General features: G+C 41.4%; 6 protein-coding genes and 1 long non-coding RNA gene across 9 annotated transcripts; 4 read left to right on the top strand and 3 right to left on the bottom strand.

The window, feature by feature from the left end:
* Window positions 1-18732: 18732 nt before the first annotated feature.
* Window positions 18733-48287, bottom strand: LOC117771538. Its single transcript, XR_004615610.1, has 3 exons — window positions 47763-48287; window positions 26381-26425; window positions 18733-18743 (listed from the first exon to the last, which is right to left on the bottom strand). It is a non-coding gene; the product is annotated as an uncharacterized LOC117771538 (long non-coding RNA).
* On the top strand, window positions 34631-45821 carry skor2 (SKI family transcriptional corepressor 2). Its single transcript, XM_034602021.1, has 9 exons — window positions 34631-34807; window positions 36787-38782; window positions 39362-39425; window positions 40141-40218; window positions 42526-42591; window positions 42880-42978; window positions 43145-43212; window positions 44176-44243; window positions 44361-45821. The coding sequence occupies exons 2-8, from the start codon at window positions 36812-36814 to the stop codon at window positions 44230-44232; spliced, it is 2403 nt and encodes an 800-aa protein (XP_034457912.1). The 5' UTR covers window positions 34631-34807; window positions 36787-36811; the 3' UTR covers window positions 44233-44243; window positions 44361-45821.
* On the top strand, window positions 46405-59766 carry ier3ip1 (immediate early response 3 interacting protein 1). 2 transcript variants are annotated; one of them, XR_004615609.1, is made up of 4 exons: window positions 46405-46554; window positions 46968-47069; window positions 47290-47767; window positions 59751-59766. XR_004615609.1 is itself a non-coding variant. In XM_034602028.1 (3 exons), exons 1-3 carry the CDS (start codon window positions 46464-46466, stop codon window positions 47343-47345), a joined length of 249 nt encoding a protein of 82 aa, XP_034457919.1. In that variant the 5' UTR covers window positions 46405-46463; the 3' UTR covers window positions 47346-48214. The 2 variants fall into 2 exon arrangements, 1 of the variants encoding a protein (XP_034457919.1); XM_034602028.1 differs by lacking the exon at window positions 59751-59766 and having other exon boundaries at window positions 47290-48214.
* hdhd2 (haloacid dehalogenase-like hydrolase domain containing 2) lies at window positions 49177-54520 on the top strand. Its single transcript, XM_034602025.1, has 9 exons — window positions 49177-49815; window positions 51274-51381; window positions 51571-51673; window positions 51830-51935; window positions 52144-52228; window positions 52455-52620; window positions 52781-52831; window positions 52985-53048; window positions 53199-54520. The coding sequence occupies exons 2-9, from the start codon at window positions 51281-51283 to the stop codon at window positions 53300-53302; spliced, it is 780 nt and encodes a 259-aa protein (XP_034457916.1). The 5' UTR covers window positions 49177-49815; window positions 51274-51280; the 3' UTR covers window positions 53303-54520.
* On the bottom strand, window positions 53561-59321 carry katnal2 (katanin p60 subunit A-like 2). 2 transcript variants are annotated; one of them, XM_034602023.1, is made up of 15 exons: window positions 59174-59321; window positions 58413-58483; window positions 57981-58147; window positions 57813-57849; window positions 57495-57585; window positions 57282-57389; window positions 56869-56946; window positions 56412-56510; window positions 55387-55450; window positions 55172-55290; window positions 54968-55059; window positions 54661-54771; window positions 54047-54209; window positions 53848-53950; window positions 53561-53733 (listed from the first exon to the last, which is right to left on the bottom strand). In XM_034602023.1, the coding sequence occupies exons 1-15, from the start codon at window positions 59222-59224 to the stop codon at window positions 53594-53596; spliced, it is 1494 nt and encodes a 497-aa protein (XP_034457914.1). In that variant the 5' UTR covers window positions 59225-59321; the 3' UTR covers window positions 53561-53593. The 2 variants fall into 2 exon arrangements, with proteins under 2 accessions (XP_034457914.1, XP_034457913.1); XM_034602022.1 differs by having other exon boundaries at window positions 57282-57392.
* Window positions 59767-61493: 1727 nt separating the features above from the next.
* On the bottom strand, window positions 61494-63838 carry sigmar1 (sigma non-opioid intracellular receptor 1). Its single transcript, XM_034602027.1, has 6 exons — window positions 63574-63838; window positions 63377-63428; window positions 62588-62736; window positions 62373-62465; window positions 61905-62226; window positions 61494-61840 (listed from the first exon to the last, which is right to left on the bottom strand). The coding sequence occupies exons 1-5, from the start codon at window positions 63716-63718 to the stop codon at window positions 61997-61999; spliced, it is 669 nt and encodes a 222-aa protein (XP_034457918.1). The 5' UTR covers window positions 63719-63838; the 3' UTR covers window positions 61494-61840; window positions 61905-61996.
* Window positions 63839-64159: 321 nt separating this feature from the next.
* galt (galactose-1-phosphate uridylyltransferase) lies at window positions 64160-85087 on the top strand. The gene is made up of 11 exons (XM_034602024.1): window positions 64160-64287; window positions 65101-65270; window positions 65407-65482; window positions 65753-65801; window positions 67837-67966; window positions 68652-68708; window positions 72517-72639; window positions 76240-76372; window positions 77789-77872; window positions 83945-84099; window positions 84616-85087. Exons 1-11 carry the CDS (start codon window positions 64251-64253, stop codon window positions 84709-84711), a joined length of 1110 nt encoding a protein of 369 aa, XP_034457915.1. The 5' UTR covers window positions 64160-64250; the 3' UTR covers window positions 84712-85087.
* The last annotated feature ends 59092 nt before the right edge of the window (window positions 85088-144179 follow it).

Raw genomic sequence — 144179 nt, forward strand, 5'->3', positions numbered from 1 at the left:
CGCTAGCGTTAGCATGCTAGTTTTAGCGCGATGTTACTGAGCTTAACTGCTCCTCTAATAACAAAGCATCCTGGTAGGGTTGCATACTAGCTTTTCAATTTCAAATGCCATTGATTCACTTTAAGTCATTCACTTTAGTAAGTTGTCACTTTAGTAACTGAAAACAATAGCATTGGTTTAATTAAGATCTCAACAATGTTATTACAATGACATCCCAACAAAGTTGAAGCCCATATTAATTTTGTAGGGAATTAACATTCAACTTACGTATTACGTAGTGGCTGGACACGGCTGTTGCTCCTCTGCTCCTCTGCTCTCATGTCAAGGTCGTCTTTCAAACCGCCTCGTGCAACGCAATCGATATCAACAGTATTTAACTGTAACATGCACCATCTACAGTCAGAATACAACTTGCCTGTACTTTTACAATGTGTTACTGTGGAAAAATGCTGTTAGCTACTGTAATTATATTTGTCCCATGATGCATTGCGATATACAGGTAAACATCGTAAAACGACAGAACAAGAAGTTACTGTAAATTTTTACTGTAGAAACTACAGAAATTTGTTACAGTGTACTTTAAACCTGTGGTTGGATTGTGAAAGTTATCATCAGGGCTCTGAATTTAATTACGCTGCTGGAAACACCTTGAGTCCTCATCACAGGTAAATATGAGTCTGGATTATATTTGTATTCCCTGAAAAGTCTTAAAATTCCATTGAATCAGATTTATATCATGTATATCATTTCTTACTTTACCTGTAAACCACCATTAGCCCAAAAAAGATGCCACATTTTTTAAGTTAAAACCAAATAATGAGGCAACAATAAAAAATCAACAACTTTAATTCAAAATGTGTGTGAAAGTTTGTGTCATGCAGAAGTTCTGTTGAGTTTTCATACTAGCACGTGTCAACTTGCTAACGTTAGAGTCTGAACTGCCCAAAGTGACTGAGGCTTTTCTAGTATTAACATGGTGATTTTCAGTGAACAAAAGATCTTGGGGACTGAAGTTGTTTAATTGTTTTTAAAAAAAAGACATGTACAACACACAGACCAAGTTTGGAGACTGACACACACACACACACACACACCTAAGGGTGCTTTGTGTAAATAAGCATGCCTGCACCCCTGCAGGGAGGTCAGAGCACCCATTCATCTCGCCTCGCCTGGGGTCATCATACACACACGCACGCACGCACACACACACAGTTTCCCTCAATTCACACTCTCACAAAATCATTGTCTTTCTTTTTGTGCCTTTCTGTCTCTGAAACACACACAAACACCTATTGTGCCCTGCAGCCATCATTTAGTGGTTTGTGTTCAGAAAGTGTTTTGGATGTGTAACACTAGAGATGACACTGGAAGACAAAGGAAGACAGAACACTGTCCAGAGGTCAGTGTGTGTGTGTGTGTGTGTGTGTGTGTGTGTGTGTGTGTGTGTGTGTGTGTGTGTGTGTGTGTGTGTGTGTGTGTGTGTGTGTGTGTATTTCTGTCATAGGGGATATGTGTGTCATAGAATTTCTTTGGGGATGAGATTCAAAGGCCAGCTAATTGGGGACGACATATTAGTAGGGAAAAGGCTGTTTTGTGTGTGTGTGTGTGTGATTGTGTGTGTGTGTGTGTGATTGTGTGTGTGTGTCATTGTGTGTCATTGTGTGTGTGTGTTACTAATGTTTTCGAACTACAGATGTGGCAAACACCTGCGGACCTCCGCTCATGCTGCTCACCACACTCTGTCTGCTGTATACTAACACACACACAGTGACACACGGTGAATGCTGGATTCAGGTGTTTTCTTTTTCCAGTGTCCATTGGTTTTTATATTTTTTTCATTTGATGGCAGCAGAACTGAAAATGGTTCTTTTTCTCTCGGCAGTACTTTGTGACCACACATCACCCCCCCCCCCCCCCTGCCCACTTCTCAAAATTCATTTAAAATTCAATAGGGGAGTTTTTAAAGAGGCGGCGCGGACACAACTGTGATTGGTCCGCTTGGCAGCAACGACCAGACAATCACGGCGAACACGGCGTCCTTTGACCTCGATCAATTCGACAGTCGTACACGTCGTCTCCTTATAGAAGCCTTCTCTTCTTACTGTGTTGCTGTGATTTCAGGAAAAGTAACTATTGTGGAACATTGATTCGCTCCAACTCCAACAGGATCTGCTCAGTTACAGTCGGCAAACACTATTTGTTAATTAGCAAATCGACGAAGTCAAACCAGCGCTGTTTTTCATTTCCCTTCGTCATAGAAGGCAAAAAACAATGTCTCCGTGTTGAAATGTTTAAAATGTTATTTGAGCCAAATTATGGGACTTGATTAATCGATAAAACCTTGAAATGTGCTTCTGAGGACTTTCAGTTTGTTTTTCCATCTTACTTTTCTATAATAATGAAGGAAATTGAACGCTTGATTTACTGTAAAATCCTCAGGGTAAAATGTATTTCTACTAATAAACTTGAGTGAATGAGAGTTAGACAAACACTGATGCCGTGCCTCTGTACACACAGACGTGTGTAGACGTGTGTAGACGTGTGGACGTGGCACAGACAACCTCCTATGCATATACACACACAGTTCACATACTGTACATGTTTACATACATAGATGCATTAATACACTCTTAAACATACATCAGTGAATCTTAACCACAACATAAAATAGGTATGTTGTGGTTATGGGGCATTAGCAGTTGTATTTACTATCCTGACCATCACTTAACAGTGCTTCTGCATGTGTGTGTTTGTGTGTGTGAGTACTGTACACGATGTTTGTAGGTGTGTTAAAGCTTTTAGTGGGACAGAGACGGAGCAATTCCTCTTCTCTAACTGTCAGAGAGACCTCATCTTGTCTCTGATGGCTGCACTGTGGTTTCCGCAAGCACACACACACACACACACACACACACACACACACAGGCATGCGCGCACACACAGACACACACCTTGGAAAGTGCAGGTCCCTCCTGGTTTGCCCTCCCATACACACAACCACCCTCTGCCCTCACACTCCTTTCACGTTCTTAAATATTGATAAGTAGCTTTGCAACATTAATATCTTAGATGGCTTACAAGAACACTTAAATAAAATCTCACTCACCCTCCCTCCCCCTCCCCCCTCCCCCCCGCCTCTCCTCCAGCCTCTCACTTGTTTTTCATTTGTGTAATGCATTTGTCTGTTTTGGGAAGTGGTGGGGAAAGGGGGGGGGGGGGGGGGGAGAAGAGGATTAAAGGTGTTTGTGTGTCTTGTGTGTGTGTGTTTGTATAATGAATAGTGTTTGTTTCCTTTGCATTTTACATTTTCAATGTGCAATTTTCTGCCTCAAATATATTTCTGATATAAATGTATGAATGAAGCTGCGTTCAGTCACAGCCACAACACTGTTACTTTACATTAATATTTACCACTGGTGAAACTAATCAACTGACTGTGCAACCAAAACCCTGAACGTGTAAGTTGTCATCATGATAATGCGTCGGAAGATAATGAACTCTAATAATCTTTACCTCCATCTCATCTTCTTAGATCAAGAAAAAAAACACAGAGCAGATTCCTGATTGATTTGAATGTTTGCACAGTTTCATAACAATTATCTTCTCTGTCAGACCTCGAAACAACCACTGACGTTTGAATTTGATTAAAACCCTAAAAGATTGTTTTTCATACAAAATCATGTAAATATGCACTTCTTTGGTTTCACCCTAACAATGAACAGTGCTGTTGGTAAAGTTCACTAATCGTGACCATTCTCTGATGTCTCTAACTGTTTTGTAAATGCTTTATTTAAAAAATACTTAAAAGTGGAAATAGTATTGATGTGAAAATGACTTAATAAAGAAAACAATAGTACAGTTTAATCTAATCAGCAGCTTCCTACTGTTCATTATACTAAACACTGTCCTGGTTCATTTGTAGAAAATCACTTAATCCTTTACCTCTGTCTTGTTTTGAAAGGGGCTCATTTAAAGGATGATGGTGACTTGTTAACACTTAACCAATAGTAAAGGGTGTGTGTGTGTGTGTGTGTGTGTGTGTGTGTGTGTGTGTGCTTGTGCATGTGTGTGTGCTTGTGCGTTGGAGTGTGTGTTTAGTGACTTAACCCCGCTGAGGTCCTGAGAGGCTGATAGAGAGTTTTAAAGGGATTAGAACCGGATTAGGGACCAACTGGGAGGGATTAGCCCCCCGACGCATAGCTGCTCACATCGCAGATACCACGTCTGTTACACACTCATAAAGAGCAACGCACACACAGGCAGTGACCTCTGGACACAGTTTTGTCTTCCAGTGTCATCTACCTCAACAAGTGTTGCACCCCCGAAAAGCAGGGAGGGAAGAAAGAGAGAGTGAGAGAGAGACAGACGGAGAGAGAGGAGGAGGAGGAGGAGGAGGTTCACATTACAGACGAGTGGAGAGGAAGGACATTTACTTCACAAGAAAGACTCCTGTGCATTTAGGTGAATTACAAAAAATCACATTAAACAACTGAAAAAAGAAAAAAAATACAGATGCATTTGAAATTACACATTTATTTGAAAATGTCTTTTTAAAATTTATAAAATTTGACATTTCCATTTATTTTTATGGTGCAGAACTACACAGATCTACAAGGACATTATTTAAACTTTTAAGTTTTCAAGGTATTTGAATCATTTATCTTCTCAGTGCGGTGACTTCAAAGTCAAATCACTTTTTAACAGATAAAGGATCTCAAACACTGTGCACAGTTCGTGCACACAGACACACACACACACACACACACACACACACACACACACACACACACACACACACATGCACACACCAGCAGACTCTCTTGACTGCGTCTTTACCCGAGCGCAGCCTCTTCCTTCAACAAGACAAATATTTGGTCCAGAGTGTTTGCCACCTGTGTGTGTGTGTGTGCGTGCGTGCACTGTGTGTGTGTGTAGCTGGGCGTTTTTTCCGGGGGAAGCCAAATGGAGAAGAGTGATAGGCCGACATACGGCGAGGTTCATCAAAGTCGCGGCGTGCGACGGCTCTCATTTTTCATTGGCTGAGGGGTCCTGCGCACCTGCAACCTGCAGCAGCCGGCCCACCTGAGAAAGAGGGAGCGAGAGAGAGTGAAAAGAACGAGAGGAGGAGAGGGAGAGAGAGGGAGACACTGGTGGTTGGGACAGTTTGAACGACAGCATTCTCCCTTTTACATTTCACACCCGGACGCTCCTCGCACCGCCGGGGGGAGGAGGCAGGGAGGAGGTGTGGAGGAGGTGTGTGGTGTGGGTTGTTTTGCTCAAGGGAGAAAGATGGGGAGATACATTCTGAAGATGTTATTATTATACGTTTACCTTGTTTTGGGCTCACGGGGGGGACTAAAAAAGACACAGGGACGCACACAAAGCAAGTGTGTGCACACAGAGCACATGTGTCCGCACACACACACACATACACACACACACACACACACACACACACACACACACACACACACACACAGTCAAACCCACTCAGTTTCTTCACCTTTTTCTAAATTTATAAAGTCTTATTCATTTATTTAGGCCCAGTGTGAATATATTTGAATTGAAAGAACTATCACATCATCGTATCATTTAACAAAGGTCACCTCCAGACCACGGCCTCATAAGTTAGAAGGAAATGACAGAGTGGACAAGTTTGACGCTTGGTGCTGAAGTTATCGTCAAAGCAACCGACAGTTTCCTGCTCAGGACGCAGAGCAGAGGATACGGCTTTAATTTCTACCTCTTGTCATCTTGACTATTCCTGAATCCTTCTGACTTTCATGTCGCCAAGTTAATTTCTGGACCTGGGAACCAAGTGACAAAGATTTTCTAGATCTCTTGTCTCTCTAAATATGATTTAGCTGAATCTATGTTTGTCTTTTGTTGTGAAGGGTAATTCAGTGCGGAATTGTCTACAAAGTTAAAAAAGTAAGATAAACACCGAAAGTACAGTTATTGTGTCTGTGTGCATGGGGGGGGGGTGTCACCTGCAGCAGGTTGAGGTCATCATAACCGTGTGATGTCCATCGTGCCTGTCAACACACGTTTGATTGTACACACGCCTCGCCACTGCCCCCGGCGAGAGAAACCCAGCGTCTGTCCGCTATACTACACGGTATACTGGACCCATCACTCAGCCACTGTCACACAGACACACACACACACACAGACACACACACATACATGCAGGTAAAAGCACATATAAGTAGAAACGATGTGACAGAAACACATTCTCTCACACACACACGGTCCAGCAGACACACACATTCCCTCCTACTGCTCGGGTTCAAGCACACACACTCTCTCGCTCACTTACAACAGACGGCTTACACTGGAAATGAAGCTAATCCATCACCTGGAACGCACACACACACACACACACACACACACACACACACACACAGACACACACACACACAGACACACACACATACGGCAGGCGTCGTCACCTTCACAGCTCACCTACTATCATTGTGACATCCATGCCTGCTGGACATCCCTGCCCGCTGTAGCTGCTGTGATGAATTCATAAATGCACACAAACGCATGCATGCGTGTGAATTTGTGTGCTGACCAAAGAAATGAAAAATTTACTTTTTTTCCGTTTTGCATTGCACAAACTGTTTGATTTAATTTCTTTCTTTTGTCTTTGAGTCACATTTCCAAACTTAAATCATTAACTTCAACATTTTGAAAAGGTTTTTACCATGGACAAACAAAATGCTTTTCCTAAAAAGGAAAGTTCTTATTGTTCTTAAAACAGAGCAACTATGTCAAATATATTTAAAATACTTTATACTGTTATTATTATGGTTGATTGGAATGAAATACAATCTAAATATTAAAGGATAGATATTAAATATGAATGGTTCAAGGTCAAAAACATATAAACTGTAGTCTTTACTTTCCAACAAGATATGAGCAGTCACTTCAGTCACTTCAGTCACTTCAGTCACTTCATGGCTTCTCGATTCAGGAATTCGTCCATGCCTGTAACTGAACATCATTTTAACAGTTGTATGCAGAAGGAACAACACATCATTATACACAGGCCTTTTTTCCACAGCAGACATTAAGTTGTGTCATGGCAGTGGTGGAAGAGGATTTAGATTCTTTATTAAAGTCAACATCACAACCCCACGATGCAAAAATAACAAATTCAAAAATCATAGATACAAACTTTTACTTATAGGATTGGTTCAGATTTATTTCAAGAGTAATAAAACCGGCCTACTTGCACCTTTCAAGATTCCTGCTCTCCTCACTGGCTGTGAAGCAAACTTATCCCAGGGTGATTCACTGTAAGAAATCAGGGACTAAATACAGATTCCATGTTCCGTGGAAGGAGAGTTGGTTTGTTTGGATTTTGCTGGGACAGAAAAAACAATAAACCTACATCCAGCTGACTGGATAATATTTTTATTTTTTTTACCTCAGACAGGTTAAGCTTCTGCTTAAGAGTGAAATATAGACTTATTCATATACTATTGGGTATTTATAAATAATTTCCACTAGAGCTGTTAGGTAAATTAAATGAAATAAAAAGGATATTTCCTACTAAAAATATAGTAAAATTGTAGCTGAAGTAAAGTAAAAAGTACAATTAGTGCAGATAGTACTTAATTACTTGTCTCAGTGAATCAAGTTAAGTTTTCATCACTTAATGTGTAAAAATAATAAAAGCTACATTTCATTCCGATGTTTCCCTGCTGGATTTAACTAAATGGAACATTTTGAATATTACTAGTTTAATAATTATCTTTTATTCATTCACAGCTCACCAATAAAAACACCCCCCCCCCCACAGTAGTGACTGATATAAAACTCAAACCATCATTATCCCCCCAAACCAACAACAAGAGTAGGAAAATTCCTCAGAGAATCCCCCGATGTGCATGTTTGACAAATGCTTGGCAGCAGCGCAGCGGTCTCGTCCGGCAGCTTGCTGAAGGCTACGGCCGCGTCGTTTCATGGCTCTCGTGTTACTGGGCTGTAAATTCAGCGGATGGCTCCTGTCTCTGCGTATTGATCCGCACCGTCACCTTGAACCTCGGTATTGACACATGGGGCGACGCTGAGCGGAGAACAGCGGCAATTTACCGACCCTCAATTATGACATTCATAGATGATGTCACAACAGGGGCACGGGCCTTTGAGACACACAACACACACACACACACACACACACACACACACACACACACACACACAGTTTGTTGAGATATTGAATCCATTTGTTTGAGCTTTGTACACACAAACACACACACACACACACATACACACCAATCAAAGGCTTTCCATCCTAAACAGCACTTAATGGCATCACTGTGTGTTTGTGTGTGATTTTGTGTGTGTCTCCGGACACATTGAGTATCTAAAAGTGTGTGTGTGTCCGTGTGTGTGTGTGTGTGTATCACCTCTGACAGCCGATCTAATGTCGGCTGTCTTCTCGTTCCCCAGACAGATGGTTCACTGGACCATGTCATTAGCAGAATACAGTTGGCCATTATAATGTCATATTCAATACCACATATTAATAGTACAATAGCACGAGGCAAAACATTCTGTGCCCGGCTCAGAATCTATCATCCAGTAAGGCCGGACATAACAATAAAAGTTGTGTAATTACTGTGCAACGGTCGGCACGGAAACATTTTTTTAATGTCCTGCCTTAAACCTTCCAGCTTTAATTTTGTTTTGTTTGCATAGGCCACCAGTAGAACTGTAGCCTGGAGCTCCATCAGTCAGGTTTGTGGGCGGAAATATCCCTTCAGGGAAACCTGAAAAAGAAATTGTGTCCATTTCCTCAACAGTGACCGTGTGCGGGAGTCGTCCCCGAGACAAAAGAGGCAGAGAGCAACTCTGCTGCAGCTGGAGTCTGCAAGTTGAACTCTGATGGTGTAGAAGTTTGGGGAAAGTGTTATAATGGTCTTTATTAGATTGGTATTAACGGCTCTGTGTGGGGTGTGGATTTAGTCTTAAATTGAAAACCAGTCATGATCTGATTTCTTGTGTTTGTTCAGTAAATATTGACTTTCAGCAAATTGGGACTGTGTCTCCTTCAGAAAGAAAGGTTTGAACAAATATTACAAGTTTTATTAGATCTAAGTTAAGTGTAACGTAAGAAAAAGAGAACACAAAACAGTAATGTAGAGGAAACTCTGTTAGAATTTCTCTAAATTAGAACTTAAATGAGTCAGTTGCCTCAAAATGAATCTACAACAAGACTTATAATCGGTAATTAAAAGAAAAAAGACTTTAGAAATGTCAAACACGTTCTTTGTCCAGCTACTCAGATGTTTCGTCAACGGTTTTAAGTCATTATATGAATAGGTTTTGGATTGTTGTTCAGACAAAAAAAGAAATTTGTAGATACCACCTTGAGCTATTTGATATAATTTTGTTCCATGTTTCTGGGTTTTTTCCAGCATTTTTGGCCAAATTACTAATAACCGGTAAATAAATAGCTTTAATGTAAATATATACAATGTTATGGCTTAAATATTCCATCAAGAAAACACACTTAGATCTTACACAGGCTTGACTTGCACATTCATGCACTTCCAAATTTCTGAAAAGAGCCAAATGGTTTTGAGGCAGTCTGCTTGCTCCGAAAAATAATTACGATCTTTCAATGACCCAACTCCGGGTCCTGACCCTCACATGAAGTACGCTGCTATATTGCATTACAAATGGATTTTTGAATTTAAGTCCTATCAGATGTCACATATCTGATTCAGTAAGTAGTGGCCAGGGGCCGTCCAGCCATCGTTAATACTGTATTCACAATCCATTGATGAGATCATGAAAAACTCTTTTTGTGTGTGCGTTTGCCCTCCCAAGACTCACCCTTGTGTATGTACTGACACTAATAAATACACACACACGCACACACACACACACACACACTCCCCGGGGTCTGAGTGCTCTCAGTGTTGACCGCTGAGGATGTGGGTCAGAAAAAGAGGGCAAAGAAAAAGAGGCTCTTAACGGCCCACACAGATGGGTCATAGTAACACACACACTCTGGGAGGTCAGGGTTCACCTGGAGAAGCTCTGGCCACCATCCATCCATCAGTTTTATTACCGGGTCGTGTCAAAGCAGCGAGCGCGTGAGGGAGAGATGCAAAGAGAGAAAATGTTTTTTTGCTGAATTTGAAACTGGCAGAAATCAAGAGAAAGTAAAAAAAAGTCTAAGCAAATGGAAATTAGGACAAGTTGTATTTAATTGAATACACTTCCGACTGGGACCTCTGTTATTTTCTGCCTCTGGAATAAACATAACAACTCAGATGTGCCGTATGTATTTATGCATGTCTGAGCGACTTCATGCATCATATGTACTTTAGAATGAGGTCTCCGAGTGTGTGTCGCTGTGTGTGTGTGTGTGTGTGTGTGTGTGTGTGTCTGTCTCCCCTCTATTTCCCCCGATTTTCCCACGGGAGCATAGCGGCTATTTTGTCCTGTCACTTCTCGGCGCTTTTCTTCCCTCCTCACCTGTCCAATAATGACAGTTTAATTTGCCAGCCAATTACACCTGAGCTGTATTTAAATGAGCCAATCAGGACGTGTGACAGAATGACTAGTCGCTCCAGTTAGCTCTCATACACAGAGGTCGATTTACTCTCTGTGACTCACTTAGTGATACTGTTTTTAGGGCCCCACAGTATTTCTACTCTGTTCCATTTTTATATTCACGTCTATAAAGCAGCCTTTGTACACTGTATTTGTAAAAAATCGCATTGTTTTAATTAAAAACAGTCTTTCAGGATTGGGTCGGGAAAATAAAATGATAGAAATGGAAGAAAATGGTGTAAATAAAGGATCCGGGTAGAAAATGTCAACCAACGAAACAAGACGAGGTCAAAACCAAATGAAACAAAGGGAAGAGAGATTGACTCGGGTCGATCTTAATCCCCTCCTGCCCCGTGTGTAAATAATGTTTAAGCATCTTATCCTGCTCATTTATGTAATGGGCGACTTTAGTGAAACACCACGTTCCTAAGCTTCTAGAAGCCTTAGATGTATTTGTACAAGCCCGTGTGTGTGTGTGTGTGTGTGTGTGTGTGTGTGTGTGTGTGTGTGTGTGTGTGTGTGTGTGTGTGTGTGTGTGTGTGTGTGTGTGTGTGTGTGTGTCTGTGTGTGTGTGAAATGATTGTGCACTTACAATTGTACGTATTTGCACACCACTTAATAAGTAATTAAACGTGTACAGTCAGTTTTTTGCTTTTACTCCAAATCCATGTGAAATCCGTTTGTGTGTGCGTGTGTGTGTGTGTGTGTGTGTGTGTGTGTGTGTGTCCTTGATTAAACAGGCCCCTTTAAGATCCCCTCCAATAATCGTAATAACCTCCTGTCCGCACAATAACTGTAACTGTGCTTTTTAATACCGAGCGATGGTAAGTAAAAATAACCTGAGTCGAATATCTTCTGATTAAATACATCTTTTACAGTCGGGCTTTACCCTGCTGCCCTAAGCTGGACCCCCCCATACACACACACACACACACATACACATGAAGCTGCCACCATGCATCCACACACACTGAATACTTATAATCACAGTGGCATAACCATACTTAAAAATATTAAATGTAGCTGGAAGGCTTTTTCAAATTGCACTTTTAAATATGTGACCTGACCTGTAAGGCTCTTTTTTTTCTTTTTTTTTTTTGCACCTCAGAAATATTACTCTGCTTGATGAGTGTTTAACAACATCCAATGTGCAGTCAGACCGAGAAGTAAACACCCTGTTAGAGTAATGACTCTCTGTAGACCAGACAGAAAGCTAGGTGCTAACGCCGCCACAGTTGCAGGTTTAATTGCCACTGGCACGAGAAGGTCTGGTCATGTCAGCAGGTGGATGCACGAGCCACCGTCGTCCAGTAGGATGTGATTCTTGATGAAATGAGGACTGATCGAGCATCCTTCATCATTCTTTAATCACATTTCTCAGATGATTTAGGCTAGAAAGAAAGAAGACGGTAAGAAAAAACAAGCAAAGAAAGCAAATAAGATTATATAAATGTGTAAACAGGCAAAAGAGACAGAGGGGAAATCAGATGGCTCACGTTTTATCTGTTTGTTAATTATTTCTTTTGTTCATTTCGTTTTCCTTCTATTTAGATGCTTCGTTAACGCCGTTCATCAGAGATTCATAAAAAAAAAAAAACGGAGAAAGATGGAAGAAGTGGAAGAAGTTGGCAGAAAAAAAACAACCAAGAAACGAAGGAAAAGAGGAAAATAGATAATTAGAGAGAGGAGGAGAAAAGTGAGAGAATAGAAGGGAGTGAAATCAGCTGAGAGGAGGATGAGGGAGACAGACGAGGTCCAGTCTTCACGCTGAGTAAGATGTCGCTCTCATCCAGCTGAGGGTTAAAGACAGAACAAGAAAAACACACAGTGATGTTCCATAATGACATCTGGACAACTCACACACACCTGGAGCAAAGCATGCTGGTCTTTCCCAAGAGCGAGTGAAACACCCGCTGTGCAACTGACAACATCCACCATTAACTCCATCACACACACAGATACATGCACACATCTCTATTTATGTCATAGACGCACACACAAGAGGGACAAGATGGTATGAGATGAAAAGCAAGAGCATAAAGGAGAGAAGGAGAAAACACAAAAGGAGAAATGAAAGAAGAAGAAGGGAAGAAGAGCGAGGAAAAAACATGGAGAAGCAAGGGAAGAAGGAAATTAAATTAAAAGAAAAACTGAGATGAAAGAAAGAGGGGAAACAAGTCAAAGGAAAACAAAAGGAGAGGAGATGGGAGGAAAAGAGGGAGAGGTGAAATGAAAGGCAAAAAGAAAACTGAAAAGGAGACATTGAAACAAAACAAGGTGAAAAGAACGGCATGAGAGGGGATGTGTGGCGATACAAGGACAGTAGGAAATGAAAGGAGAGGAACTGAAGGAAAGAAGGGGAGGTAGAGAAGTAAAGAAAGACGATGAGAGGAAACAAGGGACATTCAAGGAGATGATGATAGTGGATTAGGAATATACAGAAATGGACAGGACCCGAGGCGGCAGATGTTTAGAAGAAGAAGAGGTGCAGGAAAACACAACGGGATAGTACGAGTGTAAAGAGAAGAAAAGCAAATGGGGGGGGGAAGGAGAGAAGAGCAGCAGAAGAAGAGCAGCAGCCAAGACCTGGGAGTGCATCGAGCGTCTCTTCTTTGTTTGTGCTCCATCTGTGTCGGCGTGATTGCAAACAAAACGAGCGTCGGCAGCTCCGTTGGTTAGTTAGTTAGCAGGGGAATCAGTGAGTACTTAGGCCCCAATTATCCACTAAATCTGCCTCTCTCTCTAAATGAGATTATTGCCACACACAGAAGCTGTGGCTCCCATTGGGTTCCATTAACTTTGATTACTGCTCATTATTTACTTACAGCTCTGCCACTGTTATTGCTTTCACTCGCGCACACACACGTGCACACACACGGAACAGGAGCGGTGGGAGCCGAAACATACGGGGAGTTATATATATATATATATATACACACACACACACACACACACACACACACACACACACACACACACACATACATAAAGACAGAGGACGATGCTATTAACAAAAGAATGAAGTGTAAATAGTAAAGGGTGAGTTAAAGGATGAGCTCGGAGAAAAGCTGAGGCAGTATGGATACAAAGAAAATGGCTGCAGAGTTGTGTGTGTGTGTGTGTGTGTGTGTGTGTGTGTGTGTGTGTGTGTGTGTGTGTGTGTGTGTGTGTGTGTGCGTGTGCGTGTGTGCGTGTGTGTGCGATTGGGAACACGAGGAGCGAAAGATGACGAAAGGGCTGAAGAACAGAGAGAAAATGAGAAAATGACCGTCGCCGTGAACATTTCATTTCATTGCACACATGCTGGTAATACAGGTTTTAGGGGAAAGGGGAATAGCATCAAACTGCGGGAAGATAGGAAGCAAGAAAGGAAAACTGGGAGGGAAACGCTCGGAGGGGAGGAAAGAGTGGAATAAGAAGAGAAAGAGAACGAAATGCACACAAAGAGAACAAAAGCAGGACAAATCATCTAATAAAAGAGAAAGTTACAGCACTGGTCATTTGTTCTAACTCTTAAAACAGCCTCAGTTTATATTCTGACGATGACCTGGTGTGGCTATCGTGTAGGAGCAGAGGTAGAAGATGTGCGACGTCATTACGAGACCTTCAGTGGGAGGTGAGATGTACAGAAGTAATTAAGGAAACCTACTGTTTGCCAACTGTTTCCTATTGAGGGTGAATGCTGTTTCCCTTTAATCATTATGATTATAACCACTTACCTCAGTTTTTTGGTAATTGCCCTTTTTACAGAAGCGTTTTGTGACCTGACGCAACTTTCGGCAGGATGACGTCTTCTGTCTGTGTTTTGTATTGTAGACTCATCCATGTAAAACCACTGTGTGCTACATATCCACAACCAAACAGCACAAAAAGAAAGTTAGTGGTAACATAGAAGAGCATTTAACAGGTTCAGATATTTACCACCAAAGGGCTGGATGTTTTAATAAGGTTTTAATCTGTACGATAACATTGACATATCGACCTAAAGCTAAATAACATGTCAGTGTTTTCATCTCAGCTTGTTTTTGTTGATTCAGGAAACTCTCATTTCAGTTTTGTTTGGCGGCTCCGACTAAGAACATTTTTTATGAGGTTGTGGTGAAGAAAATGAGAAGAACTGTATCGTTGCCTGATATATTAGATCGGATGACATTATTTTGAGGAAAAAATAAATAACTGTTTGGAGTGGAGCCGGAAATGAGCCGAGATTTGTAATAATTTGTGTTTACCTACCTGCACCGAGGCTCAACAGTCCCCTTATGAAACTAAACTGAACTAGATCCAAATTTGTATTTGGATCTGCACATAAATATCAGTCCCCTAAAGACGCCTGATTTTTTTCATCAAGTTCCATTAATTATACTTTGAGGGATCAACGAAAATGTGGGAATGTTAAAGAAATCGCAGTGTTAAAGAATTCCTGAATCTGTTCCCTTATCCGGTTCCACACCAAATTTGAATGGGTTCTTTGCTGACCTTTACAACCTCCTTCCTCCAAGTTCCATTATAATCCGTCCAACAGTTTTTGTGTAATCCTGCTAACTAACAGACAAACAGATAATCAAACGCAGATGAAAACATAAACTCCTTGGTGGAGGTAAATTAAAGTGGAGCAATGTGTAGCCTGCATGGATACAATGAAATGTAGAAGTACATTTTCAGAGAGGATCATAGTCACAACCCCTTCATACACATTGTCTTCATTTGACGAGGCGACTAACACTTGTTTGTAAAGAGGTCCCTCACTACATAAGAACTCCCGCCCTCAAACCTTTACTGCAGAGGCAAAAGATTGTGTTTAGTGACTGGAGAGCTGTTCGCTTGCTGTTTTGGGGCCGTGCCCAGTGCTCACAGCGAACGCTGCTCCGATGCCACACTCTCTGTGCTCTGAGCCGCCGTACAGGCCAAATCACCAGGGCTCAAGTGTGTGTGTGTGTGTGTGTAGATGTATTCTGGCGCAGTTCTGTGTGTGTGTGTGTGTGAAGTCTATTACCACATCGGCACCGAGAGATCACAGCTGTTTCGCCTCCGAACTTTCACAACGAAAAACTACAGAGAAAGCCAGGAGAGGGAAGAAAACTCCGCTCTAAGGCCTAATTTCCCCGACATTGTCCCTCACCTAATTGCAAAAATCCCTCCGTCTCTCCTTCCCTCCCTGCCGTGCGGCTCTGCGGCGCTCCGAGGTAAAAAAGAAGCCGGGTTCTAATTTCATTTTGGTTTGTCTTAGGACAACTCGAAGATGTTTAATTCTATCCCAATTTCATGTAATCAGGCGAAAGACTTCCCTAGAGGGAGGGCAACGCAGGCCAGGGCCAGGCGTGTGCTATTTGCAAATGTAATTGGTCCACCTTTGTTCTGCTCTACCTGATGTTCACGTTGTCTTTTCTCTCGTTTATCCGTCATTATCTTTGCATCCTTCTTTCCCTCTTTTCCAGTAGCACAACATTCTTCTCCTCACACCTCCGTCCCTCCTTTCCTCCTTCCTTCCCTCCTTCCCTTCTTCCTCCCCCCTCCCGTCCTTTCCCGTCCCCTCCCCTCTGGGCGAAGCCAGCGTGGTTGTTATTGTGATTTCATATTTTCTTCTCATCCCTGCCTCTGCAGCCTCTGGACATTGACTACAAAATCCATTATCATTTGTATATTTTAATTATGCAAATGAGGATAGCTCAGCTGGCCTGTTGGAGGCTGCAGGGGAGAAAGCGGGAACTCCATTGCGGGTGATTACAATTCATCCGCTCGTCTCGCTTTAATTGTAACAAGCTAATTACCTTGTTTCCATTTAGTTTGAACAATGCCAAAAAGAAAAGGGAACAGTGATAGCTTTGGCTAACGCGCACGATGAGGCTAGCTGACGGGGATGAAGAGGCGAGGGAGGGAGGGACGAGCGAAAGAGAGAAATTAAGAAAAAAGAATGGGGGGAGTTTATAATACTTTGAGATAAGACTTCACCGCTATGGAAAGTTATAGCAAACTCAGTGAACATTACCAGTGTGGGCGAGGTGTGTATTGTAAATAATAATAATAATATGGCTTGGACAGCTTAATGGCCTTTGTGCTACAGCCTTCACCAAAGGGCCGGTATTAGATATTCTGTCATGTTAATGTGGAAAAGTCCTAAGCAAACTTTGGTTACACAACTGAGTCACTCTCAACTTTCGGGACTTTAGTTAGTAGTTACCTTTTGTGTAAATTAAGTTATTAAAACTTGCAGCACACTTGCAAAGTGTTTTTCCAGTATATTAAAATTTAATTGCATAATGCTAACTGCATCAGCTGTTCCCATTACATTCCCATCATACTATTTTGTCCACATGCTGCAGTCTTCAGAACTGTTTTGATATCTTGTAGCTTTTCAATGACCATTTCTATGAAAGAGGCTGATCTAGATCCGTCTGTATTTGGTGACAGTTCATTTTCTCTGTGGTTACACGAGGTGAAGTCATGTGAGTCAAGTCTAGTTTGTAGAGACAGTTACACACTTAACGAGCGACAGACCAAGTAAAGTGGAGTCTGCACACTTTCTCTGGTTTGCAGCCGGTAGCAGAAAAAGGCAGGAGCAGATGAATTTGTGAGGTCACATTGACATATGTCTGAAAAAGCTGTACTATCTCTAGCTGAATGGGATCATCAATACTTTTAAAAATTGGCAATGACAGCAGCCCTTCTTATTATTCTTGCTTATCTGTCCTGGAGAAAGCGGGATCTTCCGTTGATTGACATAGATACAATCACAAGGCTCTTGTGCTTTCAAATGTTGGATTAACTAGATGCTGCCCCCCTGCTCCTGACCTGTACTTGTGCTGCTGATGAAAACAAGTTTCACGACCTTCCATTCCTCTCTGGTACAAAGCTCAGATGAAATTGTGCAGCTCAGAAAAGGTAGTTTCCCAGTTGACACACACACAGAAATCCTACAGAGTCTGGAAAGCATTTGAACCTTCCCCAAAAAAAGGAACAAAGACGGGCCATGTGTAGGCTTTACGGTGCAGAACAGGGCTTACCGTCTGCTCGGATCTCTGTACTTGAGACCAGGTTTGTGTTTCCGCCAGAGGTGTTCAGTTTCGTATATTCAGAGGTTTCTCACTGAAATGAGTCCAGGGCTTCTGGGGATCAAGACCAGGCCTCAGCTGAGCAAGATCTCATTATCTCTCCCTCACAAAGACCCATGCGCACACAGACACACACACACACACACATATATATACACACACACGCACACACGAGATATGTAGTTACTCACGCACACGCTCCAGCATGACACAACGAGCAGCATGTCACAATGAGGGATCCTGTATGTATGTCACTCCCGAACAAAACACTCTTTAAAGTACAACTGTAAATGAGATAGTATATTTTGCTACGGGGGCTCAAAAGGTCCAATTTGTTCTTTCTCTGGGTCTTTTGTCTGTTTCGCTGTGTCAATTTATTTCTTACCTACACACACACACACACACACACACACACATTCACACACATATTTACCTTGCAAACACCAGGGACATGAACATACAAGCTTTTCTACAGACACCAATCAGTAATCTTTTCTCCCTCCCGACCTCCACTTGCGCTCACAAGTCATGAAAGCTCAAACGACCCCTTTCTCTCAAACGTACCCACAAGTATCTACACACAAACAAATTCCCGTACAATCAAATATTCACCTCGTGTCTCTACCCGGCAGCGTGGCCTGCTCCTCTTGCCAGCTCCCACCTTCGCCATGCCCACCTACTTTGTGGTGCCATCAGGGAGAGACTTGAAAGGTATTTGAAACTGTCTTCCTTAATCATTTCCCGGATCCCGCAGGACACCGTGTATGACGTGACGGAGGACGGACGGAGAAGAGGCGGGAGGGAGAGAATGAAAAAGGGGGGGAGAGAAATGTGATGTGATACGTCAGTCTTCTCCAAGGGTTCGGGGGGGAACGCCCAGTGACACAGATGGAAGGAGTGAGAGACTAGAAACATCCCTCAAGAAGTGTTGTTGGGAACAAAATGGTTGGATTTTCTGCAGGATTTCTTAAAAGTTGGTGTAAATTAGTGAAACTGTAAGTGTTGTCATAGTGTAGCTACAGGAATCATGACAAAAACATATTCATTTAAACTCTGGTTATAATCCCTTTGCAGTGAGATGTAAACTGGGTCATGGACCTCTCTATCACCTCTATCCTCTATCCTCTGTGACATAGTCGCATGTTATGACATTATCGCTGCCTGATCATTTTAAAAGTTGAATCATCTCAGTACACCACCTTCTACTTCAACTTAAACACTCAAATTACCTAAGTTGAGCTTCATTCTGTGAGCCAGTGTGATGATGACCAAGTTTTTTTAGTCTAGAGATTCCTCTTGCCAGTGTTTTTCTGAAGTTGGAGTCTCCTGTACAGCATTAGGTATAAAGGTTTGGTGTATTTCCGGATCGATAACCTTCAAGTGCTGACTCTTGGCTTTTAAAAGGTTTCTTGGGATGGGGAATGGCTGAAGCCAGTATGGCAGTTGAACCATTACCAGCTGGATATTAAGTTCACCTCCACATGCTGTATGGCCTTTGGAACCAAACTCCTAAACAGGGACTGTTAGGAGACAGCACTGACTGTGAGTGAGAACCTGCTGCCATTGCTACTTTGATCCATACAAGCCATGATCCATATGTTGTCAGAGCCGTGATGATCAAAGTGTGAGCCAATAAAATCTCTCGGTGTGTTTCCAATTCCAGAAAATTCCAGATTTTGAATTTTGTACATTTTTATTGTCACTTATCACAAGTCTTACATATTCATGCATTTGTCTCTGTCCATGGTCCTGAAATACAAAACACAGCAAAGTAAGACTGTAATTTTTGTGATTGTGATCCATTCTTTGCAGCGTTTCAGCCATAATGTTATACTTTGAATACCAAGATTAACACTGAATTAAATATGTTGTATTTTTACACTGGACATGCAATTCATTGTTTTTCGCAGATGTATGGAAATCAGCAGCTGGTGCATATGTTTTTAATCCTAATTGTGAGAACCTATGTCATATAACAATAAGAACATAATGAAAACATCTGGGGCCAATAACTCCCATGTCGTTCTACTTACATTTGTAGAGTTAACTTGTGTCGCTAAGCTGTGGTCATGCATATTTATGTGTGTGATCCTTTGCATACGTATACAAACGCTTAATCTTCTGCTTCTCAAGCTAGACTCCAGTTGATAATTATACAAAATTATAAAATAGTTTGACCAAAGAACATTTTAATTGCAAAAAGCAACATTACAGAAACAGAAACTCTTACTCTGCCATTATTTACATCTCGTAAGGTCAAGAAATACTTGAAACTCTGACCCCTTGGCACTGAAATCCCCCACTGGACGAACCTCCTGATCCTGTTATAGCTCTCAATTACTTTCATACACAGATGTCCCGCTGCAAGTTAAAGCTGCTGTTAATACCAGAGAGTCTTAATGTACAGAGACAGAAAGAGAGCGGTTTGATGTCCTTGGTAAATATGTGGTGATTACAGATTAAACAGCACCGCGGCAAAGTGACTTGATGTCTATTTGGCCTATATGAACGTATTACTGTGGAATGCACCGTGTCTTCATGTACAGAACCTCAGCTGCCCTGAAGAAAACTTACTAAAGTTTCCAGTAAGTTTTAACCTTAGTCACCTATAAGCTGTATTAATGCAACTGTGTGGTTTATTAATGAGAACATCCATATGTTTGAAGCCGTGTGTTGTCCACTTACGTGTGTTTGTGTGTGTGACAGTTGATAGATGAACATTTTTTAGCTATTTGAATAGTTGAGGGCTGATGTTGCTATTGATCAACTAATCGATTAATTACTTCAGCCCTAATTAGAAGCCAATTTGATGGCACACTTATTTTCTCTAATAGGAGAATTTGATTAGGTCACAAGGTCTTTGTTCATGTGTGTACATGCGCACACAGACAAGCATGTGTGTGCACGTGCGTGTTTATGAACTGGGACTTGTAATTGGGGGCACGACATGGAAGGGAGTGCACACGTATTTATTAACGAGGCAACATTTCATTCTCAGTGTTTATTAATCAAGTAAGAAATAATCAGAATGGAAATCTTTGTCATTTAATTAATGAGATTTAGATGAACGCAGTGAACATCACAACACATTAATTAAGAGTCCAGACTTCAAAAGATGCTGTGTGATGTTAATATTTAATGTCAGTCTATCTTTCCACACTCCACATACAGTGTTGCTGCACATGATGCACTGCACAGTGTGTACATGCATACATGTTCTAATGTGAAATAAAGCCCAGACGTTTCTGCAATGTGCTCGACCTTTGGCCGAGGGTGAACTTTATGTTTCAAGTACATCTCAGGGGCTTATACAACTGAGACCTGCATCAGCTGGAGAGAGACGGCAGCCATATGTAACTAATCCCTCATCTGTGGAGTGAAGGATTCACAGCCCCACAGCCTCTGTTTGTATAACTAAGTATATTTCATGATGGGATTACTTCTTTCCCTTATAGTTTCCTGTTTACAGTCAACTCGTACACCAGCCTGGCATCACCACACCAAGTTACATTTGCTTCATGTTTCCAGACTACAGGTTAACACGAGAATCTTGAATCTCTGAACAGAGCCATGCAGTCTCAAAAAACCCACGTTACAGAAGCCCTCTTTTCATTAAATCACAGTTTTTAAGAAACTATTCAATTCACACTAGGTGAGGGATTTTTTAATGTTTCAGGAGAATTGAGGAACACTTCATTTAGTCATTTGGTATTCATTTACTTTTGGATGATCTCCATCCATCATGCTTTTAGAGGCTCTTAAACAGAGTGTATGCCCTTTTGTGTTTCCAATAAAAATCAGAGGTTAATCGTGCTTCTGCTCAAAAGCAAGAATGAGAATGAGCATAATCTTTATATTTACAGTATGGATGAAAGGTTACAGCCTTCTTGGTTTGAGTTGGGAGCAGAAATTGAGCTTGAATCATTTCTTACCATATTGAATTTTCATTTTTGTGTGTCTGATTCTTCTCTGTAGAACAGGAAGCTTTAAAAAGAATCCTCCGGGTCCCTGATTACAAATGTTGAGTATATTAAAAGACCTTTGCAGGTTCTTAACAACATCTTTTATTATAGATTAATACTGATAGTTATTAAAGGACTTTCGTTGTTGTCGGGCTCCATTTGCAGCTTGTAATCTGTCAGAAAATGTCACCAAATGGCTGCAACAGACGAGATATTTAAAGATCTGCTTCCTCTTAAATATCTTGTCTGTGGCCTCTGGGTTTAAAATACAAGTCAGAGGTTTAGCATCAGCAGGTTGGGATCAGAGAGAGTGAGAGAGAGAGAGAGAGAGCTTTAAATCTGTAACGTTCATTTAGAGATCAGACACTCAGAGGATCAACTCAAAAATGTATCTGAAAAATAACCCATTTTAAATCTTCTTAAGATTTTTTTTTACACCATGCGACCTTGTATTTCCTTCCTGAACTTGTGCATACAGTATATACAGCAAATACTTACATACACAATATGACCAAAAGTACATGGAACACCTGATTCCAAAGCAATAGGTACTATACCAGCCCCTCCTTACTAAAAAGGCTAAAGTGAGTATTCCAAGTGGAAGGCTTGAGTTAGTGTGAGTGTGAGTTATAATAGTCTAGATGGGTTGACATCAATGTTTTAATCTAACAGCAGGACTGAACCAATGTCCCCGAGTTGTGAAGTCATCGTTCACAGTTGGATGTGTTCTTGGGCTTTGACTTTGGAATGTGGAAAAACTCTTGTGAGAGATGGACATGCAGTTTGCAAGTCACAAACAAAAGTAAAACATTTGACAAGTTTACTTTACAGTATATTATTTACAGTCGATTGTAAAATTATGTTAATTGATTTATGAGTGATGACGTCAATAGCTCGACGACTCTCTGACTTTCCAAGTAGTTTTAGCTACTTGAGATGACATTCACATGACTTTTACCAGTGGGGAACTACTTTGGGGAACTACACAAATTAAGTTTCACGAGTTAGTGTCTTGTCCATTGAGACACCTTGATTTCAGATGATATATTTAACATGGGGGGGCATCCTATCACCTTTAGGATCAAGGCCACCTGTGGCAGAAATAAGATATGAGCTATAAATAAATATTAAGTTTGTTTTCTACATGCTTAGATTTAAATGAAATGGGCAATTGAACATAATCTATAAAACAGAGGTGGGAGACACCTTTAATGTAGTTATTTAATGTTGTCCACCCAAAGCAAATACAAGGCAATCAGAGCAGTACCCAGGGCAGAACCTTGAGGAACACCACAAAACAGTATCAAATGAGGACACACTTAAAGTTAGCTTCCCACAGGCTGACACCCGAGAATCAAAAGTACACGTTAAAATGTTTACCGACTTTTGGCCACATGTCCTGTCACCTCGTGCCACTTTCGATGTTAATCTGTTTTGAAAAGTCGTGATTGCGTGTGACTCCGCCTGCTCCCGCCACGCAGGACACTTTCATTGTTTCCGCTGCTCTGCATTAACAATCTCGTGATTAAAGTTGTGGGCCAATCAGAATGGCAGAAGGCCGTGGGGATTACCGCCGCCAACATCTGGGGGCCGCGCTAATGGACCGCATATGTTTTTAATGTTTAGATTCAGAAGTCAACATGTTGTTCTTAATTTCATCCGAGAGAGAGAGAGAGCGGGCGAGCGAGGTGGGTGGAGTTGGGAGGATAACTCTCTCTTTTAAAATAAGTAAATCACAACTGAGTGCAGCTGTCATCATTAACCAAAGTACCACTGACGACAGGAGACCCACCCAAACTGTGCGAGTGTCCCCGAGCACTTAAGAAAAACCAAATAGCCCCATCTGTCAATTTTACACTTAGTGATTCTTACTTAGCGCACAGAGCCCCTGTAAGTGTAATATGCTGTGGGGATTTTATAAAAACCAAATACACACGCCACAGACACAAACATAGTTATGCTCTCAGCCGTGGTTTTTAATCCACGTTTTAGAGTAAAAGCCGGTGAAGGAAGAGTATTTTAAGAGTCAGATGCAGGGCAGCAAGGCCACTTCAGGCCAACGGGAACTAAGAAGAACGGATTTCTCTCTGCGTTGTGTGTTGCACAGAAATAAACAGTTCTTCCTGAAAATCCACTGGTGGGTGATGTATGAGGAAATGATCTGATGGTGTGATTGGTTTTACTCTTAGAAACCACAGGAGTCCTCAAGGCTTCAGATCAGATATTTCCAAAGAGGATGACAAGATACGTTTCCAGTTGCAGATAGTTTTCTCCTCGAGTTTAATCTGACTGACCTTTAACGTTCAAGTCAGAGATTCACCAACTCGTCCAAGACAGTTTACAATTACAGTTTACAGGGGGCTTTGTCGAGGTGAAAGAAAACTTGTGCAACAAGTGTCTAAGTCAAGTTTGACTTTGGCTTGAAGATTGGGTCGACTCTGACAAAAGTGTGGTTGGAATTTTAAGGTTTGCAAAGAGCAAGTGCAGAATTGAATAATACTGATTTGTATAACTACTGCAAATATGACGTTCAGTTTGAAATTTAATCTTTAATAAAATATTTCACTCACTATAACACTAAAACTCACTGTTAGCAGAAGTACTGCATAATGACATACACACACAAGACGCCGGTCCAGTCAAACAGAAATAACACAAAGTTGGAGCTTGTTTTAAAAAGCACACAACTTTAGTTTGCCCTGTGTGTATTTTATACGACTGTAGCTTTAATAGTGTTATATAGAGCAACAACAAAAAAGTTATAACACCTGTAACCTTTACTTTAAACTAACAATTTGAATACAACACATTGTGTAACAACAGATTTATATTAAAATCCATGATGGTGTGAGAACTCCCCTGATAATTAAGATAAAATGTAATCAAACTCAAAAATAAGTCTCGTGATTATAAAGGATAATGTTTTGTGTATGAATGAACCTCAGCACCTCTCCAGTGTGCTTAGTATTAAAGATGTTTTTTTACATATTTTTTGTCTCTTTTTATTCATAACATCTGTCCTCACGTACAGAAAAATAGATTAAAAATGATTTTAAGGGGAAACTAATCCAGCCTGAACATGAAAAACATATTGTGGTGTAAAAAGCACAGTATGCTGGTTTGTGTCCTGACGTCACGAAGCATACGTTGTTTGCGTGTTTATGAATTTTGCGCGTTCTGCTCAGATGACATCAAAAACAACAAAGGCTCACATTTCTGCGATCGTTAGCGCCGTGAGCTCAGTGTCTCTTTCAGCCCCGCTGCTAATCCCTCAGTTCACACACTGTGGTAGAAGGGTATTTACGCACCAGTGGATCAGCGGTAATTCAGCAGGAGATCATGACAATAATAATAATAATAACAATAATAAGGATGAGAGCTGTTTTCATGCTGAGTTTTAACTTGGGGGGATTAACACATCAAAAACAATACAGATGTGAGATCAGTGCAGCGTAGGCTCCTGTTTGGAAGACGGAGCAGAAAGTTCTGTTTGTGTAATTTTGCACTTAAATATGCAGAATTACTCTCGTGGAAAATCATCATAGTTAGAATTGTAAATTGACAAATTTTTTGTGTCACTCATATTTATACATATACAAGTATTTTCTTCCTGAAAACTGAAATAAATTCCCCCAAATTGGTCAATAATGTGTACAATTACTTCTGAGTCTGTAGAAATATTACTTATTAACCAGAACGTAACTTTAAAGTAATCAAAAAAACTTTATTACTGAGTTTGAGTTGTATATTTAGTTATAAAAATAATAGCATATAACCTGTAGCATATATATTATTTATCTGCACAAGCTGCTGTGTGTTTTAATCTCCAGCTGCATGTGTATGTGTGTTATTGTTCTCGCCTCATGTGTGCGTCTATCTGTGCCTCGTATATGTGAATCAGCTTAAGCCGCATCATCCTCACACACACACAGACACACACACAGACACACACACACACACACACATATACACACAGTTGTCTTATAGAAAAAAAAAGACAGCTAATATTCGTTGTTATTTAAACAACAGAGCAGATAGGCAGCTGAACAATAATTATTTCCTGGAACAATAATTATTACCATTTAATTCTGTTGTTTACCATTTTGCCTGGTGGCCCCTCTTTAAACCTCAGCCTCTATCTATAATGGCGAGCCCTTGAGCAGAACTGCGTTTAACACAAATATCAAATAATTAAAAATCAAATAATTGAAAAATAAAAGTGTTGGGTGTGTGTGTGTTTGAACATTAATTGCCAGTGAAACATGTGAGCTGCTTTGTCCCACAGGATGTTCTTGGTTGTGTTTTGGTATCAGATTTCATGTTTTTACACATTTATTTTGAAAAATTCATGTTTTACACTGACAGGGAGCAAAGAGAAGCTTATTTCTGTTTATTCCATATACGATGATTAGTATTTGTCAAAAAGGCGAAGCCATATTTAATTTATAATGACTTGCGGTGCAGTTAAGTGTACCTGTGTGTAGTCATCTCAATTAAGTATAGATGAAAAAATGATTTTTTTTGCTTTTACTTTGACATGGTGTCCCAGTAGGGAAATATTTGTTAATCATTTGACATAACTTTTATTTTTTTGTCTGTTTTTCAGCAACATACAAACAACAAATGCAGATCAACTCCATACAGTGTAATCTGGCAGCGATCTCTGCTACTCTCCTGTATGTTTGAGGGGATTACAAGCAGAATCACAGGATTACACAATTACAGCCTGTCGGGGGGTGAGGGGGGCCACGCTGATGTGACACAAACACCAGGTACTACACACACACACACACACACACACACACACACACACACACACACACACACACACACACACTGGTGCTGGGATTCAATGTCTTTCCTGACAGTGTAAATAAAGGTTTGTTGTTATTGTTGCTAGATTGAGCTCCAATGGCCTCCATTTCTAAATTGATTTCACAATACACTGCTGCCTTAAATTTTAAACATCGTGTAATTTACCATTTTACATCGTTTTTGGGCACATTTATGATTAACCTATCATCTGTATTATTTTCATTTTGGGTTAAACTACTTTTTTGCCAATGTAGGGGACAAGCTTCTTGAGTGTTCTTTTTAAAGTTTTGAAACAAGACATATTTTTCTGTGACAAACCGAATAAGAAAAGAACAGTTACAGGATAGTGATATGAAGAAAAGGTTTTAAATACTTTTTGGTATTATATATAGATATTTTGTATCTGTATCCTAGAGAGAGATTACAGTTTTTGTAATCAAACACACAACACTTCCTGTATGATTTCCTGACTGTTTCAACTGAGGTGAGACAACATTTACTCCACTGTGCACTAATGGATGATCTCATGTTTAAACCAGAGGGGTTTTTTTTTTTTACACATCCAAAGTCGTTGCTGATTGATAGATGATGAGGTCATCAACACTGATGGCTTCCTCTGTTTAATTTCTGCAGAAAACTTTTCCCCTCGCTCCTTTTATTCACCCCCCTGTCCCCCGTCCCTCCATTCCCTGCATCACTCTCTATGTTGCCTGGTGATTAAGAGGTAGATTAACCTCCAGTCCTCATTAATAATAGACGAATAGAAAAAGCCCTGGTTTGTCCACTTCCTGTCTGCAGCACTAATAGAGCCCTTAACGTTCACATTAACGTAGCTCTTGTGTTCTGGAGACGGACGGACGAGTCAGAAACATGGACAAGTGGAAAGACGGGACACATAATCATCATAAAATAATTTATCTGCATATAAACTATGTGGCCAAACTAAGTGTCTGTCAGCCCCATGTCCTCTGGGAGAGGTTTCTGTAGTATTTTGGAGCCGATCTGCAGGAACTCTGTTGGATTAGGTTCAGCTCAGGTCTCTCAGAACAAAAGTACTAAATACAAAAGGGGTTTCCACATACTATCTATCCACATGTTGCACAATAAATGGATCGGATCCAAGCTGCTGCTCTTGTTGCTCTTAGTCGCAGCAGTTGCCAGAATGTCTCCTGCTCAACGAGTCTCCACTTCCTCCCACTGTCCGGAGATGAAGCCAGAATAATCTCAGATATGAACACGATTGGTGGATGGAGCTCTACCAAAACATGCCCTCGACCAATCGTGAGTCAGTCTCTGATGTCAGTCATAAGGTTTGACAGGTTTTTATAGCATCAAATTATTAATTAAAATCAAACGTTCTAAAGCTTGAACATAAATAAAGTGATGAGAACTACCTAAAATGACAGAATTCATTCATTCATTTGATGTGTACTTTGTCTTTTTTAGTTTGGTCCTTGTCCCATCAGCTAACATGGAGGAGGTTGGATGTATGACTTCTACTGCAGCCAGCCACCGGGTGGCGATCAAAACAATTTGGCTTCGCTTTTTTGGAATAAAGACAGGGTGAAACGTTATGGTTGAGAGCTGAGACTGACTCACGATTGGTCGAGAGCATGTTTTGGGTAGAGCCTGAATCCCGCGGCTCCATTCTCTGATCACTACGGCTCAGAGTCTGGCTCCAAATGGACAAGATGGCGGCGTTCCTTTCATATTCGAGACGATGAAGAAGCGGTGATGAGGTGTTTTAATAAATTAATCCTTTACCCACCGGTGTTTTGTGTGTTTATTATGATACGAGTGCTTTAAAAACAGGAAAACTTTCCACAATGAGTACAAGGTTAATAACAATGAGAAACTGAGGTTTTTGTTTGGGGAAAAAAAAAAAATCTCACACATACAAACTAGAGAGTAGAGGCCTTATGGGACGACATTTGTGGTAATTCATTCAGAATCCATTCTAACACATTGAGCGGGCCTAAGTGCCAATCTTCCTTTTTGGTGAGTTTCCATGATTTTATGTCCCATATAAAACGATGCAGTTAGCTCCACAATGGCCTATTTAAGTTACATTACCGCCGAATATTCCCCAGTAAAGAAAATTAAGCTGAAATACTGTGAGATCATCTCAGTTAGTTATCTTCTCCCCGCCGAGATGTGTCGCTTTGACACCCCGCGGAGAACTGAATGATTCTCTTGGACGAGGGATAATAGTCTTATGCTGTGTGTTGCTTGCCTAAGATACCTCACACACACACACACACACACACACACACACACACACACACACACACACACACACACACACACACACACACACACACACACACACACACACACACAGCCTTTTCCTTGTCTTTTCAAACCTGATCCTGAAAATGAAGTTCTATGTTTCGTGTTGTATGATGCTGTTGAAGATAGAGGTTGAAACAAAAGACTGTAAATATGAGCGCTACAGTAACTTTAACCAAACCTTTCCCGCAGCAGATGAACTATTATCAGATTGAACAGATGAACACTGAGCCCCCATTGACTTTTTTTATGTATTTACCAGTTTGATATCAGATAAATACATAAAATATAAAAAATTACACAGCAAAACCCTTTTTTAATGTTATAAAGAAATCATGATTATAAACTCCACACATCTATATTGAGATAATAACAGATTCAAAGAGCCATATCAGTGGTGTTGCATGATTTAGCCCATTAACCTCAAATTGTATTGTATACATTACTGCCCGTAGTTCTCTATAGCGTGTTAGTTTTATTATTTGTAATAGATTTCAAGGCTTAGATTGATAACGGAGCTTTTTTAACATAGAGGATGTAGAAAGTGTTGTCAAACTAAATCCGTCTGGAATGGAATTCCCATGTCAATCAACATTGAAAGGTGTATTCAATGATGTGACTAACCTCAAAACACCTGATTTACAGCTGTTGTATACCTGGATCTTTTCATGGTTCTGTGATGGCTGATTCAGACAATCCCTTCTCAAACAAGCTCCTCATATTTACTTTCATGTATTAAAAAAACGTATTTTTCTATCATCAATATTAACAACTTAATGCTGTTGAAAGCCAAGGACTAGTTTTTTGGTTGTAATGATCAGATACATGTAGAAATAACAACCACAACAGTTTGATCTCTGACTCTAAACCTCACTGCAATTTGTTATGTGATAAGAAATACTACTTTTTTAACTAATAGAGTGAGAATTAAACAACTTGCGAAGACAACAGAGGAATTAGAGCCCTAACTCCTAATTGAATAAGATGCTGTCATTTGCTTTTTTTGCTTTCTTACCCTAAAGAGACAACTAATCTACTGTAAACATGGACTCTGGACACACACACACACACACTCTCTCTCTCTCACTCTACCCTGCCCCCCCTGACCCTGTAGGCTCTCTGCTTGCCTTTAAAGAGCACTGTAGCGCCCAGCAGTCTGCCTGCACCGGAGCTAATTGGCTGCAGCTCAGTGTTCACCGTTAACGTCTCATTACTCATTCCCACTCATAATAATAACTTGCACAACTTTGCTTGTGTGCCGGGGTCATTAAAAGTCAAGCAAGCCTTTAATTACAAAGCCGGATCATTCAGTAAGTAAAGTTGCATCTCCCAGCAGGTCTGCAGTGCACTGCTTCCCTGATCCACTCCCTCGCAAAAATGAGAGTGCTCATGAAGCACAGCCGTGGTGATCCCCAAGTAAACGCTGCAAAGATGCAAAGGTCACAGGGAAATTGAAGTTGATCACGGAGGAATAATCCTGACGAGACATTAAAACATATTATAAGGTCACTGTGAACTCACTATTGACTACAACACAGACACTTTAAATCTCAATAACAACAGCAAAGTTAAAGCCATCATCAGTATCTATAAACTCATTCATTTAAATAGATATTTATATATAAGACTTGTGAATTCAGAGCCAACTGTTTTCAATGCATGTGCACACCTAAATGCTTAATAATAAAATATGTAATATGGGATATAAATGCTTATTAACATTAATTATCTTTTTTTTTTAACTGTTTGCTCCAATGACAGTGAGATCACTGCTTTCTCATTTTGAGTTTTATTATTATTATTATATCACAACAGCTTTTTACTTCTTTTTTTTAATTTACTTCTTTTATCTCCTTTCATTTGGTAATAGCTGGTTGGAGAGGAAACATTACAACACACACACAAAGCTCTGTAGCCCACAGACAAAATAAATCAGATCTGCTGCCCGGATTTTTAAGTCATTAGATGAATTAGAGAAAAAAAACAAATAATCTTCAGCCTTTTCTATAATATATAGGTTACCTTCATTACATTATGGTCAAATTAATTATGATGCAGCGACCTGAGGAAAACACTCATTACTTTTTCTTGAATAATACAAACAGAAATAACTAAACTCCTGTGGGGCCTATATATATATATACATTCAATTATAAACGATTTAAGGCATCTGATTAAAAACACACACTCAGGTTCTGTGAACATCATATGCATTTAGTGAAATAATCATTTCTTAATAATTCACTCTGACTAATGTTGCAGATCTGTGGTGAAATATGAGGATCCTTAGTGGAGGCTGCGCTGCGCTAATTGGTACAAGCGCCTCAGGCCAGCTCCCATCCAGCAGAACTGCAGCATCGTTCACGTGCACGACTGGAAAAAAGGTAAATTAGAACAGATGACTATATATACCCACCTTTACTCGTGCTATTAATATTTCATATATGTTGTTTGTGCTGGTGACGGTCACTGATGTGAAGTAAAGTAAACGAAAGTGATCAGATTTCAGGTAAAATTGCAAAAAGCTCTGATTTTATGCATTGCTTTCAGATGTCAAGGTAGCCCAATAACAGGCTGTCAAGTGACTAATGTGTAAATGTTAATATTATAATTATTATTGTTGTTATTAATAATGCAGCAATCATGTTTTAAGTGCTTTTACAACTTTATTTATACCGCAATTAAACACACAACAGCAGAGATTAATGACGCGTGCATGGTGACACAGCAGAGCGTGCGCGCATGCATGCACGACCCACTCCCTCGTGCGCACCCAATGCACCCCCCCCCCCCAACCCTATCAAGGAGAAAGCGCGGATTTAAAAAAGAAAATAACAATAAAACGCAAATAATCAGAATAATTGTTTTGTGTTTTTTCCTGCAGGGTGATTAAGATGCGTGTTAATTGTAGTGCTGCGGTAAATCTTCTCTGCAGAAGAGTCTCATTCAGTAAAAGACGTGCAGCATTAAGTAAGGATTTAAAGTGGGGCACGTATGCAGGGCGACTGGGCAGCACGTTGTCTCCTGCGTCCGCCTTTAAACCCACAGATACGAGCACTGGTGCAGCTGCTGCCTCGTGCAAATACTCCGTTTATGTTATAGGCAATATAACTAACCTTTATAAATACATGTTTATAGGTAAAGTTTGGTTGATGGAGGCTTGATCCAGTGCGTCCTGAGAGAAGGAGGCGATGTATCTCAGTATGATAATCGCTCACCCGGGGCCACGTTTCGTTTATTGACAGATTTGATGTTAAATGTCTCAGGCTCACTTAGTGTTGTAGCTCTTAATTTGTTATGTTTGCAGCAGCAGCTCCCTCCTCCTCCTCCTGCTCCTCCTGCTCCTCCTCCTCCTCCTCTCCGCTGTGACCCCGCCAGGTCACGCAGCCAATTCTTTTTTTAAACGCATGATTAATTTCTCAGTAGGGCGACCCGGCTAATGCACGATGGAGAAAGAAAGAAAGTGAAATGTATTCCAAAGGGGCTAATAGCGCTATTGTATTCCAATAAGAGCCCCTTTCTCCTCCCGCTTCACACGGTTTAGATCTGCTCCGCTTCTGATAACATGTCACACGCGTCTTGGTTTTTTTTTACGTTGTGCGTCAATTAGGTGCTTTAAATTAGTGTCGTTTAAAAACACATGGAATTCTCCACGCGTGGTTTTTCACGTGTCAAGACTTCAGCTTCATTTAGTTCGTGTTATAATAAAAATCCCACATATGGTTCAAAAGAAAGGAAACCCAGGCCTGTCAGCAAGTCAAAGAAAACCAATCAATTAAGAACTTCATAAAATAAACTTTATAAGATATATATCTTTCAGCTAAATGTAGAAACATATAGGTTTGGTTCCCAGATACTGGTAAAGAGCCTAATATGTTGTAAAACAACAGTAGTATAATAAACTGAACATTGAAGTATTATATTTAAAATGAGTTATATGTAAATTACATAAATGTTCATGTATGGAAAATGGTTTGTTATTATTTTAAAATTCACCTGATTTTCTATTATATCCTCTCATCTCTCTATTGTGACGTCAGCTGCAGCTCGCGCGTGTGCATCCTCTGTCTCCCTCTCTCTCTCCCCCCCCCCTGTGGCAGGCGTCCGCGAGACACACAAAAAAAAGGCGCGTGCGTGTGACACCAGCCTTAAATTGGCTCGAGTTGGAGCAGATGGGGCTCGCGCTCTCCCCCCGTCCCGCTCGCGCACACGTGCACAGCATTGAAGGACTGAGCCTTTATCGAGACGCGACTATAAGAGAAGATTGGTTAAGAATAAATTACAGCCAATAAATTACAGTGTCAATGTCTCACATCCGGGTTAACCAGATTGACTGATGTGTACACAAAAGAAGAACAGGGGGAAAAAACACAATGGATTGAGTATTATTGGTATATATATTAGTTTAAATTCACTTTTTTAAAATCGATATACAACTAAGTTTCTTTATTCTTCCACTGTAACATTTGCAGGAACGTAAAAGCTGACATATGAGTATAAAAGTCTATAACTAAGGCAGATGAGCTTAAATATAAAGTCAACGGTCTAATGTCCACATGTTATTTTAGACGTATGTGCACTTGCGTCCCACATGAGCAGCCACCGTCTGTTACCTGTGGCAGTAAGGTCTCCTCCGTGAAATCATTTTGTCCTGTAAAAAAAGAAACTTCATTAAGTTGATTTAATTAACAGGGACAATCAGGATCTGGGACACTTCGCTCTGTTCCCACTCAGAGCTGAACAACATCCCCTGCTCGCTTCCTTTAAATACTTCCTGTGAGGCGGCTAATATCTAGATTCCATGTTTCGGCTGTTGAAAGAATGATGGAGCATCATGTGCAACACGTCTGGTTTAAGAGCTCCATGCATGGATAGGAGCACCTGCACCACCAGAGAAGATACCCCCCCCATTCTGATATATTAAATACTCCTACCCTGCAACTTTTGAGGGCCCTCTCCAGGTGAATAGTCACTGGCATTTATAGCACATGTTGTTAGCTGGGAGCTCCTCTGACCCTCATTCACACCAGACGGTATATAGGCTTCCTGCTCCACCTCCCATCTCCTGGGAGCAACCTGCACATGTATCCAGAGTCGTGTTTCCAAACGGCCTCCTCAGACGTTGAACGGTGGTATCAGCTGTACTGACAGACATTACCCTGATCCCCAGACTGTCTGTCTGACTGCTGCCTCAGCCTTTTCTCTTTCTCCTCCACCTCCTCCTGCAGGCCCCTGTGGTCCGAGCCGCTGTTCTCCACTGTGTCTGTGTTTAAAAGGCACATTTTCATCTGCTGCACGGCCGCGTGTGTGCTGTCAGTGCTGCTGCTTCTCTTACATTGTTGGAAACTATGAACCTCTTTGACTCTGTGTGTGTGTGAACAGTCACATCACTGTGTTGTCTGAGGCTATTTCCGGGTGTGATGGGGAGGAGGCGTGCAGGCGCCTGGCTGCTGGTTGGTGTGTGTGTGTGTGTGTGTGTGTGTGTGCTTTGTGAAAATTCATGTTAAATTTGAAATGAATTAAGTCACTAAAGAGGCCAACATGATTTTAGCTAACGTTAAAGTTCTGGGTGGGGTGGGAGGGGGGTGTAATTCCGAAGGGGTCATTTCATGCACGCGCAAATGTGGCGTGCAGCAGTCCAGGCTCGTGCCCGTTACTTTGACTTTTTGCAGCGTTTGAGTGGCAGCTCCAGCGAGACGACAAGTAACGCGTGTGTGCGTGTGCGTGTGTGCGTGTGTTCCGTGAATGGTGGGCTGAGCTCGCGCAACACGCCAATCAAACGAGAGAGAGGGAGGGAGAGAGAGAGAGACAGAGAGAGAGAGAGAGAGAGAGAGAGAGAGAGAGAGAGAGAGATTAGGACGGCGCGTGCTGCCTCTGAGAAGCGAATAAAGCCGGCGCGAGCGGTCGCAGTTTACTCACACCTCACGCGCGGCTCGATCGGTTCCGAACTCCACGTTTTACCGGATCTAACCGAGTGAAAACGGTTCGTTCGCGTCATAAAAATGAGTTTGTTAAAAGTGTGTCGGATCAGTCGATTCCTCTCGTGACGGGTTTCACTTTTTTTTCCTTTTTTTTACATTTTGACGCATTTGGGATTATTCCCGGGATTCACAGGTAAGAAGTGTTTCCGCTGAAGTTGAGTGAAATGTTGTAAAAATGAACGCGCGTGTTAACGCAAAGATGTTTGTTGAATAGCTCGCGTTTTATTGCTATTCTAACTCTACCTTAAATTGAGGCTATTGCTTTTCTAATGTCGTGTTATTATTATTACTATTATTATTATTATTATTTTAATTATATTATTAGTAGTATTATTAGTTCATTTGAGTCACTAAAAACACAGAGCGATTAATAATGTGAAGTTATTCCGGATGTCTGATTGACGCAGGCCTGCACGTTCCTCTGCCTTGAGTGTAACTCGGTCTGAAGTAAATCTCTAAAATTATTGTAGTGGAAAAATAACTAAGTGTGGTTGAAACCTATTTTGTAGTTGAAAAGTAAGTTTTTGCAGACCTGTCTAAAGACGTTCATGACCTGAACTGTTTATGATCTGAACTGTGTGACCTGGAAACTTTAAGACCTTTTTTTATCACTTATTTACTCTCCAAAGAACTGAGTGTATGTCTGCTCTATCTCCAAAGGAAACACGTGTAAATCAGTTCTCTGGGTTTTGATTCCTGTGTCAAACTGCGCCCACAGAACCAGTCCGAACTGGCCTTAGTTCTCCTATATACGATCCTTGCATTTGACTGTTTCTCCATCTTCACTCTGAGATCCCTGTGACTCTCTGTGTGGATCCTTTCTGCAGAAAGCCCCGATTCAAATACACACATGTGGTGTTCCAGCCTCTTGTATTTTCAGATTTCCATCACGATACCAAACGGCCTCTTTCAACACATTGTTTCCACAGTGAACTCAGATCTGTTGTTAAAGCGTTTCTCTATAAGTGCTTGATTTGTTTAATGGAGTTATTGACGTTGCTCAGCTCACGCAATTAAACCAGATTAGTCCACTAGAATGAATTGTTCCAAGTTAATTTAAAAATCCCTTTTTTCGATTCGTTTCATTTTGTAGTTCGTTTCAAATCAACACCTTGTTATTCCGTGTTATTACAGTACTGCTTCCTTGAATATAATCTGTGAATAATTGGTAGTAAATGTAGTTTATTTGTTAAAACAAACATTTCCTTGGGGGAAGAATCTGACAGTAATTCCTCTGTTTTTCCTGGATCATAAACATATCACAGATGTGAGGAACAAAAAGAGTTTAGGTGTTATTGTGAAATTCGGATACGTAGCCTTCATATATAGAATTTTAAATCTTTATTCACTAAGCAGATGTTAACAATAAAGTTAAAAAAAAAAGTGTTTTGTATAACACACTCCCAAAACAAATCTAGAAATAATAAATTAGGTTAAAATAAAAAGTTGCTATTCACCAGCACATCATTTTTTTAAACATTTGTGTGTTATCATCCTGGTTTATTTTTGAAGGCAGGCAAACACCCTCAGAAATGTTATTTATTTGTATAAAATCCTACAGACACTTGATATTTAAAAAAATTAATTGAACTGCAGGATGTGATATTTGGAAAATGCACACAGGAATAAATACAGAAACGTGACGTACAAATTGAGCCTTTGCATTTTCTGTTAAAAAAGCAACATATTTAACTCGTATTTAATATTTAAAAAACAACATCATAACTATAAAAAAAAATACTTTCTCGAGAATTTTTTGGTTCAGATTACACACTTGACTTATTTGGTACATATAGAAAATAAAAGCAGTGTGGTGCTTGGCTGTAAATTGAGAATTAAATAGATTCAGTATAAATGTCTGTGATTTTAAATATTAATACATTTTAATAAACCATTTTTTTAAACTCATGATGAACATATTTCTGATTAATTGTATTCGGTGGAATAAACACATACAGATTTATCAGCTATTTCTCTTTATCTTTAATACAGAGACTTGTGTAAACTGGTAAACTAATTCTGTTATTTGTGGAATTTCAACAGCATAAATCATTGTTCTTTCTTTCTTTCTTTCTTTCTTTCTTTCTTTCTTTCTTTCTTTCTTTCTTTCAGGTCGTCCCACAGTTTTTCACCAAGAATGGACAAAGCCCGTCTTTCCAGCTCTAATGACATCATCATGACAAGCTCAACAGGCACCTACCAGCAGGAACCCCTGACTCCACCCAGACCCGCCCACCACCACTCCTCATCCTCGTCCTCGCCCTCCTCTTCCTCCTCGCCCCTCAAGCCCAACCAGGTCGGCCAGGTCATCCTGTACGGCGTTCCCATCGTGTCACTGGTCATCGATAACAACGAGAGACTTTGCCTGGCGCAGATTTCCAACACGCTCCTCAAGAACTACAGCTACAATGAGATTCATAATCGTCGCGTGGCGCTGGGCATCACCTGCGTCCAGTGCACGCCGGTCCAGCTGGAGATCCTCCGTCGGGCTGGTGCCATGCCCATCTCGTCACGCCGCTGTGGCATGATCACCAAGCGCGAAGCCGAGCGCCTGTGCAAGTCCTTCCTGGGAGAGAACGCGCCGCCTAAACTGCCTGACAACTTCGCCTTCGACGTGTCACACGAATGCGCCTGGGGTTGCCGCGGCAACTTCATCCCGGCACGCTACAACAGCTCCAGGGCCAAATGCATCAAGTGCTCCTTCTGCAACATGTACTTCTCCCCAAATAAGTTCATTTTCCATTCCCACCGCACACCCGAAGCCAAGTACACCCAACCCGATGCTGCTAACTTCAACTCCTGGCGGCGACACCTCAAACTCTCTGACAAAGTACCGCTTGATGAGTTAGTCTTCGCGTGGGAAGACGTTAAAGCCATGTTCAATGGAGGCAGCCGGAAGAGAGCGCTTCCCTCTTCATCCCATTGTTCCTCCATGGGGTCTATGAAGTCTCTCCAAGGTTCGGTGGGTTCTCACATGATGGGACCCGACATGGGTCAGAAACGAGGCCGCTTCGAAGACGACGATGATCTGGATGGAGATCTGTCTCCTCGTAAGACGCAGCGTAGCTACCCCGTCATCCCCGTCCCCAGCAAAAGCTTCGGCATGCTGCAGAAGTTCCCTCCCACGTCACTCTTCCCCTCACCTTACCCCTTCCCAGCATTTGGCCTCTGCCAGCAGAAAAAAGAGGACAGTGACGTCTCAGCCGGGCAGAAAGCAGCAGGGTTGTCTGGTCTTTTATGGCCCGGCCGCAAAGACACTTTCTATCCTCCTTTCTGCATGTTCTGGCCCCCGAGAGCCGCCGGAGGAATCCCTGTCCCCACCTATCTCCAGCCTCAGCCCAGTGCCCTCTCCTCCTTAGCAGACAACCCCTCTCTCAGACAGGCCTTCCTGGATCTCTCAGATCCCGGTGAGCCCGGAGCTGTAGCCGGCAGTGGAAATGGCATCGGTGCAACCATGGCCTCTGGCAGTGGGGCCGCCGCACCACGGACGGGCCTGTTTGACCCAGACTGCACAACGGTAACCTCTGACCTTCGCCCTGTGACATCAGAGGGCTGGCTCAAACTTCTCGACAACCCGATCCTCCAAACCAGGAAGCCGAGCTATGGCTCCGCCTTCCGCCCTGTCATCAAAGATGCGGAGAGCATTGCCAAACTTCACAGCAATGGTGGAGGAGTCACCGGGGTGGCGGATGAGGACTTTGGGGTCGTGGTTGCCGGGTCAGAGCGCCACCAGCGGCTATCGCCCACCAGCAGCTGTAGTTACGGAAGTGAAAGCGGGGGCGAGGGCGAAGCCGATGTAGGGGACAGTGAGGAGGAGGGGGAGGTGGATGTGGAGTCGTCGAAGCAGGACGAGGAGGAGGAGGAAGGGAGTTTCACGAGAAAGCCACCACAGACTCAAACCAACCTGTACCTCCCCGTGCTGAGCGACAGTGCCGGAGAGGAGAGGGGGAAGGAGCGAGGGGCTGGCGCCGTGTACCCCAGCGCCTCCCCTCCCTCCTCCTCGGACCCCATCCAGCAGGAGTCCCCCAGCTTGCCTGCGTCCCCTCCAGCCAGCCTGCCACTCTCCAGCTCCAACCCACCTCACCGAGAGGACCCCGCTTACAAAAACGTAAATATCCCCCCAGGCCACTTTAGCTAATTATTATTTAAATGGTGCTGCAGTCAGGCAGTGATGTGATCTGCATAAGCAGATTGATAGGCTGGTTTCTCCCTGTAGAAATTGAAACAGTCACCCCACTCTGATCCCGGCTAATAGGCCCAGGCGTGGATTGTTTAATGTCCATGGCGTGTTTGTTCTCCCTCTGTCACCCCAGCCTGTTAGGGCAACTCTAATCTTTAACCTGTCGACTCCCACATTAACCAGGCCTTTGAGAGACAGAGGAGGAGGAGGAGGAGGAGGAGGAGGAGGAGGAGGGAGCGACACACACACACAGTTATGAGCATTTTAAACTGGTGCAAGTTAAATGATTCACTGAGCAGCGTACTGCAAATACATCTGATTGTAGAGACGCAGAGGGAGAAAAAAACAGACTCGGCAGTTTAGATTATTACAACGGAATTCTATCATTAACTGATAAAACGTATTTTTGATTACATGCATCATGTGATGAGTTACATTTTACTGTGTTTTAATTGTACACTATAAAGAGAAGTAATAAATGCTGACGGACTCTCTGTGTTTTTCCAGATCCACAAAAACAGAGACGAAGGACTTCCTGCGTACGCGACCAAAGACAACTCCAGCATCTCCGGTGAGCGTTGGACATTTTAATCTGTTGCTTTCGAACGTTTTTGACATCTCTCACGTTAAGTTTAAAAAATCCTAAAGACACCAGATGTAAGAGAAAAAACATAATTAAAATGTATTCAAATTAATTTGTGCAATTCAGTGTTTGCGCAAAAGTTTAAATCCTTTATAAACCACATTTGTTTCATTTAGCTTTTGTTAAACTAAACTACAGTTTCTCTCCATTCAAATATATTGTGTGGGTTTTACTTCTTTCACCCTTGTTTTCACAACGTCTTAGTTTCACCGAACGTTTGAACGGGCTTTTTTACGCCGTTTCATCAAATAGCATCACGCAGTTTATTTCGGCAAACTGTTCCACGCTATCTGTTCCATCAGACGTCAGAGTCGGTTGTGTTATAGCATCTTTGTTTCATTTATTGTCTGAGTGAGTGGTTATATAGGGTTTCTCTGTCCCTGCGAGGCTCATATTATCGTGACGTTTCATTTGCTCCTCTCATCTCCCACTCTGACCCTTTTTGGAAAATGTCTTGTGTGTATGTTTTTTGTGGCGTCGCAAAACACACACACGCACACACGCATGGTCTATATACGCATACACACTAAGGCGACACACACCGTGCCCACACTTAGTTATCTCCATGTGTCCGGATAACCAGCTCAGCCAATGGGCCTTAGTGAATTTCTCCTCCTGTCTCCTCTCCTTCATTTTCTCTCAGACGAAAACAAAGAGCAGAGTAGTTTCTTTGCACCAGAGAGCGAGACGTCAGCGCCGGACTACTGGAGGGAGAGCTCAGGTATTATTTCATTTCTTTTTCTTTTCTGAGTGTCTGCACATAGATGGAAGACAACAAAAGAATCAACAGCAGGATTTTGAAATGGCCAAAGGAGAATTATTAGGATTTATAGGTCGATTTAAAGTTGTGACTCCTCAGTAATTTGAATCTCAAATCACAGAGCAACTGAGGTCAGTGAAATTAAATGAAAACACCTCAAAGAGAATAGGTGACTGTAAATAGAAGTTTGCAAATCAGAGCTAAAATCTTTCATAACTTATTTTCGGGGCAGGAATTTAATTTATCTGCTGTCTGACGTGAAATTATATCAACATTAAACGATAATTAAAAGTAAAGCAAATTAATAAAATGTGTATTGTGTGTTTTAAATGGCATCAAAAGATACACTTTGCATTTCCTTCAGCGAATACAGTGCAGATTATAACAGACTGAGAAAATAAAACTGATTTAAAAAATACAAAAATTACAGCGACGTTTCCTCTCATCAGACAAATGAGACTCAGTATTTAAAGCAGTGAGATAAAAGCTCCATCCACCTCAGTCTCCTCCTCATATCAGACGCTGAGTGAAAGCGTTCGTAATAATAACACACACGCACACACACACACACACACACACACACACACACACACACACACACACACACACACACACACACACACACACACACACACACACACGGATGGAACAGCAGCAGAAAGCCGCTCCACCACAGCTGCTCTCTTTAGCAGCGCTGTCGCCGGGGCTGTTACTCTTAGGGGGGCCGTTATAGTTCAACAAGAAAACATCAGCTCAGAGATAAGCAGCCGTGCTGGCAATCTTCATTCTAGACCCATATTGCTGCCGACATAATTGCCTTTTTTTCCCCTTCCTCAGCGTAAAAAAAAAAAAAAACCCTTTCCTCTTTCGAAAAAGATCACAGCTTATTGCCTTTTTATATCTGTCAGGAAGACATTAAAAGTGCTTTATGACATCTGTGCCAACATTTATATCTACCCCCCACTCCCTCAACCCCTGCACACACACACACACACACACACACACACACACACACACACACACACACACACACACACCGTAATGATCCCCGCGCATAATGTATAATGTATTTCGAAAAATTACACGAAACAAATTAAATGAGACCACCTTTCCCCTGATTGCCAAACGTCTCCCTGGGCGGTGGGAAGCTCTACGTGATTAGAAGGCCTGATTCCTCCGAGTCCCACCACCGCCGTCACCCCCCCCTCCACTGTCTTTAAACTCTCCCTCTGTTTCTAGGGAGAAAAAATAATCTAATTTTCCATTTATGTAATGCAAACCGCCTTGGCTTTGACTATTCACGGTTAATTGACTGTCAAACGAGGTTGTTATCCTCGGGCACTGTCTGCAAATTTGCTTGTCAAATGAGACAGAGAGAGGAGAGGGGAGGAGAGGAGAGGAGGAGGAGAGGAGGAGAGAGAGAGAGGCGAGGAGAGCTCTCTCTCTCTCTGTGCTAAATGAGAGAGAGACACAGAGAAGCACAGGGGGGCTTAAGGAGCGAGCGAAGATATGAAATGACTGGAGGAGGATAAACACATCGAGGGCGCTGGATTGCTTCATTTAAGGCGTTCAATACCAATTCAGACGTCCGCACAAACACACACACACACACACACACAGAAAACAACACACACACTTTTCAATTTGAAAAGAACGTGTGATGAAGATGTTGAAGTTTTCAAGCAACAAGTAAGATCACGTCAGTAAAAACAAAACATATATAACACAATACACTATATAACTATAATAATAATGTTCTAATGCAGCTATAAAGACAACAAATATATATATTTTTTATTATAATGCCATATAATTTATTTTTTGAGAAAAAAAATCTTTGGAACATCCAGTTAAACTTTAACTCATCATCTCAGACTTCACATCTTTGAAAGCTACAAAATCCATTTGTGTTTATTTCATTTGCTGAACGCTCTTATTGTTTTCCTCCTTTTTTTTTTTAATAAAACAATCCTTTTTGTTTATCTGATAACAAGAGGACGCAGTAAATGTCTCTATTAGAACAAGCTTATACTGACACCTAGAGGACAAAGCAGGGATTACAGCATACTCACTAGAAAGAGAGCATTAGGACACGGAGAGGAGTTCACACCGTTTATGCAGAAATGAAATCAAAGAGGACGAGAATATATTCATGGATCTAAAAATGAAATACATTAAGGATCTTACTCTTCAACTGTAATATCCTGTAACTACATCTGACTGTAATGTGTAATAAAACTCACAGTTTAAATCTCTTCCTGTTTTCAGGCGATCAGCGACAAGGTGCATCGTCTCCCGTTCCACTAAAGAAGGACGTTGAGAACATGGAGAAAGGTAATTTTCTTTCATTTGAGAATCGCCGGTTATTAAACATTCCCTCTACATTGCTCGATATTGAATAGAGGAATCATAGCACGCACACACACACACACACACACACACACACACACACACACACACACACACACACACACACACACACACACACACACACACACACACACACACACACACACACACACACACACACACACACACACACACACACCATCCAGGACTAGGCTGTGTTTTACTGTTTGTATTTCAGTATTTTCATCTCTCTGTTCTTCTTCTCTCGTTCAGAAGAGCTTCAGAAGGTTCTGCTGGAGCAGATCGACTTCAGGAGGAGACTGGAGCAGGAGTTTCACGCTCTGAAGGGCACCTCGCCGTTTCCTGTCTTCCGTAAGTCACTTCTTTTTCCTCGCCGCTCTTCTCACACATTTTACAGCTTATTTCCTTCCTTCAATTATTTCTTTTTTTTTAAAAAACATATCTGTCCTTTATCTTTTAACTCGATCACTTACTCAAATTATTGACTGATCATAATTCTGTTTTACACCGATTTCAGATAATTTTCAAGACCAGATGAAGCGAGAGCTCGCCTACAGAGAGGAGATGGTCCAACAGCTACAGATGGTAAGACGACTAATGATCCAATCAGTGCTGAACCCTGACAGAAAATAAACGTCATTGCTCTGCACTTATATGACAAATAAAATGTCATAATATAGATGCTTTAATTTAAAAACTTATTTTGAGAGGAAATATAAATCCTGTCTCAATAAAATACAGTTTTCAAGAAGAAATTAAAAATGAATCAGGAAATAGAAGAAGAACATTGTAGACGGACATTAAATAAGAAATCTGAAGCCCCGTCTTCTAATAGAGAGATTAAATGAAGACGAAACAAAGACAAATCAGCAGGACTCAACTCGCGCTGTTGCTTATTTGTCCATCAAAGGCAGAGGCAATCATCTAGTTTGTCTTTCATGGGTGAGAAGTTCCTCTGCGGCCGTCTGATTGTTTCCGTCCACATCAATCACCCGAGCAGCTGGCAGACACGCTGACAGACGCTGTTTGTCTTTGCTTTCTGACACATGCAACAACTGTGCACGCTTGTGTGCACACGATCGCTTTAACAAAAAAAACCCTGCGAGTAACGTACACCAAAACGCACACACACACACAGAAAAGGGGGTGCTGCATTCTTGTAACCACAAAGTCACACGAGTGAACGTGCATTCAAGCTCGTTCGTACACGTGCGAAAATTTTTCAAAATTGACAAATGGGTCTAGACAAAGCAGATGGAACTGACTGAGAGTAAAGACACATTCATTTCACACAGACGTTCAAATTAATTCATCATTTTCAGTAACGTTGCTGCAGCATATTTCTTAATCTATATTTTCAATAAGATCTTTATCCGGATCCTGTTTCACTTTAGTCTTTTCAAAAATAGTCAAATGTGGTTTTGAGATATTAATTTTGAGACAAATCAATTTGTTAATCCTCACAGAATGTATTTATTTTAAGGCTGAGTGCAGATAAGTGTCGAAATTGATCCATCTTAACCATATAATAAACCTTCTGTCTTTCAGATTCCCTACGCAAACATCATCAGAAAAGAAAAGATCAGCTCACATCTCAACAAGTAGCTAAAACAAAGGTAACTGATTTTTCAATCGGATTTTTTTTTTTGCACCTTTTTATCAGTAATTATTTATTTGATTTAAACCACATGACACTAATGTTTGATTTTGAATTTTCTTTATTGTCTTTACAGGCAGAGTCGAGAAACTCTCTTCTAAGAGGAAGAAGCTGCTTGGATTTCTGGGAATGTTCCAAAGTAAATATATAAATAGAGAACACAGCCGGGACCATTCATCCTTTTCCATCCCCTTCCGAGGGGAACCGGTCTCAGACTTTGTACATTTCTTATCTTTGGAGAAGAATGACTCGTCTTCTTCTTCAGCACCATCTCTGTTAATAGCCCAGCACTTAAAAACTCGGTGAGCTCACATGGACCAGCTCTTGCTGCCGTGTGCACACTCCGTCGAGTTCATTTCCCCTGGACCGACTGAACTGAAAGGGAGGGACACAGGTTTTTCCTCGTCGCTGCTCTGGCAGTCAAACTCGAAGCTTTACCCAAACAGGACCAAAGCAACCATGGCCTTTCTTTGCCCCTTGAACCTTTTTTGAGGGCGTTTGAAGACCACCAGGAAGGCAGTTATAAACTTTTACTTCTTCTTCTTCAAAAAACAGAACCTCTGAACTTTTCCATGTTCTTTAAAAAAAAAATGAGACTTTTAAGACTGCGGGTGTAACGTCTGTGGCTTTGTCCGCTGCCGGCCCAGTTGTACAGTGCACACACCAGACTGGGGATGAGGACTTCTCAAGGTTTTTTTTTTTTGCTGTTGTCATTGTCGTTGTTGAAATGTGGACTAAAGACACCAACACTTATTTATTGTCAACATTAGATCCCAAAGGGAAATTCTCCTCATCACGTCCCAGTTGTGTTTATTGATCGAAAACAAACCGATGACCAACCCAGTCGATAATCACTGAAGAGACATCGGTGGAGATTTCATTTAAATAAGCTCGTTCTTTGAGTTGGTAACTTCACGATGCCAGAAGAAGAACAAAATAAAGGGATGAGAGCACAGGGAGTAACGGTGTTGTTCCACCAGTATTAATACAGGGTGGTAGCACCTGGCTGAACAGTTTTTGTATTTGGGAGTAATTTCTGAATGTATAAAAAAAAAAAAACTACAGTATTATGTTGAATACAGGTGTTGCTAGATTATGCATTTTACTTTGAAAACAACATCCTGTCACATCTATGGTGTGAATTTAGGAAACAGTCGTGTGCTGTTCACCTCTACGTGGAGAATCCTGAAGGTACTTTTCAACCTCCGCCCGTCAGCGGCACTTCCACCCAAAGTTTGAACATTAAAATCGCCTCCATCAGCTGCTAACTTGGCCTTTAAAATGTGTTTGGGGTGTCGGCGGATGACGGACAGATAATTAAAGGCCAATTCCGTGTATTTATTTGCTCTCCAAAGGAAAGTCTGGGCCACAAGGAGCAACGTTTGTCAGTGTTCTGCCTGTAAATTATTTCATTAACTGTATAAACCGTCATGTCTGTCTATGTGTTTGTTTATTTATTTGAGTATCAGACCTTGATTATGAAAATATAATTTATTACAGTGTTAAAAAGAAAGAGACACAGTGATGATGATGATGATGATGATGATGATGATGATGATGATGATGATGATGTGAATAAAAAAGGAGAACTCGCCCTCATCTTCTTTACCGAATGAAATGACTGAATGGATCAAGTTGTCATTTACTGAGAAAAGAAATGTTATTATAAACTGTCAATGCAGATGTATTTAAATATGTTCCTGTAGTTTCTCTACTATTTATGTGTAAATTAAAAGTCTATACAATAACCAGAAAGTGGTTTCACGATGAAGACTATTTGTTGTTTTGTGAAAATGAAAACCTAATATTTTCTATTTTAATAGTAGAAAAGTTTTGATGATTAAACACTCTTGAAAACCAAAAGTAGTTTCAAGAAAATACACAAAATATGTTGTTTCAATGTGGGAATTCCAGAAAGTACAAATATTTGAATGGAAGTAAAACTTTTAACACGACCAGTCGTTAAAGGAATAAATAATAAATCCCGTTGATCATTTTAAAGTGGACTTCCTCCTTCTTAGGGGATATTAGGAAGCAGAGATCTCTGAGGGAAAGAAGAACACTCTGAAGTGCACACTCTTGAAGTTCTCCTCTTTCACGACATCTGCCGCTGGTTTTACGGCAGCTGCCTCTGGGCGTGTCGGCAGAAGGAGACGAAGAAGAAGAAGAAAGTGCCAACATGGCGTTTACTCTGTACTCCCTCATCCAGTGCGCGATTCTCTGCGTTAACGCCATCGCTGTGCTGCACGAGGAGCGGTTCCTCAGCAAGAGTGAGTCTGCAGACATGTTGTAGATGACGTCCATTGCGTATTTTAACCAGATAAACACGTTGTTATCGCGCTAAAGGCAGCTAGCTAACTCTGCCCTGTTAGCTAACTCTGCCCTGTTAGCTAGCTGCTACACTCAGGTTGAGATTTAAGGAAGAAAGTACTTACTGTGGAATAAGGTTATTTCTCCAACCTTAAATTGACTTTAGTGAAATTTAAAATAGTTTAAAATTCATACAAACACACTTTGTTTTTCTTCCATTAAAACATCCTGCCTGGTTTAGTTTACATTTGCATATAATTACAACAATAATTATAGTAATACTTCCATGTTTGGATACTTTCCTCTGTCCCCCTCTCACATGTAAATAAAAACCTGCATTTTGTCTCTTTGTTTCTGTGTCTTCCTCCTTCAGTCGGCTGGGGTGTGGACCAGGGAGTCGGAGGTTTTGGGGACGATCCAGGAGTCAAAGCCCAGATCCTCAATCTCATCCGCTCGGTCCGGACGATCATGAGAGGTGAGAGGAAGCTGCTTTATTATCATTAATATTAGAAATTATATAAATAATCAATCTACTAATTCCACAAGTCTGCCTGTCATTCAAACGTATATATGAACCTCACACGTGAACAGACCTGACGTCCAGCTCTATGAGAATCTGAGGATCTTGTTACTAAAGCTCAAAATGTTTTGTTGTTTTTATTTATTTGTCTTTGTCCTCTTTTGTTTTTTAACAGTGCCGTTAATAATCGTGAATTCTGGCTGCATTGTCCTCTTGCTGCTGTTTGGTTAACACCAGCAACAAATCTGTGGACCGGACACGAGCCAACGAACAACTACACACAGACGCACAGTAAAATGTGTGTAATCGAGAGACTTCTGCCGTTGCTGCTCTTCAGCAGCGCGGAGCAGAGGAAAAGAAGAAGCAGAGACAAACATGTTCAGAGCTGAAACATTAGAGGATTCAAAGTCAACATCGCAACGTGTATCAGCCGCTGAGCTCCCTGTTGTCAGCGAGACGCCACGTGGACCAGACCTAAAAGTAATGTGTGTTTTACATGTTTCATCACAGACACATTGAAGTGAATCTGTTTTAGTGATTTCATGATAATATAAGTCATGTTTTATTTTAGAGTTACAGAGGTACTGCTACTTTTTATAGATATGACAAATGTCAGCAGCAGTATTTCCTGTTTCACTTCACACACACACACTGTGTCGATGAGATTGACTCTGTAACGAAGCAGATTTCAGTGTTCAGATCTGCTTCCTACCAGCTAAAGGGGCTTTTAGATGATGTTTGGAGATCTTAAATTATGCTGCTGCCAAAATTTCTACCTGCAATATTTGTCACTTGAACAGTTTTTGTAAACCATCTTTAACAGACAGGAGGAGATATTCACGATTTGTGGAAAACTCTCTTCCTGTAAAGTTTTTCCTACTCGTCGTCCTGCAGAACTTTGGTGGATAAGAGTTGAATGCTCAGTGTTTTTATCTCTTTTGTTAGAGTTTGATTGAATGTGTCATGTGAACTTGAAGCAATACGGCCAAACACAACTCAAAACATTTTACCTTTGTACTGTTTACACATAAGTACCGTCTCAATGTCACAGACGTCACTGAGATGGTATCTTGAAATATTAAAATCATTATTTACTGTAATTCATTGTCTCTGTTTTTCTGTGAGTGTGGCAGCGGGGGGATAATAGAACATCTGAAAAAACTAATTCTTGAGTTGAAATCACGTTTTATTATCTTTTGTTGTTAAATTTTTACACTTTATTAGAAACACTGATAAACAAATAAAAATACAAACTTCTTTAGCATTTCCCCCGTTGTCACTCAGACTGTTTGTCTCCCTGCTCCACTTCATTAATAATCCACATATGTTGTGAATTATCACCATTCCGTCCCCTGCTGTAAGCTGCACAAATATTTTTATTAACATTAGATGTGATCCTGAAAGCACAGGAGTGGGAGTGAGAGGGAAAAACGGGGATCAGCTGGAATTAGAAGCATATGTTTATCGGGGAGATTTGCACAGTAAAGCCACTTTGATCTGTGATTAGTCGGAATTTAGCTGCGGGTTCACGGTGAAATCTGTAAGCGATCACAGGCGAGCGGACGTGGATCTGTTTCTGCTCTTCACAGGTCAGGACGGGCCGTCGTTGGGTTTGTTGTCATGAAAAAAAATCATGAGAATGTTGTTTTGTTTTTTGTGCAACTTGTAAGATTTATTCCAAAAAACTTAAAAATGTTGACATTCTAGAACACAATTTTTTTAATTTATATATACATAGTAACTATGTAATAAGTGTTTTTTTTAAATAAACCTATTTGAGAACAGAATTAATTAAAAAACATTTTGCTAAATGATTTTTGCTAAATGCTTTTTTTATGTGGAAATAAAAACATGACGTTTCAAGTAATTTTAATGTAATATACTAACACAGAAATGTGTAAAAATACTGCGAATCAACTCAAAACAATGTTAATTTAGACCCCAACAATAACAAAGGAAAATGAAAGCATGAAAACAAATAAATACAAACACATAAAAAAGGTCACAGGAAAAAAAACTGATTAAATAGGGTGATAAATAAATTGGATAAATCTGAAACCACAAAACAACACACTTTTTTTTTTAAGTCCAAGTTGGTTTGGGATATTTTGTCCAAACAAAGAAACTAACACACCAACATGATGTTTTTCAAAACCGAGCTACAAAATATTTATGCCGAAAAATTGAAAACTTTAAAAAAACAGCGGTGTTATTCACGATGTGGAGGAAGCAGGAAAAGAGGATTTGATCAGAGCTGTCTGGCATCACGCAGAGACGAGGTTTTAAACGTTTGATAATTCCAAAACATATTAAATCTGAAAGACGCACTAATGTGCTACATCTGTTGGCTGTTAGTTTGTTAGTGGGATGGGATACATATGTTTTTTATTCTAATGAGTGATTAAGGATAAACCTCTTATCTGATTGTGAAATATACATTGGAAAAATTATAAATAAATATAAAAATAACAGAGAAAACATGGGGCAGTTATATAAAAATGAAGTGATGTTAAAAATATTTTCCCCTTCAGAAAATATTTAAATATTTAAAAAATAGACACATTTCAAAAGGAATTTGAGAGAGGACGTGACAGTGGTTTGAGCCGCAGGGGGGCAGCAGTGAGCTCCACGTCCACAATTTAACCGACGAAGAAGAACACGCTAACAGGAAGTCGCGCAGGGAAACAGCTGCAGTTGTTCAAATATTTACAAGTTCATTCATTTTCGAGCCAAAGTTTGTAGATTAAAATCAGAAACTCTACTTCGCTGTAAGTACAAAAACTGACGCTCATTCAAATGTCGTTTTTATGTCACATGTACTTGTTCGAAGTCAAGAATGTTTGATGTTTAAATTTCCCAGTGACACAATTATCTTCAGTGTAAATAACAACCATAAATCATTAAACTGCAGCAGTGGAGTTTAAATTAAAGGACGTTTGTTCAAGAGAGAGTTTATTTACATGGTTTATTTACAGGAATGTAACAGAGATGCTGTAGAAATGGATGAAAACACAGCAAATACACCTGAGTCTAGATCCAGTGAATGAGGAAAATATGAAAATTAATACCTTGATTATTGTGCTTTAACTTTCAGAGCAGATATTTGACTTGTGATGTAGGAAAACCTCCGGAGTAGAATCATAACTTTAACAAAAGCTGCATGATCCAGGGCCTGAGCTAAATAACACTTGAATGAAATGGAGCCGTCCTCTGTCATTTGTCTTATAAAGATTTCCTACAAAAGTTACCCAATATATTTAAAATATTTGGGATTTATAATAGAATATAAACTAAATGTATGTTTATTATCCTTATTCACACAACCTTTGGTCGCTGTATAGTTTTGAATATTATTACAACGTGGGCGGTTCTTTCTAAAAGGTTGAAAATCTATTTCAAACATCTATTTTCTTTGGAGGTTCTCCGACAGTTTTCATCCTCTGATCATAATTCACTGTGACCACCTGAATGAATAAAGTAGAAATAGCTTGTTACAGCCCCAGTTTCCTTTAACTGCTGCGATGCTCAGAAATAAGCTTTTACTCCGCTGGGCCCTTCTCACAGTTTCCTGTTATCAGTTCAGCTAAATACAAGTAATAGAAACGTGTGTGTGTGTTTAAGCTGTGCCGGGTGGGCATTAAGAGCATTAATTGTACCCTCCCATTGATAACTACATGAGAGAAATCCAAGCATGTCTAAATAAAAGGGGATCACAGTCTGAAATCACATTCCAATAAAACACAATCCGAAAATCTGTATTCTAGGCAGGAAACCATAAATACTTGAGACAAACCGGTCAATAATCCTCTCAATTCGTCCCGATGCAGGTTTGAATAACGCAGTAATCTGATCAGTTCGGCCACTACCGATGCAAAATTATGATTAGGAACGCATAATCTCTAAAATGACACATTATTTTTGAGAGAATAAGCTTTTTTTTAAACGGAGTAAAGCTCCATTTACAGCGGATCTTGGACATATTGAGGGGTTTTATGAAATCATAATCAGAGACTGCAGTAGAAGCAGCTCTCATTGAGCAGCGCAGAGCAGGTGAAGCTGCAGAAACCTGGTGAAAATGTCCTCTTTGTGTTTGGTTGAACTAAAGTCAGGAACCAGAGCAAATACAGGTGAAAAGCATGAAACAAAACGTTTCTCCTGCAGGAAACATGTCGGGCAGACGAGCTCTGAAGGCCGTGCTCATTGACCTGAGTGGAACTCTGCACATCGAGGACACAGCGGTACCTGGGGCACAGGAAGCACTGAACAGGCAAGGAACAGCCTCCAGACCAGGGACTGTTTGAATGTTACTGCATGAATGGAAACTAAATCTGGGTCCTTAAGATCAGGGACTAAAAACCACTGACAGCGTTTCTCTGTCTCTTTTGAAGATCACAAATTGTCCAGTGTTATGTGGTCACATTAGATTGATCATTGGTTTGTGTGTTTGTGTTGTCAGGTTACGTCAGGCGTCTGTAGCGGTGAAGTTTGTGACCAACACCACTAAGGAGAGTAAGAGGAGCTTACTGGAACGATTACAACGCCTCAAATTCAACCTTCAGGTGAAACAACCAAAGTCATTCAATTTAGTGCAGATGCTTTTACTGTAATGATCGAGAAATTTAGAGGAAATAAGTGTTAATTTCTTTCACTGTAAATGTGGTTTCTTTGCTGATTTTAACTTTTTCTTTTTCCCCAAAACATTGGAAACTCTGCAGGAAAAGGAAATCTTTACGTCTCTGAGTGCAGCGAGGAGTCTGCTGGAGCAGAAACAACACCGACCGCTGCTGCTGGTGGAGGACAGCGCACTGGAGGACTTCACTGGTACTGGAGAGAGAGAGAGAGAGAGAGAGAGAGAGAGAGTGCTTGAGATTAACAGTGGAAAAGTGGAAAAACCCTTAAAATAATATATCAGACGCAGATGCACAGCAGCTGTTTGCATTGGTGAAGCTGTCACTGATAGAACTTTCAAATTCATTCATTGACTATAACTGTTTTCAGACAGTCACGGTGTTTGTCCTTCTCTTTACAGGAATCGACACGTCAGAACCAAATGCTGTTGTCGTTGGACTCGCTCCTGATCACTTCAACTACCAAACACTCAACAAGGCTTTCAGGTGATAAACTGATCTAGAAGACGCGTTTGTCAGTGAGTCACATGAGAGGTTTTTCTGTCAGGTTAGAGGATTAAACCGTTTTTCTTAATGAAAAGAAGAAAAATCTGCTTTTTTTATTTACTATTTTTAGCTTTTCACTGATTTTGCTTTTGTGAATGTTATATTTCCTTGAATATTACTTTCACACAGTCATCGTCGTCTGTTAAGCGTCTACATTTCTCCGCAGCATGATTCTGGATGGAGCTCCTCTCATTGCCATCCACAAGGCTCGGTACTACAAGAAGAAGGATGGTTTGGCCCTCGGCCCCGGGCCCTTTGTGGCGGGACTGGAGTACGCAACAGACTGCAAAGCTACTGTGGTGGGAAAGCCAGAGAAGACTTTTTTCACTCAGGTTAGACGCCTGCAGATTTACTTTTTCACCTTGTTCTGCCTCAAATAAAAGATAATTTTTTGCATTTTTACAAGGCATTTTCTGATTTGGATTCAGATTTAACTTTTTTAATAACTAAAAATAAACGAAGCTTCTTTCTCTGGTTGTTTTGTTCAAATAGGCTCTCCATGATTTAGGCTGTCGCCCCGGTGAAGCTGTCATGATAGGAGATGTAAGTAAATTGTCAAATGGGATTCATTAACTGCACGTTAATTAAGTTAATTTAAAATATTTAGCTGAGAGAGTTTGGTTCCAACTGTACATTATATTGTGTATTGTTGTGTATTAGTCTGCAGTGGTTTGTGTCTCTGCTGTTTTCCGACAGGATGCGAGGGATGATGTGGGAGGGGCTCAGAACGCAGGCATGCTGGGTATTCTAGTCAGAACTGGTAAGAAAATGAAAATCTACTTTTATTCTCAATTTCATCATCATGAGGATTATTGACCAGTGACCAGAAATTGTGGTCATCATCTTCCATCGTCATGTCTTTACTGTCTGATGTCATCATCAGTCCACCTTCTCCTCTGTCATCTTTCAGGTAAATACAGAGACGGGGATGAGAATAAGATCCAGCCTCCTCCCCACCTGACGTGTGACAGCTTCCCAGACGCTGTGGAACACATCCTGAAGAACCTGCTCTGAGCCTCAAGCAGCAGCAGAACTCTGAAGTTTCATTTTATTATACAAACATTGACTTTGACAAGAAACACTGGAGCCGTCTGCAATGACTGTAGGAGGCTAGTGGTTTTTAACACTGGAGAGAAAGAAGCTATCATCATCCTGAACATCCGAGAGTATTCTCCTCCTTCGTTAAGTGAAAAATAACCAACATTTATACTTCTGAAGTAACTTTAAACAGTCCCTCTTCAGCTCCACAGTGTTGACGAGTAAAAGCACCAACCGTCTCTTGCAGCAGTAACCGTTGTTAGAGCGTCAGAGAGACTCGTACTCTCTCTCCCAGGCTGTGTATCTGTCCGTCAGGTTTCGGGCTGAGGGTTTGGAGTGTGCGATGACTTCTAAGAAGTCAGCCGTCGTCACGGTTTCCAGCTTGATGGTGGGCAGGTGGGCGTCTTCTGTGGAGGAAAGTGACAGTGAGGTTACGGCGTTTTATTCAGATACGCCCGACAGACGACAGGACCTAGCTGTGCTGTTTGTGTGTGTGTGTGTGTGTTGATGTGTTGTTGTACCATGCTGATGTGCCTCCAGAACATCAAAGATCTTGCGAACTGGTCTCATGGCAGCCTCCTTACACACCAATCTGATATCAGAGCCCGAGTAGCCCTCCATGTCCTGACACACACACACAATGGTGAGGCCAAACTGAGAGAAGCTGCATTTGTGTATGTTTTCTCTGCAAAAGATACAAAATTCACAAAAGTTACACACCTTCGCCAGGGTTTCGTAGTCCAACTCAGTGCGTAGCTCCACTCCCCTTGTGGAGGTGAGAGGCGGCAGCCAATGAGAGGTCATGGCCTGGCGAGCTGCTGAGGAGGGAAGACCCACGAGAATCCTCTTCTCCAACCTCCTCAGCACGGCGTGGTCCAGGTCCCTGAGAGACGAGCAGCACGACTCGTTACAAACTGCACTTTATTCTTTCACGTCTTCTTTACCACTCTCATTTTTTACATTGTAAAAATTAAGTGTCTGTTCTCGGATTCCAGAAAGTGAAATAGTCATTATCAACTTGATTCTTCATGCATTTTATTTTTAATGTAGATTCTCTGTGACTCCAAATTGAAAACTGGAGTTGAATCGTAGTAAAGTGAAGATGTGGAGATGATAATGGCGTCTGTTATTGTTTTAGGAAATTACTGAATGTGCGAGAAAGGGAAATAAATCAGAAGGAAGTAAAAACGAAAATGTGTCTTGTGTTGTATTTGTGTGTCACACTTATATCCGTCTTCATCTTCCTTTAGAAGTGTAATGGCCACACAGTAATTAGTTGTCATTATGATGATAACAAATAAATGTGAGTGCTTTGTGTTCATGCTGAGATCTACCAAGGTAGGTTGGAGGCAGCCAGTACGAACACCAGTTCCTCTGATCTCACGAGTCCGTCCATCTGAACCAGCAGCTCCGTCTTCATCCTGCTGCTGCTCTCATGCTCTCCTCTGAAAACACAAATCAGCTTTTTGATTCACCTCGGCATCTACGTGAGTCGTTTAAAGCTCTTAGCAGTGGCACAAATAGATGGTAACTATAGGATCAAACCTGTGGGAGAAACGCTGAGTGCACTGCGGAGGACTTTATAACTTTCAACACAGGTAAAACAGCCACATCTACAACTAGAACGTCAGTTGGGCTCACCCTGTGCTGGCTCCTCTCTGCCCCATCACTGACTCCAGCTCGTCCAGGAAGATGGTGGAGGGGGCGTGGTACCTGGCCAGCAGAAACAGGACCTGCAGGAATATGCATACATTTATTTACACACATCTAAACTTTAAAAATATATACAACATTAGTGCACTTTATTCACATTTGTTGCATCTCATCTGTTTTACGGGAACGTACCCTGACCAGTTTCTCAGAGTCTCCCCTCCACTTGCTGACGATGCTGGAGGCCGAGATGTTGAAGAAGGTCGTCTTGCACTCTGTGGCCACGGCCTTGGCCAGCAGGGTCTTACCTGTCCCTGAGTCAGGTGGTCACAAGACTACAAGTCAGGGAGAATCGCAAATTGAAGGACGACGAGGACACGAATAAAAAGAGAGGTCTCCTGAGGACTTACCTGGGGGGCCGTACAGCAGCAAGCCCTTCCACGGAGACAGGATGCCTGTGAATAGCTCGGGGTACTGTAAAGACAAAGGAGTGGAGGAAAAACAAGTGACAAAAAGAAGAATACAATTAGTAAAAGGACAGAAAATAAAAGTGCAGATAAGACAGAAAAAGAGGGAGCGAGTTAAAAAAATGAAATGAAAACTAACCTTTTAGCAAATCGCTTTATATTTCAGCATGAAAATAATTTATAGATATGAACTTATTATCACCTTCCAGCAACGTAAACACGCATTTTCCATTTTCTTGCCAACTAAGAAGAAAGTGAGCTGTGTGCAAAGGGAGCGGATCTGCCCGACGTGGAGCTGAGTCAGTGCTGCAAATACCACACGCCACAAATCAGTCTGAATGTTTTTAGGTGGCAAACAGACGGTGTGGGGGGGGGGGCAGACTCAAATCACCAAACTGACCTTATATCCCACAGAATGAATAATAATGGAGACAGAAGTTGGGGATTGTGGGACGGTGGAGGCAGGGGTGGGGGCGATGTTGTTCAATAAGACGGAGCAGCGGAATAGAAGATAAGACACATCAGTCCTCATCTCCGACGGTAAATGTCAAGAGGATGCAGACAACCTGATTTGTTGTCATCATATCCATGAGAAAGGTCTGGGTGATGATGATGATAGAAAAGTGTGTGTGTGTGTGTGTGTGTGTGTGTGTGTGTGTCTGTTCTGTTGTGTTTATGTACCAGCTCTTATTTGTATGTGAAATTTATGTACACACAGGTGAAAATTGTGTTAATGTGCTGCTGTGTATGAATTGTTCTCGGCATTTCCACGTGTGTGCTCCCTGCCCATCTATCCATCTGTGTATGTGCGCTGCCATATTATCCCAGATATGGATTTAACGTCAGCCTAACAAACTGGCCTGACCCCGCCGCCCTCCTTCTCTTTAAGCCCTTTAAAGGAGATGTATTCAGAATCGAAGACGAGTGACCGGTGCTGAAATACCAGCGTGCTCGGGCAGCGGCCGCACCTTAATGGGATAGACGACGGCCTCTTTGACTAATCGCTTGGCATCCTCCAGGCCGATGATGTCCTCCCAGCGCACGTTGGGGCTGTGCAAATAGATGTCCTTTAGGGGGGAACACACACACACAAACAGAGATTGAGGGATGCATGTGATATCAGCTCGAAATGGACACACACACACACAAACCTTTGGGCGCGATTAGGTTGTCGTAAAGAGGTGTCCTTTAGAATGAAACATCCCATAAGGGAAATAGATAGAACCTGGCCCTTCATTAATACAACGGATCAATTCAGTCACACCAGGACTGTCACTGCCCTCAAGTGGATACATTTGGTATCGCAAATAAAAACACCTGAATGATATTTTCACACTTAGGAGAACATCGTCTCCTTCACATGTTTGGTTGTGTCTTTCTCAATCAGTGCATATGACAAAGTATGTATGTGTGTGTAGTAAGTACCCTGCTGATGATTTCAGCCAGTTCAGACATCTCTCTGTTCATTCCAGAGAAGCCACTGAGCGGCTTCAGCAGCCGTTCCTGAAACACAACATGAAATCATCAAAAACAACAACAAACGTTTTATTTTACAGAACTTGGATCCACTGCTCATCATGAGGATTTTTGCTATTTCTGTTTTCAAGATGCTCCAAAGTTATTACTATGTAGTCTTATTACTTTTTTGACATGTGTATGTGGACATAGATGAAATTAGACTAAAAACAGACTGCAGTTTCAAATTGTAATAAAAAGATAATTTGCTTTCTATTCATGAGAGATTTGAAAGTGGAAAGAAACAAAGATTATTTTTGGATGGAGGTCACTGCTGAAAAATCCCGGCATTAACAAGAAAAAAAAAGGAGATAAATAAAAACCTTTCTGTTCATGGCTACGTCCCCCGCTACGTCCCCTGCTGGTCCACTTCTGATGGACGAAACATTGAGACCAAAGTCTGACATCTCTGGAGGAACAGAGGAGCCATTCTCCTGGGAAATCAAACACAGACATTAGGATGTAAGATATAGTTTCTTTTAATGTAAAGTACTATTTTGGTAGTTTTTTTAATGTGTGTGTGTGTGTGTACTTACACTGGTGGTTGTCTTCTTGGCTCCGTTTCCAGACTCGGGTCTCTTGGATGGGTTGATTTTTGGAAGACGCTTCCCAGCTGAACACGGACTCCTGAGGGACAACAAGAGATGTAAAGGCATCGATCAATGGAGGAAATCAGGCTTTTTTTTATTGGCTCATACGAATTCCCTGAGATATTTACACTTTCAAACACAGCAGACTTTATTCATCAACATCATGGTCACATCAGTCTCATGCTTCTGTCATAAATTATTACAATTTTGTTGCGTGTTTTACTTCATTTATATAAGAATAGTGTGAGAGCTGCAGAATCTCACCTCTTTACTCCACCACTTTTAACAAATCTGTTTTCAACTTGAACAAAAACAAACAGAAAATACAGACTTAGTTGAGAAATCATGAGAATCTCTTCAGAAGTTAGCAGCTTAGTGTTCAGTGTGTCGCTCAGCGTGTGGCTCAGTGTGTGGGTGGCGGTGGTCACACACCTGGTTCCACTGTCCTTCTGATAAGTTTGGGATTTTTCTGGAACTTGACGTAGTGATAACTCTCGTACTCCATCAGCACCATCTCCAGATCGATGTTGTCGCAGACCTCGAACTTCCTCGCATCTCCATTCGTCTCTTGGTCCAAGGCCGCTGCTGCTTCCATGTAGCTGGAGAACACACACACACACGCCTCAGGAATCCAGCATGATTTACTTTGTTTTGTCTATGAATAGCATGTTTCTATACTTTCTATATACAGACACACACAGGCACAGGCTCTATGTTGATGTTACTCACAAACCTGTTTCCTTGGTTATGTGTATAATGGAGATTAATGATGTTTCCCTCTTATTCCTGCATTTGTGTTCTTTCACTCGTCACAGCGACATCTCACATGTCGCTGATGCTGTTTGCTGTGTACGTGGTACTCACCCTTGCCCCAGCAGGTGGTGGTAGATGAGGATGAGAAGACTCTTCCTCCTCATCACCGTCCGCAGATCTTCCTGTTGGTGACGGCAGTATTTTAAAATTTGGTTTAATAAGTGTGGGGTGGAAAAAAGGTGAAAACAACTGCTCTAGTCATCATATAAAGTATTTTAACTCCTCAATGTAGGAAAATCACATGATAAATTTACACAATAACTTAATGTCAGTAAGGCCCGGGACGCCATCATTGCATAAATACAAACACACCACATCAAATTGCTTTTGTAATATAGTAGTACTGTCAATACTCTAATACTGTCAGTATTCCTGCCTTGATTTAGATATTTAACCCGCAGTTTGTGTATTTCTTTAAATATATTTACATATAAATGTGAAGAACATGCATAGAGGAACTAAGTGTGTCCCACGTGTTGCCAGTAGAGGGCGACCAATGGCCACACATGACCTGACCTGGTATCTAGGCAACCAGTGGACGCTGAAAGTGGATGAATGAAATTAGCTCAAATGCTAACTGCTAACTGTTGAGCTGTGACGCTTTAGCTGCGCAACACAATATGAAAAACACGCTGACATGAAACCAGGACACTTGTTATGATCTGTGTGACGTTAACAGTTCATTCATATATTCATAATAAACTAAAGTCCGTGTCGCTTTCTCCCAAGTGGCTAGTTAGCATCGCTAGTTGGCTAAAGGTTGTTAGCTTACTTGCTCGAGAGGAGACAAAACCAAACTTTCATCCACTCACCGCCTCTCGAGCTTGATGCGCGATCTTCATGGACTGATACGACATCTCCATCGGGAATGTACAAGTTCACGTCTGTGGTTTTTCTGTGGCGGCTTCACGTCTGTTGTTTCCGGGTTAGGTTAGAGTTTGTAAACAGAGATGACGTCAGTAGGCAGGAGTCACAACGGACTGAACCATTTTTTATGACCACTGACCAATGAGTCCTTTGATGTCTTCTTTCATCTTTTCCTCCTCCTCAAAACACACCCCTCACCCCCGTCCCCCACTTGTACACATGTAAATATTGTAAATCTTGTGAATAAATATAACAAGTACAGTAACATCCACCTGTGTGTGTCTTTCTGAATGTAGATACAGGATTTATGGCTCTGATCAACTAACACAGTGTTGGTTTTGTTTCTCTTTATTTTAACACGTCACAAGTCGACAACAGAAGTTAAACACGTCAGAAGTCAAGCGATTCTTCAAGGGGAGCCCGTCGTCCATTCTGAATACATCTCCTTTACAGAAGGAGGGCGGAGGGGTCAGGCCAGTTTGTTAGGATGACATTAAATCTATATGTGGCATAATGTGGCAGCACACACACACACACAGGGCAGGGAGATCTCAGAGTGGATATGTAGAAATACACACTTCTCTCATCTCCAAGACCTTTTAAAAACACACATCTGGTCGTCTGGCTCCTCTTGACATTTACAGACTGAGATGAGGACGACGTGTTTATCTTCGGGTCTGTTGGCCGTCCCTCCACCTCATCCATACTTTCATTGATCATCCAGAACATATTTGGTCAGTTGTGTGATTTCAATCACATTCTGCTTTACCAATAACAACTCATGTTTGTTTGTATCTGTTTTGCAGGACAGGGTTAGTGGATTACATGCTGTGTTATAGTGCTTTATTTATTATAGGCCCATGCAATATAATATCTACTGTGATTATTAGCTCTTATGCTAAATAAGGAAACCCTGAAACCAGCGTACTATTATAGTTACATGATGTTTCCCCGGCAGAAGCCAACCTCTTAACACCAGTGGTGCAGCCACCACAGCTACGTTTCAGTACAATCAAGCTCTTTTAGCTTGATCTTGACTAAATGTAAATGTAATAATACATAAAACAGGCTTGTTGTTTTCCTCCAGAAATATTTATTTCATCTGCCACAGTGAGTTTCAGTCTTTACAGTAAATTGCACATCTGGTCGTCAGCATGTCAGGTACAGAGAGGTTCTATGACAATCTCGCATTTTGCTTTGTTTTCCATCCGAGAAAGCGGCTGTGTGTTTACTTGTTGACTCCCGTTAAGGTAAATTAGTGTGTGTGTGGTCACTGATGGAGAGTAGAAGCTGTAGATGGGAGATTCAGCAGCAGTGCTTTATAATACACAAATTAGATTTCCATTTCTGCTCAGTGTTATATTAAAAAGTGGAGATTAGTCTGTGATTAGTGTTTTGTTTTCCCCCTTGTTGGGCAAGTTGCAAAATTCCAGCCCTCGCCTTGAAGCTCGGTCAGAAACTAAAACTCATTCAAGCTAAGTCCTTAATCGGCAGCCATCTGTTAAATCTGGTGAATAAGACCAGGCTCCTGATGACGGGGGAGAGAGCTGACTGCACTCCAATGGTTTGAACTTGACATGTTTCCCAGATGTTATGAATCAGATGATTGGATAATTGGGGGACAGGATATCATCTACCTGCCACCTTGGGCCTGACAGTCTTCTCTTTTTCAGGATTCTTTAAGTGCTTTTGTCTCTATCTAACAAAACTCTGATTGAACTTGGTCTCCACAGTTACAGTTACAGAAAGAATAGCAGCTCTAGAATACTTTGTACGTTTCTCAATATTTTCAGACAAATGAATCACGTTAACATTTTAAAGGGCTCTAGAACATGTATGTTTCTAACTGTACGACATAGTATGTACAATATGTGGTGTGAATTTAGTGCATTATAGTTATAAATTACAAGTTTTGAGCTGAAAATCTTGAGATTGTGAGAAAAGAAGAAATATTGCTCCACTGTAATAAATCTATTGCTGTGCAGTCTGAAATAGTGAATATATCGTACAAACAGATCAGCAGAAGATCAGGATATGATCCTAATACAACTAGAATCACAAAAGTTCATCATTTACTGAGAATCCTTATGCATATAAACATGAAACAGGTATTTATTAAGAAAATAGTGGCTTTGGCTTTGCATCATGTATTTTGCATTTGTTTTAAAAGCCAAATTAATTATTGCATACATTTGTTTAAGAGTGATTATTTGAGCCCTAAATGGGCAAAGATGAACAACAGTTACTGATATTTAGTTTTTCTAAATGTTGCTCCAAAACCTGGTTTCATACATTGTCTTAGTTGTAAGGTTCTTCAAGCCTTAAATCCTGAAGTCAGATTCTAAAACAATATGAACAATGTGTATTTTGAATGGGTATTAAGACGTCACCAAGTATGTAGGCAGTTTGAGCTCTCAGGGTAATGTTTGTTGTGCAGAGGCAGATAATGTCGATCACTAAGGGATTCTATGTGACAGATTAGATTTAGAATAACCTTTTTAGAGAAGTTTGACGTCACTGTGTTAATATTTCGACAAAAGACCTTCTCCTCCTTCGAGAGGGGAGAATGACGACGGAATCATTTGTGCTGCAGCGATTTTCGATTGTCTACAATTTCATATATATATATATATATATAGAGAGAGATTTTGGATTTCTTTAACTTCATCCGGCACAGATTGTACTTGTCTGGGGGTAAAAACAGCTTGACACAGTGATCTTTGTGAGTTTACTGTCCGTGTGCAGCTCCTCCGAGCCTCGACCTCGCCTTAGAAAACTCCTGCTTCTGTAAGTAGCGTCCCGGCCTCCAGCAGCAAACCCTTGGCATAGACACGGACAGTGTAGAACATCGTGAGGAAGTCCTGGGTGCTGAACAGCGTGTCAGCCAGAGCGAATCCCAGCGTGGACGGGATGAAACCTCTGCCGTATTCCACCATCCACGTCCCGGCGCTCCACTGGACTGACGTCGCCTCGCCGACACCATGTACGATGGTGTCACCTGGGGGATAAACGATTGGGAATTAAGAGAAAAGAAGAAATGCACTGGCTGTTCCTGTCAGATACATTTATAATAAAAAAAACACAGAAAATAACGGACAAAATCTGAAATATTTATATAAAAATAAAATGTTTTAATTGTATTACCAGGGTAGTACACTTCACTCTTGGTTGTCCCCTCCTTCCATTGTCTGAAGGTGCCGGAGATGATCGTGTCAGAAATCTCTGCCCAGTAACGACCTGATGAAAACACAAAGTGGACATGGAGTTAATATGGAGATACATTACATGAAAACGCCCAGGTGTGTAGACACCACCCTGTTCAAAGCTTTCCCCACACTTTTAAGCCCACTCCTCCTCACCTGAGTGTCCTCCTGTGTCGACCGCGGTACCAAACAGCAGCAGGTACTCTGTGAGTGAAGCATGGAGCAGACACATGGAGCCCATCCAACCTCCGGCGTTCACAAACACCCACTGAAGGTCCTCGTCCGGCAGGATGTGGCCAGGATACCTAATTCAGTCACACTTTATTAGACACTATATAGTCACACATATACATATTAACATCATATAGATTAGTGATGACAAACAGGCTTTAATACCTCGGTCAAGGTTTGGTTTTCATTGCTGTTTGTTAGGACATCCTCCCAGGATTTTTTTTTAACATTGCAAGATATGGTGTTTTTCGACATTTGAACAACATTCATATTAGGGGGTGTGAAATTTCTACGTGTTTGCAATTTGGTGCAGATCCAAATAAACGCCGGATCTATTTAAAATGCATTTAAATTCAAGAGGAGCATGTTGGGCCTTGGAGGAGGATCACAGTGGCATTGGAGCCTGTGAATATGCTGAGCAAGCATGTCTCTATATTACCACTGAACCGGATCCTTCTTTCTGGCAACTTCTACATTCACATTGATGACATCACACATTTTGCTCAGCAGTTTACTTAACATGTCAGCGACTTTTGAGATGAGTGCATTCCCAGAACATTCCCCACAGGTCTTTATATCGACAACTACACACGTATCTGTCCTGTAACTATGTGTGTAATGGATTTAGATCACAAGTTCCATGACTGATTTTCATTTCTTGCTTGAAGCTGCTTACATAACATTCATGCAACATCTATGCAGAGGAGCAGTTACCTCTTCCTGAGCTCCACCACCACTTTGGAGAAGGCCTGCTCATGATCCTGTCCTGAGAAGAAGAAGAACAACAACACACATACAGTTACTATCCAGGGTCCAGGGAGGAAAACAGAAAACTCACACGTTTGACTTTAATGTGGATTTGAGCTGGAGGAGCTGGGGGGGGGGGGGGGGGTGTCTGGTACCACACTCACCTGAGTACTGTTTGGCCAATTTGGCGATTTCCTCCCTGTCGAACACGTGCTGTTTGGTGGCGATCCAGTGTCGCAGCAGCAGCGCGACCAGGACGGAGACTGCGACGAGCACGAGCAGCCGCAAGCAGCTTCTAAGTGCGGACATGGCGGACACACACACAACACACGCGCGCACAGACACACACACAGAGGGAGAGAGAGAGGTGAGACTACATGTGCAGGTCAGGTCGCTTCCTGGGGGGCGTGTCTCACGTCCAGGCTTCTTCCTGCTCAGGTGGGTGGGCGGGACGTCACGGCTGGCCAATCAGACGCCGAGTTTCTCGCGTAACCACCCGCTACTCCAAGGTTGCCAGCACTGAGTAAAAACCCCTTTTGGTGTCCTTACACTAACTCGCCTCTTTTTAACGCTATAAAACGACATAAACAGATTTATTTTATATAGTTTATGTATAAAAAACATTTAATATCACGTGTTACTCTTAGTTGGTCGTTTTATCTCATATTCTTTGTGTTTTTGAGGTTTTCCTTCATACGTAAATGTGTCCCAAACAGCACTTTCCCTTCCACTTGTCCAACAACAGGAAGTGGGTAGTAGTTGACAGCAGCTAACTCGAGTCAGCAGAGAGTTGAGGGATTTAACAGAGAAGTGGCAGCTCTTTAAAAAAACCTCTGTCAACATGAGCGACCGAGAGGAAGTGAGTTTCGATCCCAAAGGTTCGTATTCACTCAACTTATCACGTTTAAAAAAGCTCATTTCATTCATTGGGAGGTCGGTGACTGCTGCAGATGAGAGTTTCACGTCTGTGCTGTGGGTGTGATTCCAAACTTCATTTAAAATCTGTCTGTTTTACTTCACTTTGTCAGTCAGACTTTTAACAAATAATCAGGATACACTGTTGAACTTTCATTTTTTTAATCCATATCGACAGGTGCTTGAATCAAAATCTATCCCTCTTTCGAGCAGATGATTAAAAGTGAATAATATTTCGAACCACAGCGATGCAACGTGGTTCGTTTGCAGGACGAATTCACCAGTAGGTCAAAGTGATTCATAAAATCACCTTTGGTTTTATTCTAGTCTGAAGCAGAATTGTTCGAAGCGGGAATGAGGGTAAAATCCACATATTATTCAATGGAGTCTGGTTCAACCACAACCAGCGGTGAAGTCTTGTGACCTGAGTTCCTGTTACTGATGGAACAGCAAACAGAGATCTCATCTAATCCTCACACACTTTACTCATCAGTCCCCAAATAGATGCGTTTCAAGTTTAACAAGTGCATTAGACGTAAAGTTTTGACATCTGATTGACTTATTTTAATCAATTAACCAATCAATCAATCAATCAAATAATTCCTACTTCCTGTTTCTTCTCATCCAACACCTTTCTTTGTACTGTTCACCCTGTGTTAACTTGCACATAACAAATACAACTTGAAGCTGATGATTTCCCATCAATTCCCTCTAGTTGTCCTTGTGTTTGTTTGATTCTATCTCCTTGTCTTTATTGCTCGTCTGCTTCACCTCAGACCACCAGCACCTGCGTTATAACCCTCTGCGGGACAACTGGGTCCTGGTGTCGGCCCACCGCATGAAGAGACCCTGGGCGGGACAGGTGGAAAAACCCTCTGAGGAGCACATACCCAGACATGACCCCCACAACCCGCTGTGTCCTGGGAGCACACGTGCAAATGGAGATGTAAGATACTGTAAATCAACTCAGTCCTACATCACACAGGGAACTGCAGCTACTGAACAAACCTATCTTGCCTTGTTGACGGTATTTCATTCCAAAATCAATTTAGAATCTGTTGTGTCTGTTTCTGTCTCTCCAGGTAAATCCAGACTATGAGAGCACTTTTGCTTTTGAAAACGATTTCCCTGCTCTGCAGCCACATGCCCCAGATCCAGGTCAGTGTCATTTTACAATAACTTATTGGTTCACGTAATAGAAAATAAATGAATAGTTGCATAATTCTGTGAAACAAAAACCAATAAAGTTGTGTGAAATACACAAAGATAGAGTTTTCAGTTATTAGCTGTTAAACCTCTTCATACATGTGCAGAGCCTGTTTCTGCTTGGATGTAATCCTGAGTTATTTACATCTTGGCACAAAAAACATTTTATTTTGAGATAACTTCAAGACACATTAAAGTTACGTTTGCTATTTTGTTCTGCAGGTTCGTGTCAAGACCCGTTGTTCCAGTCTAAAGCTGCGAGGGGTGTCTGGTAAGAATAAAGCTTGATGTCACAGTCAGGCACGTACTGCACAGTTCAGGGATATTTCATGTAAACGGTCTTAAGGTATAAATATTTTATATATTTTGATATCTGCCTTAGTTAAGTCACCAAATTGATTTATTTGTTAGTTCAGAATACACAGAAACATTACACAATGTAAATATCAGTAACAGCTGGATAAACGGTATTCTAAAATCTTTGATCGATGGTGCACATGTTTGATATCTTACGTTTACCATTAGACTTAAACAATAAAGTTTTTATTATGGGCTGTATATTTAACAAACGCAAGATGTAATTAAAACGTGACTTGAAGATTATAATTGATTGAGGGATGCATCTTAATCAACTCCTTTTGAAAAAGTGTGATACATTCAAATTTGTGACAATTAAATCAGAACTGATGAGTGCAATCAGAAAAGTGAGGCAACATTCATTCATTAGTGATCATCATCATCATCATCATCATCATCATCATCATCATAATCAACTGTTGGGCGAAGCTAATTTTGTTAATCAACGCACTACATGAGTTACACAAAAAATACACACACTACACATCATATTACATTAAGATGTGTGTTTCCAATATGTCACCAGCAGATGGGGATGTTTCCACACTTTATTTAATAGAACCGATGCGTGAATGACAATCCAGTGATATTTATGTATCGGTGATCAGGGAATAAAAGCTTCACCAACAGGCCAGGTCTCACATACCTGTATTCCTGGGGGTGAATTGTATTCAGTCATGAGTGTGAAAAGTTTCACTCCAGCTAAAGGTATTGACGGTTGCATTAATGTTGGAGGAGAAACAGGAGAGCTGGAGCTTTGTTACATGCACGATGCACAGCAGTGTATAATCATGACGTCCCTCGCAGAGCTGAGAAAATGTTTTTACATAAATGCCAGCCTCTAGTGTCGATGTTTTATTTTTAAAGACATTCCTGAACGATCCCGCAGCTGAATAATAGATTAAATCGGCTCATTGTGATGCATGTGTGGGTCGAAAAACTGAACCTGGCGTGTTTGAATCCCACGTGTTACATAGAGCCTGTTAGTCACGTCTTGCCACAGACAGTAATGAAGCACAGAAATTGCACTGATAGACGTGTTACACTGAGGCCATGTCAGAGAGAGAGAGAGAGGAAGTTGGAAAGTGAACCATGCAAAGGTCGTTGCCCTGCAGCAACATTCAAAGAACCAATTAGAGGGACAACAGAACGGGGGAGTGGGATTTGCAGCGTCTGGGTCATGGGACACAAAAAAGAGAGATGGGGTTATGAAGAGGTGAGAAAATCCCTCTTTTGTTATCAAGCTGAACGAATCTACTCATAATTACAACTTCAACAAATGATATTGTTTTCAAGAAAACATTTCTTTGGATTGAATGGACGACATGGTCCATTTTTCCAGTTGTGAAGTTCTTTCAAGGAAATTTCTCTGGAAAATCAAAAATCACTTTCTCATCTGTTTCTCTCTAAGTTGTGGGTCTCACAAGGGTGGAAGTTGCAGGTTTGGTTCACACACACACCGGCAGAGCCTACACAGTAATATACTCATGTGCGATTCATAAATACAACCTTTCAGTTTTGCTCCGAGCGTAAACACTTGTCTAGGTATTGATCATGAAGCTGCTCAGGCCCTGAGGAAAGAGATGGCTGCTCGAAATCTCATCTATATGTTACTCAGTGTCCTTTGGTTCTGGAGGTAAGGCTGAGGAAAACACGCACTGAGGTGTTACAACATCATTCTCAGCCTGAACCCATTTTTTTGTTCGTATTTTATCTTGAATATCACGATTAAAGCTCTGACCACATAAACCCAGTGTTTCTAATGTCAGCCATGCATGTCTCCTGTGACCTTTCTTTTAAATTGGGAAAATGTAATCAGTAATTTAACTTTATTCCTTACTTTTTATGCCTCAGCACCGCGACAACCAGATGCACTACTGGAGATTTGGTGCGTAGACGGCATCAACTGTAATTCTTCCTCTCTTTTGTCTTCTTTGTGTGTTTTACAGTAAGGTCATGTGTTTCCATCCCTGGTCTGACATCACCCTCCCTCTCATGAAGAAAGAAGAGGTTGTCAAGGTGATCGACAAGTGGACGGAGCTTGTTGAAGAGCTCGGCGCCACCTACCCTTGGGTTCAGGTATGAACTACACTCACACATTATTGATAAAATCTTTCCCTGCCTGGATACTTGTAAAATTTCAAGTGGGGAAAAAAAAAGAATCAACTTTTCACCTCCTGAGCGAACGTCACCGATCATCCAGTTCTCTGCTCTTTCCAATGTTTCATTTTAACGTGTCTTGTTTCTGATTAGATGGAATTTTAATGATGCCCCTGGGCAACTCTCAAATTCAAACTGTAGCAGAGAAGAGGAGGATATGGATGAGATAATCAAATTTTACACGAGCAGCATTTGAATGTTTTCCGATATCGAGAGACTGTTTTTGAGGTTACAAGCTGGTAGACATGTATTAGCAGGTATGTGGTGGAAGGATCTGCCAACTGAGTGCAGGAATATTACATCAGCTCAGCGGGTTAAGATCCCCTTAAAATATAAAAATATCATAATCAGTCTAGTTGCTGAACTGATCCAAATCCACATTTTATTTTACTGTGCCTATTTCAACATGGTCAAATTGTCAGTGTCATATCATTAGCGATAAGAAAAACAAAAAAATCATGCTAGCCTGTAATGTGTATTCACACCATAGATTGTATGAAGATGGACGACAAGCCAACACATCTTGATCAGCCCCTGGTGGCTGGCTGCAGTATAGGTCATAAACCCTGTTGGTGACTTATGTTTCCTACATCACTGTTTTCAGATATTTGAGAATAAAGGAGCCATGATGGGTTGTTCAAATCCACATCCACACTGTCAGGTAGGAAAACGCACAAACATCACCTCTCCGTTCCTACGTTACTCCAGTCATGTCTGGATTTTAACTGTATGGACACAAGAAAATGTCCTCGAAGAGAGAACGTGAAGTTCAACACATGCATCAACACACAAACATAAACCCCTTCTCTCAATATAACACAAAATAAGTGCTTTTATAACCAATGCACAACATAAGCTGTCATTTTGCACATTGGAGATGCCAGATTTTCAGATTCATTGTGACAATGACGTTGATGAATGTTAAACAGAACTTACAAGTCTCAACATAGAAGCTGTCAACCCACTCTTGACTGTGTATATGTCACACTTATTTGTGTATCTGTTATTTACTCCTTTACTGCTTCTTTTACACAAAGTCACACCTGGAGTACTGCCTGGGCGCTTTCTTGTCTTATCATGTTTGTCTGTTTACTGAGGTAATTCAAGCAGGACTAACAGCTCAGAGAGACGGAGACGGTTCCTGTCAGCCTGTCACCTCTCAGTGAGCTGCTGAGCAAGAGCACAATCAGGAGGCAGAAAAAACACGAGCGGACAGGAAGCGATAAAGTCATATGTTCCTATCCACTATCCACGCAGCATGGAAGACAAGTCAAGACTGGTCGTAGAAGCCAGTCGGAATGAAGCCATGTACCAAACTCAACTGTATAAGTTGTAGGTTTTGTGTAATCTTCCCTACAAACAGCAGAAATTAACCAAAAAGCAAACAGAAATGGATGAAACCAACCTGGAGGATGTAACTATCAGGACCTTTAAAACTCACCAATAATGTTGAACTGTTTCTTTTAAGAGTTCCTTGACTATCCACTGCTGTAGTTTGACACTTTGTCTTTACAACCTCAGACATTTGGACTAAAATAAATCCTTGACTCTCCTCGGACGCCTAAAGGCCTATTTGTTTCCAGTTGTTTTTAAAACTGCAATACAAACAGCAGAGGGCAGTGTATGACCTCAGCGTAACAGGGTTTTAACACTGTGTCACAGATGTTCAATGACACATCTGTTTCCCTGAGGGCTGTCGTGTCTTAGTCTCTTGAGTTTACAACCAAGAAAGGAAGACACAGCCTCTGTAAAGGGAGAAGCTTGGTTTAAAATGGCTATAATTAATATTTACATGTATATTAATGTGCTGTTAAACATATTGTTTTCATGTGTGTGAAAAAAGTTCGAAATCAAACCTGGCTCCAGGCTTTGATGGAGCTTTTATGAAAGTTGTAGGAGTTTTGTTTCCTGCAGTCCACATTCCCCCTGTCTTGTGAAAGTGTCCACGAACGACAAAGTGTTAATGTCAGCGATCATGTGTGCGTGTCTGTAAGTACAACAACAACAACACAACCCCTTCAGGCCAAATAAAACCTAAGAGGCACAGAGTTAAAACTTTGAAGAATAACGAACAGAAAATGTTTGGTCTGGAGGCAGTGTTGCTTCTTATTCGGTCTCATAGGATCGGAGCTGTGTACGTATTTTTTGTGCAATACTGATGCCTCTGGAATAGCACCATCCTTTTTTCTTTTTTTTTTTAATGTAAGTATCCCAAAGTCTATACAGTTTTGAAAAGTGTTCAGAGTGCTTTTGAAAGGCACACTCGCCACCTCTCAGGAGTGGATGGTTATTGAGTTCACTCTTACATCCCCAAGTAAGTCTTTTTACCGTTTAAGAGCAACACTGGCAGCTGAATTTAAGAGGAGGGACGTTGTCACAATAGCTGTTCAGAGTAAGAGCTGTCAGGACTTCGGTCTAGTAGGAATTCAGTGTGTATACATTTTTCCTCTCGAGTGGATTATCTTTACTTTCTTCTACTTTTCTCTGAGAATCCGCTGCTGGAAAAGAAGATGGATTTCACAAGAAATAACAGTTTACAAATAGACTCATGGCCACAGAGTTTGGCTGGCATGCTGAAATACCCATACACTTTTATACATGGCTGGAAGGATGCAGATGTAGAATAAATATACACATTAACACAATCTGTACCTCCAGGACCATGATCTTAACCATGGTACGGCCTTTAGCCAATTATCCATTAATATTAAAGGTCCAGTGTTTGGGACTCAGAGGGATCTATTGGCAGAAATGGAATATAATATTTATAATTATGTTTTCACTGGGTTATAATCACATGAATGTATAAATGACTGTGTTTTCACCACCTTAGAATGAGTCGTCTATATCTATATGTGCATCCTCATCGCTCCACGTCACTAAACCCTACAATGTACATTTTTTACCATTACACTAATCTGGTTTCTACTGTCATCGCTGTATTTGTGTACATAATCTAACCATGGCTCAGGGCAACAATTCCCACTCTATTAAATTAGCTTTATTACGTACTGAATATTATTAATGAGTCTAAACCTGGGATGATACAACTCCGTGACATGTGCCCTCGAGGCGAGGCCATGCAGGACACTCGTCAACTGCGGGAAAATATAAGAAAATGATCAAACTGCTGATCATTAGGTGGAATCTCGTTGCATTTCTCAATGAAGTCAATGCAGCTTATTTTTTTCCTCCCACTTGTTATTATGGGAGTCGATGACAGTGTGATTCCTGCACTGAATTCTGGGTGTTTAATCAGAAAACAATTTAGCATGCAGCCTGAAGCGGTGCTGCTAAAAGCGGCAGCGAGTGCCTCTGATTATTACTCTGTTCGTGATGGGGCGGAATATAATTGGAAGAAAGTGACTCACGATGGCATAAATAATTCACTGTCAGTAAAGCTATAGTGTGAAAGGCAGAAAATGTATCTGGAAATTCAAACATACTGTATCAGTTTACTCGTAGTTCTATAGCCTGGACAACATGCACAAATAATAAAAAAGAAATAAGAGCATGGATATATATACATTGCATGGTTTTACCCCAGGGAAGCTAATTTAGTCGAGTAAATACCCACAATTCAGACCCTGAGTAACTGTTATCTTAAACACTGATTTATCATGCAGCGCTGAGTCTTGAATGTCGGAGTCATTTGGCAGCCGCCGCCTGATTTTACATCCATTAAAACATCATAAAGTGCAAACATAAATTATTTGAATGCCTGTCGAGATGTTCACGAGCCGTAAAAAGCTTTCTGAAATACTGTAGAAGCACATTCCAAAACATTATATATATATATTATTATGATTTTGCAGCCTTACGTCTTTACTCTGAAGCTGCTCGAGATGCAGTCAGATTGACAGAGACCTGGTGACATAAGCAAACAGCCCCCAAACTAACTTTCATTCCAATGTGATGGATGCACTGAGGTGAATGACATGACTCTCCTGATTCAGACCAGTGACCTGAACACAGGCAAAACACAAAATACAGTAACGGTCTCATGTGAAATAAGTTCCACCTCTGACGGATCATTTTGTGTTCATGAACTGTAGCACCCTGACTCACATGGAACTGATTGAGAACCACAGAGACTCGGTTCGTGTCGTTCACTGGGATGAATTATCTTCCTCTGTCACATTATCGTGTCTGCAAGTTGATTTTCACACTGTACTGAAATAAATGAAAGTGTTGGCTGTGGTGGAAAAAAACTGATTCATCAATTCAAAAAGCCTGGAAGCAAGAAATGATGAAAGTGAGATTTCAAACCTAGCATAAGTGGGACATTTATTCACTGAGAGGTGTTGATTACCACATCAAATCAAAGATAGATTGTGCTCGTTTGGAATCAGAGTGTTTTTAATTTTCTAAATAGAGTGTCCTGCTATCACACATTGATTTTTTAAATGTTTTTGTCTCATCATCATCTTCCTCCTCCTCCTCCTTCCTGTTTCCTGTCTGATTTACAGGTGTGGGCCAGCAACTTCCTGCCCAATGAGCCGGAGCTGGCGGACCGCTGTCAGAGAGCGTACTACCAGAAACACGGAGAGCCGCTGCTGCTGCATTACGCCAGACGAGAGGCTGAGAAGAAGGTGCAGCAAATACACGTATAAAACAAAAAGGCAGATGATCATTTATATAATTTAAAGTTAACTTCACCATTAGAAAGTTGTATCAAGTTCTACATTTCCCAGAAAAACTTACAACCGCCCAGACAAGGTGAGGTGAGCAGCTTATTATTGATGTCAGGGAATTTAAGTAATGCTGTAATACATTCTGTGTCTAGCGGTAATACGATAAATACAGAGTAGTAAATATTTAAATATGCCATAAAGGTGGGCATAATAAAGTACTTGGTTTGAATTACCTTTTTGAAATTTGGTATTAATGAACACGAGTAAAAGTGTTCCCGGTAAAAGGGAGTACAAGCCATTTTTAACAATTATATTTTATTGGTTTTTAGATTGGAGGACTGATATCAAATAAAAATGTCTGTAAATACATAATTTCTCATCACCTCTCTCCAATCATCCATCCATCTCCACGCTTTCCGGCCATGTTTCTCTCTCTCTTTCTCTCTCTCTCTCTTTCTTCCCCATCAGCATCCTCTGCCTGTCGTTCACTCAGCGAACCGTGTGATTGGACAGCAGGGACGCTCATTAGCATAATGCTGCCGCGAACATCTCCAACCTGTGTGAAGGAAACAGTCGTGTGTAAAGCAGAGCGGCTCTGAGCACAGTCAGCGTGCGGGCAAATGTCTTATTAGTAAGCAGACACAGTTTATTAGAAACTGTGAACCAACTTTCTGCAGGAGAATTGAACTTGACAGAGCCGTAATTGTTTTTTCTTAGATGAGACGCTCTCATTAATTTAATATAAAGACTGTAAACAGGGGAACTGACAAGTGTGCCTTTGTCCTAATAAGGTAATAAAGTCGACCTACAACTAGAATGGCTCCTATAGAGTACATACCTCCATCAAGGCCCATCAGTGGGATGTGGATCTGCCCCTTTGTCCAAACCCACGCCAGAACTCAAAGACCTTTTTCTCTGCCCTAGTGCCTAAAGATTCATCTTGAATGTCATTTTGAATTTGATATGCAGAATTACATCATAACAATTTAAGGTTTTTTTATGATTGTCTTAATACGAAACAAAATCACATCTCAAACGTCTGGACAAAGAAAGGAACATCTTTTTTAAATACAAATTACAGCCATTATTTGTGTTGATTAGATTCTTCACAAGCGAAGCTCCGGGCCGATCTCATGAGGAGGGTTATTGTACTTTTTCTCTTTTGAATTGAATCTGATTATTTTTGATGAACTGGAGAAGAAAGTATGTCAGTCCTCTTCAAGAGTACTTAGACAGCGAGAGTTGGCTTGATGAGCAAGTACCAAATGAAATAAAGAGTTTTAAGTGCGAAGTTAGACGAAGAGGATAAAAACAAGAGAAGGAGCAGAAGAGTAAAGTAAAGACACAAAGTCAGGGAAAAGGCAAAAAAGAAGTCAGACAGACAGCCACTGATTCATTCAGGGGATGAGCTTTGTGCGTGTGTGTGCGTGTGTGTGTGCGTGTGTGTGTGCGTGTGAGAGAGAAAGATTGGCATTCAAGTTTTCAGAGGAGCAGAGTAGAAACTTCTCCTCGGCAGCTGCTCATGGGGATTTTATAAAATCAAAGTGGAAGCAGACGTGTGTGTTTGCAAGAATGACTTAGAGCTCTTCTTCTTGTCCACTGGTATGTGTGTGTGTGTGTGTTTGTGTGTAGCTCTCTCTGCCTCTGTCAGTCTGACCTGAGGTCAGGACTGTAAATTGGCACACTGCGGCGTCTGGAGGAGTCGGAATCGGGGCTCGGCTCCCAGGTGACGCACTTGACTTTGAAACAAAAATTTTCCGAGCTAATTGAATAAAATTGGATAGGATTGGCCGTATGTGAGCTGTATGTTTTATGGACTTCCTCTCCTCCTCCTCAATGTTTCCTCTCCATCCCGGTTATCTCTTATTCATCTTCTCTCTCCTCCTTTATAATCCTGTTAAAGCCTGTGGGGGACAAAGATGAAATCTTCACCAGAAGAAAATAGACGTAGAAGTTAGACATAGGAAGTAAAATACGTCAAGTTGATGTAATGGATTAAATCAATAATGGATAATCTTATTCATAATTGTGCCTCTACATACTTTGCAGTTACACATAATATTCACACAGTTCCCTCCTTTTTATCCCCGGCTCCATTTTCTTCCTCAAAATATTTGTTATTGCACTATGGGCACTAATTAGAATCCTGTACGGCAAGTACAGTTCATTAACAGAATGAAAACTTTGGGAATCTGTTACTACGGCTCTGTGTTTTCATCCACACTCATTAAACACCACAGTATTCCCCATAGGTCCCTAATGATGCACTAATGCCTGGCTGGACACGTTTGTTCAAACCTCTGGGAGATTTACAGCCCTCCAGCGGTCTCTGCTTTGTCTGATAACTGATAATAACATTTTTAAAACGGGTGAGCATGCCATTCTCACAGAACAGCACAGGCTGATATTGGATATAATTGTCTGACGCACTGTATAAATGAAAGAAAACCCACTGAAAGGAATATTCATCCACCCACACAGATTTAGACCCAAGAGAGACTTCTAAAATTAGACGATTGCGTAAATATGTAGCGTGAATGCAGTTCCGCATGCACGCAGTTCGCTCTCATGTGCGACAGATTCCGAGTGATAGGTGCAGAGATTAGAGAGTGAGCGACCAAGCAATGATGAGGCAAATAGCAGCAGCAGACAGCAACTGAGCAAAACACTCACTTGGAGATCTCTAATGTTATTATGAGTAGTTTACGTTTTTTGGGTTCATTATGAAACAGTAGCAGGAGAAATGAGAATGAAGCGGGCGGCCACAGTCTAGATAATGAATCACAAGCATGCAGAGTTATCTGAGAAACAAAGACTGAGAATCTCTCAGATCATCATTCAGCGGCACAGAGCCTGGTTGACACAGTGTGTGACATCTGATAATGAAACAACATCTGTCAAAAAAACACATGGAAACAAGTGCAAATGGATTTTTGGAACGATTCCAGTTCTGAGGCCATAAAACCAGGTGAAGAGTGACAGCAGATAAATCCCCAGTTCATATACTTCTGTTTATGTAGCAGTGGAATGTCAGAATCCAGAAATAAAGCGTTGACATAAGGTGGAAACGTGATCCCAGGGATTAACTAGAGATGACAGCGTCTTCAGTCTGAAAACATCTGGCCATGCACAGCTGCACAGGTGGTTCCAGTTGTTGTCAGCGACGACACCTCTGCAGGTTGAGCTGTGATCAAATAACTGGATTAACTGAGTTCTGGTAGACGCCACTGGAACCAGCAACCTCTTGTGTTGCTCTAAGTGGCAGTAATATTGCTAACATGCTGATGTTTAACCTGTAACGTCTGTGGTCTTACACCAGATAATTCAGTATCATGCGATCAATTCAAAACATAGAAGTCCTTGTACATTTAAGGTGAATAAATTGAAACAGTTAAAAGGTTGGATTTCTGCAGTTTGATTGATATATCTGTACAAAACAGCTCTTAAGTTCTGGTTTCACTTCGGCTTGACGTTTTAAACTAATTTAAATCAGTTAATAGTAAAAGTATTTGATCACCTGACATTCAAAGACATTTTAAATGTGTGTCTCCTCCTAAGGAGCGTGTGGTGGTGGAGAGTTCCGATTGGCTGGCCGTGGTCCCATATTGGGCAACGTGGCCCTACCAGACACTGCTGTTACCACGACGACACATCCTCCGAATCGGCAACCTGACAACATCCGAGAGGGAGGGTGAGTGAGCGAGTGTGTCGGTGAGTGACTGGGAGAACAATGAGACAATTTGGAGTGGTCTAGAATGAGCATCTCAGTGGGGAGCCTGCAGAGTGTGTGTGTGTGTGTGTGTGTGTGTGTGTGTGTGTGTGTGTGTGTGTGTGTGTGTGTGTGTGTGTGTGTGTGTGTGTGTGTGTGTTCTTTCACAGCAAGTTCAAGCTTCCCACCTTAGGAAACATTTTCTTTCAGAACATCCGTGAGCTGCTGATTTAAAATGGATAATATCACCTAAAATATCTCCGAGGTTTGCTCCTCTAATCCACCATCACCTTCTTAAAAGATTCATCAAAGTTTAAATAAATAGATAAATAGATGTAGGCCACATTGTGAATGGATGATGTTTGGGGACCAGTCCGTCCCCACTGCAAACATTCTGCCAATTTGGATGAAAACGGTGAAATCGTAACTCAGTTCCCTCCCTTCATAACGTTATGGATTTTTAAATCCCTCTCGCAGATTCTGTCGTTCTCGTATAGGTTCGGGATCGCCCGGGATAAATAAGATATATGTCAGTGTGCCACCACTTTGTCTTAATGAACACGAGAGAGGCATCGACACTGAACAACAAACCAACATCAGCTCCTGCACTCAGCAGATTCAAGGGAGGAGGATGCAAGTCGGAACCAATTTATGATTCAATGCCTGAAGTCAAATCAAGCTGTTAATTCATATTTTATACCTGTGGTTTGCCTGCAGCCACTTAAACAACAGTTTGGTGCTCTGGTTAGTTAATTATCATTAAGAGGAGCAGTCTGCAGCATCATTTACAATCAGACTTCGTCCCTGAACTACATCCATGAGATGGAATCTGTCCCTTTTTCAGGTACTAGCTGTTATTTCGTTATGTTTTAGGTCACCTGATGTGTGGCACAAGGAAATAAATGTATTATACAATTTATTACACAATATCGCACAATGCCTCACTGTGTATTCAATTCATTATTCAAATACCCAATATACAGTATTACCCTAATTTATAATACACAGTTGTTTTTGCAAGAAAATTTACTTTTCATAATTTGTAATACTCTAATACATAATCCATTATTATTTGTGGTGGATGATTGATGCTTCAAACTTAATGTAACTGCAGTGTGCTTTTTATTTTTTAACTTCTGACTTCTCCATCATGTATTCAGGTGTTTCTTTTATATTTCATCCACCCCCCCGATGAATACAAGTTTCATGTTCTTTTTCTATTCACAGCTTCTTCTTTTATTTGCCATGTAGTCGTTTCTCATTTTTCACTTTTCACTCTTGCACGCCTTTCTCCAGCTCCTCTTCCTCATGTCGTTCATTATCAACAATATTCAATAACACAACCTGCTATCTGTCTCTGGTATTTTTTTTCACTTTATCTCTCTCTGCTTTCGTCAGGTCTGGCTGACATCATGAAGCGTCTGCTGACCAAGTACGACAACCTGTTTGAAATCTCCTTCCCTTACTCCATGGGCTGGCACGGTAAGACAAACACAAGTGGGAGAGAAACAGGGTTAAGAAAGAAAGGCTGTGTCCAAAATCACTCACCAATCTCTATATTCCACTATATAGTGAGTTTTCCATTTTGTTCTGTCTGAATATTTTGTGATTTTATTATACCCTATATCGTAGACTCATTGTTTCCCACAATGCATAGTGACAAGTACAACCAATTTTCACTGACCGAGCCATATATATACCATCATGCATTGTGCTTGCGGCATTGAGGAAGAAATATAGTGGAGAGGAGAGAAGGCAGGAACAAGTTTTTTTCTACATTTACACATTCAAGTCATTCAACAGGCTTTTTACCTAAGTATAAATATTTTAAATGTAATATGCGATTTTTCAACCAGTTGAGGTTATTGTTGTCGTACGTCATCATCCTGCGACAGTTACGTAATGACTGGTGCAGAGATTTTGTACCGGGTGGCGTCCGAAAGCTGTTCTTCTTCAGATGAACTCACCAGACAAACCTCTACACCCCTACACAGTGAGTAGGGGTCAGTGAACGAGTCAGGAAGTTTTGCTTCAAATGTGGTGACAGGTTTAAAGTCCTGTCGAGTGACGGACAGGGGCGAGGAGCAGATGAACGAAAAGGTAAAAAGTCAAGATGTGGATTGGAGCTGAAGCTGCAAACGCATCAGGCCGGCTCCAACCTAATGCACACAGTCAATTCAATGAGCTCCTCTGACAGAAGTCTGAGGTGAGTGCATGTTACTAATCTGCGAGAGTCAGTGTTGAAATAGGCGACATTGAGTCTTTTCACACTCAGGATTTGAATACACTAAATACCTTCAGCCTCTACTTATCCACACGTCTCCGAGCAACAGAAAAGACGCCACCTCTCACTTCTCCCTCTCCTCTCTTTCCATTCCCCGTTTCTTTTGCTCCCTCTCTTCATACACCTCCTTTCCTTTATCCTCCTCTTTCACTTCATTGCTATTCTTCTGTCCCCTTTCTCCTCAAAGTCAATTTTCACTGCTGCCAGCGTGTGATCAATATCATTCTACATGCAGAGGGGCTCTCCTCACATCTCCCACCCACTTCTCCTCTCATCCGTCAGTGTGCTCTTTTCTCTTTGATGCAATTTTACATGAGCTCCCATCATGCAGCAACATGGCATTAATATTACATGTGAATATTGACTATCTTATGACACAGGAAAGATGCATGTAGGTTAAAAGGGGGCTGGAATCTCTGTAGTCTACAGGTTAGATCACTTTTTTGCTCCATTTGCGTCACCTCTGCTGCAATAACCTGACAAACGAGAGACGCTCGGCTTTGATGCCTCCCACTCGCTCCAGCTCACACGGGGACACATCCCAATACTCTACGTCTTGTCTCTCACGTAAAGGTTTCACAGGTAAAGAGCGGGCGTTGTGTAATTCCAGGCTTTTTAAAGTAGCATGAGGAGACAGAACAAACTGCACAATGCTCGTATTTCAGATGAGAAACTTACAAAGGGTTTGAAGAAATATATCACATTGAAGCAAAAAAAAAGATATTGAGATTTTGAGAATAATGTCGTAATATTACAAGAATCAAATCGTGATATTATGAAAGTAAAGTCGTAATTGAGAAGATTAATATCGAAACTTAAGTGGCCTTAATACTCTGTCGCAGAAAGTGGTCACGTGTTGTTTTGTGTTTTTGGCCACTTGTGGGCAGAATCCTAAATTTTACAATATAATCTTAATAATAAAACATTTTCAAGCTTATCTTTTCTTTCACACACACATCTTTGCTTCCAAATCAGTTGTTCCAGCTCATGTGTGTGTCTCTGGGATGTTAACATTCCTGTATCGAGTGAACAATCAGCTTTCATCTGTCAATAGAACAAGAAATCACAGATACCCTGGATCTTAGTGCTTCAAAGACACCAGAGCGAGAGATAGAAACGTTATATGGTGGTTGGAATGAGAGCCACATATCATGGGGATTTGTGCGAGTATTTCCTTTGTCAGCATTTTTCTTTTGAAGCCGCAGCATTTTGCAGAGGAATTATGATCTTAAAGGGCATGAAAAAAAAGATGGTATACAGAGATTTACTGCAGATTCAGTGTCAGGGGAGACGCTTTTACAAACGGGCAGTTTTTGTTATGTAGAAACATGAATTTCATACTATTAAGTAGTTAAACTTCAGTTTCTCATCCTGAACATTTTCAATTTGATCTCATTTCCAATTTAGCATCACGTATCGTGATCCTGCGCTCGGTTTCCTGTCGCTCCCATCGCAGCTAAACACCAGAGGTCAGAGGAGGAGCAAGCAATTATTAAAGAAATGCTGGGGAGTGTTGGGGGCCAGTAACCTTTACAATAAGAGCTGAAACACCTTTTCAGCAGAGTGATAAACACATTTCCCTTGAAATAGCTTAATAACACGACAGTCAAAGTGTGTGAATTTTCTTTCAGTGATGCACGAATACATTTTTAATTGGCCAAGCTTCGTTCAGGAAGGAGTTTGCCATCCAGCCGTCTGTTCCTCTCGTTCATCTGAAGTGCAGCACAGGTACTCTATGAGTTTTAACCGGCGCTGAGACAGTGAGGCGATGTCAGAGAAACACTCTTACAGCGTTATAGAGGTGAGCAGAGAGCTGTGATCCGATATGTGACAGAGAGCGGCGTCATCATGGCTGAGTGGCCGGAGTGATCCTCGTGTAGAAGCTGTACATTTGCGAGTTCAATCCCTGACAGTGCTGGGGAGACGGGTGATGGGAGACATACTGCAGCATCCTGCTGAGCTGTTTCAGAAAGAGGAAACTTCGCTGCTCATAATAAGACTGACAGGTAAATGCTCAGGGTCAACTCTGGAAATATAAACACTAGAGAGTGGAAGTAAATGCACATTGAAGATAACTTGACACTGGTTTTCATGGGTTTCGCACAAATTTCCTACACTTCTTTCTTACTTTGGCAGATTAAACGCTGCAGCTTTTCCAGTTCGATGCTAAGATGCCGCAGTGAACTTCTGGCCATTGACGTGTAAATTACTATGAATGTTTGTGTAGTTTTGTTCTTTACTTTTCTTTTTTAAAAGACGTATTTTCCACCACACATTGATCACTTTGAGATCTTTGGTAATCTTTCGTCATTAACATGTTTTCTCCTTCTCCAAATTAATACAAACTATTGGCTTTTTCTGATCCGTTTTTAGTAAAAGTTTACTCAGGCCAGTGACTTGCACACACACACACACACACACACACACACACACACACACACACACACACACACACTGACTAATAGGAACTAACCATGAGGTTGAAACTGAATTCATTTTGTCCACATCTCCACAATCAGGAAGTCACTCATAGAAATTTAAGATGTTGAAGAGACAGTTTTCAAGCCATGATTTTATTCCCTCATCTATTCTGAGAATCAAAATCTTTTTAGTTTTTTTTTTAGCGTGGGTCACTGACCTGCTGCTGTCAGTCTGCTGCTTCCTTCTTCAAGCTCAGAGCCTTGCAGCATGAAGAACAGTTTATAAAAGGAGAGATGATACATTCCCTCCCAAACCGTCGTGTGGAGAAAAGAACAGAGGGCACCAGAGGACACACTTTTATTTTCTCACATATCAAATCTTTGAACTCAAATCTCAGTGTGAAGTTGCCTCTAGTGAAGTCTCGTGCAGATCTCCTGCTAAATTTTCTGCTTTAATCTTCTTGTGCGTTTTTATTTCTAAGACATTGAACTCGTAGGTCATGTTCAGCAATGTTATGAAGGTTATATGTCGGTATTCAGCGGATTCCCCTCATTCTTTTCATAGAGCTTTTGGATTAGTAGTAGTGGAGCATTGTAGTTAACACACATAGCAGCAGAGTTGATATTTGGTATCAAATATTTGGTGCCATTTCAGGACAGAATAATTGAATGGCATTGATTATCGTTAGGACTAAAAATGATCATCAAAACATAAGAACCTTAGTTAACCAGCTAACCATCCATCCGTCCGAGTGCATCCAATGTGTTGGTGACACGATGCTACGCTGTGATGAGTCTGTCAGCCATGAGAGGAGGAAAGTGATTTTTCGGAATAAACTGCACCACTACAGCTCCGATGGATCAATTACTGTAATATGCCATCTGCAGTGTTAATAAGAGTTAGAAATTCTCATTAAAATGAAATTACGTCCCACTATGGCAACAAATAGCCCAAATATTTACTACCTAAAGCTGTTTCATGATCCTCTGGCAACGTGGAATAAAATAAAAAAAATCCCTTTCTCTTGTTACATCTGACGATGGATTATTTTCTCAGTGTTTTCCCACTTGCTAGGAGAACTTTCAACTCCCAAAATAATGGTGTTATTTGAACCTTATCAGTGGGGATTAAGGGAAAAGGAACTGTGCCGCTGAGCACCGACACACACACACACACACACACACACACACACACACACACACACACACACACACACACACACACACACACACACACACACACACACACACACACACACACACACACACACACACACACACACACACACAGGCAAACAGGCAAACAGGCAAACTGCACAAGCTGACCACCTAATTTGGAACATGCATTCCCATCCACACACACAGGCAGACCTGGCTGGCATAATGAGTTGCTTTATCTTCTCCCATCTGTGGTTCTGCTTTATTTTGGCTCATTTAGATGCAGCTAGACTCTTTTTTTTTTTAGCGCCAGGCTTATTAGCGGCGGAGCGGAGAGGGAGAAGTGGTTGGATGGCGTCCGAGTCGCCGGGGAAATCATGGATTAGATAAAGCTACCTGCTTAATACTTATTACGATTTGTCTCCTGGAACCAGCAACTGTTAAGAGAGGTCGACTCCTATCTACGAACAAATCTGTAACTTTCATGCGAAATGGTAAATTATTCACACGCTCAGGAGGCCACACACTTGCAGAACAAACTCACCGTGACGTTTTAAAAATACATAATTGTCTCGTAATAGGAGCATCCATCTCTGTTCGGTCCTTATCTCATTGGTCTTTACTTTGCTGTTTCTCTTCCGTTGTGTCGCCCTCCTGTCGTCTCTGTCTGTGCCTGATCAGACCTCGTCGTTTGGAAACCAGCTCTAAGAGAAATGGTGAATGTAGTTTCTCCAGGAATCTATTTTTTTAATGTATTTATTTATTTATCTTTTGAGAATGTGTTTGTGGTTCCCTGGTGACCTCATTGCCTCGTTACCTCCCATGGAGACCAGGAAGCAAAACAGGCATTAAAGAGGAGATTTAAATGATAAATATAGTTACCAGTCACAAGAGGGATCTTCAGTTAATGACCCTCTTGAGACCATTTAGGAACTTGTGTAATAATGCAATTTTTCATGCAGTGTTATGTGAAGCTACACGTGCAGATAGTGGCAGAAGGAAAAGCTGATGACAGCAGATGCTTCCATGAGGGGACAAGGAGTTTCTGGATGGATACTGAGGCCAGTCACCAGATCTCAAACCAGTTGTACACACATGGTTTTGGGTTCTAGTTTGCCCAATCACGTTTGAGCTGTCGTTGGTTGCCCGGAGAAAGAGATAATAGAGTTTTTTAAAGTGTCGTCTGGGCCAAAAACACAGACAAGAAGTATCTCTGTTTGTGTTTTGTGTGGAGAAACGTAACTCGAGTGATGAAAGACACTAGTCGGACTGTAAACTTTGCACGGTAAATTGAAGAGGGAGTCTCTGATGTCGGATGTCTACACCAGAAGCTCCAGAATTCTGGCTGTTGCCCCCCCCCGGAGGCTAATTCATAGTCAGATGATGGCGGATGAGCTGAGATTTGTCGTCCTCAGATCGGTTCCTTGACACAATCCCGGTGTCCTTGAGCAAGATATATTAAACCAAAACAGATTCCGGGCTATGTGCAAAACTTTAGAAAAATTAAAAAAAAACGAATGTCATAATAAAGGATTTAAAACTTTTACTCTTTTAAATATCCTCAAACTGTCTGATTAGGGAAGGGCAGGGTATCACACACATTAACAGTTAGATTGAACTGAGAGTTAAACCAGTCCCGTGGCTCCTCTCTAATGTCCCCCCCCCCCCCCCCCCCCCCCCCTCTTTATCCAGGAGCCCCGACTGGCCCCCACTTAAAGGAAGATAACTCCCACTGGCAGCTGCACGCTCACTACTACCCCCCCCTGCTGCGCTCAGCCTCCGTGAAGAAGTTCATGGTCGGGTATGAGATGCTCGCCCAGGAGCAGAGAGACCTCACCCCTGAACAGGTGAGTAATGTGTGTGTACGACATTTAACAAAGAGCAATAAAAAACAGCCTATTAAAGACTTTTAAGACACTGATGGATAAAATAAAATTAGAGTAAAATACAAATAAACAACGGTCTCACTAAAGATTGATGCAACGACCACAAGAAGCTCGTTACGCGTTGAGAGACACGCTTGTCGCCACAGATGGTTGTTAGTTGTACACGTTCAACGGCGCCATTAACTTTCAGAGTCAGAGTTAAAATGATCAAAAAGCGAATTAACAGAATTTGATGTTAGGCTCACTGACACAGACATGACTGACATAAACAGACAAACAGGTGAAACAGACATAAAACATGGTGAGAGGCCGACTGTCTGGGATAAGACGCCCATTAAAGGCCCCAAAAAGTTGACTTTCCAGCACGTAAATTATAATGCAAATCCAGGATTGCAGAAAATCCTCCTTTTGTCCACAGCATTTGTCTTTAAAACTGTTTAAAAACTCAAATGTTTCCATGTTTTCTTGTGTTTCAAGGCTGCTGAGAAGCTGAGGAACCTGCCAGAGGAGCACTATAAAACCAGAGAGAACCAGGGACAAGGAGGAGGAAAAGAAAAAGACGGAGGGAAATAGAAGTCGAAGGGAAACTTGTTGTTCATGTATTGTTTTTGTTTTAGAAGAACTGTAAACAGAGATATTTGAAAGTGCCTTAAACATAATCACACATACAACTTTCCCATTCTGATTAATGGGAAAGTTGTCCCACTCTATGCACATTTCAAATTCCTTCCTCCATGTTTTGGGATGATAATGAGTTTTTCTTTTTTCTCTTTCTGTACCGTCCCATCTGTTGATTTTAAACAAAGCAATCTGTGATTCAAATGAGTGTCTCTGTTTCCTGCACATGGTTTTCACATGGAGGACAATTCTTGAATTGAGTTAACTGTGACAGCTTTGTGATTCTTAGTTTTGTTGAGAATCCACATGAATAAACAGACGTTGGATGGAGCGTTTTCCTGAATGAACGTTTTATTTCATGCACTCGCAGGTTTTCTGAACATGGAAAGAAGCCATTGACGAGGTTTGAAATGCTTAAAACATATTTATAATAAATTTCTATCATGTTTGAGAATTTTGTGGTTGTATTATTGCTTTTTAAATTGCAACTTACACAACTCATCCCCAAAATGTTAACAAAAGGAAAGTTCTCGTACACTGCACCTGTTAATAGTTACGCAAATGATGATGAATCATGTTCTGCCAGTTGGATAGAGGTGGATAATAATGACAGAATGAAGGAGGGTAGAGATGAACACTTCAGAACTTGTAAAATGTAAAAGGATGGGTTCAGTTTTTAAAACCAAGTACTTTTTACAGGTGCTTTCCATGTCTTTATGAAAACCAGCTGAAGATAAAGCGAAGCATCAGCTGTTTCATTCTGTCGGTGCAGCAGACAGTGATTGACAGAAACACAAAAAGGGAGTTCTGCACCAAAAAGAGTGAAACTTCAGAGAAAACATGATTTTACTTTGTCTGCAAGTGAATTGCTAAAAATTTGTGTTAATCAGGTTGTGGCATGCAAATGAAAACGTGTTTAATGAGGTGTGCTCTCACTACGCCGACAGCAGATGGCGGTGTTGCTTAATAAAGTGAGGAAGATGACCTGGATTCAGAATCTGACCAAACTTCAATCTACATTAAAACCTTCTAATGGAATATACCTCTTCTTTTAATCCATTGTCAATGTGTCTAACTCAGCTCAGACGACATGTGAACTCACGACGATCATCATCTTCACGTCAGTTCATGAGGCTGCACATTGTGCGCTGTTCCCATTTTTCTAGAAATACTGGGTTTTGTTGACCACATCTCGGCAGATGAATATGAAACTAAAGTGATTGTGGCTTCGTGTGCATCATTTCATCTGACCATTAACTTTTTTACCCCCCCCCCCCGAGGGTAAACTCTGATGGAGAGGAACCTTTTACTCGATCCTGCCTCCACCTTCCACTTCTATCACAAATATAATCAGAACTGATCTCAGCTTCTTCTTCTTTTCCCTTCAAGGTCAAAAGACACCTCTCACAAAAACACACAGCGCTTTGTATTCTGTGTTAATGTGAGAGTAAGAAACTATTAGTCTAAGATTTCACAAGTGATTTGCATCCTTGAGTATATTTCAAGAATTTCTGCTCTCATTCATATTTCTGCAACATTCATATATTTAATTTTACTATCATTCACAGTCCTCCGCCTTTTCCATCCATCTCATTGTGCCGCACACATCTCAGTGGACTTCATGATCCAGTTCCCTCGGCTTCATTCAGCCTTCCCTGACGGCATCATAGTTGTACTTTTATTTATAAAGTTTTACTCTTCATGTCTTTGTATTACTCCTGTTTATAAATAAAACTGCACTACTAAATACCCCCCCCCCCCCCCCCCCCCCCAAATATAGCCCTTATTCTGTTTTATAATTCTCACAATCATTATTTCTAATTAATTACCTCCCGTTTCACGCACGCTGTGCAGCAGTTCTGAGCTGTGGCTGTTATTTTTTAATCCATCAGCTTCCCGGCGTCCTGCTGGAGAACAGACTGTAGGTTTTGGCAGCCATTCATCACTGCTGTATTTAGAGAGGGGAGAGAAGCGGAGGCAGATCCAGCAGTTTCATTTCTTCTGAGAGAAAAATTCGTTGCTATCAGCCTTTTGTTTTCTTTTTTTATTGATATGGTGGCAGCGGCTATAGATCCCTCCACCACCTCCACCACCTCCACCTCCACCACCACCACCACCACAGGCAAGCACAGAAACTTTTATTGTACGGGGGGCTGAATTTCCACCATGCAGATAAAAGAGATGGATGGTGGACAGCACCCCCCCTGCAAGCAATATTATCTGTAACTTCTTTATTCTGCACAATATATTATAATGTGAGCATTGCAAGTTTTTCTAATGAGATATTTCATAAAACTAATTTGGCGTCAACATTTGCGTTGGCAGAACAGTTTTCGCTCCTGGAAAAGACCGACAACAAGAATTTGCCAAAGGAGTAAACAGGGGTTTGCATACAAACACACACACACATACCAATGCTTCTGCCTGTGTGGAGAGGAAACCACACACACGCACACAAGCACGCACATACACACACACACACCCACACACACACAGTCTCAAAGGAGTGCTGGAATAGATGAGAAGAGGATCCATGGTGAGTCTGGTGGACTGGATAAATATTGACCTGGATACATGAGGTCTGTCACAGTACATAAAAAGGGCCCCACACACACACGCTCACACTCTCTCACACACACACACACACACACACACACACACACACACACACACACACACACACACACACACAGTTCATGCCCTCAAAGAACCTTTATAACTGTACGTGCACATCAACGACATCAGCAACATCTGTTCAATGACATGAGTTTAAAAATAATAATCTCTATTTCTTCTCCTCCCTTTCTTCTCTTCCCACTGACCAGTGGGATAAATGCAGGCCGGGCTAACAGCTCAGTAGACGCCAATTAGAGGAAGGCGTGAGCGAGCCCATCTCCCGCTAATCTGCCTCACTGGGCGCTGGAGATACTGAAATGAGAAGAGGGAGGAAAGTGAAAGAGAGACGCGGGGAGGAAACAGAAGATGGCGTTGAGAGAGTGCGGTGGCGGAGTGTGAGGACGCCACGGAGTGACTGGATTTGAATTTGAAAGAAAATTATTTAAAACATCCATCCCTGCACAAGCCCCAGCCTCAGAAATTACCATAGTTGGATCACGGCCTTCCTGGCTCAAACTCAAATTCAAACTCAACAATAACGTTAATGTTATATAAGGTTGTTTGTCTCAGGGCTGCATTATGTTGTAGTTCCTGCAGTTTGCTCCAGTTTACTGCCCGAGTGGCTCTTTTATGAGGCTCTCCCACTCCATCTGTGCACGCTGACGAGATGCACCACGCTCCCTCGGCGTGTAGCTCCCCACGGCTCCGACGTGTGAGCGCCCTGTGAAGTTGCTACGGCTTTTCGTGTTTCGTTGCATCTACTGAACCCGGAGTCCTATTAGCATTCGTTTGGTGTCACGTTTTCTAAAGCTCGGCTATTCTCTTTCCTTCTGTTTGTGTTTTTTTCTTTATCCAGTCTGCGACCTCGGGTTCCGCAGAGTGAACGTCTTTGAGAACAATGTGGCAGATCGCTTTTACTGCGCTTCTGAGAAGAACTATTGGATTAGTAGTTTTTTATTTAAATGAGAACGTCCAAGGGATTCGTCTGACGGACTGAAAAGAATATTTAACATTCAGAAAACTTGAAATTGAACCTTTCCTTGAGCATCCTTTTTATAAATTCCCAGACCAAAAAAAGGCTGAAAACTTTCCGTTGGCCCCAGTAACCACACTGAGGGCTGTTCTGTGGATTTCAAATGCAACCAAAACACCACCACAGCACTTTATGTTATCACATAAACTTTCTATAACTCAGCAAGAACCCTGAGTGTGTATACCGCTATCTATCTATATCTAAATTAACTTTGTAGAAATCAAACTTTCTCTCATGCGTCACTCACTCTGTTCTGTCAACTTCCCTCTGCCTCGGAGCTCCTTCTTTAAAAAAAAATAAAACCCAGAAGAACAGCAGACTTCAAACGAGGCTGAAAACTCTCACAGTGGGGTCCCGGAGTCTGGCAGGGTTCGGTGTAATGAGAACGAACAAAGAACGATGGTGTCCGTGGCACGGGCCGACTCTCCAGTGACCAAACAAAGAGATGCACTTTAAGAAACAAGACACAACCCCAGAGGCAGTGTTGTCACTTAAACTGTTCAGAAACCATGGAATCAAAGAGCAACATGGCGTGGGCCTACTTTACTCACGACGCAGCGATAGGTCGATGAACAACAGGGGCAGTGAAAGACCTTTAAAATCACAACAGTAAAGACGGGTTACAGGTGGCGTCGAGAACGAGGAATCTGATGCTCGTCTGAAATGGATTCCTCCGTTAGCTATCGGGCTTCTGCAGCTGAAATGCTGACAAGTGAATAAAGCACGAATGGATGCTGCTTTATTCACGTGGAAGCAGGAGGTACCGAATAAACCTCTGAATATGTAAGTGGTAGAAATATTTGCATCAGTGTAAAAATATAGTTGGTGTTGGTGAAATCGTTCATATTTGACTTGTAGCATTTTTCATTATTATTTATCTGTGTGAGGCTCATATTTCTCAAGAATCATTCGTTTTATCATCCTCACACTTGGAACGTGTGTTGTTAAGGGCCCGAGGAAGAGCAGCATCGAATTTAACGAGGTTCGGACACGTGATTTGTTCAATATCGATAAACTGGGACTCATCAGCACGCTCACAACTGATTCTGCAGTTTCTCCAGAGCTTATTAAACAGGCGAGCAGCTCTTTGTGGTGCAGCTTCAGGTTCGAGTCCTGCAGCCGGTCTTCACTCGCTGCGGCTCAGTTACAGCGCAGGTCACTTTTACAGTTTCAGAAAGAAAACGGCGACCAGCATCACCACAGGCCAAGAAAACAGCCGATTCCAAACAGGCAGGTTTAGAACGGACACTGGACTTGTAAAAAAAATTATATCTTTTTTTATCTGTGATAACATTTGCAGTTTGGGCCCAACCAAGTTTTATAAAACCAGGAAATGTAGTATTTTCTATTATATGCACAAAATATTCAGTTTTATATGTTTCCTACAATAATGTTTGTTGGTGCAAAAATCAAACACAAGCTTTCCACCTCCTCTTCCGGACTTTTTCTTCTGTTTCTCCTCCATCTTCATTTTCCCTTCTGTCCCCCCCCTTCTCTTTTCTCCTATCGACACTCCTTATCTCAATTCTACATCCCCCCCCCCCATATTCCCTCTCCCTCCTTCATCTTCTTTCTCATTCCCCTCTTCCTCCTCTGCTGCTCCTCCCCCACCACCTCTGAGATAATTTATCTGTAAAAGAGATGACTAAGCAGCTGTTGGTGTTATCGTGTTTCTTTTTTTTTTTAAAACAGTGACAAGAGAAACAGATATAATCGATAGCCCCACTGGGCCACGGAGGAGTTTCACAGCTACCACGAGAATTCGCAAGCAGATGGATTTCAGAAACTTGATATTAGCTGCCGTAGCTCAGCGCGGACCCAGACTCCCTTAACTCGTCTTCATAAAATTGCAGAAAGGGCTGTTGGATTATAATATTTATTAGTGTCTGCGAGATGATAAACACGCAGCTACATCACAATATCTCTCCCTCTGTGATCGTCGAAGAGGGAGAGAAACGCTCAGATCTGGAGAGGAGGCGGATACGTCTTCCTCCACCATCAGATATTTTCAAAACTCCGACACTAATGCTGCACCGCCAGATAATAAAACACACACACACACAAACACCGAGAGGCTGCGAGTGATAACCTGCAGCTCTGGTTCCATCCAGATGAGACAGACTGAGTGATGGGACGTCTGGAATCAGCCTCCAGGTGTCTGAGCTTCAGGAAACTAGGATTTGTGAAACCAGTCAAGTTGCAGGAATCAAGACCACAGTCTGAAGTTGGTTCTGTTTCTGAGTTATTGGAATAAGAATTGTGCAGAAAAGTGTTTTTTCATTGTCATTACTTCATCATTTCATCCAATTAGACATGAGTGTGACCAATGTGACCAATGACAGGGTTTGTGAGGTCATACTGATGTTGACCTTTGGCCTTTGACCTCCAGATTCTCATCACTTCATCCTCGAGTAAAAGCAAAAAGACAAAAAGCTGGTGTGTGTCTGTGAATTAAGCTGTTTTCAGACATGACCTGCGGGTTTGGACTTTACTTGCACTTTATAACACAGCGAGAGCTTTTCTGCACAGACGCGTTTACATCAGCAACAACTCCTCCACTTTATTCAGGCCCAGCTACTTCTCTTTCACTTTGAACTTTAAAAAAAATATGATTATCGCACGTGGGACGGCTTGGAACTCCCAGTACTGGAACACCATCAAAGTCCCTCGACTAGAAAATCACCTCAAATCTGTGGGCAGAGATATGAAACATGCTGCGAGTTTGAAATTTTCCAAACCAAGAACAAAAAGACTCTTAGCCGGGCGAGGAAAAGGTGTTTGCAAACTGTTGAATATCTGCCAAAGTGGCTTGAGATTAAGATTCTAACTCATCAAAGCTCTTCTCACTTTGGGTGAATTAAGATACTAAATGATTTGTGGCCAGCGCTTGTTTGAAGCTCACACTTTAGGTTAATATCAGGCTTTAAACTTGCAATAGTTATCCGTGCCAAAGAATCTACATTGGTATTTTTACAGCGTATTAAACTAAAGGGAAGAAGGTGGGTTTTTTCCTCAGTTAACTCAGTATGTTAATTTGAAATCTCCACAAATTCTCAGTGAGAAAATCATGCAAATGTTCAGTTGATGCAACCAAACACGCAGCAAAGTTCCCTCTCGCTGAAGCTGAAAAGTTGTTTTACCCAAACATGCCAAAATCCTTTTAAACCTCGAATTAATGGAAATGGCCCGTTGTGTTTCAGCTGTGATTAACCAAGGTGAGGAATGTGCAGAGGAAGAGGAGGATGTAAAACTGTTTATTGATCTTAATGCAGCAGCTGAGAAGAAGAAGAAGAAGAAGAAGAAGCCAGACTTCAGAAACAAACCATCCTCTGCCAGGAAGTCTCTTTTAAAACTCTGCTGCTGTGAGGAGATGTTACAAACACACACACACACACACACACACTCACACTCACACTCACACACACACATTCCTCTGTGGCGACAAACACACCTGTGCATCAGGTGACCTTCAGCCAGCCGCCGTCTCAGCTTTGCTCGGTATTATTCCTCATTTCCTCGTGAATTATGTAAAAGATTCAGAGCGCCACCCTCTGCAGGGCCGGGGGGGGGGGCGAGGGATCGACGGGGGAGGGAGATTCACCTTAAAGATTTTACGCTGTTGTTTATCGGTGATATTTTCGTCTCCCCGTGGAAAACAAGTGAGCACACTGTGTGACATTATGTCTCCAGTTAGCCGCGATTGATTTCGGCAGCAGGACATTTTTCTGCCTCCTCCAGCAGCAGCAGCTGTAAATGTCAGGTTTCAGTGTCAGTCCCTTATAATCAAATAAGAGCAGCTTCTGTGCGAGCTGACAATTCTGCACCGATATTCACCGGTAATGCACGAAAGGAATTCATCGTAGATCAGACGTCGTTATCTCAACTGTTATTTCATTCTCTTTATACTTCTACACAGGTGACAGTGGAGAGAGCGAAGAGAAATATGAAGATACAGCAGAGGGATGATCCGAGATAAAGGTCAAACCCTGGTGTTGTGTAAACAAACAGTTATATAAAGACCTGACAGTGTTATATCCGCTCTCTCTCTCTATATACCACATGGTGAAGATGCAAATCTGCCGACAACTGGGCCGTAAATAGTCAATGGAACAAACTCACCCCCCCACCCCACAAAGGATAAGCAGTACAGAAAGTGGATGGATGGCTTTGCAAGTACATGATAATATTAGAAATACAGAAATATCAGTATCAGCATTTATGTTTGCTGAAATCCACAATGAAAGCTTCTACTTTGCCCAATTTTCTTTGTGAAGATTTGTGTGAGATAGGTACATTTTTATGTACTTATGTTTATCAGTAATCTGTGAAATAGCAAGCGTCAAATGTCTTTGACACAAGGGTTTGATAACAACATTTTAAGAGTCCCCAATACTGGTATTGGCATCGGTCCCTAAAAAAATCATATCTGTTGGACTCTAAAACTCATTTAAATCATACAAAATATGAAATGTGCCCTGAAGGCCACGTGAATGACGTTTGTGATGTCGTCTTTCAAACTCCACACGTTCGTCTCTAAACGTTAGAGAGACTCACAGACAGGGAAGCAACGCCAGAACAAAAGCAAAGAGACAAAGACACACAGGCTTAAGCTTTATTTATGTTATATGCTTCAGAGAGTGTGGAGGAAAACAGGCAGAGCAACAAACGGATGAACAAACACTTTAGAAAATATAGAAGGATTAAAAAAAAACAGGAGGGAGAGAAAAGGAAACAGCAGCAACAAAGACGGTGACTGGATATTAGTGGTTTTGTGCTGGTTAAGTTAATTCCCACACAGTCCAGTTGGCTCTCATGAGCACAACAGTTGTATAAATCATGTTCAGCTCAAACTGCTGCTCCAACTTGAATCACTTTAAGTTCCTCATTCGTTCACATTGATCCCGATCTGCCTTCCTCCATCCAGCTCTCAAGTCAAACTAGCTTTAACGTCAAGGTGCCTCCTGTAACACAGTGTAGAGTGAACCAAAAATTGGTTTATTTATTTCTATTTATTGTTTTTCAAACCAATCAGAATTGTCCCCCGTGGCACTGAGCTGTATTATACTGATCACACATTTCCCAAACCGCTGGATTAACAGCTGGTTCTATAGCAGTTGCTTGCACATGACAAATCTATTTGTATTCCCTTAAGTCCAATAACAGTGGTTTACACACACAAAGGCACATGTCAGTTAGTGCTCGTCGAGCGTGTTGACAAGAGACGGCCATCGAGTCAATACTGAATCAATGATGAGCCAGTCGGAGGACAGATCCACGCAGGGGCAGTAGAGACACGAGACGTCCTCGTGGATTCAGCTTCACGTGGTTCAAACAGTGAGTGTTTTTTTAAAAAGCACGCTTCTGCTCCGAGTGATGTTCAACACACAAGCAACACAGGAATAATTACTGTGGAAGGTTTTTAAATCAAAAGCAGACGCTGACATGTCTTTATACAACAGTCACAAGTGTTTCTACGAACATTAACATGTTCTGTTGGATTCAAGCATCCCAGTAAGTGTGACAGCTTGTCTGTGTGCTTGTGCAACACCAGGACTATGTAATGGTTAGTGAGTTGATGTTCTACTGGTAAAGACTCTGGTGAGTTGCATCATTTCAGTCTTCAACCACTGTGGTGATTTGGTTTGATTTGGATTGAAAGCATTTCCTTCTTCAATGTTAATGCTGAATATTCTTATTTTTATTGATAATATTCTTGCGTCAGTGCTTTTTGAACAGTTTCAGCACATTTTCACTTAATACTGGGATAATATCAGATTCTGGTCACTGGTTTCATCTCTAACCATGAATAATTCACAGTGATGCCACGTAAGTGCATCCTATTCATCCCTTGGCGGTTTCTAGCAGCAGAAATAAAAACGAATCCAGTAAATTCGATGGATTTTGGTGAAAAATTGCTGACGATAATTCAAAAACAGCGTCTGAAAACAATGAAAATGGAGCAACGTTGTCGATCTTCTCTTCAAACACAGTTCGGAGGACACACACGGTTGATATTGTTGCAATAGAATAATTTCATGTATTTCTCCTGAGGTGTTTTTTTGTGTGTCGTTAATTTAGTTGCACAACAATGGCAGCAGCCCAGCTCCAACACCGGAGTTCTGTTTGTCTGGGTCATTATCTGGGAGAGGAAAATATGGGGCAGCGGTTTCACAAAACACACAAAGGAAACTCACAGCAGTAAACCTGCACCATTCTGTAGATAGATAAAGGTTCGACAGCATGTTTGCCCCAGAACAACGTCCCTATGCAGCGAGCTACAGCAGCAAATGAAAGAAATACCTCGCGTGGAGCCGAGGTTCACTTTGCAAAGCTGTGGGACGCTTGTGCTCTTTGTCCCGGTGGGTTGTCTCACCAGTTCAAAGTTGGCCTGTCACATGAGAACGAGAAGGTCCAGGTTGAAAAAACACAAAGAATTGCATCATATTATTGTGTGTTTATTCGAGGTCTCTGGCGAAACGACGTCCCTGGCAAAGTTTTTCAGGGTCAAAAGCTGTGATTCCATTTTGAATCCCTCAAGGTTAGAACCGGCCAATCATTGTGCCTGCAGCCAGTCTACGTCCCACCGCCTGACAGCTGTAGGTCACCGGCCACACAGTCCGCCAGCAGCCAGTTAGCAGCAGCCTCCTGCGCGGCCGGCCAGACGCTATCGGGTCGCTACCAATCTGTCCGCCCAACAGGGAACCGGCCGGGCCACGGTTCACAAGGACGACCTGACTGAGTGTGAGGTGATGCACACTGCAGCGGTCAGGTGCTCTGAGTTATGGTGTGTCTGTCCAGGAGGAAGAGGAGGGAATGGATCTTCATCATCTTCATCCAGTACTTTGTCGTTCAAGAATATTTAGATTTTGTTTTGTTTTGTTGCACCTATGTGTTTCTGTCCCATTTTATTGACTTTTGTTTCTCCTGTTTTACATTATTTTTAATGTACTTTTAAAAAATACATGTTTTATTGTTATTTGGGCTTTTAAAATTTAATTTCTGGTATTTCATTGCTAGCATTTTTAATTGTTTGTCTTTTTCTTGGCTCATCAGTCAATCATTGAGCACTAACCTGTATGAAAGGTGTTATACAACTAAAGTTTGATGGATGGATACATTCATCTATTTGCCCGTAAATCTACAACTAAACTTTTTTTAAACTAATCTTCTCACTTTGCAAAATTAAGAATTACAGATACTAATACTTTGTAAAACACAGAATTATGTTCTCTGGATATTTTGGACAGCTGGATTTCTTTCTGTCCCCATCGCGGTGAGACACTGCTCTAACCCTCAGTTCCCAAGTGCTGGTTTGACATCGAGCTCCTACAATAACAAGACGGCTCCGCAGTGGAAGACGTCCACAGATCGGAGACGCACTTTCCAATCTCGCCGGTGATTCTTCCTCGCAGTGTAACCCTGATACACGACACACAGCCGCTGCCCCTCCACAGCACAGATATACTGCCGCTCTGTAAATCTCCCTTCGTCAGATTTTTCTTTTTGACAATAAAATTCAATCGCAGACCAGAGTGTCTGTGACATCTCTGATAAAGTGGGCACTTAAGAGTTTTGGATTTCATTTCACCTCCGCAGTTAGTCTGAACGTCTGAGCACTAATAACAGGAGAGGTTAAGTTGTTTGCCTGGTTAAAGTCAAGAAGACAGATGAGTTTAACGAGAGGTAATTGAGTTGTGATGTATTTAAGAAGCAGCTGGATTCAGTTCCTGCTTCTCAAAGTCAAAGCTCGTGTTAAAACGTCTCCTCTGGTTACACAGAGCCGTAACTGTAAGTGATTTGAGCAGACGTGCTTTCCACTTTAAACCTGAGCTGAGCGAGGGCGGCGCGGTGTAACGGTGCTTAGTGACCTCGCAGCACAGAGGGTCTGGGTTCATGACCTTTCTCTGACGAGTTTGCATGTTCTCCACGTGTCTGTGTACTTCAGCTTCCTGTCACAGTCCAAACACAGGCAGGTTCATTGGAGACGCTTAACTGGTTCAATAGTTCGATTCTGAGCAGGAACGGTTGTTATATCAGTGAAGGAGGTTACGTTTTTGGATTTGTTTGCCAGTTTTTAAAACATGTAAAGCATTTTCTTGATTCCTCAGATAATAATTCATGGATCTGAATGAAAAAAGTGTTTAAGGGACTGATATTAATGCGAGTGGATCTGGAGAATTTAAATGTGGTTTCATATGGGGACAGATGTATGTAGGTATGCCTGCTCTGTGGATTGTATTTCTGGGATACATGTCAGCTGGGTTTGGCTCCAGCCTCTTTGTGACCCTCAGAGAATAAGCAGTACAGAAAATGGATTGGATAGAAGGGATTTAATTAGATAATACTTTTTCTTTTAACCTTTCCAGTGCAACTACAACAAGAAAAACACAAGAGAAATATATTCACCAACAAGACATTTACCAGCCAGTACACCTGCAGTGTTGACCCACTGTGTTGTAAATGCACAGTCCCTCAGACACACAGACTTTAACTTTATATCCGCTTCTGTTCGCACGATACTTCTCAGCCATTGTTCCTGGAAAACAAACCCAGAGTTGCTTGTGATGGGCAGACGTGGGAAAACTGAGGACGGCAGAAAAACAAAGGAAACACATCCGACTTCATCCGAGGCCCAACAGTCCCCTCAAGCTCAATCAAGCGCCACTAAAATCACACAAACTCATAGATACACTCATTTAAAATCATAGATAAAGACATTCCACTAAATACGACTGATCTTTCTCCTCAAGATCCATCAAATACTTCCCGGGAAACAGTTTTATCGATTTGGTTAAACCCCTTGAGATGCAGGCTGCCGTCTTGTTTTCGAAGGGGGTCCCAACATATATCACCAAGCCTCCATGACAACAGAATAAATAAACTGAAAAACAAAACAAAAGAAAATAACGAATGTGTTCTCTCTTGTCCCGTCCTTCCACCGAGTGCTGTGGGAATCCGCCGCCTCATCCTGCTGACGAGCACAAACAAACGGACAGGGGGCGAATATACGACCTCCTCGGTGGAGGTAATAAGAGAGTGAGGCGGCGTGAGGAGACAGAAGAAGAAAAAAACATTGGCCGGGGAGCGCAGACGAGCGGCGAGCAGAGAATTATAACGGCTGCACATAATCACCGCAATAACAAGCTATTCACCCTGCGTGACCAATTTTTATTGGCCAATGTGACAAGAGGGAAGGACAGTAATTGCTGTCCTAAGAACAAAGCAGATTAAAAAACTGATGAGGCTGTCAACTTAGATGACTGCAGAAAAGTGTGTGTGTGTGTCTGTGTGTGTGTGTGTGTGTGTGGGCCGGGCTGTGTATGCAGAGTGTCAGCAGAAACGGTGTGTGTGCTCCTAACAAGATGTATGGGTGTGTGTCGCAACATTAAGTGTGTGTTTGCAGTGACAGCGTGCGGATGTGTGTGCTTTGTGTGTACAGTACTTTGTGTGTGTGAGTGCTGAGATGACAGTAAATGGCAGCTACTGGGCTGTGCAGGGTCTCCAAGCTTGTTAGAGGCTGACTGGGGATAATGGAGTGCGGCTCCGCGGCCGTTCACTCTACACACACACAACATATATAAACACACAGACACACACACACACACACTCAATATTAATACTCAGTATGTCAGGTGCATTCAGAAATTACCTCTAGTGGCTTGTACTGCAGTCAGTTTCAGGCTTCTTTCCATTGTCGTTTTATGCTAACTGATCTACACAGGTTGAAAACGTGTGTGTGTGTGTGTGTGTGTGTGTGTGTGTGTGTGTGTGTGTGTGTGTGTTTTTGCATGTATATCAAAGCTTGTCATTTCAAAGAACCTACATTTTGAAGTTTTGAATAAAAAATATAAATGATGAGCGAGGAGTAATTTACATGTTTGAATAAACCATATTATGAAATAGTCTTTCAGAATTCGATGACTTTCCAACTGTCTCTGTAGTATTTCCGTGTGTGTGTGTGTGTGTGTGTGTGTGTGTGTGTTTTGGCTTGTCATGTGCATATCCCTCACTCTAAAGCAGACATTTAACTGCAGGCTGTTCGAAGACAAATCAAGGTTAAACTTTCCAGAGACAAGAAAAATGACTCAGCTGTAAAATTTTCAATACTGGGACCTCGGAAAGTCTGGAATCGATGTTTCAGATCTTTTATTCACTTCTCGAGATGCAAAGTGAATAAAATTAGTGTTCACCCCCAAAAAAAAGGAAATATACTGAGTCATGTTTCTGCCGCAAGAAATGATGCAAGACGGAAATTTTATCCCAAATCACCTGAGGTTCTGTTTCAAAGCTCAGATCATTATTATTAATTAAATATTATTAGTAAGATCATTATACTGTTCTTCAATTTGTGCCATCCTGTTCAAAAGTATATGCTGTATATCATCTAGTAGCAGTATTCAGGCGTTTCAACAGAATATGACAGGGAATCCACTTCAACATACAAAGTTAGTTCTTGGATTTTTGATTTACAAAATGCACAACACTTAAATTGTGTTTTCCTACTGCAGTGATTTGTATCTGTCTTCAACCTGACACTCACTATTAAACAGAACAAAGCTGGAGATCCTGTTGTTCAAGTTTTTCTTCATACGTCCTCTCACTTCATTGCCCTCCCATCACCGTCCCTTACACCCCCCCGACCTACAAACCTCCACTGCTGCCTCCTCTCTGGTTTTACTCGTCTGCCTCCATCCATCCACCCCTCCCTCTCTGCATCTTGGCAGCGTGCCTCTCTATCTGGGATTGTTCTGCGGTTCTCCTCTGCCAACTCTCTGTCCTGACTTTGACAGATTGTCCCCTGGCAGATGATATCGCTCAACTAGACCCTGTCACTAAGGGATTACAAAATTTCTGTTTTTAAAGAGGGGAAGGCAGTCGCAGAGAAGCAAGTTTTTTCCTTTGTGAGTGAAGTATTGTGTAGAGAGAGAGAGTCAGGAGGACTTTCCTGCAGTCACAGGATGAACATGTATCTCAGAGACATTCGAGTTGCACATCTCTCTGACTGATGGCTCGTGCTTTCGTGCAGAAGCTCTCCATCATTCTGAACTGCAAACTACTCAGGAAGAGGGATCCTCCACAGGGGCTTTTTAAAGGCTTTGTCCCGACCATAGACTTTTATGAAGACGGCGAATACATCTCCACGTCCTCCCGCTGTGCAGAAATTAAACCACAGCACAACAATAACTTTTTAAAATCTAAGTTACAAAGTGCTGTACGAGGGCAGCAAAACAAGTTGGACCAAAGTGCTGTTCAGCTAAAATAGGGACGATGCATAAAAGATAAAGCAAAAAGCCAAGAAGACAGTAAACATTGAATTAAGGAATTAAAAACTAAAATAATGAAATAAATGAATAAATCATAAATAAAAGTCTCAACTTGTTTTAAAAGCCAGAGAAGATGGATTTTCAGGGCAACGACTTTGGCATCATTAGCAATAGTAAGTCTGTCTCACCTGTAAATCATGATGTTATACACTTTTTTATAGCATCAAATGACTATTAAAAAACTAAACTTATCAGAAAAAATAACAATCACAGTAAAACTAACTAAAATGGCGGTATTTCGATTTTTTTTTTATTTGATCCATGCCCCATCCACTAACATTGTGGGGACGTGGTTTATGACCTACACAGCAGCCAGCCACCAGGGGGCAATCAAGATGATTTGGCTCTCCTTTTGGGGATCTGACATCATCTACAGTCCATAGCGTCCTATAGCTGTGCAGTTCTCAGAGGTGCAGGGAAGTGGAGGCAGGGATGTGAAGTAAAGATCCTGCCTGAGGTGACTTTGAAGAAATCTTAGTCCTTCTCCGAGTCATAACTCTGCCACATTTTGAATAAGTGCCCATAAATCTTACATGGACGGCAAATGTAAATGTAAATGCTCATCCAGTCCAGGAATAGCCGCATCATTCATTTCATTTTGTTTCCGCAGAGAGGATTTACTTCGCTCACCTCGCTGCCTTTCCCCTAATGAACATCATAAGGTGACGTACATCAACTCTGGGTGAAGAAATACCAACACTCAAATGTTTGTGTTGTTGTTGTTTTTCTTCTTCGTCCCTCCTCTTATTCCTCACGTCTGCCAGCTTCTGCTCTGGCTCCGGTTCAGCAGAGAAATGAAGTGAGGAGAGATATGAGGCCGTGACCTCCAAAGCACAGGAGGGGATTAATAGCTCGGGACCAAAGGACGCCATCGGTCAGCGGGGAAGTTGTTTCTGTTTTCCGTAAACATAGAAACTGTTTTGTTAAACAGTCATAAAGCAAATGATTTAAGATGATGTATCAAGAGGAAGAGGAAGTGCTAATTCATTAAGAGGAGATTTAATATGTATATTAAAACATTTTCAGATAAATACTTTTAAGAAAATCAAAAACACTGCGGTAGATCGCATGGATCGATATAATTTACTTCACCAAAATGTATAATAAAAGAAAATCCACACTAAAATGAGCTAATCAAATATTAGGCTCAGTTTACTGGAGCATACCCACATTCACAAACTGTATAAGCTTTCTTAAAAGCAGCTAAATACAAGTATAAATGTATAAACTGGATAGAAGCCCTGATCAATTCTAGTTTAATCCAAACGCAGCTCTAATTCAAGATATTTCTATGAGCAGGTTTGTTGTTCAAAACTGAAAACAACAAATAAAACACCCAAACAAATGTGAAGTGACGGCAGAAATAAACTGATACAATAGCTCTGCTGGTAAAATGCTCCCCTGCGACCGATTCCTTCATCCGAGTGAAACAACGTGTTCAAATCACATCAGCCAGTTTCCACTGCTCATATTGTAAATGTTTCCAAACAGCGATACACGAGTTCATTTCCTGGTCACTGAAGCGACTTTCAGTGACAAGCCGATAATAAAGAAAAGAAGAGAAAAACAATTCTGTCCGGCAGCGACTGAAACACGCCAACGTCGCGTGCTTCATTTCAACCACCTGACGTGTCACAGATATTGAAAATCATTTAGTAAGGAGCAGCCAAGAGGAATGCACACACACACACACACACACACACACACACACACACACACACACACACACACACACACACACACACACACACACACACACACACACACACACACACACACACACACACACACACACACACACACACAGCTCATTGTCCTGCTGGCAGAGACGGAGAGTGGGCCGCTGGGAGAAGAGAAGTCTCCATCGACCAGCAGTCAAACTTTTAATAAACACATTAAATCCTTATGGATCCTCCTGCTGAGCTGCCACTAAATGGCACTCATGAGGAATTAGCACTAGGGAAGATTAATTGGCTGTCAGGGGAGGAGAGGAGAGGAGAGATGAGGACCAGGAGGAGAGGAGAGGAGAGGAGAGGAGAGGAGAGGAGAGGAGGAGATGTAGAGAAAAAGGAGAGAAGAGAAGAGGACAAGGAGAGGAGATAGAGAGAAAAAGGAGAGGAGAGGAGAGGACCAGAGTGGAAGACCATAAGAAAAAGATGAGATGAGGAAGAGGGAAAGGAAGTGGAAGAGGAGAGGACAGATGAGGACCAGGAGGAGAAAAGAGGAGAGGAGGGGAGAGATGAGGACCAGGAGAGGAGAGGGAGGGAAAAAGGAGAGGACGAAGAAGAAGGAGAGGAAGAGGAGAGGAAAGGAGAGGAAAAAGGAAATTGAAGGTGCAGAGGAAGGGGAGGAAGAGGAGAGGGAGAGGAAACATGGGAGGAAAGGATGAGGGGAGGACCTGGGGAGGAATGAGGAAGAGAAGGTGAAAAAGGGAAATTGAAGGTGCACAGGAAAGGAAAGAGAAAGTGAGGGAAGAGGAATTAAAATAAAAAACAACAACCTCAAGACAGGTTTAAAAAATGAGTTGATAAGAGCAGGAGAAAGGAGCAAGCAGAGGAAGGTGGGAGTTGCAGCAGAAGAAGAGGAGGAGGAGGAGGAGGAGCAGAAAGTGTCGACGAAGAGCAGATAAACGTTGTAAGACTTTAGATTCAAGGTCACTCCAAGGAAACCTGATGGAAAATTAATAATAAAATGTCCAAATTATCATTAAAGATGGATTAGAACATCTTTATGTCCGGGTGCCGGCCATTCATCAGCACGCTAAAACCAGCAGCGCCTAAATAAAAAGTCATTAGGGAGCAAGTAATTCAAAAGTTTGCCCCAGAGACACGTCCTGTCAGACAAGACTTTAAAAAATAGATCCAACAAGAAATAGAGGTTGAAGTTCTCGTATTGATTGCACCTACTTGTCTTTATATATTTCGTGCCACAAGAAAAAGCCTGAATTTCCTTTAAGAGGAGGAGGAGGTGTCGAGGAGAAAACTTATAATGAGCAATTTCTAGATTCTCATGTCGAGGTGTGGTTGAGTTTTGGTGAAAGTGGCCTGTGGATCACAGCTTTCTATAAAGACGGGGTTGTCGAGCACGTCTGACAAATCTGAGGCTTTTCTAAGCTCTGAAGTGCTGTTGAGTTTCGCTCAGAGAATAATGAAACTCGTTCATTCACAGGAAACAAGAAGTGCATGCTCAACACAGTGGAAGGAGATTATTGAGGAGTTCCAGGGTTCACTTGAATTTTAACTTTTGTTATTACTGTTGTGTAAAATGATGCGTATTATATGATATATATTATTGGTTTGTATGTTTTTAATGAACCAAAGGATTTATTAAGTAAACTCTATTATGAAAACTGATGATTTTGTGAGAGAAAAAGTCAGGAAGTCAATTTCTTAGATTCACTTTTATTTGTGTAGCACCAAATCATAATATGCATTAACTTTAGGCACTCGAGGAGATATTTCACTAAAAATATAAATGTCAACCAGATGGTGGCGCTAGAAACAAGGGGTCAGGGGCCAAAGTACTTGGATTGATCCTCCTAGTGTCTTTTACTATATTTTATCAAATTTTATTTCCACTTGTATCTTAATTTTGTATACTTGTACATGGGCGACTCCTAAGCTTTAGTTTGGAGACTCCGGGAGAGAATGAACACTCTTCTTGAAAAAGCTCCTCGAAGTATGTACTGTTGTGAAGTCAGATTAAAAACTCAAATCTGTCTCGTAAAGCTTTATTGCACCTTATACTCACCCTTGTAATCAGTTAGAGGACAATAACCTGATTATCTTTCAAGGGGGAAACAGCTTTTCTACATTTACTGTCGACGGTGTTAACGCGGCTCGTTATCGTGCTTCTTACGCTCCCCACCAGACTCTTTAAACACTGAGGAAAAGTGTAATGATCTTTAATGAATTCCTATTAACAAACATAGCAACACACGGCGGAGCAGGCGGGAGCGGCTCAATGACATTTACTGTTGTCGGTGTTAAATACTGTCGTCAGATGGCTCGGTCACAGGTGAGAGAGCCGCTCTGTTGATTCAAGATCATGTTTGTTAAAACACACCGTGCCCTAAAACCGGGGGAGAACAGATGGCAGTCGCACACACACACACAGACAAACACACACTCATGGTTGCAATCATAGAGAAGGTATATTTTTTAAAGTGTGTGTGTGTGTGTGTGTGTGTGTGTGTGTGTGTGTCTCAGACCGGCCCGTACGTGTTCAGAGATCTGCTCCATCAACAGATGGCTAATTGCTTTGTCAATTAACCGTGAAACTGTTAATGGAGTCTCATTATCAATTATTTAATTTGATATATAACATATTAATCAAACAGTTTTTTTTTTTCACCGCTGAGATGAGGGCAAGTGCAGAGTAAAATGTGAAAATTGCTTTTAACTGATAATGAAAATTTATTCCAACGAGATCACACTCAAGCAATTCGGTTAAAACCAAACTTTGGCCTTAGTTGCATTTAGAACAATGGATAAATTATCTCACGCTCATTGAGATCTCATTGTTTTTTTGAAGCTTTGACTCCAAACTCACGCAACTCAGTTTCCAAATTTGTTTTAAATATCAACATTATGCTGCGGCTTTTTAAACAGCAAATTACAAATCTCATTGCTGCCGACGATAATCATCTTCTATAATTGTAAAGTCAAACTGTTTCCGTCACATTGCTCCAAATTGCTATTGTTCAAAGCGCTCGTGTCACTGCTCAGTTGCGGTTGTGTTATTTTTTTAACCTCTTCATCTTGTTGTGTTTGCTCCAGTTCCATTATTTATTGTAATCTGTGGCACTGCAGCAAATTAGACCCTCTAACGGCACATTAACAAAACCAGCCCGTCTGATGGGAGCGTAACGACCACAGTGCACATTACACCCACTCACACAGAAAATAATATAGATATATCTTTTCTGTTTAATCTTTTTAACACCACTCACAACATTAACGTTCAGTTAGCAGAACAGTTTGTTCGTGATGAGGAGGATAGAGGGAGGCGCAGCAGGAGTCAATGAGAGCAAGGGGTGGGTGGTTAGAATCCCACCATGTTGTATGTATAAGACAGACACTACTACATCAACAGGGGGGAGTTGAAGCATCTTAAAGGGAGTAATATTTCACCAAAGTTCTCAAATCACAGGGAATCAAATGATAACATGAACCATTCAAGACTTTAAGCTCTGGAGCTACGATACACGTAAGAACATTAAATCAGAAAACAGCCATTGAAATTGGACCAAAGACTAATTTAACATTAGAAACACAATCTGTGAATATTAGAACACGATAAGTCACAGTAATTTATTGTTTCCAGCAAAAATATGAATTTTATACTAATAATAATATATATGTAAAGCTTCATGGGAGTTGAGTAGCCTTATTAAAACTTTTCAGCACCATGGAGAGAGAAGCTCTGAACATGATGAAGCCAGAGCCGTTTTCCAAACTCTAGAAACATACTTCTACAATACTACTATACTGTGTATACTATACTAAGTGTATACAATGTATAATGATTTTTTCTTTTGCAACTTATGTACTCCAACATTTACAAGCAGGAATTTCAATATCTTCATTATTGGAGATCAGGTTGTGTCTTAAAATGCCACTGTCGATTAAACTTCACAAATAAAAGCAGAACCAAATACTGTAGTGATGTATATCTGTGTTGTGTTATTGTATATTTTAAATAAATACAATATATAAAGATATTAGGTTTCCTCTTGCTGTTCCTTTGAATGCTGCTCTAATGGTTGTAGGTACCACCGCTACCTACAGAGGCCTTTGTGGAGCCGGTGGCGACTCTTGCTCAAGGACACTCTACCAGAGCAGATGCTTCCAAACACGCAGCCGCAGTGTAAACACCCAGTTGTTAGCTTTTCAAGCTGTAAGCTTTCATGCTGAACAAACTAATTTGAGACTCATCCTCCTGAAAGCATCGAAAAAACAAATGAAGACATTGATTTGAATCTCAAAGAAGACATTGTGTTGCTGGGGGGAAAGATCAGTGTTTGTTCAGCACAGTAAAGTAAACATTTATTTATTTTGCTCACCTTTGAGAGGTTTTCTACACACGTATTATCTTTCCCAAAGTATGGGGGGGGATTTATGTAATCATTTGCTTCAAAGGTTGACTCCATGATTACCAAAGGGAGCCCATTACTTGCTTTGTTCACACCGATATATAAACATCTCCCGGATATGATGTCAAACATGTCAATGAGGGTGACACCCCACACTGCCTCAAGGCCTACAATTTAAATATTATACCTGCGTCTCCTTGGGAAAACGGTAACAATGAATATAAATGGCACAGCACATTTTCAGAAAGTGGATTCTATTAACGTCAAAACAAAAACAGAACTGTGCTCAAACATAAATTATTCAGTAACCATTTTTAAGGTCGTGAGCAGTTGAAATGTTCCGTCAAAAGATGTGTTTTGTTTGACTGATAATTCTTCTTCCCCGCATCATTTGTTTACTGAAAATCAACACAAACAACTCAATTCACTTTGTTTGCAGCCGTTAAATCGAAAAGTTGCAGCGACCTGCGAAGCGTAGAAAAACCTGGCATCGACTGTTTTGTGCGTTTAGCAGCCGGCCTGTCAGCTGGTTCACAAAATGAAGTCAAACAGGTTGAAAACAAAATGTGCAAATTTGGGGATTTGATTCACCACCGCTTGTCAGTAGGCATGCCAACCATATCAGAAGATCAGACAGCCGTTTCCAGTTACCAACTTCATAAAGAAATTTAGACGAGAACAGACTCCTGCTGACTTATTGATCATGTTGCTTGCGGGGGATCAAGCCCTGAGTGCAGGATGTCGAGAAAAAACGAATGATAATATGCATGTGTGTGTGTGATGGGTAATGATATGCATACACAGAAGCCTGTTTGGGTTTTATATGTACATGCATTATGTTCCTAACTATGTGTCTTCCAGGCCTGCGAGGACTCCGAGGACTTCATTATCCAAAGAGACTCATTTTATTATCCATCCCAGCAGGAGTAAAGGGTCCCGTTATATAAGATTCCCTATTTGGATAATTGTTTCAACGAGGCTTTCTGTCGGTTGCCTCCTCTTGATCTTAATGAGTGCAAATCACAAATGTACTCAGACCCTTAAGCTATGATTGATATTATGTGTCCTTATCTGTAACTCTTGGAAAATGCCTTCTCCTCGTGTGCGCTTCTATTTCATGGAGTCCCCCAAGGGTGTGCTCTGGGTCCCCTGTATTTACCATATACATGTTACCCCTGGGTCAAATCTTGCGCAGCTATAACATTGTTTTCTGTTGCTGCCACAGATGACATCCAATTACATATGCGAACAAAGCTTGGCACAACAGATGCAGACGTTTAGAATGGATTTTTTAGATTTTACTGCTCGTTTTTTAAAGCCTGAAATTGTCTTGCCCCTGCCAACATCTGCTACCTGGTAACTCCCTGTGAGCCTGATCACTGGCTGGGCTGCTAATTTTGATTCTCTGGAACTAATAGTCACCAATGGTGAACAAGTCTTTGTTGTTAGGGCCTTTAAGCTGTAGAAGACCTCAGGCAGGGAAATAAATGTTCTCTAAATTTCTCAATTTTATCATACGGCTTTTTCTTAACTGATATATTTATTGTGAAGTTGTTCTATCTTGTTAGTAACTCAAGTTCGTTCTTATCTTTTGAAAGATGCAGTAAAACGAAAGAAACAATACAGGCATTGGTCCTTTTGTTAAAATATTTGGCAATTTCGCTTCAAAAACGTTTTCTTCTTTCAGGCCAGTGGGGAGAAAACATCTAAAGTGCACATTTAGTTGCTTATTTTACCGCACTTTGGATGTTTGTGTCAATCACAATAAACATCTTTCAAGGCCATTTTCTCAAACTGAGCTTTTTCTCAAAGTGTGAGGCAGATTTTTCCACTTCACGAGCACTCACTGACACCGACAGCTGACAGCTTGTACACGAGAGTTTGTTCAAGTATCATCAAAAACCTGATTTAAGGAACATTGTGTTCCAAAAACCATGGCAATATTTTGACAAGGCTTTACCCGGTATTCAAATCTGTAAGGTTTGCATGTGTGTTTGTGTGTCATCGATTGTGTAGTAAAGTATGGATACAAAAGTGATGCTTGTTTTGTAAATTAAAAACAATGTTAACTTGTGTATGAATCTCACAAACATAAAAAGCAGACATCAAACAGCCACAGGTAATAAGTGTTTGCCCTGAGGACTAACGATAGTAAATACAAACACATCAGCGACAGGAGGGGGCATTATTCATGAGGCTTTAATGCTTTTAACGTTGAACACACACACACACACACACACACACACACACACACACACACACACACACACACACACACACACACACACACACACACACACACAGCCCCCGTTTCTCACTCTCACTTTCTTGAACACAGAAAATGATTGCGCTACCAAACACACTACAAAAGGCTAATTAGGAATATGCATAGCCTCGGCTTAACAAGCTCATTTGTCTCTCGCCGTCCACACAGCGCTAACAAGGCCCTCTGCTCATTAAGGCCTTTAAGCTGCGGGCCAGACAGCTCCCTGTCAGTTCGCTAACAAGGTAAATGAAGGAGGCAGCCACTGTTGACGTTGGAAGGCGGGAGTTGGGAGATTAGCCATCTTGACTCCGCACTCGAGACAGCAGGGCAAGGTTTGGCTGACCTGAGAGAAGCACGGTCTAACTTCTGCGCCCGTAAGACGGCGATCGGGCTGACGGGATAACTCATGCGTGCATGTTCGTGCGTGTGTATGTGGCCGTGCACCTGGCTGTGTGCATGTGGGAGGTTAATTAGCCTCCTTGATATATGACTGTGAAGGCAGGGATCCACCCAAAAGAAAAGGTCAAACCCCGGAACAGTAACCGCAAAAAGATGTTGATCATGCAGCCTGTACTCTTTCTTGTTAGAAATCCTTCAGCTAAAGTAAATCATTTAGAGATGAAGAGCCAGATTTGATTTAGTTTTGATTAAACATGTCACATTTAGGAGACGAAACTTGACACCGAAGTGTTAGATCTCTGTAAAATGATGAAAATGTTGCAGTAGTAGTTTAAAAACACAAAAACTTTGACAACTGTGTATGAACTCTAAAGCATTTCTCTTCTTTTTAATGCACGAGTAAATCTAGTGGAGTAATATATTCTAAACGAATGTGTAACTGAAGTACATTTGCTGTTTTCCTCAGCCTAGAACAAACCATTTAAAAGTTATCCTCTATCCAAGCTTTAACTATAAGTTATGGTGGAGGTAGAAGTGCTTTTAGGGGTCTGACTGCTTTTTATTGGACCAAAGAAACATGGGAAGTTGCTGCTACCGGTCAGAGCGGTTGTGAGCTGGAGGCAGGATCAATGACAAAAGACGTAGCATCGATCTTGTGTTCTACTGCTAATTGTGACTATTTAAAGGGAAAAGAGCTGTTTTGTGATCTGAACAGTTGTCTGTCGGACAGACGGACAGGAAGCCTTGTAGTTTTACACAAACCCATAATCCCACGGACATTAAATCTCCTTTTAGTCAGGGACACAAATGAGAAATGCACTCTCCTTGACTCGGAGATCAAGATTTATTAAAAACCTTTTGCCACTGCTGCCAACAGAAGTAAGTGTCAGACATGTTTTTGGGCCGCGGGCCTACTTTTATTTGGCCTCCACATGTGGCAAAAAAGTTCCAGCGTGTCTGAACGAGGCTGGGATCCAAGGTGAGATAAGGTAACACAACATAATATTACCTTTATTGATCCCCGAGGGGCCAGACACGCCAGAGGGGAAAGTGAGTCATTACGCTGCAAAGCCTGGAAGTGTAGGATGGAGGACAGAGGAAATGGGGTAACAAGGTGACACATTGTGCAATCAAAGTCCCTGAGTTCAGGCCTCTGGCGAGTGACGAGTCGAATTGTCAAGCTCAAGGTTAATTTGAAACAGGGCTTTTGTTCTGTTGATGGGCAACGAGCTCTCGACCCAGCGTTGTTGGCCCTGATCCCTCAAGAAAGAACCAAAAAGTGTTGCACAAACAGCAGAGACAGACTGGACCAGATTACCGGTAATAGTGTCTGAATATGGCTCATGCTTCAAACTGCTTGTTGGATGAATGAACTGCATCGGGAAACAACCGCCAACACTTTTTAGACAACTTGTGTTACTCTTCAAAAGTGACAACGAGAAAAATGTGATGCTTCTCTCACTTTCTGTGCACAAGAAGAAGACTGAGTTCAGTTGACGAAATTATTATTGTATTTCATCCCTGCAGCAGTTACAAATACAGACAATTGGTAGAAAGACCTCAGACAAGGTCGGCGTGGAAGCAACACAGGCTGCACCATTGTCTCATTGTTCTGCAGAATGAGTGTTTTACTAAATAGTACTACAAGTACAACGCAATACAAATTGTGGAGGTGCTGAGGAAGCTCCAGAAAACACCCCTGAGAAACAAACTATTTCAATTTCATCTTCTTTAGTGAAGCTTATTTTGAAGTGATGCTCTAATGTCGCACGTGTCGGAGCGAGTGTCCTCTATTGTGGACATTTGAGTCAATTCATCATATCATTAAATATGAAATTGGGACATAGCAAAGAACAAAGTACTTTCTTTAGGGAATACTAATTGTCAAATATGTTTAAACTCAGGTGAAGTTCAAATAGACATTTTTAAATTCACGGTGTGTTTGTTATAGTGCGACTGTGGAGCCTCTTTGAGTTCTATAATATTCTGCTTAAAAATACCTTGCAGGCTCATATAGAGTGTGTGTGTGTGTGTGTGTGTGTGTGTGTGTGTGTGTGTGTGTATAAAGCTGAAGGCTGTCGTGGCTATCTATTTCCTCTTTCATCCTGTCCTGGCAAAAAACGTAATGTATTCATAAACAGTCTCCGCACACGGCATTCTGTGATTGAATTAGAGGAAGGGAAATGCATTTCATTACTGCCGAGGAGAATGGCATGACTTCTCTTGTAAAGGACAGAAGTGTGGGTGAGGGAGGGAGGGAGGGAGGGAGGGAGGGTGGGGGGGTGTTGGAGTGTGAGACAGAGGTGAAAAGACGAATGCGGAAAGGTAAACAGAGAGAGTCTGAGTGAGAGAGGAGAGTGTTGATAGCCTCGGGCTGTGGTAAATAAGCTCTGGTCAAAACAGGGCCGCTGGTACGATGAAGAGGAGGTGCGTGATGGAACCTGTTTCTGTGTGTGTGTGTGTGTGTGTGTCTGTGAGTGTGTGTGCGAGCGGTGCCCCAAAATAAATCTTCCTGTGTATTTGTGTGTGCATATCACGACTCCCCTCTTCTATCCAGGGCCAGCTCCTGGGATGCCCCTCAGCTCAGCCGGCTGTGGTTCACGCCGAGTCCTGACACCGCTGTGGGCTGAAGACCAACTCACTCAATTACTCCCTCCTGCCTCCCTCCCTCCCTCCGTCCCTCTCTCACTCACCCGCACTTTTTCCAAAACGAGAACTGAAATTCAGCAGGTTTTGTGCCTCCCTCCACTGCAATATATGGCGCAAAGTTGTGGGAGATTTGAGGAGAGACACTGCAACTGACATTCAAGGTTTTAACTCCGGTTCCCTGGGGAATCTTCTTGTAACCACTTCTTATTCATTCAGGTCGGATTTCACATCGTGTGTATTCCAGGGCTTAGAAAATAGGTTTTTTCTTCCTCTTTCTTTTGCCTCCCTGTTTGTTGATGCACGGCTGATTCTCCTCTTCCTGAAAGTGAGTCGCATGCATGAAATATTTGCACCACCACGCTCTGTAGTTTACAGTAACGTGCAATGTCTCACCTGCACAACTGTGCAATGTAGCAGCATCGTGCAACCTAAACAAAGGAAATTCTGAAACTACTACTAATAATAATAAATGTGGAAAAATGTAGGGAAAAAATCCAAAATACTCACACAAAAGTTTAAATCTCTTCCCCGTCCAATATCGTATTATTCCAAGTTTATGGAAATACGTTAAGTTATTTTACTCACAAACAAACAGACAGACGGGTGAAAACACAACCCATCCCACAGAGGTGAGATTTATGCATTAGATAATAAGATTTATTTCAGTTTTACAAAAGGAAAAGGCTTCGAGGACAATCTGGTTAGTTTTTCCCACCTTCGCTAAAAAAGCAGTGAACTTTCCTCAGCTTTTCGAAGGGAAGCCTCGGGCTCAGCCTCTCACACCTTCAATGATATATACAGTCCCACGTGGGAATAGATCATCGACACACTTCAGGTGAATATGAACATTTTTAATATTCAAAGAAAGTAGAGCTCAGTTTCCTCCGGCCCGTGCAGCCATGAGGGAGCCATTTAATTTCCAGAAAGGGGAAATCGTACTTTCTCATTCTCTCTTGAATCCTTTCATTAACTGACCGTGACTCTGTTTTCTAATCAACTTTTCCACTTGAATTTTTTCCTTCCTCCTCCGTGTGATCGGTGAGACCGATTTCCCACAATGCACTGTGACCGTGAGGACTGTAATTAAAGCGTTAGCTCACCTTTACACATCACACAAGGGATGAAAATGGCTTGTCCAATTCATTCCATTAGAATATCAGCCTTTCAACGAGGAGGAATGTAATTTTCACATTATTACCAGCCATGAAACATAATGTCAGGAAAGTCGTCAAATATTGTGTTATCACTTTTTGTTCAGTTCATGCAACCTGTGGTTATATTCTACACACGAATCATCACATTGAAGGTTATTATGTGTGTGTGTCCTCAATTCAAATGATGAATTAACGTTATTTAAATACTAATTGAAGAATGATAGCAAACTGTTCCGTTCTTTTTCAAGCCAAATGGTTTTAAAAGAAAATCACAACACCACACATGATATAAAGCTTTTTGTCTCATCTAAATGTTTGCCCTTAGTTAGATGTCGACAGATAAAAGATGATCATTTACTTGCCAGTGAAGAAATCTTGCGACAGACATGTCACTTACCAACAAGATGGAAAAGTAAGTTTTGAAGTTTTGGTAAAATTAGAAAACACAGCCAAGCTTCTGTACGAAGGAAAAACTGTGTCGATCCCTTTCAACTAAAATGTCCTTGAATAAAATAATATATTGTGAAGCAGTGGATTCACTATATTTCATGAAATCATGCTTTAACGTGGAAATATGATTTTGAGGTAAAGCTCACATTTTTAATTGATTCTTTGTCAGTCCACCAGCTTACGAAGATAAATGACTTAATTGCTGGAACACTATTTCAATCAGTGAGGCTTGTTAGTCTTGCCTGGATTGCCATCAAGTCAGTTCAGATTAACTGCATCCACTTTGCCAGCCCCCCCGACATACAGTAGTTTTCACACATTTTAATACCACTAACACTCTTTATTGTATTTAGGCAAAACACATCTTTAATATTCCAGAAACCCAGATTTATGCTAGAATCTATCCGGCCGAGCTGCACCCTGCGCCTGTGGCACGTCATTACATGCGCTCAACTTTGATTTGCTTTTGAAATCCGTGCACTGTCAAGCTTCTTTTCATCTCCGCCAATATCCTGAATGTTAGTCAAAGTTTGTGTTGTTTCGAAACACGGTGCCACCGCAAGTACAGTCTCGGCAGCGACACATTCGTTAGCTAATTGGCTGGCCTGTCAACATTGCAGTCTGCGCTGACACACACACACACACACACACACACACACACACACAGACACACACACATCAGCGGCTGTGCACACATGCACACGGAGTGAACGGGCAAGCTTGCAAAATACGATGCAAACATGCACACAACAAAAATGTGTCAACAGCCGCCTAATTAGAAGTAGTGAGGGGTAAGTGGGTGAATGACAGAAATGAGGAAGATGAAATAAAATGCAGCGAGAAAAATAAAGATTCTGTATTGATTGTGACTTTCAGCACTTTGAGCCAAAGGTTTTCTGGGACTCTCACAGAGCAAATGTCTTCCTCTATCCAATTATAGCACTCCCCACTCGAAGAAATTGTCAACCGCAGCCGATAATATGGGCTGTGAACACCGTGTGTGAGAGAGAGGAAGGGACAAACACAGGGAGGAGGGAGGTAGGAGGTGGGAGGTGGGAGGAGGGAGGAGGGAGGCTGAGAGGGTCCAGCAGGGAGAAAAAGTCTCACGTTGTTTAAACAGCAAATGCCCCGAGTCCGTCTGAGCCCTCGTGGACCAGTTGGCCTTAAAACACGTTCTGATGTGACACATTGTTGAGGCAGCAGAAAGCAATCAAGCAATTTACCAACAACAACCTCCTGGTGCAGTATTTCACTGTTATTCTAATAGACATTATCACGATAGTATTGTGCAGTAAGTTTTCAGGTTCAAAACGACCCCTCACCATCTTTAAGTGCACACCAGGACGGGCTTGAAGGACTCGAGTGTGATAAAGTCAAAGTGTGTTTATGAGCCCCGGCCATGATTGCACGTCCTTGCTCTCAGCTCACTCGCCCATCGTGTAAGAAAAAAAAAGCAATTGGAAGCAGAATGAAAAAGAGGCGGAACAGGAGGTGGAGACGGATCCTGACGAAGGAAGGGATGGAAGAGGCTGAGAAGAAGGAGAGAAGCTTTAGGGTTTAATGAAGAAGAGAGAGGTTAAGTCAGGTGATGTCGACATTAAAACTCAACTATCACAAAATACTTTACTCTATATGTAATACTTTGAAAGAGACATAAATAAACACGTTAATGCAAACTGTGACTACACATAATCTTCAAATATTGACTGCCTTAAAGAATCAATTGAAATTGCCATTAAATCTGTTACAAGTAGCTGCTACTACTACACTATAATCCTATTATATTAATATTTGACTAGATTTTGACATTTAAAAGTCAAAGTAAAAGTATTTTTTCCTGTCAAAGTTCCATTCAACAAGCTTAAGTCAGGCTGCATAAACTTATTCAGCAACTTTTTAAATTATACAAAAAAAAAAAAATGTTTTACACAAAACAGCTATAACTTTAAAGTGGCCATAATCAATATTGTGTATAAAATAACGTTAATAATATAATGTACAGTACCTGCTCAGCACTAGACAGCAGACAAGACAGTTAGTGATTGACTGGTGAACTTAGTGCAGCATTTAGAAGATGCTAGAGTTGGTAGGGACCAAAACTGAGCTAAAAGGGGTAGATATTGAGCCTATGTTTGTTTTGGCATCAGTAACCGCAGGTTTAGCATTATTGTTTTCTTTTAAAATGACCCTACATCATAATTAATGTTCTTCCATATGAAATTCATAGTTAGAAAACAAAGGTGATCCAGGTGAGGAAGGGCCAAAATGCCCTCAGTCCACAATGATTCCAGATGGAGGAGCCAACAAACATATGCACCTCTCTAAGAATCAGCTGCATGCTGATTGTGGCCGAGAAACCAACACAGAGGACGGAGGTCGAGAGGTGAACAGAGAGGGAGTGTGAAAGAAGTGAGATCTCCTGGGTCTGTGGCATCTTTCTACCAGTTTTACAGTATTTTATTTTATGAATCTGATGTTCTTGTGTACAACTCAACATATTAATCTACAGATTACCAATCTTATCAGTCAGACTATTCTTATTTAACAAAATGATGTTGATTTGTCGGCTCTATTCTCTGTTTCAATAGCCACAGTTGGATTAAACCTCTGAACACCTCCTCTGAGTATGAAGCATAAACGTATATAATGTATTCCCATGTATTTTTAAACAGTGGAGAGAGATAAGAGATTTATGGATCCTGTATTATTCTGTCATGGAGCCATATTTTAGCATCAGAAGCTACTTTGTAAACGCTCCTGTGAGACCTCGACAGCCGTTATGTAGTGTTCGATGATTCACAAATTAAAATTCTGATCCAAGTCCCTGCCTCAGCGTTAAACTTCCACATAGCTTTTCATATACTGTCCTTAACATCAGACGCTGTCGTATACTTTTAAAGTAAATACACAAAATATGGACATTTAGCTGCTTTGTTATTGTAGAACGTGACATTATAAATCAAGTGTATCATTTAGAATCTTCACTGTTAATGCAACTCACACTGAATCAGGTGCTTTATCATTTTGAGTTTTACTGTGTATGACGGTTACTCATTATCCGACGATTCATTCTGCAGCGTGGAGAAACAAAACGCTTTAATCACAATGCCACAGATGAATGTGCGTGACGGCTCCTGAGTAATACACGAGAACGATGTGTAAAGTAATGGCGACGTGGAGGCATTAAGCTGCCAGAAAAAATGAGGAGTCGACTGGTAAAGTAGCCAATAAGTCTCGAAGCGAACACAGGTAAATAAAACAGTTGGAGTCAGTTGGAGTCTCTGAAATCCCATTAGGATGCAATTTATTCCTAAAGAGGAGAATGAATGATTTTAATATCACAGGCAATGGAGGGACTCTGTGTACTGCACGTTAAGAGGGAAGTCAGGTTAAGGAGGTTTTCAACTTTCAAGCTTCAAGTTGTCCAACCACAAGTGACCATATTTGGAGAAGCAGGGGGTGGAGCCTGACTGAGAGCCTGATGACGCTGCACGCCGACCTACACCCACTGGACTTTTTACGAGCAGTGGAGTCATTCATGCACTTTCTGCACTGGCTTCATTTTCTGGACCTGGAATCAACGTCCATTTCTAGAAACAGTCTACGGCATCAACACACTCTTGCACATCTCTTTGTGCAAAAAAGTAAAAAGTTGTGGAATAAAAAAAAAACATGTTTGAGTGACAGTGCGCTGATTTTGTTAATTAACGAGGCAGAACATTTGCATAAGGACACGATCTAATTACTATCAACACTTCTTCACGGAGCTTAAATCTACACTAATCAATGCAGTTTCGTGGCCTTTCAATCCAAACAGCGGCCTTTAAGTATCCTGAGCTGTTGGTTTCACGTTTGCAGCGGAGACCGACTGCGGATTGCGTCTAATTGCTGCTAATTGTTGCTTTGTCTCAGCCGATGACAGCGGCAGGATCTCTGTGGCGAGCTGTTGGCCCATCTCCTCTTCCTGCTGAGAGGCCTGCGGTGGCTCTGGCTGAGCCGAACCAACAATTAGACCAACCCTCTGTGCGCGGACCCAACAGCTGGAGTTAAACTAACGGGACGGGCTTCAAAGATTAATTAAACTCCGCGCGGACTGGGTGACAAACCATGGGGGCCTGGGACCGCGGACTGGGACCACGGCCGGACCACAGCGGAGGTTGAGTCATTCTTCTGTGAAATCACCCGGAGGAGGGACGTGTGTGCGATGAATACTCACGTTCATAAATGACAAAACTACTTACTCTAAGCTACTGTCTGATCTATTTGCTTACTTTAAAAACCATTCATTCTGTTTGAATGGAGAAAATGAATGAACCAGTTGACTTAATTAATCCCCTTGCCACTGTAATAGCATTCTGGTTTTACTGCCAGGGAAATGAACGTCCTTGTTTTTCAATCATATCTTTGAAGTATAGACGACAAGCGATCCTGCGCGCCTTTATTTCTTCTTCTATTGTTTAAAGCCGTCTTGACTCCCTGCACTGGGTCAGAAGGTCGACAGTTTCCCCAAAAAACATTTCACACAATTCACACTACAAACTATCCAAACCATGGCTCAGTTTGATCTGGACCGAGACTCACCTCTTTTGGTCGGACTATATTTGGTCCCAGGCACCTTTCAAACCTGTTATTTTGTTTTGAACTACACTGAAAAGTCTGCAGGTCCCGACCAGACAACGAAAAAGGCGTGTGAAAACCCTTTTAGTGTGCAATCAGTGTTTTCAGTTGCAGCCACCTGAAAACACTGAGTGCACACAGTTTACAGAAAAATAGATTTTGAACCAATGAAAGCAAGTATTTGTGCTGGAGGAGTTTTCCCGCTGGTCTGGAGGGACACATTGAGAAGCAACGTGAGAAGTTTAATATTTGAAGTATGATCTAAAAGTCATAGCTGGATAATAAATGGCTTCACTCAACACTGATCATTTTCAGAACGATACAACTTTTCGCTTCAGTGTGCCGCTGTGGTAATTTCAGCTGTCTTAGAAAAAGCTATGATCTCATAGATCAGTCGATTCAGGGCACCTCACAATATGAGAGGTCTCGCGTTCATTGCAAATGTCACACTGTTCCAGCAGCTGCGGCACCGTTCCTGGAGATGGAAGCTATTTCACTCACAGTCCTTTGGCCTCATTAGATGCATTATGCTCTTCTCCTTCCCTCACCACAAGCCACAAGGGCAGAAAACCCATCACTTCTCTTTGGGGGACGCAATGTGGAGCTCTGCCAAAACCTCTACATTAGCCCTTCACTCTGCATGAAATCACACCCACAGCTGAGGACGGATTTTTTGCATCAAGGAGGACGGAATAAATAAACAGGGTAACTGTGGGACGTGCTCGCCAAACCTGCCGCCACGACCGGAAACATCCATCACCGGGGACACCAGAGTACATTTTCCACCCATCTGTTGTGTTTGAAGGGATGTTTCCCTGACTCTCTATCTTATTCGGTGATTTGTCTAGACTTGCAATGAAAATGAAGTGTAAGTGGCAGAGGTTTTTCTGCACAATCAAAATGACTAATAATGAAGTACGTCGATTCCCCAGCGAGCGTAAACCACAAGTAGTCGAACACCTGCTGTTGGAGAGTCCTCCACACATGGTTTATTGGACAGTCCATGCACTTACAAATGAGGACGTGCAAATGGAGGAATATCAACAATCGGGAAGTCACCACAGTCTCTCGGGCAATAAGTAAAAACTTATGGACGCTTCTACAGTGGAAGACATAGTAAAGAGATGCAAGGGATGTCAGATTGAGGAGGTTTTTGAACTTTAAGCAGCTTAAAATCCTCATGGATAAAACTTGTTTTCCTTCAACAAAATGCATCTGTTGTACAGGCTTCATTTGAAATTAATGAGAGTGAAGCCAATATTCGGAGGATACAAGTGAAATGTGACTAAAAGGTTTATACCCTCGAGGTCTTTCACTTCTCAGTGGCACCATCTTGATGCTCCTACTTCACTTTGCCAACGAAATGCATTCGATCTATTCTGTAAACGTTTTCACTGGTGTTTGGCACTGAAGGAAATTAGAAAATTCACACAGCTGAGGGCGCCTTAAGCCTGAATGGATTTCCAGGTCTGTAGTGAGGCGGTTTCCTGCCAGATGCCAGAGAGACCCCCAAGACCAAGCTGGATTTAATTCCAAGCAAACACAGCAGCAGGTGATCACAGTGTTTACACCCTCTGCTCAGGTTGAAGGTGCTGATCAGTGGAATCAACTGGTTGGAATGAAATCCGGCAGAATGTTGGCACCTCAGCCTCACTGACATAGTTTGACACGATGAGAATAGATGATCCCACCTCGTCAGGACGTCTCCGGCACAGGTTTCATTTCTGAAGTATGATTAATGTGATTCACACAGATGTTGACAGATACGTGGGGGTGTGATGATAACAAATCAAAACAGAATTAGAGGATTTCAAACGTGCAATATGAAGCTGAATTCTAAGATTCTGCTTGTTGTCTGTAAAAAGCACAAATTATGGTCTAATGAACCACAAAAAAAGATCCTCATCAAAAAATAATTGTTATTTTGATTCTATAAATATTGACTCTGGACGCAATTCAAATATGATTCGATTATAAAAGCTGCAAAAAATAAAATTGAAAAAATAATCAGCCAATAAACACAAAACAAGACTAATGGTAAATGGTCTGTATTCATATAAAGCTTTTCTTGTCCTGATGATCACTCACAGCACTTAATTTGCAATTTGGGGGATCAGTATCTTGCCCAAGGACACTTCGGCATACAGACTAGGGAAGACTGGGATCGAACCGCCGACCTTCTGGTTAGAGGAAGCACTGTAAATAACTACATTCAATGGAAAGTGGCTAAATCCTGATTAACGTAATTCCTTTTGACAAAATAATCCTGCACACAATGACTATGCAATTATTTTGGCTGTATTTACTTGTAAAATTTCATTCAGAGACAAGTTAAGCTCGTTCATATTCTGCCCTGCAGCACCAAGTTGGCAACACCGCCTGTAAACCACCTCCCTAATGGTGTCGTAGAAACTTTTTTGCACCGGTTCATTTTGAAAGAGCAACAACTAGCCAGTGAGGAAACTCAAACATGACCCACCTGCCTAGAGTTTAAATACAATCAACATGTGTGTGGGTCTGTAGAACCGAACCTGGTTCATTTCAAATTTTAAAGATATTTACACACATAGAACTAATTCACATAATGGATAAAAGTGTGTAATAGTCTACTAATGAGCATTTATCTGTTTTTACAATGAAGTCTTTTCATTGTTTCTGCTTTTCTTTCATTTCATTCCTTGGTTTCCGTAACGTCGGCCTCCAGCTGATTCTAAAGAAAAGCACTTATTACTAACACAAAGGATGTGAGTCATGTAAGGAGTGTTTATTCTGCTATATGACAATATCAGATTTTCTCCTTCCCTCCCTGCTCTCTGGTTGTTCTCATCGCCGCCGTGTAGCCACTGCTGGCACCAGAGCGCCCGGCTGGCAGCGAGGAAGGAGACTTAAATAATATCAAGCACGCTCATTAGCATACAGATTAGGACACTGAGTCATTGTTTGAACGTCGAAGCAATTCAGCGCCCAAAGCCAAATCACGCCCGTAATCCATTTTAAAAGAGAGGAGCGATCAGGAGTCAACAGCACAAAGACTCAAACCGTCTGCCGGAGCCTTTTAATCAAACTCCTGAATGAACGACCTGCTTCTTCTAATTGGGCTGCACTTTTTCTTTTTCGATAGTTGGAAAGTGAGCAAAGCACAAAGATTTGTTTTTGCTTTAACATGCGTGTGTAAGATTTAGGTGAAAGGGATCTATTGGCAGAAATTGAATAGAAAATAGTCCTTGTGATGTTTTCACTTGTGTGTGATCGTATATAATTGTACAAATTGTTTTCTTTACCCTCGAATAAACACTTTATATTTACATCAGGAGCGGCCATCATGTTTTTTACAGTAGCCCGGACGGGACAAACTAAACACCTTTTGAGTTTTTATGACAACTGAAGCTTTCCACAAGGGGAGGGTGAGGTGAGGGGTGTTCAGCTGCAACATGGAACTTCACCACTAGATGTCACTATATTCTACACACTGAACCTTTAAAAGTGTGTTTTTCCCATTTATGTGCAGCTCACTACGTGTCACTTTTTAGTTGTTTGCTAATGTAGCTCAGATAGTTATAGTTAGCATTACTCAGTCAATCTGGCTGTAGCTGCCCTATTAACGCACCCACAACAAGAGAGGAGGGAAGCCTAGTTTATGGCTTTTCATCAATTAATCAATCAAAACCGCAGTTTAAAGATGAGGACAAAGATTTAAATCTGAGTAAATCATGTAAGAGACTGAATCTAGATCATACACGTCTTTTGGTGATGGATTCTACTATATCCATTGATCTGTATATCGACTTTTTCTTTCTTCCAAATCAGGATAAAAGGATAAAAACGACATCATAAAAAACCAATAGAGACAATAACAGATCTCTAAATCAGCGGTTCTCAGCTGTAAGTGGACATCAGCCTCGTTTCTCTGCATCTCCTTTCCTTTATCACCTCTTTTCATTCTCCATGATCAAGCAGTGCATTTGTCATCGTATCTCTCCCCTCCTCTGTTTGCTCCTATTCCCCAAACATCTCCTCTCTCCTGTGGGCCTCAGCAGGAGGTCTTGTCATCTATGAAGCTGTGTGTTTGTCATCCTCTAATCTTTCCTTTTTTCATCCCCATACTTCCATACTTTTTTTTGCCATCACCGCTATTCCTTCTCTCTCCTTCTCCCCTGAGGAGGTCATGTGTTCCTGTGAAGCCGTGCCTTTGTTTGCCATCCTCTCCACCACTCCACCATTCTTTTCTCCCTCTCCGCCGTCCCCTCGGTACCTAAATGTGAAGTCTTTTCAGCTAGGAGGCTCCGTGTAAGCCTCTCCTCCCCACTGCAATATAACCTGATGTGTTTGTCTTCATGGGCTGTGCAGAAGCCACCAGCCTCGGATTACATCTGTGTTTGTACACCAGATAGAGAGGAAAAGAAACTGCTGCAGGTCTCTGCACTTCCAGCAAATGTGTGACGTGTTTTTCTTTGTGCATATGAGGATAAACGGGTTGAAGTGCACGTATTAATTAGATTTAAACATGAACAAAAAACGCGTATTGCACCTTAAAAACCTGAGAAGTGCCTTTTTACTTCTTTTGATACTTTCCTTTGAAATTTAATTGATTAAGAACTTCAACAAAGCTAGTGAGTGTGAGTGTGTGAGGTTAAATAACTCTTACTTCTGGTGCGTGTGTTTTCACAAACTCAAGTAAAACAGGATTTCCACATGAATCACAAAATCCCACAGACGTGTTGTTCATCAACTCACAAACGGCTCAGAACCTGTTAACGGGCGCTGAGAGCTCAGCACTCCCCCCCCCCCCTCCCTGGAATCACAGTTTCTCTCTATATAAATTTACAGGTTCAGAGCTGCTTTCAAGAGCATCTTTTTTTTTTATGTATCAGACAGAGAGAGATAAAAAGTGATCAGTTGGAGGGTAATTGTGTAAAAGTTTTTCTCTCAGTTTGATCTGTAGTTTATCACTGAGCAAAATGTGAAAGTAGATTAACTGAAAGGGTTCTGGTTCCATAAAATGGAAATTTAGGACAAAATTGCAAAGTTCGAACTTGTGAAATTTGATCCTCTGGCATTATGTGACCAGGTTTGGTTCAAAATAAATAAAATCCACATTTCATTTTTTAAATTTAACTTTAAAATTTCCGTTAAGCTCATGACAATTAATGGAAAAAATAAATAAGGCCTCTTATACAACTTAAAGGAACTATTCTGTATACATTTATTCACAGTACAGAAATGTGAAAGAGAGCTAGAAGAATTAAAAAGATAAATGTATACACTGCTGCTGCAGCATGAACAATATCTTGCCTGTTAAATCATTAAAAAACAGCAGCGAACCAAGTTTGATGTGACGGCAAAAATCATTAACATAGTAAAAGAAGAACTCCCGGACACGTTTCCCTCAAATTGTTGTGTGTTTTTTAATGAAATGGATGAGTGGGTGATCTTCTGCTCCCTCAGCACAATCACTCATCTACCACGTCCCCCCATCCGTGTCCATCGCTTTCCCTTATTAGAAGTCTCCATCGTTCAGCGTTAGCAGAAGCCCTCATTGGCCGCTCATGTCAATGCACCGTGCTGGTGATGAATAGCCGCTACATCGTCAGGTCAATGCTGCGAAAATTAAAGCCCCTGTGTTTTAATACAGTCCCAAACAAAAAACGCTGGCCCCGGGGACGAGAATCAGAAATAACAAGACTTTATCTCCTTTAGAGAACAACGCTGCTCAGCCAGTCCCCTTTTTAATTATCTTATCTTATCATTATATTATTTAATCCTACAAAAAATGTTGCGCCCCCTGATCCAGTTCTAAATTCTAATGGATTCTTTCCTGACCCACATCCTTTCTCCAGGTTTCGTCGTAATCTGTCGAAAACTCTATAGATCCGACCGATCGATTAAACCCCTGCTGAGGTTGCCAATAATGTGCCTCATAGCATTCAATGGGAGATGAGAGGGATCACTGTTTGTGTTTATACCCAAATACAAACACACGCTGATAAAACAACCATTACTTACAAACTAATAGATACAAACTGTATGTGGGCATCTGATCAACATGCCAGAGCTGTGTGCATTGGTCACCAGTAAGAGGGGGTGGCAGTTAACCAGAGAATAGAAGTAAAGTAAACAAGTCCAATAAGAGCTGCCAGCGACAGGTATCGTATCAGCAGATGATCAATGGCTGATGTCAGTAGAGGACAATAGAAGATCGTTATGGGACCGAAACCTTTCCACCTGAACCAAAACCGACCGGTGGAAATGACCTGTTCAGAGAAAGCGACCGGTGGATCAGTCAGATCGGGTTCTGAAACGACCGGAGGATAAATGGACTCAACCCAAAATGTGGTCGAGCTTATCAGGGTAATTTATCAGTAAATAAACTACCTGAAACCCACATAATGAAACTGAAAACATCTTTAAAACAGCCAATGATATCCACTTAATAGTCACCAATCAGCTCGCAGCCCGGTCCAGAATCTTTAATTGTTTGCGCCGTGATTAATTCGGGCGAAACCATCAGTCGTGTGCTGCGCGGGGCGATGACATTTTGAAACAATTATCGTTATCAAGACGGATGTGACGGCTTATTGTCGTTATAGATTTGAAGTCTTTTGGAATCCAGCTATTTTCTGTCACGCCGCCTCCGTGTTATCGCTCACCTCCATCTCGCTCTGTGCCGCCAGCCCTCCCCTCCTGATAAGCTACTGGCACACAGCAGATATTTGGCACAAACACTGGCGGCGCCTGTGGTTGCTAAGATATCTGTGATTGCAATTTTCTGAAAGAGCCCCTCTTAGATTTTTTTTATTTTGCTTAAAGCAGTCAGGTTATCGAGTGAATCGTGGCTCGGATTCGTCCCGACATTATGATTCATGGAGACATCGGGAATGAAGACGACGAGTGGACGAGGCCACAAGCTTTCAACAGATTGTAAACGTCTCCTTCAGAATGTAGTTAATATGAACCTGTGTGCGTATATGTGAGAGTCGCAGAGAGTTGATGATAGAGCGACAAGGCGACACACACACACACACACACACACACACACACACACACACACACACACACACACACACACACACACACACACACACACACACACACACACACACACGTTTACATAGAAGACGAATCACTACGCCGTGTTTTTCTCACAGCACCCGACTCATTGATTTGGCTGTGTTGATTGCATTTTTGCAGCGGTGCTAAAAACGATCATTTTGGTGAACGATTCAAGGAGATAGCAAAACAACAGAGGTGACATACGCGGCTGCCTCGCTAATGATGTACGCTCTTGAGCTGTCGGTTACTTACTATTTATGCAGGAAAACCCTCATTAGCAAAGTTATCACGTTTTGGGGGCGGCTTGTGTTTTCATGACTCCGTGAACAAGAGTCGTCAACTGTCGCTGTGTAAATGATCCGGAATGTTACAGAGGGCACGTGATAAAAGAAGTGAACTAAAACAACAAAGAAATGTCGCGCACACATCAAATTGTAAAATAAATAGACCCCACTCAATACTTGACAAATAAAACAAACGTTAGAAAATTGTGCATATTTTCTTCCAGTTGTCAGCTTCACCCTGATTTTGTTGGAGTGAATCAAAGTCATCACAGCCGAGTAAGAAATTTGGTTTTAGGGACGCAAATGTCTGATTTAAGTCAAATAAATGACAAAAACAGAAACAAAGAAAAGAGCATTCCTGCCACACTCGATCGAATATTAAGAAGAAGGCGACTTGTTGCAAAATTTAATTGGAAAACAAGTTATTTTTGAGAAAGGCTGGAGAAAGTTTTCAGTTCCCAACCTTGACAAAACGTGTTGAGCTAACGACCTGAATTTGCCTCCAGATGATGAAGATGAGAATAAAGTCTGAGAGTGAAGAGGGTCACACATCTTGATTCTGCTCAGTGTCTGCAGGAGGAGGATGTCAGGCTGCAGAGTGAAGACAATGTGTGTGTGTGTGTGTGTGTGTGTGTGTGTGTGTGTGTGTGTGTGTGTGTGAGAGAAGCATGTCAACCTGGACCTGTATCCCCGACATAAACTCTGTCTCACACACCCAGAGCCACAGATCCTGAAACATCTGTCAGCTTAGTGATGACGCTGCTGCTTTTCCTTATTCCTACTGCAGGTCAGCTGGGGTTCGATCTGTCTGTCTGTGTCTGTGTTGAGTAATGACTGTGCTCTCACAGTATAGGGAAGGTGGCAGGATGTGACATTGGTATATGATCACAGGGCGGCGCGAGTGGATGGTCGGATTATTGATGTGCGTGACTGACACTGCAGGATGCATCTAAAGACATGACCGAGATTCTCCTATATCACCTTCACCAGTTAGATGATGACAATACGAGAAGGAAACATGTTGGAAAGTAAGACAGATGATTTCTGGAGGATTGATACTAAGCACGTCGCCATCACTGTTGGTAGACGAGTCCCATTAAAGTTTCTTTCTGCCCCAGAGTTTTCAAACCAACATGAGGCCACTGGCGTTTCCAGATCTCCCCATTTTACAGGCTTGGATTTAGCTTGTCTGTCCACACAACTTTTGAAAATGTTGTTCTTCTTCTTTTGTCATAATTCTCAAGGCTACCAAAGGGTCTTAATCCCTTAAATTCAATTATATTTGTATGGCACCCAATCACAACAGAATTATCTTGAGGGCACTTTACAGATTAAGGTTGAGACCTTATAATAACATGGAGAGAACAGTTCCCACAATGTGTGAGCACCAGGCAACAGTTGAGAGAAAGAATAAGAAGAAGTTCCTTTAACAGGAAGAAACCTCCGGCAGAACTGGACTTGGTTCGGTCGAGAGGAGAAAAATGAACGAATGAAATGAATTTAATGCAAACATATGTAGTTTGGGGCCATTTTCTGAAATAACTGATGAACTCATTTTTCTTAACGGTCTGTGTTCTGTTTAGATAACTGACCAAATGTAGGAGATGTCTGTCTTCCTGCTTCAGGTACAGTAGGTTTGCATTATGTGTCTGTGTCCCATGTAAACATGATTATAAAAGCTATGAATCAGATTTAAGTAAAAACCTTTTTCTCTCGAGTTTCCTTTTCTTCTTTATCTGTTTTGCAGTTTTTCAATATCCTGAAGGTATTTGGGGTTGAGCTAACTTTGTGCAGCGGAGGGATGAGCAATAATTGCCTGAATCCATCTGTTTTGTTTTTTTTAAAGCCTCTATTTACCCCTCTATTATAATTAGGTTACAAGTGTGCATGTAAAGAGTATTTTTCTATCTGGCTGCAAACCAACTTTCTGCTCCGACTCTCTGCCTTAGTGCATAAAATTAAGTGTCTGCTGGTTTTTGTTGCTAAACTTTCTGTTTGTAAACTATTTATCTGTGCAACTTTGCATTTATTGGTCTGACTCCATTTTCCTCTCCGCCTCGTTATTTGACCAGTTCTCTGCGTGTCGGCATATTTATGTGTCCCCCCGCCCCCCCGCCTGCATATTTACCTGCCAGACTGTCCATCTATCATTCATCAGAAGTGTTTATGCTTTGCTCCGCAGTTCGACTCCTCGCTGTGCGGCGAGTTAATCACATGCATAAGTAACACAAAGTTGATGTGGTTGGAGGCCAGCCATCCATCATCGGGTTATTACATATGCAAGGCTCCAGCTTGATCTGCAAAGTTCCTCTTGTCAGTGTCTCTCTGTCTCTCTCTCTCTCTCTTTTCTTTCCCTCCCTGCCAATCTGTCTGTCTTTCATCCTCATGCCTCCCTTTCCTTTTCATTCCTCCTCCTTTGTTTGTCTTGCTGTTACCTCTGTGCAACCTCCCTCTTCTGTCAGCTTGGTTGTGTTCGGCTCTTCTCCAGTTTTCTCACTCTATTAATGCCACTTTTGATAATCAACAACTTGCAACCTCTGACTGAAATAAACATATATGAATCCATATACAGGTAAACTAATCTTCCAACCTCAAGGAGCCTTCAGGTCCTTTGTCAAGAGCCTCTGATAGAGAAGCATCTCCTGAAGTAACCCCCCCCCCCAAATGTCAGGAGAGGTACCATTGTTGTCACGGTAACGATACTGAACACGTGAGTAAGCTAATGATGATGACAGCCACGGTTTGGTTTGGTTAAGACACAAAAACTGCTTGGTCAGGTTTTCGAAAAAGATAATTGCTTGGGATTAAATAAGTAAAGTCATTGTTAATAAACACAGTTAAGATTGTGGAGAAAACATGGACAATTATTATTATTAAATGTTTTCGCACTTTCTAAATATTAATTTATACACTTGCTTTCTCTTTCTTACCAATTTACCTAAAATAATAAAGTTCACGTAGCATTAAACAGAATCTTATCTGAATATCATTTGTCTCAAGCTACACAACTCATTCCTTTTTTCCTCTTTCGTCATCTCCCCACTATTCTCATGTTGAATTGTCTCCGTCTCCGTGTTCTCCGTGTTCTCCCCTCTAAGTGAGGAGGAACCTCAAAGCATCAGGTCGTAGTTAATACAAGTCCCTGTAATTAACAGTTGTCAGTGTGTGTGTGTGAGGTGAAAGGAGGAGCTGGGTCTCTGGCTGCAGTCAGACATCGGATGAGTCACATTTGGGCTTTGTGCTTCCTCATTTACGAGATGAAACCATTTGGCACAAAAGCCATTTAGCACAACAGGAGGATTTGGAGTCTGTAACAAAGTACTATCAAACCTAATGGGCAATTAATCTCTAATTAAAAAAAAAAAGAACATGAATGGTGCAAATGAACATTCATTTTCTTCTCCTTTCACACGAGGCACTTTACACCTGAAGGAAAGGTATATAATTCCATTAAATGTTTTTTCTTTAGCCTCAGGGAATTAACATAAGAATATGAAGACTGTGAATGAGAATAATTTCAGGAAAAAAAAAGCGAATGATGGTGAAGGGTACCACTTTGTATTTCCATTTTTTAAAACTACAACAATACAATACAATAGTTCAGATGCTATGAGGTGAGGCACATATTTTCTGTCTGTGTGCAAAGCAGGTGAAATGGGAAAAAACTACCTGTGGCATAAAAGTACCTTCATTTTATTTTCTTTAGCATTTGTGTTAAGCAGAGATCAGTAAAAAATCATCTATCATCATGAAGCAGTTTGAGGCTGAAATATTCTGACTTTGAGACAGTCCACGGAGGTTTGTCACATTCTCATTAGTGCAGCACAATACGTGTATTTACCTTAAATTCACAACAAACACTCTCCACACGTCCACGGAAACTTCTCTAACAGCTCCTGCTCCATAGCTCCCTCATTCCCTTTTGTACAATGCAAGGACTTTACTCCAAACACCCACAGTTTCTGCACATTCACGCTGTTTCCTCTCCAAAGCTACAAAAACTTCCCCAGAAGTATTATTAAGTCATTTAGAGACACAACAAATGTTCGGGCCCGACTGCGGCTCAGGCGGTGGAGTTGGTTGTTTACTCCCTGAATCCTCCTGTGAAGGCGAAACACAACCATCTTGCAGAAACACAACTTAAAAACCTGGGCGCATCTCACTTGACGGTACAGATTCACAATGTGAAGAAGCCTTAAAGGAGGCAAACTGCTGTTTTGCTTCCCCGACAAACTCGGCACAAGTACCTGTAAGATCTGTAAGAACAGTCACGGGTGATTGTTTGGTCAATACGAGGCCTATGTAGCCACAAAATAGTGGCGATAAAAGGCTCCTTTGGCAACTGGCAAATCAAATCTCAGCCGACCGACGCAGAGAGAGCAATGCTCAGGCCTCGCTGCCTGGACTCGTGCTTCAGGTGTAATCCCAGCCATTTAACTGCACACATCCAAACACTGTCATCAACAGCTCAGTTTTGCGGCTGGGAGGAAAAACATGTCAGTCGTCACAAGCTACAGCCTGTTCCTTAGCCTGTTCTTGATTGCAAGAGAGGAGAGAACATGGTGCTGTCCTTCATGTGGGAGGATGAAGGAAAAACTGTGGCTACCCTCCCGTTGTATCTGTACATCTTTGAGTTATGTGTATCATGTACACACACAGTATTTGTGTAATTAGTTGAGATTAAAAAAATGCAACAAAGGTGGAGAAATAAATTGAAAATTGAAAATCATGAAAAGAAACTGTTGCAAGCTTCATTTGCTTAAATACACAAAGAGGAAGTGAAATGAGTGTGACTGCACGAGTAGGACGCCTCCTGACAGAACCTCACTCTGCAGTAGACATTGTGATCCCACTGCAGTCGGAAGCTTTGTAAAGAGAGTGAACTGCTCTTGAACCTCATCTATATTTAAACATGAGAAGAAGAGGATGAAAAAGTAAAAAAAAACGAATGGTTCTTCTTGTCTAAGCTCGGATGCATCCTTTACCCATGAGGGATTTAATGTATAATTAAGAAGAAATAACAGCGAGTTAAAATGCCTTAACGAGTCCTCTTTGTCCAGTTAAAACTATTCATGCGTTGTAAAACTATTCATCTGTCTCTGCACTTTCCAGCTGCTCTTGGTTCTGTCGGTTTTTAAATTCTCTTTCTTCTTCTGTCTGCTCGTGGTTAAAGCAGGTTAATCTTTTCACCTCACTGGATTTTCCCATTTAACCCCGTCAAAGAGCTTTCATTCTTGCATATTCACACACACACACACACAGTGTCTCTGCAGTGTGTTTGCCATCTCATTCTGATAGAGCTGTCTCTCTCATCAGCGCCGTCCACTGCCCGCCCCCCCCACCACGCTGTCTCTGGATGATGTCTGCCATCTGGAGTTTGATCCTTTCCATCATCGCCCCACCTGGCTGCGGCAAATCCATCTGCAACCGGCTCCGTCTGCAAAACACCAGCGTCTCACCGAGAGAAGAATCAACAGCTCACAAAGCCTGGACTTCATCGAGCTCGGGGGCCATGACCAAATGACCCGGGAGCCACATCTCTGTTTAACGTGGGAAATCCCCCTCCTCAAACCAACACCGGTGGTTTTAAGTGAACTGAATAGTCCTGTCGAGAATTCATCTATCATTTATCTCTTCTATTTCTTAAGCTGTCTGTTTTGAGAAGAGATTGAGCATCCAGCTGTGCTCAAGCAGGCCCATCGTGTCACGCTGCATTTTGATAGCACTGTGAAACAATATTATTTCAGAAAACATGCAGTCATTTATCAGTATCTCCCCCCCCCACTTCGATGCGAGGCTGGTCGGCAAAGCCTTCATCCACACTGGATTGTCCTTGAGTCTAAAAGCGTTATCATACTCTTACAAACATCTCAACTCAATTTGCTATTTTCTGTCCTCTCAAAACAGGATTATCCTCTGACGCACCAGCTTTTCAAGCATCTCCCGGCGGGGGGGACTGCTGCAGCCGTCAGGAGTGGCTCCGCCGCCCCATGACTATAAACGACAATGTCACAGAAGTCTGCATGTTGGCATGTGCAGGGGATTGCCAATTGCTAAAAACCTAGAAGAATGGATCAAACACACGCTTCCTTCTCAACATCCTGAGGTGCCTTCAGAAAAGATGCAACCACAATCTGTAAAGTTGGATGTGCAAGGAGGATTCAAGGTGGAGCCCTGATCACATTCCTAATATCTCTCCACAAACCACTTAGGTACTCATCTATTTCCACATATGCGTAAGAGAAACCCAAAAGGTAGTTTCATGTAGTCAGTGATTCAACCTTGTTCTTTCTCCCAGAGGAACCAGGTTGTTCTCTTCATGCTTTGACTTCTCAGTCTCCTTTTGTAATTGTCTGTGTCCCCGTGTGTTTGTCACTGTATGTGCGTCTTCTCCTCGTCCTGCATCCAGACAGCCGGCAGTCTGCAATGTGTCCTCCCTCCTGGAGGAAATAACGCAGGTAGCTTTATCTAATCCCTGATTTCCCAGGTGACTGCCAACATGCTGTTCCTTTTTAAATGAATTCATGTCACCATCCAGCCACATCTATCTCCACATTGCCACTAATCAGCCAAGGCCTAAGTGAGAGCTTGCTGCTTCCAAATGAGCCAAAATAAAGCACAAACAAGCAATTATGGCAACCGGATGTGCAATATGTGCATGGATGTAGACGTGTGCCCGTTGCCAAATTAGATGATCACTGTGAATTGTTTCGGAGATGGAGACTATGTGGCGTCAGTGAGCTACACTGCATTCATCTTAATCTCTCATTGAAAATCGTAGAAGGAACAAACCCCTTAATCCCCCTTTGATGAAACTAAAATTACACTATTATTCTAGAAGTTACACCTCAAGTGAGAAACCCTTTGAAGGTATTATATCAACCACAGAGAAGGTTATTAAAGTATTATACATATTTCAGAATCTAGGTGAAGGAAAAATGTTTTTACTTAGTGAACTTGAAGAGTTCTGGTCTGATGATGACAAAGTAAAAAAAAAAACAGCCAAGCGACAAGACATGTACAAAGAAAGTTTGAAATTGGGAAAATAGCTACGACAACCCACAACATGGATGGGAACCTACTAGCAAAAAGTGAGTACTAGTACGAGTATTAATTCCAAAGGTCCGCTATGAAAACACTACTACAACTACAGCTTCCCAAACAAGATACGGCAAATAGTCAATATGAATCTCTATAGTTTTGGGACGGAGCTAAAGCAAGAGCTGCTTTCTATTGAAAGGGTGTTTCCATACACAGAAAATAATGAAATGGTTTGTTTTAACATGACATTTAGGAGCCTGTAAAGCAGGTCAGGGGAGGAAGTTGTTGCTCAGGCACATGCATTTTGTAGGAAAGATGCATCAGGACAGTGACGAATCAGGGCCAAGAAGAGAATACTATTTAAGGAGCAGTCAGGGAAGCTCCCTCCTGCGGCAGCATGAGGAAGCTGAAGCCGTCGCAGTAGAGCAGATGTTCTCCCTGCAGCTGGAGTCCAAACCATGAATCTAAACCAAAGCTAACAACTCAATCAAATAAGAAAATGTTATCTTGGAATAGATAAAGGCTTATTGTCATTTAAGTAGTCGAGAACAGTTACTTCTATATTAATCTGTGATTAAGTCATAGTTATGTTAAATGATCTATTTTCACCATATAACTTTCAGAAGCTTTTTCCAAGGATTGCTTGTTGCTTTTCTCCAAATGTGAGACATGCTTGTGTTGTGCACTGCTCAACTGCTGAGTCAGCAGAGGCTCCTGCGTCTCACTGCTGCAGAGGTGTTATTTACATCTAATTAAAAGCCATGGGTTTAGCATTTTGCAGTTATTTAAAATTAATTTCGAGCCAATGATTATTAACTTTTTACTCAGTTACATTGATAATCTATAAATCCTACTGAGCCACTATTAAAAGTTGATGATGTTGTGTACAACTGGTGCATTATGCAGTTTACACCGTTTAGATTTCATCCTGGGGCCTTAAACCGATTCCCCTCCAGTGGCTGGTTGAATTTTTTAAACTTCTTGAGATGCATTTAATAAGGCTTCACTTCACCAGACTGAGTAGTCAAGGTATACCTGGTTTAATTGCTGCCTGTGATTTACTGTCTGTTACTGGAAAAATATTCCAGACAGAAACATTTTGTTAAAGAAACTAGAAGACAGACTTTCACCAAGGACCAACAGCCCCATTACGAAACTCATTTAAATTCACTAGATTCACCAGATGTCAGAATTGTGAGTGCATACGCTATAAGAACAAAGGTCTTGTGACACCTACAGGAGCTTTTATGACATCCCATTCTAAATCCATAGGCATTAATTTGGAGTTGGATCCCCCTCTGCCGCTATAACAGCTTCCACTCTTCTGTGAAGGCTTTCTACAAGATCTGGGAGTGTGTCCGTGGGAATTTGTGCCCGTTCATCCAGACGAGCATTTGGGAGGTCAGATGCTGATGTTGGACGAGACGACCTGGCCTCGAAATCTCTGTTATAGTTCATCCCAAAGGTGTTGGATGGCGTTGAGGTCGTCTTCCACACCAAACTCACCCAACCAAGCCTTTATGCGCCTTGCTTTGTGACTGAGGCAGAGCCATGCCTTCCCCAAACTGTTCCCACAAAGTTGGAAGCATTAGAATTGTCCAAAATGTCTTGGTTAGCTGAAGCATAAAGATTTACCTTCACTAGATGACAAGAATTAGATGATTAAGAGGTGTGTCCCAATACTTTTGTCCATATAGTGCATCTCTCCACCCATTCCCTCTTCACCGTTCTCTTTCAGTCCATCGTATCCATCCATCATCTTACCTAGAATGTTATGCATTTTCCGCAGCTGTAATGGTGAACACCACACGCCTGAGTGATTGAATCGATTTAAAAATAACATCACAGAAGTTTTTGAATCATTTTAATCACACACACACAACAATCTCCTTAACACATCCGTGAATCAGCCGACCTGTCAACTCTTTCTCCATCAGCAGAGAGACGGCGGCATAATTCTTAGAAAAACGAGCTCTTTGCTGATTTACAGCAGCAGTAAAACGTGCCCTTGAGGGAGGAAAGGCAGGTATTCTCACCAGATCACCATCTCACCGCTAAGTGCGTTCATTCAACAAAAACAACAACATCTGCCCGAATCGTTAAAACACCATAACGCTCAGAGAGGGGGGGATGAACACCCCCGACCATCCACGTAAACACAGCAAAACAAAATGCTCGCTCAGGAAAACAACTGCCCTGCACGGCCCAGGATTAGTTATTTAACACACACCTGCTATGAACCAAGGTAAATGCAAATGAAAGTTTTTTATGGACTGAGGCGACCTGAGGGTGAACTTGATCTGTACTTTAATTTTCTCTTTTATTGTTACACATGAAGAAAAAACCAGTCAAACACTGGTATGTTTTGTTTGTCCAGTAACAAACTGGGGATAAAATAACTAAGTATGAGCATCTCGTTCAAAACATTCTGCAAACACACACATGCTCACATCAAGTCGTACACTAAACAAATGCACACACACATCATAGTTGGCACTGATTGGAATAATACTATAGATGTATTGGTTGAATGAAGATATTCATCATTTCTTAGCTATTAATTTTATCATTATTCAGCTGGAGAAATCTCACTCCCTGTACAGTTCCAATAAAACGCTGATGTAATAAGAAATCTCCCTCCTCACCAGTTTCACTTGACTGAACAAGACCACCCTTGAATGTGCACTTCTGTGAAACCAAGACAAAGACGATGTCCAACACAAACTCGGAGTAGAGATGTATTTTATTTATTTTTGTGAGAGATGCAATTATATAGTTTAAACATTTGAATTACAACTAAATGTAATTTAAGTCGGCTGTAATTATAATAAAGGAATTACCACATACACATCTTTTAACAACACACTGCATCATGATGATATTTTGAGAAATATGAACTTAAAACAAATGTTAAAAGATCAGTCTTGTCCAGATGTCTTATTTTCTGCTGGATTTATCGATTTCCTTCTGCAGTTTTCTCTCCCTGTTGTTGGAATTAAATGTTGACTTTGGGCGAGTGTGTGTGTGTGTGTGTGTGTGTGTGTGTGTGTGTGTTTGTGAGATAAAACTTGATCTTTTCAAATCCTGCTGTTGTTTGCCTACTCAGCTGATCAATAGAGAATAATGTCAGGGAAACCAAAACAATGCATTGTTGGCCACAGCAGAGTGAGGAGACAAGCATCTCGCTCATCCACTGGTCTGAAGTCAGACGTTATCAGCCCATCAGGACATGGAACAGCACGTTCTTCTCCCGTCCATAACAAGGTGATTAGTCCGATCTCTGCTCCTGAACATAAAGGTGCTTTATTACACTTTGCTCTGTAAACTTTTTCATGCTTTAATAACTTATTTTGCATTGATTTTTGCTCCAAAAGAACCTTTCAAACTACACATTTAAAGTCCGACATGCGCTCCAACTAACACGGTGCCAGTGCAGGTCGGACAGGATTTGGAAATTTGCAACAGGAAGCCCAATTATTATAAAGCGTTTAAATGCTGAAAGTGTTTCCGAGTGAGATTTACTGAGCCGATGAGGAGGCACAGACACGACCTGACCTCAGTGGTACAATCCATGAGAAATAGATAAGCTCAGTGTGTGTGTGTGTGTGTGTGTGTGTGTGTGTGTGTGTGTGTGTGTGTGGATACTTAAAAAGATGCATCCTAAAGAGGACACACAGCTATCGGGTCTAGTAATCTGCCTTTTGGGAGAATATATGGACGACAATAACAAACAAAACTTAATATTCTAAACAAAAACAGCCATAAACTTACTTTTGTGTGACGTGCAAATCTTTCCCATATACACCAAACTCTAAAACCCAATGCAGGCCTGAAATGGTTTACATTTTTTTATTGGTTTAAATCTGCTCGAGTGAAACGTAGCAAACCACGTTTTACATTTTTTCTGATGAAGTGTTGATGGCCGTGGTATCACAGTTTATAATTAAAACACTAATTGGCAGTTTCTCTCTCTCTGTTAACCTGTCTGACAATGTTGCTGTTTTACAACCTGTCAGATTCAATTACAACATGCATCATCTCAAGGCACTTTGCAGGCACTTTAAGGTCAAGACAAGGCAGAATTATAGAGAAATTACAGAGAAACCCAAATGTTCCCATGTGTGTGAAAGCATTTGGCAACTGAGGAGCAAAAAAACTTGCTTTTAATGTGGAAAAACTTTGAGCAGAACTGGACACAGATGCTGATAAAACTTCTGAGGATCCAATGTTCTTGCTGCAGATTTTCCCAAATGGGGCTGAACATCATTAATGGTTGAGAATATGATATAATGTATTTATTTTGTACCAGCTTCAATCATGAAAATGACAAAAAAAAATAATTGTGACAGAATGAACATCGGGGAAAATAAAACCAGACAAAACAAGATACGTTTGGGTGAGTTCAACACATTTATACTGTTAATTATAGGGAAAGAAATGGATCGTATGATTTAATAAAAATGTTTTGCCCAGCTTAGCAAACTTGTGCTGTATTTACAATCTAATCAAAACTAATTAAAAACAATGTGATTCTGTAATAAGAAGCCTTGAGAGCATTGCTTATCTTGCATATAGTTTCCAACTAAAGCAAATTTGCAAGTTTGTTTTTCTGCATCAAGTCCATTTGAAGGATGTTTAGCAATCAGCTCCACTCTTATGTTTTTTGCTTGTAGTTTTATATAATTTGTTCCGTTCTGCTTTTTTATATCGTGTGTGTACGTTTGTTGGCCTCATGTTGTTCTTTTTCTCAACTTAATTTAGCGTCACGTTACTTGATGATTTTCTCTTTTGCATATTCCTCTGTTGATTCTACATTTTGCTCAAATCAAAACCTACATCCTCCAAGAGTTAATCGCATCTGAAGGTCCTGGTGCACGTTATCTGAAGCTGAAGCGTTCAGCGTTCACACCTGTTCAGCTGTTTGGGTTTCTTCTGATGTTTGGCATCCTGCAGTCTGTGCCGCGAGAGCAGGGACTCTGGAATGATTTGCCTGAGGGGGGTGCTGGAGGCTTTTTCTAGGATGCGCAGGGCAGGGGGCAGAGAAAAAATAACATGAAGGTGCTGGTGCCTCACCACAGAGCAGCTGTACTGACATGAACTAATAAAATGCACTACACACCATGAAAGTTGGACTAATTTGTCTGCATTGTGTGGATCATCTGGGTAAAACCAGTGAACCTGGAGTTAATCTGACAGGAGCGCAGGGAGGGCGTAGCACCGAAGGGCGCAGAGCTTATCGTCTTGACTTTTATCTTTTCATCAGTAGGAACATGAATCCTGTGGTGAGTAACCAGCGTTGATATTTAACTTCAGAAAGGAGCTGTGTGACAAGAAGCCCATGTTAAAATATATCTTGTAAAATGTATTTTATGCCGTGTAAATATCAGACTGGAAATCCCTTGATCTTCGCTTCGAGTTTTATTCAATTACCTTTGAAAGTTTTTGTTTGAAAGTCAAGAGTCTCTCACAAGGGCATCACCTCAATTCAAACTTCTCTTAGCACTGCACCGTGCCAATTTACTGTCCTCGCCTCAGGTCAGAGAGTCAACACTGGAATGAAAAAGATACCGTGGTGCGCACACCGGAGGAGGTTTAACATGTAACACACAGACACACACAGACACACACACACAGACACACAGACACACACACACAAAACCAAGTCTTCCTCCTCAAACGGCCCTTTGAAGATGTGAGGACCAGTCAAAATGTCCTCACAATGATGGGTGTTCAACTGCAATTGGTCCTCACAACTGTAAAAAGACAGGCATGCACACACACTGTCCATAAAATAAAGTACAATACCAGACCTGTAAATTCAGACAAGGTCATATAACAATCATATTTGTCTGATGCTTCAAGAGAGTCATACACCAACAGTACGACTGGCCACACCTCATTCTGAGACCAATATGCCCGTATTTGCTCAGATGGTCGCAGGTGAATTTGCTATTTTAAGAATTTTTATTGGCTGCTGGACAGAAATCTGACATCTGGGGAAGTTAAGCTATTTGCACACAAAGCAACGCTAGATGCTCGGAAGCTAACTGCTGCCCACAGACTGTATTCAAGGCGAAAACAAACTTCACATGCACACATTTGACCGATTTCAAATCAGTCCCTACCATTAACATAGAGGAGGGGGAATGTATGATTTAAACTCCAGCCACCAGGTGGTGATATAGACAATGTAGCAATGTCCCGTTGGTGCGAAATGCTCAGAGATAATGTACAGGACGTTCAGTAGTTGACATGATGAGGCTTTCAGAGCTGAGCAGAGTTATTTAACATCTTGGCATTAGTTTCTCCATCTCCATGCGTTGAGCCTTGAGGCGGTTCTTCAGGTTTGTGGTTTTCTTCCCAGTTATTTTGTCGCCTCAGGGCTTCTCTCCTCCCAGAACTACACACTCACCTTTTCTCTCTCTGCAGCGTCGTTTTGAACGTGGGTCCAAATGTCAACCGGTTCTGTTGCCGTCATGTTCTTTTCCCTTCGCTGTGCGTTATCCGATCTCCCACAGCCGCAGCGTTTAGCTCAGTCTAGTTGAGCCTTGTTGTTGTGTTTGTGTGTTGAATCCACAGGAAGACGAGTGGAGCGCAGAGGAAGAGAAATGAGCATTCAAAATATGTCTAACTTGAATTATTGTTTTAGAAATATTTTCATTTGCAATAGTATAGATCATTTATCCACTTTCTATTTCATTTTATATTATTTTGCCCCTTTATTCATTTGTTTTTTAATAAAAATAACAAAATGGTTGTTATAGTCACAGTTAAGCACACACACACACACACACACACACACACACACACACACACACACACACACACACACACACACACACACACACACACACACACACACACACACACACACACACACACACTTTGTTCAACTGTGCTCCTGTAAAGGTCACTTCCCTCGAGCAGCAGTCTGAGGAGATCTGACTGTCTACTCTGCTCTTCTCTTCTTCTATCCTCTCTCTCACACACAAACACACAGACACACAATCACACACACAGACACAGAGTTGTAGGTTCATCCCTGTGAAACGTCTCTGATCTGTCTGGCCTCTCCTCTTCATCGGTTACTCTGCCCTCGTCTCTCTTCTGCTCACCTCACAGCTCTTGTCTCCCTCAGCCTGTGACTCTGCACATCTTCATGCACCTGCTTCTTTCTGCTCCTCCTGCCGTCTCTATGCTTCTGTCTCTGGATGCGTTTTTTCTTCCCTTTCCACTTTTATCTTTTAGATTTATAAATCGCCCTGTTCAACTTCACACTTGCTGTGTTTGAGCTTTCTCCTCTTTAACCAGTAAATGTTACAGTTAAATAACACTGGAAATGTCACTTTTGTAGGAAAAATGCATCAGTAATAAATGTTTGGATTTAGCTGTAACTATAATCTCATATTAATTGAAGCTGTTACGTCATTTGTATAATTGTTTGTTCATGCTGGTCTGTCACTTTTTGAAACACGATCTCATGACGCCAACGTTTGGTTTTGCCGTTTTTAATTTCACGTACGAGTTTATCACTGCAGCCAGAGGTGATATAGAGGTAATTAGATATTTCCCTAAAAAAGCTCTGAACAGAATTCTTGGCAATGTATTAAATGAATCTAGCAAATACACGTCCAATATTTACTCTCAGTTTGCTCCTGACTCCGATATCTTGCTCTTTGGCTGATAAACGCTCTGGTAGGTTCACCAGCTAGTTGCTATTTTTATGCTTTTACAGCGAACAACTTAAACCGTTTTGATTCCGTCTTAACACACACACACACACACACACACACACACACACACACACACACACACACACACACACACACACACACACACACACACACACACACACACACACACACACACACACACACACACACACACACACACACACACCAGAGAGATATATTCTTTCCAAAACCCCCAAAAAACTACCTCTGGTGTAATCCAATAAGATTAAAAAAGACAGAAACAAATTGCTGGTCAACCTTTCGGAACATTTAGGATTGAGCCAAATATCTGACTGTCTGAGTTGGTAGAGATCAAAACAGAGCTGCAGTATATTTGGATTAAATATCGGACTTGCACTTGTTGGATGACCAGAAACATGAATCCATACATAGTCACATGCCTTCATCATGTCAATGTCCTGCGTCAAAAATGTGTTGAGCTGAAATTTGCTGTTGAGAGGTTCTGCAGTTGGTTTAACTTTTAAATATATCAATACAACCCATTTTGAACCTGTGTGATCCCGACCACTTAGTCTGACGCACGTGTGTCTGCGGGATAAACAAAACCTGTTTCCCGTCTTTTTGAACAAAACTTTTCTTCCCTTTCCAACTTTACCTCGCATCACATTTCGCAGAGCAAACTCCCCGAGGCAGAGACTGACTCAGCAGCAATTAATTCACAAAACAAAAAAAAAGTGGAGTGGAATCTACGCTGCCTTTATGTGCCTGGTGGAAATATCAGCATTACAAATTTAAATGAGACATTTCGCTCGTCTGTGCCTCGGTGGATGAGCGGCATCACGGCGCAGTGGAATCTATTATGTACTGTACAAAACAAATTGAGTACGAGCTGCGCTACTGCAAAAATAAAGCACCTATAAATAGCTGTTAGCTGGGAATTTAATCTCGTGATATTTTGTATGCAAATTGGTTGTGAGGAGAAGTTTAATTAGGGATTTATATTCTCGACAATACAGGATGATTCTAGTATTAATTATTGTATCCAGTTCAGAGTTAAGATTCCTGTTAATTGCTGCTAATGTGAACAACCTCCGGACCTTTTTTTGCTGCATTTTCTAATAATTAAAAACACATTTTCTATCATATCACTTGAACCATTCGTCCGTGAATTATGTTTGATAAAATGGAAACTTGAAAACACATTACCCCTTTAAACATGCACTCCTTGTTAACATGCCAGTGCTCATCTCACCGCTTTCATGGTTTAGCGTTTCTTGAATCCAAGCTCGTAAAAAAAACCCCAGAAGGAACTCAAAGGTTTTTTTAACTGCGCTCTGACAACTTCTCCCCACTGAGCAGAAAAGCATTTCACCAAAAGGCAGTTGGTTAATAAGCCGCCTCTTGCTGCTCCGGATAAGATGTAGAATACACCTGTTGCACTTTGGAGCATTACTCTGATGAAAGCGAATGTACACACAGTTGAAGAAAGTGTGAATACTGATCAGGCACATTTTTTTACACCCATAAAGTTTATAGACTGGGGCAAGAACATGAAAACACAACTCAGGCTGCAGGTGAAACGTTTCGGATTCATGCCCCTGTTTGGGAGTTACACACGGAGAATGACTTCAAAGTTCATTTGTTCCAGATCTTCAGCAGAGGTCAGGATGTGGGGGCCACTTGTGCATGGGGGGGGGGGGGGGGGGGGGACCTCTGGGTGTCACTCCTCATCTGAGCCTCTGAAGGGAACAAAGTTTGGTTTTGTACTCTGCAAAACAAGGTGTTTCAACTGGCCTGGCAATTTTCACCAGCCAAAAATAATAAACAGGCTTTTTTGTGTCACATACAGTTGTTTCTGTTTGTCTGCGACTGGCTCTCGCTTCGAAGAAAGACCCGACGTAATCCTCAACAGGAGAACAACGGCTTAAACAGGCAGATAGACACCAAGTACTATGAGGCCATCACAAGTTGGATTTTTCCCAAATTCAATTCTACCGAGCTCCCAGTTCCTCAGTTCCAGAATGACTGAATCCTCCATAAACAAGAGGCTAGAGCAGTGAGAGTCTACAAAGTCATAGTCAAAGAAATGTAATCCCAGGAATTGAAAAGAGAAAATCGAGATTTGAACCTCCAGGACATCCCGATGGCCAAATTCAGAGCTGAAGTCAGGCACCGTCATCAAAACTAGATTCTTCCTACGTGAGAACCTGGCTGGTGACATTTCTCTAAAAGGCTCCAGTTGCTCCAGGCTCCTGTTGGGCACTTAACGAGAGTATCTGGCTGTAATTGGCACAGTTGACAGGGATCAGGAGGAGCTAGTATAAAAAGGTGAGTATACTGTATAAGTGTGTGTGTGTCACTGGTTTCCTGTGGGGACACATTTTTCAGACTAAAGACCAGTTCATTAAGGTTGACATGCAATTGGGACAAAAGCCTCATTCAGCTCATTGTGAGTCAGAGTCTGTCCTTGTTCATTTAGCTTTCTGAGGACAAGTATTTCATCCTTCATAGTGAGGACGTCTTTGGACAGGGGACATTTTGGCCTGGATTAAAACTTGGTAATAGTCTTACAAGTAGAATAAGGTTCATGTGAAGGTTGGAGAAAGGGTCTAGTTTGGGTAATAGGCTGGATTTGTGTAGTGCATTGATACAAATATCTAACACACACATTTTGTTTATTTACCTTGAGTTGTGCCAATTATAACTTTGATTGTTTTATAGAAGTCGGCTCTCCGGGCTTTCCTCTCGTCGTTTGTCTTCTCAACACATAGATCTCCATCATTTAACGACGTTTGACCCACTTCTAAATTCAGATGTGCTTGAACGATAGCGCTTCACTGGGATGTTTTATTGTGATGGCTTGATAATCACGGTGTGAGAAATGACTTTCCACCGAGCAGTCCTGATGCAGAAGCATTTAAAATCACATGACACTTCATCACCCGGAGCCGTCGCTGTCACGGCCCGTATCTGTATTCAGCTCAGACATTGGCACCGGTGTAAAGTTGAAAGCGATCGCATCATTAGTAATAAATAGAAAAATAAAACATCTGTGAGTCTAAAAAAACAAATCCTCACTCCCAGCTCGTCACGTAGGGACACTCGGTCATTCCTGAGCATCCTATTGAACACACAGGGCCTAATTTGTCATGCTTTGAGGCTAAATATGTTTTGAATGAATAAATCACTGTATTCATCAACAGTTGCGGAGATTGCTGGGGTGGTTGATGGGCGCATAGGGGGCACTTGCAGAACTTTGGTAAGATGAGTTCTGGTTACATTGTGAAAGTTGAGAAAGTTAAATCGGCTTCAAACACTCAAAGAAACAAGTTCTGACAGTTTTAGAACTCCCCAGACAGACGTCTTAAGTTATTTTGAAATTGTACTTTTCTCTCTTTATAAAAAATTGCAATGTTATCCCAGAGAGAGGATTGAGGGTATTTGAATTAAAAAAGTTAATAGATTAAGGACAAAATTACTGCAGCCTGTAAGGACCGGGTATTTAATGTTTAGCAGCAGAGAAGCAGAACTGTCTTGTGTATCAGTTTGAATAAGCTATTACAATACGTCTGGCTGGAGTTGGTGAAACTATGCAGATTTAAAAACACTTGGTGCAAATTACAGGGGGTCTCGGAGCACTATGCAGGGAGGCACCCCCCCGATTGCACCTGGGTATTTTGCACACTCCCTCAACATCCTGCAAAACTCATCATCCACTCATCAGAACGTCCCAAGTACCAACACAAACCTAAAAACAAAGTAACAGCACCCAAGAGAGGACTTCCCCCCCCAGTGCCGAAAAACACATTAAGTCTGTACTGTGATGAGTCACTGCTCCCATTTAGCCTGTGCTGCCATCCATTTAGCTGCTGTGGAGACACGGGGGAGTCAGGCTGCTCGTTTACTTCCCTGTTGTTCAGGTGAAAGAGACAGATGTTGAAAAATAGGAGCTGAATGAGCTCAGGTGAGAGTAGAATGTAGATCACAGAAAACACCCCCGCTGTGTGTGATAAGAAGTCTGTGTCACTGTTTGATGCTGGGAGTAAACACAGAAAAGTGCCATTACTTAATGATTTCATTTAGAAACGCTTCCTTTAAATACTAAACACAAGTTTAATGAATGACACTATAGGCTCACAGTGCTGGTCGGTCTTTTTCACAGCGGACAGTCAGACAAATAATTGAAAAATAAACAGTAACAGGACCCTGAATGGAATCCAGCCATCAATTTACACCAGTGTCTTTCCCTCTGTGACAAAAGAGGTGTTTTCCTGTGCACGCTGACTTCCTGGCATTCAATCTCTGTGAAGTTGAAGCTGGAGTTGAGAAGTTAAGAAGTCATCATTGTGCCCTGGTGGTTGTAGAGGTCATGTTTCTGACCAGCCTCTATTTAGTCGTTTGTGAGAACAGGGGTGAGACCCTTTCAGAAAGAAAAGAGATTTGCCGTGCACCGGCCACTGGGTTCAACCCCAGAGGGGCACTTTACCACTTTTTACTCACATATTTCCCAAACCTACAAACTACCTGACTGTTAACACACCAGACTCCAAACGTGTTTCCATTATGCAACTTTTTCTCCTTAGGGTCTTGAAATACACATGTGTGATGTAATTTAGGGAACTTGGACACACACAGTATCGTCTCTCTCTCCATGCATTGCAAAATCTCTGTCTGGTAGAGCGCTGCAGACTATTGGACGCCACACGACAAGTGTTTTGCACAGAGCATCTTTGCACGCAATTGAAAAGAATG

This window comes from Hippoglossus hippoglossus, chromosome 12 (genome assembly GCF_009819705.1).
Source record: "Hippoglossus hippoglossus isolate fHipHip1 chromosome 12, fHipHip1.pri, whole genome shotgun sequence".
Classification (NCBI taxonomy): domain Eukaryota; kingdom Metazoa; phylum Chordata; class Actinopteri; order Pleuronectiformes; family Pleuronectidae; genus Hippoglossus; species Hippoglossus hippoglossus.

What these genes read in the sequence shown, in the direction of transcription:
- skor2 (XM_034602021.1), top strand. Translation starts at nt 36,812, where the DNA reads ATGGACAAAGCCCGTCTTTCCAGCTCTAATGACATCATCATGACAAGC. An exon ending in AGGACCCCGCTTACAAAAAC is followed by an intron (nt 38,783 to 39,361) that starts GTAAATATCCCC and finishes GTGTTTTTCCAG; the next exon opens with ATCCACAAAAACAGAGACGA. An exon ending in TGGTCCAACAGCTACAGATG is followed by an intron (nt 43,213 to 44,175) that starts GTAAGACGACTA and finishes TCTGTCTTTCAG; the next exon opens with ATTCCCTACGCAAACATCAT.
- ier3ip1 (XM_034602028.1), top strand. Translation starts at nt 46,464, where the DNA reads ATGGCGTTTACTCTGTACTCCCTCATCCAGTGCGCGATTCTCTGCGTT. An exon ending in GGAGCGGTTCCTCAGCAAGA is followed by an intron (nt 46,555 to 46,967) that starts GTGAGTCTGCAG and finishes TTCCTCCTTCAG; the next exon opens with TCGGCTGGGGTGTGGACCAG. An exon ending in GGTCCGGACGATCATGAGAG is followed by an intron (nt 47,070 to 47,289) that starts GTGAGAGGAAGC and finishes GTTTTTTAACAG; the next exon opens with TGCCGTTAATAATCGTGAAT.
- hdhd2 (XM_034602025.1), top strand. Translation starts at nt 51,281, where the DNA reads ATGTCGGGCAGACGAGCTCTGAAGGCCGTGCTCATTGACCTGAGTGGA. An exon ending in CGCACTGGAGGACTTCACTG is followed by an intron (nt 51,936 to 52,143) that starts GTACTGGAGAGA and finishes TTCTCTTTACAG; the next exon opens with GAATCGACACGTCAGAACCA. An exon ending in GGGTATTCTAGTCAGAACTG is followed by an intron (nt 53,049 to 53,198) that starts GTAAGAAAATGA and finishes GTCATCTTTCAG; the next exon opens with GTAAATACAGAGACGGGGAT.
- katnal2 (XM_034602022.1), bottom strand. Translation starts at nt 59,224, where the DNA reads ATGGAGATGTCGTATCAGTCCATGAAGATCGCGCATCAAGCTCGAGAG. An exon ending in CACCACCTGCTGGGGCAAGG is followed by an intron (nt 58,148 to 58,412) that starts GTGAGTACCACG and finishes TGTGTTCTCCAG; the next exon opens with CTACATGGAAGCAGCAGCGG. An exon ending in CCAAGAAGACAACCACCAGT is followed by an intron (nt 57,393 to 57,494) that starts GTAAGTACACAC and finishes TTGATTTCCCAG; the next exon opens with GAGAATGGCTCCTCTGTTCC.
- sigmar1 (XM_034602027.1), bottom strand. Translation starts at nt 63,718, where the DNA reads ATGTCCGCACTTAGAAGCTGCTTGCGGCTGCTCGTGCTCGTCGCAGTC. An exon ending in ATTGGCCAAACAGTACTCAG is followed by an intron (nt 63,429 to 63,573) that starts GTGAGTGTGGTA and finishes TCTTCTTCTCAG; the next exon opens with GACAGGATCATGAGCAGGCC. An exon ending in CGACACAGGAGGACACTCAG is followed by an intron (nt 62,466 to 62,587) that starts GTGAGGAGGAGT and finishes TGTTTTCATCAG; the next exon opens with GTCGTTACTGGGCAGAGATT.
- galt (XM_034602024.1), top strand. Translation starts at nt 64,251, where the DNA reads ATGAGCGACCGAGAGGAAGTGAGTTTCGATCCCAAAG. An exon ending in AAAGCTGCGAGGGGTGTCTG is followed by an intron (nt 65,802 to 67,836) that starts GTAAGAATAAAG and finishes TGTGTTTTACAG; the next exon opens with TAAGGTCATGTGTTTCCATC. An exon ending in GAGACCTCACCCCTGAACAG is followed by an intron (nt 84,100 to 84,615) that starts GTGAGTAATGTG and finishes TTGTGTTTCAAG; the next exon opens with GCTGCTGAGAAGCTGAGGAA.